Source organism: Oncorhynchus nerka, linkage group LG9a (genome assembly GCF_034236695.1).
Source record: "Oncorhynchus nerka isolate Pitt River linkage group LG9a, Oner_Uvic_2.0, whole genome shotgun sequence".
In the NCBI taxonomy this organism is placed as follows: Eukaryota; Metazoa; Chordata; class Actinopteri; order Salmoniformes; family Salmonidae; genus Oncorhynchus; species Oncorhynchus nerka.
In genome coordinates this window covers 52,451,443-52,595,621 of record NC_088404.1, presented here as the reverse complement: position 1 = coordinate 52,595,621, position 144,179 = coordinate 52,451,443, and the positions used below count along the sequence as shown (strand labels likewise).

Here is a 144,179-nt window from a genome sequence, read left to right as displayed (position 1 = left end):
TTCATAATTAATCAACATTAATCAATGGTTAATACAGTGGCAAGAAAAGGTATGTGAACCCTTTGGAAATACCTGGATTTCTGCATAAATTGGTCATACAATTTGATCTGATCTTCATCTAGGTCACATCAATAGACAAACACAGTTTGCTTAAACTAATAACATGCAAAATATTATACGTTTTCCTGTCTTTATTGAACACACTGCGTAAACATTCACAGTGCAGGGTGGGGAAAGTATGTGAACCCTTGGATTTAATAACTGGTTGACCCTCCTTTGGCAGCAATAACCTCAACCAAATGTTTTCTGTAGTTGCGGATCAGACCTGCACAACGGTCATGAGGAATTTTGGAACATTCCTCTTTACAAAACTGTTTCAGTTCAGCAATATTCTTGGGATGTCTGGTGTGAACTGCTCTCGAGGTCATGCCACAGCATCTCAATCGGGTTGAGGTCAGGACTGACTGGGCCACTCCAGAAGGCGTATTTTCTTCTGTTGAAGCCAATCTGTTGTTGATTTACTTCTGTGTTTTGGGTCGTTGTCCTGCTGCATCACCCAACTTCTGTTGAGCTTCAATTGCAAAATGTCTTGATAAATTTGGGAATTCATTTTTCCCCAAACAATGATGCTTCCTCCACCATACTTTACAGTTGGGATGAGGTTTTGATGTTGGTGTGCGGTGCCTTTTTCTCTCCACACATAGTGTTGTGTGTTCCTTCCAAACAACTCAACTGTAGTTTCATCTGTCCGCCAATTTGGTGAAGCGTTTTTAATAGGGCAAGGCAGCTCCATCCAACATCTCCAATCTGGTCTCATTGACTGGACTCCAGGTTAGCTGACTCCTGACTCCAATTCACTTTTGGAGAAGTCATTAGCCTTGGAGTTCACATACTTTTCCCAACATACACTGTGAATGTTCAAAGGATGTATTCAATATAGACAAGAAAAATACAATCATTTGTGTGTTATTAGTTTATTAAGCACACTATGTTTGTCTATTGTTGTGACTTAGATCAAGATCAAATCAAATTTGATGATCAATTTATGCAGAAATCCAGGTAACGCCAAAGGGTTCACATACTTCTTCTTGCCACTGTACTTCATTCTTCTGTGCTGTATATAAAGGTGCAATATTGGGATGAATACAATATTGAATGCATTTCAACTCTATATCTGACATGGTACAGGTATACTTATTTTTAATAACCATGTGTATGAGGTGTATACTTTTGCGTCAAAGTAGATTTGTTTAAGATGACCAAGAAACACTGTGTGACCCTGATTTAGCCCACTGCAGTAAAGGGTTAAAAAACAATTATGTTGTGTGTCTAATTTCATACGGGAAAGTAACATTGGGGAAAATAAACTGTAATTACATGTATTTAACTACTGGAATCCCATTAATAAAATGACATGACCGGGGAAAAACTGGCCCTGACAAGTAAATTGTCTAAAATAAAGTGAAATACAACTTGCAGAAAGGCACACTGGGTAATATGTTAATGAGACAAATGTATTTAAAGCCATCACAGTATTTTACGTTGCGGGTCTCATCATCAAACTTAATCACACAAGAGAGCTAACTAAGCTGTTTGTAATTGCAAAGACAAACTTCAGTTTACTCAAGATTGTTTTTCAAATTCAACTCAAATTGAGCAAAAATGATTTGCTTAATTCTATGTGAGCTCAACAATTTCCCAATTTGAAGTCCAGCCAACTTGGATATTGTCACGGTTTTCATATGATGAAGGAGAGTCGGACCAAAATGCAGCGTGTATATTACGATCCATGTTTTAATAAACAAACGTAACACGAATCTAAATACAATTACTACAAAAACCAATAAACGTAAAGAAAACCGAAACAGCCTATACTGGTGTAACCTAACCTAGACAGGAACAAGGACACTAAGGACAATCACCCACAATACAACCAAAGAATATGGCTGCCTAAATATGGTTCCCAATCAGAGACAACGATAAACACCTGCCTCTGATTGAGAACCACTTCAGACAGCCATAGACTTATTCTAGAACACCCCACTAGCTACAATCCCCCATAATTACACACCACATACAAAAACCCATGCCACACCCTGGCCTGACCAAATAAATAAAGATAAACACAAAATACTTCGACCAGGGCGTGACAGATATTTAAGCTACATGGACTTTTAATATGTTGCATTTTTTTGTGTACATATTATACTGTGTACTAATCATACTACATACTATTTAGAACATACAGTTTAGTAAAAATGTATGCAGTAAGCAACAAATATCAACATACTAGGCTCACCCATACTGAGCATGCGTCAACTAATGCGCAATTGTATTGTCACGCCCTGACCTTAGAGATCCTTTATTCTCTATTTCATTCCAGTACGCTGCTGCCTGTGACTGGAACGAACTGCAAAAATCGCTGAAGTTGGAGACTTTTATCTCCCTCACCAACTTCAAACATCAGCTATCTGAGCAGCTAACCGATCGCTGCAGCTGTACATAGTCTATTGGTAAATAGCCCACCCATTTTCACCTACCTCATCCCCATACTGTTTTTATTTATTTACTTTTCTGCTCTTTTGCACACCAATATCTCTACCTGTACATGACCATCTGATCATTTATCACTCCAGTGTTAATCTGCAAAATTGTAATTATTCGCCTACCTCATGCCTTTTGCACACATTGTATATAGACTCCCCCCTTTTTTTCTACTGTGTTATTGACTTGTTAATTGTTTACTCCATGTGTAACTCTGTGTTGTCTGTTCACACTGCTATGCTTTATCTTGGCCAGGTCGCAGTTGCAAATGAGAACTTGTTCTCAACTAGCCTACCTGGTTAAATAAAGGTGAAATTTAAAAAAATAATAATAATTTAAAAGCCAGGAGTGGAGGACATCCTGGACTTGGGACGAAATAATGGCAGGAGACAAAAGCCTGCAATGGAAGCAGGCAGAAGCAGTGAAGGAGGGACGGCGACGACACCGGGGTTCGCGCCCACGACGTAGGCCCAAGAAGCAGCCTTCAGTGATTATCCATGGCCCGGAGCCTCCAGTGATGATGCATGGCCCAGAGCCTCCAGTGATGATCCATGGCCCGGAACCTCCAGTGATGATCCATGGCCCGAAGCCTCTAGTGATGATCCATGGCCCAGGGCTTTCAGTGATGACCCATGGCCCGGAGCCTCCAGTGATGATCCATGGTCCAGAGCCTCCAGTGAGGGTTCCCAGTCCAGAGCCTCCTGCGAGGGTTCCCAGTTCAGAGCCTCCTGCGAGGGTTCCTAGTCCGGAGCCTTCTGCGAGGGTTCCCAGTCCGGAGCCTCCAGTGAGGGTTCCTAGTCCAGAGCCTCCTGCAAGGGTTCCCAGTCCAGAGCCTTCAGCGAGGGTTCCCGGTCCAGTTACTCCGGCGACGATCTACGGGCCGGAGCTTCCGGCGACGATCCATGGCCTGTTTCCTCCGGCAACGATCTACGGTCCCCGGCAATGATCCACGGTCTGTTCCTCTGGCAGCGATCCATGGTCCGGAGCTTCAGGCGACGATCCCCGCACCAGAGTCGCCACCGAAGCAGGCAGATGCGCGAGCGGAGCGGGGTCTACGTCCCGCACCGGAGCCGCCATCGAGGCTAGATGTCCACCCGGACCCTCCACTATAGAGTCAGGTTTTGCGTCCGGGGTCTGCGCCTTTGGGGGGGGGGGGTTACTGTCACGCACCTGACCTTATAGATACTTTATTCTCTATTTTGGTTAGGTCGGGGTGTGACTAGGGTGGGCATTCTAGTTTCTTTATTTCTAGGTTGGCTTGGTATGGTTCCCAATCAGAGGCAGCTGTCTATTGTTGTCTCTGATTGGGGATCATATTTACGCAGCCTTTTCCCACCTGTTGGTTGTGGGATCTTGTTTTTGTATTGTTGCCTTTGAGCACGACAAAGCTGCACGTTTGTTTCTTTGCTCTTTATTGTTTTTGTGGCGGTTCTCATAATAAAAGATGATGAACCCAAACCACGCTGCATTTTGGTCTGATTGTTCCAACAACGTTCGTGACATGTATGGGTTCACACCATTCGTTCTTTTTGGTACAGCCCATCCCCTTATCTGATTATCCACTGTTTGTCAAACACACGTGGATCTGTAAACACTGTTCTCTTCCTCAGTAGCATGCAGCAAATTTGTACTAGATGAAAAGCCAAATATGTGTACCCAAACAGCCTACTATTTAGGATGCAAATGTGGGTCTCCGGACACATCCATACATTTAGACTTCTGAAGCAAACACACACATTTTCTTCAGGACATTTCTAGTTAATTCATGAGTTTAAAAAGTTTTACTGTTGTTCTTTGCAAGGGATTATCAGAAGTACAGTAAGTACTATATAACATTAAGATGACGCCAGCAAAATATTTAACCTTTTAAAGACAGAAAAAGATTTATGAGGATATAGACACCTTTGAACGTTACAAAGTACACCAATATGGATGACAAATATCACATCTGATGTACAGAGATCATAAATCCTGATATCAGAGATACATGCTTATCGTGAAAGGGCCAAAGTGGGGTGATATGATCTATGGATCTATCGGTGTCTCCATTCGCTGCTAGGTGCTCCGAGGTTCGGGGCAAGTACCCTGCCCAGATAAATCACTTCCTCAAGAGAAAGGAAAATGCAACAGCACTTAAGTCATTAGCCGACTCCAACCTTCTGTAATGGCTCTCAATCTCCGAATCTAATCAGTGCTGTACACTACCACCAGCAAGGATGCTCTCCCTTGATTAAATAAAAGTTCAAGTGTGTGACCAAGCTAAGGGAACATTTGGGAACATTTGAGGGAACATTTGAACACCAGGAAACACACATGCACACACAAACACACCTACAACATAAATATATTAATCCATTATGCTAGCGGGATAGGAGGCTCAAACAAATACCAAGCTCACATTTGTGGACAGGTCATTACTTAAAGGCCCATGGAAAGTGCCACTTGACTTGTAAGAGCAGCCAAGCACTTGCTGGCATTGCTGTTGTTCATCCTGGGAACATTACACTGGGTGAAACTGGTCAATATCAGGGGATCTCTTTATCTACAGTGCCTTCGGAAAGTATTCAGACCTCTTGACATTTTCCACATGTTGTTATGTTACAGCCTTATTCTAAAATTGATTAAATACATGTTTTTCCTCAGTAATCTACACGCAATACCTTAGAATGACAAAAAGAAAACAGTTTTTTAGCTCTTTTTGCAAATGTTTCTACAACTTGATTGGTAAATTCAATTGATTGGACATGATTTGGAAAGGCACACACCTGTCTATATAAAGGTCCCACAGATGACAGTGCATGTCAGAGAAAAAAAACAAGCCATGAGGTCGAATGAATTGTCAGTAGAGCTCCAAGACACGATTGTGTTGAGGCACAGATCTGGAGATGACCACCAAATCATTTCTGCAGCATTGAAGGTCCCCAAGAACACAGTGGCCTCCATCAATCAATGGAAGAAGTTTGGAGAAATCGGAGAAGGGCCTTGGTCAGGGAGGTGACTAAGAATCCGATGATCACTCTGACAGAGCTCTAGTGTTCCTCTGTGGTGATGGGAGAACCATCCAGAAGGACAACCATCTCTGCAGCACTCAGCAATCAGGCCTTTATGGTAGAGTGGCCAGATGGAAGCCACTCCTCAGTAAAAGGCACATGACAGTCCGCTTGGAGTTTGCCAAAAGGCGCCTAAAGACTCTCAGAGCATAAGAAACAAGATTCTCTGGTCTGATGAAACCAAGATTGAACTCTTTGGCCTGAATGCTGAGCATCACGTCTGGAGGAAACCTGGCACCATCATTATGGTGAAGAGGATCTGTGGGGACGTTTTTCAGCGGCAGGGACTGGCCGAATACTCAGGATGAAGGCAAAGATGAACAGAGCAAAGAACAGAAAGATCCTTGATGAAAACCTGCTCCAGAGCGCTCAGGACCTCAGACTGAGACGAAGGTTCACTTTCTAACAGGACAACGACCCTAAGCACACAGCCAAGACAACGCAGGAGCGGTTTCAGGAAAAGTCTCTGCATGTCCTTGAGTGGCCCAGCCAGAGCCCGGACTTGAACATCTCTGGAGAGACCTGAAAATAGCTGTGCAGCAACACTACTCATCCAAGCAGACACCAATTTAGAGGATCTGCAGAGAAGAATGGGAGAAACTCGATGGCTGGGGGCCTCGGACGATTACATCCAAGAGGCGCTCCAAGGTTTCATCCGCATATCCACTTCTCCTGCGTCGGCTAGTTTCTTCTCCATGGCCAAGAAGGATGGAGGATTACTTCCATGCATTGATTACAGAGAACTCAGTGAAATCACCACAAAGTATTGGTACCCTCTCACGTTGGTGCCGGCAGCCATCGAACTGCTCTGCGGGCCATTGTATCCGTCTGCATATTTCTCGAAGAAACTGTCCCCTGCAGAGAGGAATTACGACATTGGTAATCGTGAGCTCCTGGCGTTGATGTTGGCATTAGAGGAGTGGAGACACTGGCTGGAGGGTGCCAAGGAACCATTTGTCATCCTCACCGACCATCGGTGGCTGGAGGACATACGGAGAGTGAGGAGTCTGAATCCTCGCCAAGCAAGGTGGTCCCTTTTCTTGACAAGCTTTGACTTCACGCTGACCTATCGCCCAGGCTCAAAGAACAACAAGGCCGATGCCCTGTCCCGCCTCTACGATTCAGGAGAGGGTCCTGTCCAGAATGCACCTATAATCCCATCCTCCCTCGTTGCCCCTGTGGTCTGGGACATAGATGTGGACATCTACTAGGCTCTGGTGAGGGAGCCCGCACCCACTAACTGTCCTCCTGAGCACATCTACATTCCTACTGGGATAAGCTACTGACCTGGGCACACACAGCTGTCGTCACTGAACATCCAGGTATTTCTCGCACTACCCAATCCATCTCTGAGAAATACTGGTGGCCCACCTTGGCAAAGGATGGCAAAGGATGTCACCAGCTACGTCAACTCCTGTTCCGTATGTGCCTAAAACAAATCCCCCCGTGCCACAGCGTCCCTGGTCCCATCTTTCCCTTGACTCTATTACTGATCTCCACTCCCCTGATGGTTTTACCACCATTTTGGTGGTTCTTTATAGATTTTCAAAATCCTGTCGTTTAATCCCTCTTTCTGGTCTCCTTACTGCTCTCCGAGTTGCTGAGGCACTATTTCAGCAGGTCTTCCGGCATTATGGCCTTCCGGAGGACATCGTCTCTGACCGTGGCCCCCATGGGTATAGAGAGCGTTTATGGAGATGCTCGGCGTCACGGTCAGTCTCACTTCCGGGTACCGGCCTCAGGTGGAGAGGATGAACCAGGAGCAGGGGAAGTTCCTAAGGAGTCACTGTCAGGACCGGCAGTGAGAGTGGGCTCGATTCCTTCCATGGGCAGAGTACGCCCAGAACTTGCTACGTCACTCCTCTACTGGGTTGACCCTCTTCCACTGTGTTCTGGGTTTTCAGCCAGCCCTGGCTCCGTGAACCCCGTGCCTAACCGAAGCTCCTGTGGTTGATGAGTGGTTCCGGCACGCAGAAGAAGTGTGGAGCGATCCTCCCGTGAGACTCCAGCGTGCCGTCCACTGTCAAAAGGAGCAGGCAGACTGTCACCGCAGTGACCAATGGCGGCGGGCTTTACACCACTCCGCACCCTAGGGATCGTGTCTGGCTTTCTATCAGGAACCTCTCACTCTGCCTGTGTCACGCCCTGACCTTAGATATCTCTGTTTTCTTTATATTTTGGTTAGGTCAGGGTGTGACTAGGGTGGGTACGTTTGTTTTTGTTCTGTATGTCTAGGGTTGTTGTAGGTCTAGGGGTTTTTGTATTTCTATGTTGGCCTGATATGGTTCTCAATCAGAGACAGCTGTTTATCACGTCTACTCCCACTCCTGTCATGTCTACTCCCGCTTCTCCCTTCCGGCATTCGATATCACCGGTATACTAACCACCAGTCCTGGGATCCATCATTACGCACACCAGAAAGGGTATGTGTCAACATGCTGACATATCGAAGCCTTTGTACTTAGGCATGAACGAAGCCAACATCGTCCTATTTAATCCAAAGCATGATTCATCACTCTAGAAAACACATTTCCACTGCTCCAGAGTCCAATGGCGGCGGGCTTTACACCACTCCAGCCGACCCTTGGCATTGCGCATGGTGATCTTAGGCTTGTGTGCAGCTACTCGGCCATGGAAACCCATTTCATGAAGCTACGGACGAACAGTTATTGTGCTGATGTTGCTTCCACAGGCAGTTTGGAAGTCGGTAGTGAGTGTTGCAACCGAGAACGATTTTTACGCGCTACACGCTTCAGCACTCGACGGTCTCATTCTTTTTTTTGTATTTTTTTTTGTTTTGAATTTTACCCCCTTTTCTCCCCAATTTGTGGTATCCAATTATTAGTAGTTACTATCTTGTCTCATCGTTACAACTCCCGTAAGGGCTCGGGAGAGACAAAGGTCAAAAGCCATGCGTGCACTGAAACAAAACCCAACCAAGCCCCACTGCTTCTTAACACAGCGCGCATCCAACCCGGATGCCAGCTGCACCAATGTGTCGGAGGAAACACCGTGCTCCTGGCGACCTGGTTAGCGTGCACTGTGCCCGGCCCGCCACAGGAGTCGCTAGTGCGCAATCTGACAAGGATATCCCTACCGGCCAAACCCTCCCTAACCCGGGCGACGCTAGGCCAATTTTGCGTCGCCCCATGGACCTCCCGGTCGCGGCCGGCTGCGACAGAGCCTGGGCACGAACCCAGAGTCTCTGGTGGCACAGCTAGCACTGCGCCACCCGGGAGGCCTCTCGACGGACCCATTCTGTGAGCTTGTGTGGCCTACAAGCTCACACTTCGTGGCTGCGCCGTTGTTGCTCCTAAACGTTTCCACATCACGATAACAGCACTTACAGTTGACCAGGGAAGCTCTAGCATGGCAGAAATTTGACAAACTGACTTTTTAGAAAGGTGGCATCTTATGCCGTTGCTCTGTTGAAAGTCACTGAGCTCTTCATGTAAAGCCATTCTACTGCCAAGGTTTGTCTATGGAGATTGCACGGCTGTGTGCTCGATATTATATACCTGTCAGCAATGGTGTGGCTGAAATAGGGGTGTCCACGTACACTATACTTACAAAAGTATCTCAGAATATTGAATGAGTCCATGTGTGATATTCTAAGTAATCCGAATATCGCATATGTCTAAAAGACATATCCAGATTCAAATATGGTTAAAATCCACAAAATTCAAAATATGCATCAGAAATGGTCTGTCTTTTCTAGAACATCAAAAGCATGTAAAGATATCCCCTGATATGGACCCTTTTTCAGTGTTAGGGATATTACATTTAATTGTTGAAACTTTGGGGCATCAATTAGATGTCCGTGGCGTATAGGGAGTGGAAGGGAGCTTGACATCATCCAATCATAGCCCTGACATCATCCAATGCTGTCTACAAGCACAGCTCTGCTACTGTAGTAGACTGCTTCCTCCACTCCCATTCAAGAAAAAGAGTCCAGAGATATAATATCCCCCTCAACAATCAACGTCTAGACCAGTGGTTGATGTGGGCTGGTGCTGGGCTAACAGATCTGAGTACTGGATCTTTATACAGTACCATGAGTACCGGCTCCCTTTTCATTCTACTTCATGCACTGCTCTAGACATTTAAAAAAGTATGTGGTTTGAGAGAATACAAAAAACATTTCTGAAAAGTGCCTTTGAAATATGTCTTAAATATTTCATGAAGTTGTTGTATGTGAAAGTTACACAATGAAAAACACTTAAAAACATACAACCACAGAGACAAGGTTTGGTTATAATGCATATGGCTCACCACAAATAGGCAGAAAAAAATGTTGCAGGTGGAGCATCACATGCATTACAGCCATTATGTATTGTTCAAGCATATATTTTCACTGGTTATTTTTCATATATCTGATATCCCCCTGGGATCCATATCCACTTGTACATGGGATTGGGATTTGTTTTCCCTGGGAGAGGATTCGATATGAAGGAACCAATGAAGCTCTTCCAATTGACATTTAACATAGTCATCTGTGTTGATCAGAGTTGATGAACACCAACGAGATACTTTCACACAGTGGCACATTACACGTATCAATATACGCAGCAATATATACGGCTCAGTTCTACACTTCTAAAAGATACACATCTTGCTTTGGGGCACTGATATTGCAGCGACACCACTGCGTGCTTGGCTCAATCACCACTGGAGAAGAAATCAGAAGGGTGCCTTTTCAGAAGCCAGAATGGAGGCAAGCAATTCCCCTCGAGAAAACTTGGCTCCCACATTTGGAGCCATTTCAGATTCAATCACACTTGATCAACTTGGACTGAGTCCCACGGTATTTATAGAAAGTTAAACGGTATGCGGGCATGAAACATGGCAGACGCTAATGTCTGCCCGTTATTTCTGCATCCACAGCAAAGCTGAGAGTTTAAAAAGGAAAGAGTCTCAGATTCTTTCTGAACTGTGCATTTCATTTCTGAAGTGACTAGTTAAAATATCTTGTCTTACAACCAGATCGCTGAGTCTTTGAAAAAAACGCTGTAACTCTTTACATTGCTTTAATACCTGTGTAATAACCCTGTAATTGCTACAGTAATAACATTGTAATAGCATGTTGTTAAATGGTACTTTAGTAACGGCATTATAATCACATGGTAATAGTTTAGCATTACGGTTGAGCATTACACACAAGAAATAGGAATGGTTCCATTTCCATTTCTAGAATCACTGTGCAATTACAACGCAATTACTGAAATAATGTGTTTTAACAATGTTATTGTATTAATAAATAAGTGTTAATAAATAAATACGTTTACACAGGTATAAGAGCGACTTAATTTTCTCGAAAAATCTAATATACATAGGCTAACTATTTTATTGGTGATTAAGGGGAGAAAATGTATTGTATCGTTACCCTTGTGTAGGACTAGTGTGAGCGCTACCTCATGCATGTCAGTCAACCTGCTCGTTGAAGAGAGGACCTGGAACAATCTATACACCTTCTGAGTTCCTTGTCATCCATGGCTACCATTCACTTCATGCATGTTGCATCTCTTCAGAGGAACCGAAGCAGGAGGTGGCAGGAGGCCACCCCCTTCTTCACCTCTGACACTAATCTCTCACCTCTATGGCTGTGTCACCCTCATTGGCGTAATTGAGTCTTGAAGCTAATGGCTTGGATGGTGTGGCGACGATGAAATTAATACACCATGTTCAGATGCAGCGATTGCATTTTCCCTCCGCGCTTGGAAATGGGGCCAATCAGTCAAACGCAGTAAAAGTTGTCAATCTTAAAAAGCCATTATTGTGACTTGATGGATTCCAAAGCACAAGAGCCCATTAACAACTTTAATGAATAGATTAGCCAGAGGAGCAGCCAGGTAGCTCAGGAACAACAATTGACCACTCGTGACCCACCTAACTCCTGCAACACTAACTTATAGTGTTAGATCTTAGCAGGCGTGTATGCAAACCCAGACATTTGTTATGATGAGGACATTGACTGGTAACTTGTTTTTTTAATCGCTGGGCTGGTATTCATAAAGGAGTCTCAGAGTAGGATAGCTGATCTGGGATCAGGCGCAACTTTATTACGGCTGAGATTCAATCAACAGAAGAATGTGTATTTCTGATTGTGTGTTATGTATTTCAACCCCCTTCATAACAGATACGCTGCTGTGCAAATCAAACAACTTTGAAAGCACAATGTGGGAAACCGCTATATGAATCCTGGCCTGAAGTTTCACTATCTACCACAGGAAATAAAAATACCTGTAGACGACAACGCAATTTAGTTTAAAAAAAAGTCTCCACATGCAATTTCAGAGTTTTATTTTTGCTAAGCGTTCTGCTGTTAAATGTCCCATAGTAAGTTCATGAGCTCATTCAAAAGTGTCCGAAAGTACACAGAAATACGTATTTGTTAAGCTCTTGATACTATGGCTTGTATTTTTCCATGTCTGTACCCACAATATTGATCAACAAGGTCCTCTGTCCTATTTTGCTTTCATGATCAGTCCTCTTTGATGGGATACAGTTCCACAGGGTGGACTGGGACAAGAATTTGGCCCTGGCATTTAAGAAACACCTGCATGCGCCACCAACTCTGTACTTCCTGTTATCTAGCTATCGATCCGTCCGTTCGTCCGTATGCTCAAGCCTTATACGCTATAAAAGCCAAGCTAATGACTTATTAGTGCCTGTCATATGTTTTCCCCTGAATCAACACCTATCCTAAGTGTTATCTACTACTACATGTGTCACAGCCTGATCTGTTTCAATTGGTCTTTGTGCTTGTCTCCACCCCCCTCCAGGTGTGGCCCATCTTCCCCATTATCCCGTGTGTATTTATACCCGTGTTCCCTGTTTGTCTGTTGCCAGTTTGTTTTGTTTCTTGAAACCTACCAGTGTTTGTTCCCCTGCTCCTGTCTGTTCTTGCGCCTTTTTATTAGTCCTTCCCGGTTTTGACTGTTCTGCCTGCCCTGAGACTGCCTGCCCTGAGACTGCCTGCCGATCTGGACCTTTTGCACCCTCTCTGGATTACTGACCTCCTGTCGTTGACCTGTCGTTTGCCTGCCCCTGTACTAGAAATAAACTTTTGCTTCTTTGACACTGTCTGCGTCTGGGTCATACCTGAAACCTGATAACATGGCTCCAGATTAAAATTTTCCCCTGGTGCCACTAACTTTTACAGTTGGTGGCACCAGCCCATCACAAATGAGTAATCATTTTGTAAAGTCATTCATAGTGCTTTATTGAGAAATATAATAGACTACTGAGGTATTCAAGAAGTTGTTTCATCTAACACATCCAATCAGAAATGCATGATTCAAGATATTTTGATGTGCAACCTAATCCAGTGATTGTCAAGTATTTTGGGTTGATAATTAAGACTATAGTTGCTATTTTACTGTCAAAATACTACTCCAGAATTTCCAGAGTTTTGTACAATAGAATATATGAATTACATACAGTTCCAGTCAAAAGTTTGAATACACCTACTCATTCAAGGGTTTTAATTTGCTTTACTCCTTTCTACATTGTAGAATAATAGTGAGGACATCAAAACTATGAAATACACATGGAATCATGTAGTAACCAAAAAAGTGTTAAACAAATCAAAATATATTTGACATTTTTCAAAGAAGCCACCCTTTGTCTTGATGACAGCTTTGCACACTCTTGGCATTCTGTCAATCAGCTTCATGAGGTGGTCCCCTGGAATGCCTTTCAATTAACAGGTGTGCCTTGTTAAAAGTTAATTTGTGGAATTTCTTTCCTTCTTAATGTGTTTGAGTTCTGGGGGTGAAGGTAGGGGTGGTATACAGAAGATTTGGTAAAAGACCAAGTCCATATGTGACTCACCACCTGGATTCGGTCATATGTAGCAACAGTTGAATGGTATGTATTGTGTTGGTGTTTTTTACATTGGATAAAAGAGACTCAGAGCTACAAAATTGTATATCATACACTGCATTTGAGGAACAATGGGAAAGTAATTCTGCTTAGAAAGTTGATACACTTGTAAACTCACTTTTGAGAAAATGGCCTTTGAATATTTTGGCATCTAGTGAAGAGCTATTCTTGGTCTACACCCATCCAGCATCGTTCACACCCTCTTAAGCTTTAGTCCCACCCATATCGATTTGCTCTCGGAGCGTTCAGAGGGCACACTTGACGCTCTGGCCGATGATTTGTTTACCTATGGATAACATGAAAACAGCTTAATTAACCAGCTCTGCTGGCAACAATTTCATTACACTTTTTTGCAGACATTTACTGACACCGGCCATATTCAACGGGTGTTGTACACTTTAGCTTAAGACATGTAGCTAACTAGCTAGGTAAACAACGTGTAAGATCACACACGCACAAGTCACGTAACATATATTAGCTAACGAGCCAGCCAGCTAATATTAGCTAGTTAAACAACAATGAACATAGTTCCAAATCATTTCGTTACTACAGTGCATGAATATGCTGGGAGCTAACCAACCAGGATCAATGTTAGCTATCTAACATTAGGCTCTAACTAGCAAAGCAAACAGCTCTGGGATACGAATAATAATGTCAGCTAGGGAACCAGACAGCTAACGTTAGCTAGCTAGCTAGCAGTACACTTTAGCTTGAAATGAAACCACTTTCTGTCAAAATTAGAAACTTGTCATATCTGAAAATGTAGCTGGCTAACACTAGACTATCATCATGCATGACGGATGCGTCTCACTGTCACGGATGCCATGCCACAGTTGCCCTTAGTTTGAAAATGTAAAACTTATGCAGCTCCACTACACGATACATTAAAAAAAGCTGCATTCGACAGGATTACCAACACAGCTCAAATAGACAGAAGCCTGCTATATGGCTGTCACGTCCTGACCATAGAGAGCCTTTTTATTCTCTATTTTGGTTAGGTCGGGGTGTGACTAGGGTGGGTAATCTAGGTTGTTTATTTCTATGTTGGCCTAGTATGGTTCCCAATCAGAGGCAGCTGTTTATCGTTGTCTCTGATTGGGGATCATATTTAGGCAGCCATTTCCCCACTGTGTTTTGTGGGATCTTGTTTATGTGTAGTTGCCTGTGAGCACTCCGTAGCTTCACGTATCGTTTGCTCTTTATTGCTTTTTGTGAGTTTCACAAATTAAAAGTTGTGGAACCCATATCACGCTGCGCTTTGGTCTGAATGTTATTACGACGATCGTGACAATGGCAGACATATCCAAACTCCTCTCTCAGCATGTCCAGCCCACTCATTATCTCAGCCAATCATGGCTAGTGTGAAGATTGCTGACTTTTTCTGTATTTCAATTTTATTCGTATTTACAGATACGAAGGCACATGAAAGTTAAAATGTTCCTGAAGGCATTTGTGCCATAAAACGCATTTTCATTCAAAATTGACAAACGTTAAAATGGCTCTCCTGTGAAGTAGTGACTTGCGACATACTCCTAGTTTCCTGAAATGGATCACATATTATGGCAAGAACAGCTCAAATAAGAAAAGAGAAACAACAGTCCATCATTACTTTAAGACATGAAGGTGAGTCAATCCCGGAAATTTCAAGAACTTTTAAAGTTTCTTCAAGTGCAGACGCAAAAAACCATCAAGCGCTATGATGAAACTGGCTCTCATGAGGACCGCCACAGCAAAGGAAGACCTAGAGTTACCTCTGCTGCAGAGGATAAGTTCATTAGAGTTACCTGCACCTCAGATTACAACCCAAATAAATGCTTCATAGAGTTCAAGTAACAGATACATCTCAAAATCAACTGTTCAGAGGAGACTGTGTGAATCAGGCCTTCACGGTCAAATTGCTGCAAAGAAACCACTACAGAAGAAGAGACTTGCTTGGGCCAAGAAAATTGATCAATGGACATTAGACCGGTGGAAATCTGTCCTTTGGTCTGATGAGTCCAAATTTGCGATTTTAGGTGAGCAGATGATCTCCGCATGTGTGGTTCCCTCCGTGAACCACAGAAACTATTACGGACAACAAAGGGAAACCCAGCCGTGAGTTGCCCAGCGAGGCAAGCTTACCAGAAGAGCAAAATGCCTTTTGTGCTCGCTTTGAGTCAAGCAACACTGAAGCATGCATGAGAGCATCAGCTGTTTCCGGATGACTGTGAGATCACGCTCTCCGCAGCAGATGTGTGCAAGACCTTTAAACGGGTCAGCATTCACAAAGCCGCAGGCCAGACGGATTACCAGGACGTGTACTCAAAGGACACGCGGTAAGGTCACGGTAAGGTCTACGCCTGTTGTATTCGGCGCATGTGAGAAATACAATATGATTTGAAATACATCGAAAACCAAAAGCATTGTATTTATTTCAAACCATTCTCTGAGACCTAAACCTCAACTGTAGTTGTGCATTAATGGTGTGACCATTGTACAAGTTGAAGAAGCTGAAATCCTAGGAGCAACATTGGAGGTTCAGTTATTATGGTCAAGTCATATTGACAAAGTTGTGGTGATGATGGTGAGAGGTATGTCTAATCTAAAAAGATGTTCTGCGTTTTTGACACAAAGACCAACTGTACTAGATGTTCAGGTTCTGATCTTGTCCCATCTTGATTGCTGTCTGGTAATATGGTCAGGTGCAGCAAAGAAAGACCTAGCAAAGCTGCAGCTGGCTCAAAACAAAGCAGCATTCCTTCCCCTTAACTGTACACACAGAACTAACATCAACAACATTGATGAAAGTCTCTCATGATGGAGGTTTGAGGAGAAATTGACAACTTCTCATAAGTATTTTAAAGAAACATTTGTGGGTTGAAAATGCCTAACCACTTGTATAATCTATTTGCAACCACTTTGGCAGCGATACCACCTATGAGTCTTTCTGGGTAAGTCTAAGAGCTTTGCACACCTGGATTGTACAATATTTGCATATTATTCTTTTTTAAATTCTTGGTTGGTTGTTGATCATTGCTAGACAGCCCTTTTCAAGTCTTGCCATAGATTTTCACGCTGATTTAATTCAAAACTGTAATTACCCCACTCTGGAACATTCAATGTCCTCATGGAAAGCAACTCCAGTGTATATTTGGCCTTGTAATTTACATTATTGCCCTGCTGAAAGGTGTATTTGTCTCCCAGTGTCTGTTGGAAAGTATACTGAACCAGGTTTTTCCTCTAGGATTTTGCCTGTGCTTAGCTCTATTCTGTTTTAATTTTTTTTAACTCCCTAGTCCTTGCCGATGACAAGCATACCCATAACATAATGCAGCCAACACCATGCTTGAAAATATGAAGAGTGGTACTACGTGAGGTATTGTGTTGGATTTGCCGCAAAAGCTTTGTATTCAAGACATAAAGTTCACTTCTTTGCCACATTTTTAGCAGTTATACTTTAGTGCCTTATTGCTCTGTCATTTAGGTTAGTATTGTGGAGAAACTACAATGTTGTTGACCCATCATCAGTTTTATCCTATCACAGCCTTTAAACTATGTAACTGTTTTAAAGTCACCATTGGCCTCATGGTGAAATCCCTGAGCAGTTTCCTTCCTCTCCGACAACTGAGTTAGGAAAGACGCCTGTATCTTTGTAGTGACTAGGTGTATTGATACAAGATCTAAAATCTAATTAATAACTTCTCCATGCTCATAGGGATATTCATTGTCTACTTGTTTTAAATTTTTACCCATCTACCAATAGGTGCACTTCTTTGCCAGGCATTGGAAAATCCCCCTGGTCTTTGTGGTAGAATCTGTGATTCTGTGTGGTAGAATTGTGGTGAATCTGTGAAATCTGTGATTTGAAAATCACTACTCGACTGAAGGATCTTACAGATAATTGTATGTGTGGGGTACAGAGATGAGGTAGTCATTCTAAAATCATGTTTAACACTATTATTGCACAACTTATGTGACTTATGCACATGTTTACTTCTGAACTTACTTAGGCTTGTCATAACAAAGGGGTTGAATACATATTGATTCAAGACATTTCAGTTTTTAATATATATATATTTTTTTCTTAAAACAGAATTCCACTGACATTATGGGGTATTGTGTGAAGGCCTGTGACACAAAATCTCAATCTAATCCATTTTAAATTCAGGCTGTAACAATAAAATGTGGAGTCAATGGGTGTGAATACCTTCTGATGGCATCATCTCTGTCTTGGACCAATTGACTTTATAACCAGATAGTTAACAAATCTTCAAGCAATGACAAGAGGACTGGAATTGAGTATGAGGGGTCTTGAAGATAGAGCAAGACATCATCCGCATACCATTATATAATATGGTATTCTTTTCCAATTGTAATTCCTTAAATTTGGCCATGTGATCTAATCATGGTGTTATGTTCCTCAGCAAGAACACCAAAAAATGGCGCTCAAAACAGAAGGGGGAACTAACAGTCACTGACAACAGCCAAAATGAAACAGGGGGGATTTTAGGAGGGGTTCTGAAAGACACTCATGGGGGGGTCCACTGAAAGTTGACTAGCAACAACTGGAACCTAAAAGAAACCAACTAAATTTGCCCAAGAAGAGGAAAACAAAAGAAAAACCAAACTGAAAGACATTAAACAAACCCAGGGAAATCAGAAAATGTATATTTTTCTATAAATCAAATAGGGCACGCCAACTAAGGGTGTTGACCCTCTACATCCCTCAAGACAACTGGAGCACTAGGCCAGCCACTCTTAAATAGCACCTGGGCCAGCACAGGTGAAACACCTTCCCACTAACGAGATGGCAACCAGCACAGCTGTAACACATACTGACTAACGAGGTGACACCAATCGGTGCGCCCTACGTGCTAAAGTCCAACCTTAAAACATAAATAGAAAAACCAAAGCCTATAACAATGGCAGCAACGGGTTCTATGACCAAAGCAAAAAGTCCTGCGCTGACCGGACAGCCTTGTTTTGTCCCTCGAGACAACAGGAAGGGGGCTGAGTATTGGGTGTTGGCCATTGGTGAATTATAAAGAATTTGAATCCAAGAGATAAATATTGGACCAAAATTAAACCTTCCATTCCACTCTGTCAAATGCTTTTTCAGCATCAAGGGAGACTACAACATTTAGGGTATTAAGATCATTAATATGAAAAAGAATGTCAAAATATTTACGTAAATGATCAGAATAGAGACGACTCTACACAAAACCTGTTTGGTCTTTGTCGATGAGATTGAGCAGCACAGATTCTAGGTGCAGAGTTAATATTTTATCAATCAACTATAATAGACATTTAAAAGTGACACTGGTCTATAGGAGATGTAAAGTAAAGTAATCGATGCAAGACATAAAGTATGAGGAAGCTGTTTTTTGGCCAGACAGTCCTTGATCAAAGGGAGAAAAAAAGGCATCAACCGCTCAGAGAATGGCCTGTAGAATTCAATCACGCATGTGGGTATATATTTCAAAGCCATATCAAATATCTTGGTTGTAAAATAGTTGCTATTGAGCTGAATGTTGAGAGCTGAGAAGTAAAAAGTATACCTACAGAGAGTTGAGACCCTCCTCTATTTGACAGGGACAAGGAGACGAAGCAACCAACACTGTGTTTTTCCAGCAATTGCATTTTGAAACGTTATAAGAACAGAATGTATTTTTCTCTCGAGCGCATGTCGGGAGGAGAGAATGGTTCGCTCATCACAGCAGCAGGTCCCAGCAAGGGCACTGGGGCAGGACAGACACTTTCATTACAGGAATCATGGGGATAATGCACTTTACTGTTTGACCAAATCATGGTTTTAGCCGCCCCATAAGTAGGACGTTTTGATAGAGGTGACAATGTGTTCTTTCAGCGTTTATAGGTACCCTTTCTGTTTTTTATGATACATGATCTTGGCTATTTAACTGATGACAAGTCGGAGCAGGTTCTTTACTGATGCCGTGTTTGACTTTGAATATGAGATTGCGTGACCTCAGCTCAGCCTATCAGAAAACCGAGCCGGCCCATCTTGGTAGAGTGGCCGTCATTGCCCACTGATCAGCCAAAGGCTCACTATAGATTTGAATAACAGAGAAATAGTGCAAATATCTTTAAAACATTTCTTAACAGGCCCATGGGCCACAGGCCTTGTCAACCTTTTCATGGTTTATTTTTATACAAAACATTTTTTGGGCGTGCGTCAATTTCAACCAGCCCACCCAACTACAAAATGGTCCAGCCCATCTGGCATCTGCCAGAATTGCCAGATGGCCAATCCATCCCTGTAGAACACTTCTGTCTGAATCCTTCTGTCTGACCTGGATTACATTATATACTGAAATGAAGGGTATGAATCAATCACCAACCTTTATGTCCTCATATTTGTATGTGTTGTCTAAATCTCCTGTCCTCGTAATAATATCATACCATTACCTTGCATGTGTTGTCTAAAACTGTCATGTTTTTAAAAAAATAATCTGTGTTCTATAAATGTGTACAACATTAATCTCAAAACTGTCAAATAGACATTGACAGTGATATGAATTGGTTATTGGGTGTCTTAAATCAATTAGTACACTATGCTGTGAAGGCGCACAATATTTACTGGCTAAAGAGAGAAATACAATGCTCATCGAAATAAACTGGGATATCTGAGGTGCGCTAATCTCTCGTGGACAGACTATGTATCGACCATCTGACACAATTAGTTCTGGGTTTCCGAGATAGCTAAAGTTTACAATAGTGTTGCTGCGTTTTCATAAATAATATTTGTATTTTTTATAACTAGGGATGAAAAATTCTGGTAACTTTCCCAAAATTACCAGGTTTTGTGGAAATCCTGGTTGGAAGATTCATGGATCTTCTGCTTAACCCATCTGATTCCAAGAATTTTCCAACTGGGATTTGTAACCTTATTTATAACAGTATTATTGTTGATTAGTTACATGCTGTCTAGACTGGGCACGCGCGTGTATGTGTACATTTATTTTGCACACGCAACGCATGTTACAATATCGTCCGTTTTAGGAAAATATAAGATATTGTGCTTCACAGGAGATTAACTAAGGACCCATTCCTGGGGAATATCATCTCATACCCAATGGGCACAGACGTCAGTTCAACGTCTAGTTTTGATTTACATTTGGTTGAGTTTTCAACTAATGTGAATTCATAGCGAAATTAATAAAAAAAAGTCACCATATCATTGGATTTAGGTTAAAAGTTGGGTGAAGAAAATACAAAATCCCCTTAGGTAGATGACTTTTTCCAAATTCAATCTGTTTTCCACGTTGATTCAATGTCACAGATTTTTGGGGTTGAAATAACGTGGAGACAATGTTGATTCAACCAGTTTTTGACCAGTGGGTACCCAACCCATAAAGGCTGAAAGAGCAGCTCACATATTTGTGGAGCTCCAGAGAAAAAAAATGTGACAAAATTAAAGAGACTGCTCATAAAACAGGTGAAGTGGAGCCAAGAATCTCTCCCATCTCAAAAAGTGACCTCTCACATTAGCTAATCCAAAAGAACAGTATCGGATGAGCAAATGCAATTAATGTTTGAGCATTCGCTGTGGAGCCAGGGAAATACTTTGAGTTCGGTAATGATTTGACGTCTTCTTGCTTCCCAGACTTGGCATCGACCGTTTTCTCCATCAATACCCACAAAGGAGGAAGTTGAAGAAACAGATGGTGCTGAGGCACTTTTTGAATTACCTTTGTCATACAGTATGGAGAGAAGGATCATTTGAGTTGCGTTTTGTCTGTCAGTGCTTGTTGTGGGATTATTTTTTTATTGAAAAAGCCAATAATCTTTATGTACTATTTTAGGCAGGGAATATGTTAGATGCTTTGAAATGAGAATGACAAAAGCTTCTAATTATCTGAGAAAAACACTCCACCTTCCACTCTCACCAGTGATATGAGTAACCTTGTGTCAGAATGGTGTGTGTGCTGGTGTATGCAGTCAGGCACAGGAGAGCAATGTAACTTTACTCAGAATAATGAATGGTGCAAGGTAAAACAATACACTTACACAAACACAGGAACATCAACATTTACACACGGGCAAGAAACAGCACCCGTCGAAATAACCAGTCACCAACATACCGAACATGACATAAAACAATCCAGCACAACAGCATGGGGGAAACGGAGGGTTAAATACATTAACAATAATTAGGGGAATGAAAAACAGGTGTATAGAAACAAAGACAAAACCAATGGAAAATGAAAAGTGGATCAGCGATGGCTAGTAGACCGGCGACGCCGACCGCCACCCGAACAAGTAGAGGAACCGACTTCGGCTGAAGTCCTGACACCTTGCCAGGGAATCAGTCATGATAAACCAACCCAGTATCTCATATTGTGAAATTGACACAAATTGCTTTATTCCCAAATTGGAAATTCGTGACAGCCACAAAAAAAGTTAATTTTTCAATTTCGTATACCATGAATTTCAATCACAGATTAAGACACTACGTAACTTAACATATAAACGATAGGATGGTGGTTGGTTGAACGTATAACACGATCGTCTAGCAACCCAAATGTTGCTTGTTCGAATCTTATCACTGACAATTTTAGCTAATGAGTAACTTTGCAGCTACTTGCTACTTTTTAGCTACTTTGCAACTTAATTAGCATGTTAGCTAACCCTTCACTTTAACCTAACTCCTAACCTTTAACTCCTTAGCTAGCATTTTACCCAACCCTAAACCATAACCCTAAACCTAACCTTAACCCCTAGCCTACCTAATGTTAGCCATCAACTAGCCTGGCTAACATTTAGCCACGACTAACATTTAGCCACTGACTCAACTCCAGCCACTTTAATAATGGGAATTGATGGGAAATGATGTAAATATATCACTAGCCACTTTAAACAATGCTACCTTATATAATGTTACTTACCCTACATTATTCATCTCATATGCATACGTATATACTGTACTCTATATCATCGACTGCATCCTTATGTAATACATGTATCACTAGCCACTTTAACTATGCCACTTTGTTTACATACTCATCTCATATGTATATACTGTACTCGATACCATCTACTGTATCTTGCCTATGCTGCTCTGTACCATCACTCATTCATATATCCTTATGTACATATTCTTTATCCCCTTACACTGTGTATAAGACAGTAGTTTAGGAATTGTTAGTTAGATTACTTGTTGGTTATTACTGCATTGTCGGAACTAGAAGCACAAGCATTTCGCTACACTCGCATTAACATCTGCTAACCATGTGTATTTGACAAATAAAATTTGATTGATTGATTGATTGATTGAATTTGTGTAATGTACACAAAAGCGTTATGAAGAAAGAAAATTGTGTAATAGACACAAAATGCGTTGTGAGGAAAATCGTGCAATACACACAAAATAGTTGACTTATTCATGTGCCTGTCATGAATTTTGAAGGTCATTTGTGTTTATTTCACAATAAGCTGTGTGTGTGTTGCAACAACATCCTTGCTGCACCTGGGAGTTTGAAACACATTTGGAGTTATTCTCTATTACATCAAAAGACCTCCCTAGATCACCCTTCCCTTGAGGGAATGGTCCTGAGTGAAATCTTCCTAGATGAACCCCTCTGAGACCACCTGTTGATTTCACATGACATGGTTGACAGGCAAAAGGGGGACTAGCTGGGGACTACCCACAAAGGGATGGATATAACTTGGGCTTCCTCCTCATGCATGGTCTCCTCTCTCCAAAGGCTGGATGGACACAGAAGGCCCAGAGACTGCCAGTCAAGCTTCCCCACCGGACAATCACACCTGTCAGAGCAGCATGAAACGATAGCGCATCAAAAGACACACCATGTCCCAGCATGCTAGTGTCCCACACAACACCACACACAGAAGAGCCATCACAGCTGTCAGTCAGAACTTCCAAAGCCTGACTATTCAGGGGAGAACCAAGTAACATGGCTGTTTATCTATTATCTACATTAATCTAAATCAGGCTTTGTACGAGTACAATCTATTGATTACTTCAAATTAATAATTATAGATCACCTCTGAACCACAAAGAGGCAGTTGTGCAGTATAAAGCATATGAGATTTGCCATGTATTGGCTAGCTATTATTAGATCCAAAGGCTGAGTGAAGCAGTAATCTGTATGGCTCGGATATTAATAAGTGCTCCACAATGTGCTCTTTCCGGTTTAAGACAGAAAAAGCCTCTTCAGCCATTTCTCGCCAAAATGCTGTGTAAGCTCTTTTGGAAAATGCAAGGAAACGGATGGCAAGATTCTGCATGACTCAACTCCCCCACCGCCCCACACTTGCTGCTGCGTGTCCTGGCATTTGGTGGAACATTTAAAAGTCAATTAAGATGTATAGCTTCTCATAAAACCTGTTGAGGGGGGCCTTCCACTCATTCCGTGTGCTGCTGATGATCCTTGACCCACTTCATGGTACCTGCCATCTTAATCCAGACCGACTGCCTGTCGCTCCCATTAATCCAGTCGATTTCCAGGCTAAACACATCGCCGGTCTATTTTAAGAAACATCAAATCAAATCAAATCAACGGTCGTCGTATGAAGAATATGTGGACCAAAGCACAGCGTGGTACGTGTTCATGATGTTTTATTTACTGAACACTGAAAGACAAAACAACAACGTGAATAAACTAAGAAAAAAAACAGTCCTGTAAGGTGCAGAAAACACTAAACAGAAAATAATCACCCACAACCAAAATGGGGAAAACAAGCTACCTAAGTATGATTCTCAATCAGAGACAACGATCGACAGCTGCCTCTGATTGAGAACCATACCAGGCCGAACACAGAAATACAACAAAGAAAAAAGAACATAGACTACCCACCCCAACTCACGCCCTGACCAAACTAACACAAGGACAAAATAAAGGAACTAAGGTCAGAACGTGACAGGGTGCGAGATGGGGGTATATTTAGACACATTTAATTACTCAGAATACTCAAGTAATCCAATATCTGGAGTTTACATCCAGGTACACCGCTGGTGCTGATGCCTCATCATCTCTCACCAGTGAGTCGCTGGGAGAACTCTGATGCCTCTCTTTTGTAATCCAACTACAACTTGAAGTTATACAAATGCTTGATTTTGTCTGTGATGAGAATAACGAGGGTCAAAAGGGCCTGAGCCCTATTAGGGCTTCAAAAACATATATTCCCCCACCAAAATTGCGACTATTCTTTGGGGTTTGTGGTAACACGTACACTATTGTGCCATTGATTGATAGCTAAGCATAGCCTGGATTTTTGGTAACACATTTAGTTGTGTCATTGATTGATGTAGCTAAGCACAGCTGACAATGCACTGATGTATTTCTTCTCTGAGACATGGTCTGGGTAAGCAACATTACTTTTGTCTTCCCGACCAATACCGCTACACCTTTAAACACCTCCGCCTTCCTCCTTCCCCGCGTGAGGGCCAGCAGCGTGGCTTGGACCCGTCACAGAGTGACTCAGGACACTCTTCCATTTGAAAAATTAAAAGGTGGCCGTTTGGCAGAGTTAAATTAAGCCCTGGGGAAACATGCTGAGCTCAGCACAGCTACTACAATCTCAATCACAAAGGAGGCGTGCTGATGTAATGGCTGCTGCTGCCGCCTCTGCCTTGGCAGGGGAGGTGGGCTCGTCAGCACAGCTCCTTTAATTCATCCCCCCCCGGATCAAGGGTACATCCGATATCTTTAACAGGGTCCAGGCTCTCAGTGTCCAGCCATTTCAACCCCCCCCCCCCAAAAACAGACAGTGGGGTGGCAGAGAGAGAAGATCGAGTGAGAGATGGGGAGATAGGGGGAGAAAGAGAACAAAAGAGAGTGGGAGAAGCTGAGAGCGAGACTGTTGATGGAGACCTTTATAAATGCATAGAAATGTCCCTAGAAAGAGACATTAAACGCTGAATTTTTTTTATGATGAGCCTGAAACACCATGAGTGGTTTGTACAGAGAAATTAAGATTTCTGTTAGCAGAGGTCCTCGAGGTGTGTGACAATTTTTCTGAAGAAAAAAAAAACAGGTTACTGAAGGATATTGTGTATTGTTGTTGTTGACATTCAAAGTGCTCATCTAGGCACACTGCAATTATGCCTGTCATTGCAACAAACAAAAAAATGCTATAACAAAATGTTGTTTGCTTGTTTTACTGCAAGGATTTTATTCTAGTTATTGCAACCTCCGAGGACCATGAATGTGAAATAAACTTAAAATACTCAAAAATCTAAATTTACTTTCAGAATTGACAGGAATCCTGTCATTAAAAGTACATTTAAACATAGATAGCTGTCTTTGGTCAAGTCAAAATGAGTAAAGTTTCCAATCTTTGATGACATTTCGAATTTTCATCGACTGGACAGACTTCTGAGATCTACTGCTTTGCCTTACGTGACAGATTTAGGAATTTAAATCAAACTAAGTCACAGTTCAGCAGCAGAGATGGTAAGAGTGTATAAAGCATGCGTTTTGTTTGAAGCTTGAATATTTGCTTAAATAATACAGATTGTTGCATACATTGAATGACAAAGGTGTTTGATAAAGATGCTAGCTATCACTCGTTAAAATAGTTATGTAGTCTATGAACACTAGATAAGAGCGTCTGCTAAATGACTTAAATGTAAATGTTACGAAACGAGTGCACTGTGAGTAAGCATTAAACATTGCTACTATAGTAGCGTCTATGGACGTTTATGATTTTGCACGAGTTAGCTAGCTACTGCCTTATTGGCAATCTAGCTAGCTGTAACAATATATTAAATAAAGTATCCAACCTAGTTTATGTAGCTAGCTAGGAGCTAACATAGCTAGCTAGGAGCTAACATAGCTAGCTAATTTAGATGGCTGGCTAGCTACCTAGCTGTGTTAGCTAGCTAGCCTAGTAAATGTTGAGTGTTTCACTTTCGTTACCCAACTTTTACCGAATGCCAGTGTTCTTTGCAGTCAACCTATGGATGCAAATTGAAAACGTCTAGCTAACTAGATGCTTTCTTCCAACTGTTTGGGACCAGCTACTATGTTGCTTGAACAAAGCTATCATTCCTATTGTATCTCTGAAACTTCAAACATGTTCGACGTCATGAGAGGTGCACCTATAGAGGTCCTATTCTAATTCTATGGGTGCACTCATGAACCAGAATCTGGCTTAACAGGAAACGTTATGGCGAATCTCCAGGAAGCAGCCATTCAATTTGCCACCAGTCACCAGCTTTTCAAATTTAATAACGTTAAAATACGTTCGTTACTCAACAAATATAGAGTTTCTTTTTTAAATGGTGTAAAAATACTTTAAAGTACGACTTAAGTACCTTTTTTGGGTGTGTGTAGTGTGTACTTTACTATTTATATGTTTGACAGTTTACTCCACTTACGTTACATTCCTAATGAAAATAATGTAGTTTTTACTCCATACACTTTCCCTGATACCCAAAAGTACTCTTTACATTTCGAATGCTTAGAAGGACAGGAAAATGGTCCAATGTTCCACACATCAAAAGAACATCCCTGGTCATCCCTACTGCCTCATATCTGGCAGACTCACTAAACCCAAATGCTTCATTTGTAAATTATGTCTGAGTGTTGTCCCTGGCTATCTGTAAATATATGTTTTTAAACTAGAAAATCGGGCTGTCTGGTTTGCTTAATATAATGAATTTGAAATGATTTATACTTTTACTTAAGTATATTTAAAACCAAATACTTTTAGTCTTTTACTCAAGTAGTATTTTACTGGGTGACTTTTACTTGAGTCATTTTCTATTAAGGTGTCTTTACTTTTACTCAAGTAGAACAATTGGGTACCTTTTCCACGACTGCAAGCAACTGAAGGAAACAATCCTATTCGACACCTTCAATGCACAGGTTGTAAGTCTACAACAGCTCAATAGACTGGAGGTGCCGAAAAGGCCTTTTTTCCATGACATAAAACATTTTATTTAGACCTTTTTTGGAAGTACATACCATGATGGCAGTAAATGACGATAGTTGCTAATTGAAACTTAATTTGATGAGTAATAAATGTATTTTGAGATTATTAAAAGCAGGTCAATGGCTGTTTCCTGGGCTTAAAGGAGATTCGCCATATCAACTTTTCCTGTAAGGGTAGATTCTGGTTTAGATGCTCCCCCATGACAGGTGGCTGTAAACAAAGCCACAAGATTGGTTTCTAGCTGGCTCTATAATTTATTTATAGCAATGCAATACCTTTGTCTGGAAGAGTCTAGGGTGGCAAACACATTCTGTGTTGAGGTGCAGTCCACAACAGTTTTTTGGTCGATAACTCATTGCAATGCAAGAGAACTACATAAGTAAAACATTTCATGTGTATTGCTAGACAAATGTACATTGAAAATATTGACACTGCTGCCTTTTCTCTCATTCTCTCTCTCTCGCGCTCTCTCTCTAGTTCCGTAACCAGTACGACAACGATGTCACAGTATGGAGTCCTCAGGTAAGGGACTTTTTTTGCCATATATGGTCATGATTGCTTGCAACTTTCTCACGTACTCACTAGAGTGTGAACATTAAAATGTATCTAGATGTTTAGGGAATGAGGTTCCCTGCAGTGTCTCCCGAATAAGTTAATGTTATCGATGCACTTGTGTTTCAGGGGCGCATTCACCAGATCGAATACGCCATGGAGGCGGTGAAACAAGGTTCGGCTACAGTGGGGCTCAAGTCCAGAACCCATGCAGTCCTGGTTGCTCTCAAGGTATTCCCGTTAATATCCCAGTTCTATTCTGCACTGACAGTTTTGGTTTTTCAAGAGTTACATAGGAGCTACACTGGGGTATCAGGAAAACGGTATGTCTTTTACCTGCTACATTGGACGCGTGGCGTGAGCCACTCGCAGTGACTGTCAATGGGCTGTTGAGTGAGACTGGTGTTTGTTTCTCCACAGCGAGCCCAGTCAGAGCTGGCTGCTCACCAGAAGAAGATCCTCCATGTTGATGAACACATTGGCATCTCCATTGCCGGGCTGACTGCAGATGCCAGGCTACTCTGGTACCATTTACATTATTATTATTATTATTTTTTTTTAAACATTTGAGTCATTTAGCAGACGCTCTTATCCAAAGCGACTTACAGGAACAATTAGAGTTAAGTACCTTGCTCAAGGGCACATTGACAGATTTTTCACCTAGTCAGCTCGAATCAGCAACCTTTCGGTTACTGGCCCAACGCTCTTAACCGCTAGGGTACCTGCCGAACACTAGACTACCTACAACACACACACACACACAGGTGTAGAAATAAAATGTATGAAAAACCATGTGTCTGTGTGCAATGTATGTCCACTGTAATTTGTGTCAAGATAACCACTTCTTTCCCCTTCTATCTTCAACAGTAATTTCATGAGGCAGGAATGCCTGGACTCCAGGTTCGTGTTTGACAGGCCTCTCCCAGCATCGCGCCTGGTCACTCTCATCGGAAGCAGTATCCTTACAGTCTTGCTTTCAATTATTGATCCCTAGAAGCCCGCACCCAGTTTGCCATGCATTAACATTTTGCTTAGTTTAGGACAGTCGTAGGGGACCCCAAAACAATCCGTTTGAAACTTAGATACTCCCAATAAAAATGTATGCAATGTGTCAATGTCAAAAATGTCACTTTCTTGAGATAAGCGGTTAGGTTTGGGAAATGGAGCGCTGTGTTCTCTAGACAGTTGACAAGGTACGCCTTGACCAGTCCCTCAGAAACTCAAATTCCCACACAGAGGTATGGAAGAAGACCCTATGGTGTGGGACTGCTTATCGCTGGCTACGATGTAAGTTCTTTGTAATCTTTTAAGGGAAACTATGTATGCTGATCAAGGTGTGTAAACCTCTGTATATGTGATTCTTAAAGCAATACTTATTAGTAATGTGAAGCAACAAAGTCATTTGGTCTCTTCTTGTAGGACATGGGGCCTCATATCTTCCAGACCTGCCCCTCTGCAAACTACTTTGACTGCAAAGCCATGTCTATTGGAGCTCGCTCCCAGTCTGCCCGCACATACCTAGAGAGACACATGGACACCTTCCTGGACTGTGAGAGCATGCACATACACACACTGTATTTGTGGTTTTCACAATTACTAACACAAATGCATACCTGAGGGCACACATATATCTACTACACACACTATAAAGTAGATACTGTTTGAGGCTTGTTCGCTGTAGCATATCTCACTCACACACACCTACAGTTGAAGTCGGAAGTTTACATACACTTATGTTGGAGTCATTAAAACTCATTTTTCAACCACTCCACAAATTTCTTGTTAACAAACTATAGTTTTGGCAAGTCGATTAGGACATCTACTTTGTGCATGACACAAGTCATTTTTCCAACAATTGTTTACAGACAGATTATTTAATTTATAATTCACTGTATGACAATTCCAGTGGGTCAGAAGATTACATACACTAAGTTGACTGTGCCTTTAAACAGCTTGAAAATTCCAGAAAATAATGTCATGGCTTTAGAGGCTTCTGATAGGCTAATTGACATCATTTGAGTCAATTTGAGGTGTACCTGTGGATGTATTTCAAGGCCTACCTTCAACTCAGTGCCTCTTTGCTTGACATCATGGGAAAATCAAAAGAAATCAGCCAAGACCTCAGAAATAAAATTGTAGACCTCCACAAGTCTGGCTCATCCTTGGGAGCAATTTCCAAACGCCTGAAGGTACCACATTCACCTGCACAAACAATAGTACACAAGTATAAACATTGTGGGACCACGCAGCTGTCATACCGCTCAGGAAGGTGACACGTTCTGTCTCCTAGAGATGAACATACTTTGGTGCGACAAGTGCAAATCAATCCCAGAACAACAGCAAATGACCTTGTAAAGATGCTGGAGGAAACAGGTACAAAAGTATATATATCCACAGTAAAACGAGCCCTATATCGACATAACCTGAAAGGCCGCTCAACAAGGAAGAAGCCACTGCTCCAAAACCGGCATAAAAAAGCCAGACTACAGTTTGCAACTGCACATGGGTACAAAGATTTTACTTTTTGGAGAAATGTCCTCTGGTTTGATAAACAAAAATAGAGCTGTTTGGCCATAATGACCATCGTTATGTTTGGAGGAAAAGGGGGAGGATTGCAAGCCAAAGAACACCATCCCAACCGTGAAGCACGGGGGTGGCAGCATCATGTTGTGAGGGTGCTTTGATGCAGGAGGGACTGGTGCACTTCACAAAATAGATGGCATCACGAGGAGGGAAAATTATGTGGATATATTGAAGCAACATCTCAAGACATCAGTCAGGAAGTTAAAACTTGGTCGCAAATGGGTCTTCAAATGGACAATGACACCAAGCGTACTTCCAAAGTTGTGTCAAAATGGCTTAAGGACAACAAAGTAAAAGTATTGGAGTGGCCATCACAAAGCCCTGACCTCAATCCTATAGAAAATTTGTGGGCAGAACTAAAAAAGTGTGTGCGAGCAAGGAGGCCTACAAACCTGACTCAGTTACACCAGCTCTGTCAGGAGAAATGGGCCAAAATTCACCCAACTTATTGTGGGAAGCTTGTGGAAGGCAACCCAAAACATTTGACCCAAATTAAACAATTTAAAGGCAATGCTACCGAATACTAATTGAGTGTATGTAGACTTCTGACCCACTGGGAATGTGATGAAAGCAATAAAAGCTGAAATAAATCATTCTCTCTACTATTATTCTGACATTTCACATTCTTAAAATAAAGTGGTGATCCTAACTGACCTAAGATGGGGAACGTTTACTTGGATTACACTGAGTTTAAATTTGGCTACGGTGTATGTAAACTTCCGACTTCAACTGTACACATTCAGCACCTGCTCTGTGCATTTATCCTTTTGTCCATTGCATTGACTATACTCAGGTAATCTGAATGAGCTGGTCAGGCATGGTCTGCTTGGGCTCAGAGAAACACTCCCAGCTGAACAGGACCTCACCACTAAGGTAAGCTTATATGGCTCAACCAACCTGTCATAGCCCTCATGTTCCCCACAGTTCAGGGCTGTGTTCATTAGGTCACCCAACATAAATGTTTTAAAACGTTTTGCAACATGAAAATAAAATGCAGTCCCTCTCTGTTTGGTGCCTAATGAACACAACCCTGGGCTTTACTGAGTAGCTCTCCCTGCCTTTCAGAATGTCTCAATCGGCATTGTGGGGAAAGACATGGAGTTCACCATCTACGACGATGATGACGTGGGTCCTTTCCTTGAGGGCCTGGAGGAGAGGCCACAGAGAAAGGTAAGAGTCGACTTGGAGTTACTGTGGAAAGAGGTTGGATTAATGCTAGCCTGGATCCACACTGAAACAGAACAATTAATTTGGAATCTAGGCTAGGATAATGCACTCTCAAAGATATTTGTAGATGAGATTATAATAATATTATAGAATGGTTAACAAACATGACATCACAAATTTCACTTGATGGTCCCGAACAGTCAAAATCATGTTTTTCATGAAATTGGATGACATTTGGATGAAACCAGATCAATCAGATGTATTTAATCAAGCCCTTTTTAGATCAGCAGATTAGATAAAACTGAGCCTGAATCCCCAGAGAGCAAGCAATCCAGATCAAAGTAGGAAAAATACCCACCTCTAAGTTTGACCATAAAGTGTATTTATTTGGCTTTTTATTATTTTTTATTACAGTAGTTACACAGCAAGAATAAAGTAATTTGATATACATTACCAATCAAAAGTTTGGACTCCTACTCATTCAAGGGTTTTTCTAATTTTTTAAAAAACGACATGAAATAACACATGGAATCATGTAAAATCAAAAAAGTGTTATATTTGAGATTCTTCAAAGTATCCACCTTTTGCCTTGATGACAGCTTTGCAAACTCTTGGCATTCTCTCAACCAGTTTCATGAGGTAGTCACCTGGAATTCATTTCAATTAACAGGTGTGCCTTGTTAAAAGTTAATTTGTGGAATTTCTTTCCTTAATGCGTTTGAGCCAATCAGTTGTTGTGACAAGGTATGGTTGGTATACAGAAGATAGCCCTATTTGGTAAAAGAACAAGTCTATATTATGGCAAGAACAGCTCAAATAAGCAAAGAGAAACAACAGTCCATCATTACTTTAAGACATGAAGGTCAGTCAGTCCAGAAAATTTCAAGAACTTTTAAAGTTTCTTCAAGTGCAGTCGCAAAAACCATCAAGCGCTATGATGAAACTGGCTCTCATGAGGACAGCCACAGGAAAGGAAGACCCAGAGAAACCTTTGCAGCAGAGGCTTTACTCAAAGCCAGTGGCATGTCATTAGTAAAAATTTAAAGTAAGGGGCCTAGACAGCTGCCCTGGGAAATTCCTGATTCTACCTGGATTATGTTGGAAAGGCTTCCATTAAAAAACACCCTCTGTGTTCTGTTAGACGGGTAACTCTTTATCCACAATATAGCAGTGGGTGTAAAGCCATAGCACACGTTTTTCCAGCAGCAGACTATGATCGAGAATGTCAAAAGCCACACTGAAGTCTTAACAGTTTAGAAGGGAGGAACTCAAACTTGTATTCCTTAGGCTGGGATCCGCACTATGCAGCTGTTGCAACAGCACATTTTTCACTGGCTGTCTACTGGTGCGAATTCATTATGCCCATTCTGTTGAAAAACATTTAATAAATGTGACGAAACGGAGAGGGACCTACCTGAATTTGTCCAATAGAAACTTTAGTTTGGCTCTGTTTGCTTCCATTTGTTTCGTAAACGGTAAACGGTTTCCGTAATGAATACACCCCTTGTTGCAAAAACAATGATCGATAGGCAGCTTAAACTGCTTCAATTCAACCGTTATTGGGTTAACATACACACATATATATACACACATACACTGCTCAAAAAAATAAAGGCAACACTAAAATAACACATCCTAGATCTGAATGAATGAAATATTCGTACATAGTTGAATGTGCTGACAACAAAATCACACAAAAATTATCAATGGAAATCAAATGTATCAACCCATGGAGGTCTGGATTTGGAGTCACACTCAAAATTAAAGTGGAAAACCACACTACAGGCTGATCCAACTTAGATGTAATGTCCTTAAAACAAGTCAAAATGAGGCTCAGTAGTGTGTGTGTGTGGCCTCCACGTGCCTGTATGACCTCCCTACAACACCTGGGCATGCTCCTGATGAGGTGGCGGATGGTCTCCTGAGGGATCTCCTCCCAGACCTGGACTAAAGCATCCGCCAACTCCTGGACAGTCTGTGGTGCAAAGTGGCGTTGGTGGATGGAGCGAGACATGATGTCCCAGATGTGCTCAATTGGATTCAGGTCTGGGGAACGGGCGTGCCAGTCCATAGCATCAATGCCTTCCTCTTGCAGGAACTGCTGACACACTCCAGCCACATGAGGTCTAGCATTGTCTTGCATTAGGAGGAACCCAGAGCCAACCGCACCAGCATATGGTCTCACAAGGGGTCTGAGGATCTCATCTCGGTACCTAATGGCAGTCAGGCTACCTCTGGCGAGCACATGGAGGCCTGTGCGGCCCCCCCAAAGAAATGCCACCCCACACCATGACTGACCCACTGCCAAACCGGTCATGCTGGAGGATGTTGCAGGCAGCAGAACGTTCTCCACGGCGTCTCCAGACTGTCAGGTCTGTCACGTGATCAGTGTGAACCGGCTTTCATCTGTGAAGAGCACAGGGCGCCAGTGGCGAATTTGCCAATCTTGGTGTTCTCTGGCAAATGCCAAATGTCCTGCACGGTGTTGGGCTGTAAGCACAACCCCCACCTGTGGACGTCGGGCCCTCATACCACCCTCATGGAGTCTGTTTCTGACCGTTTGAGCAGACACATGCACATTTGTGGCCTGCTGGAGGTACATTTGTACATTTGTACATTTAAGTCATTTAGCAGACGCTCTTTGCAGGGCTCTGGCAGTGCTCCTCCTGCTCCTCCTTGCACAAAGGCGGAGGTAGCGGTCCTGCTGCTGGGTTGTTGCCCTCCTACAGCCTCCTCCACGTCGCCTGATGTACTGGTCTGTCTCCTGGTAGCGCCTCCATGCTCTGGACACTACGCTGACAGACACAGCAAACCTTCTTGCCACAGCTCGCATTGATGTGCCATCCTGGATGAGCTGCACTAACTGAGCCACTTGTGTGGGTTGTAGACTCCGTCTCATGCTACCACTAGAGTGAAAGCACCGCCAGCATTCAAAAGTGACCAAAACATCAGCCAGGAAGCATAGGAACTGAGAAGCGGTCTGTGGTTATCACCTGCAGAACCACTCCTTTATTGGGGGTGTCTTGCTAATTGCCCGGAATTTCCACCTGTTGTCTATTCCATTTGCACAACAGCATGTGAAATTTATTGTTGCTTCCTAAGTGGACAGTTTGATTTCACAGAAGTGTGATTGACTTGGAGTTACATTGTGTTGTTTAACTGTTCCCTTTATTTTTTTGAGCAGTATATATATATATATATATATATACAGTGGGGAGAACAAGTATTTGATACACTGACGATTTTGCAGGTTTTCCTCCTTACATAGCATGTAGAGGTCTGTAATTTGTATCATAGGTACACTTCAACTGTGAAGACGGAATCTAAAACAAAATTCCAGAAAATCACATTGTATGATTTTTAAGTAATTAATTTGCATTTTATTGCATGACATAAGTATTTGATACATCAGAAAAGCAGAACTTAATATTTGGTACAGAAACCTTTGTTTGCAATTACAAAGATCATACCTTTCCTGTAGTTCTTGACCCTGCTTATAGGTTTCCGCTTTCATCTGTGTCAGCTGCACTTGGGTCGGGAGGGACTCCACATCATCCAGCATACATCAACCATTTCAGGAATTCTTCTTCCGACACTCCCAAAATGACTCTTTTAATAGGTGCCCTGCTCTGTAGCTCAAAGCATGACACATCATATTCTCCAAATTTTGTGAGTTCCAACACCATAGACACACACAATTTGATGAAGCCCACTTCTTGTGATTTTTTTTTACATTACACAAAGCATTCTCCACTACTTTGGATGTCTTCAATGGGTTCACCAAGTCAGGCGTCCATCATCTCAGAAAACATAATTCCCCATTGTATCTTGTAGGAGTATCAACACTAGTATCTCACATCAATTTGGCTTATTTCTTTCCATTTCTTTGGACGAAAGTCAATTTTTTTCATTTCCACCACCAACCGATGGTGGCTCCATCTCCGCCATTGTCTTCTTCCTCGTTGCCTCTCAGTACACACAACTGGTTCGCTATGTCAGAAATACCCGCTCACTTTTTAGACTGGGATTCAGGAGGCGGGATGGAGGCAGGATTATTAAGGGCTTTTCATGACATCACAAAAAGTCAAATTTTAATACACCAATGGTAACATCTTATTCTCTTACCTAACTTAAATAAGTACCACCATGTAACCAACATCGCAGAAGGCATGTGGTTTACATAGCTAGGTAGCTAGTCTACTGGTGCAGAAATTTGACTGCAGTGTGTCAGCAAATACTTTAAAAAAAGTTTTTAATGATATTCTTCTAATGTTTCCGCTTTCATCTGTGTCTGGTGTAAGCTCATTTTTTTCTTCCTGGTGCTAGCTAGTAACTGGCTAGCTAGGTCTTCAGCCAGCATGTTCAGATGCGCTGTGGCGTACAAACTGGTATCAAGGAACCTAATGTTTGCCAGGAAAACATTCCCCACACCATTACACCACCGCCACCAGCCTGTACCGTTGACACCAGGCAGGACGGGTCCATGGACTCATGCTGCTTACGCCCAATCCTGACTGCCATCAGCATGAACCAGGATTTGTCGGACCGGGCGATGCTTTTTCACTGCTCAATTGTCCAGTGTTGGTGATCACGTGCCCACTGGAGCCACTTCTTGTTTTTTGAGGATGAGAGGGGAACCTGGTGTGGTTGTCTGCTGCAATAGCCCACCCGTGACAAGGACCGACTAGTTTTGCGTTCTGTACACCAGTTCTACTGCACTGTTATTTGCCTGTTTGTGGCCCACCTGTTTGCTTTAGGATTCTTGCCATTCTTCGACCTCTCATCAACGAGCTGTTTTCGCCCACAGGATTGCTGCTGACTGGATGTTTTTTGGTTTGTCGCACCATTCACGATAAACCCGCGACACAGTCATGCGTGAAAAGCCCAGGAGGCCGGCCGTTTCGGAGATACTGAACCGGCACGACATGCACCAACGATCATACCACACTCTGTTGCTTAGGTCACTCGTTTTGCCCATTCTAACGTTCAGTCAAACAGTAACTGAATGCCTCGATGCCTGCTTTATAGATCAAGCCACTGCCATGTGACTCACTGTAGGAGGGAACCTAATAAACTGGCCACTGAGTATGTATGTATGTATGTATTTAATGAAAAGTACCCAGACCTCACCCTGAAATTGTCCAATATGAACTAGCTAGCTTGATAAACAGTGCTGCCAATTCCATTTGAATTTGCTAGCAAAACTATACAGCTAACATTTTGTCTATTGATACTGTTACAATTACCAAACAGTTGGATATAAACAAATCAGTAGTGAAACCATTATGTGGTGTATGATAGGATTGGATGTTGCATGCAATTTCAATGTTGATTTGTGTATCAGCAAATTTGCTTGAGAATCTCACTGCAACACTGCGTCCATGTTGCTTGACATAAGCATTTTCAAAGAACCTAGTCAAGGTGAGCTTCCCTCCCACTCAGTATTTTTTCAGACTTCCTGGTAGTTTGACATAAGAAAGTACTTTTGTTTTCCATTTTTATCTGAACGGTAATCAAGATGTGATGTGTCCCGCCCTGTGTGTCCTAGGTTATCGGGGCTGCAGATGAGCCTGCGGCAGACAAACCGGATGAGCCAATGGATATCTGAGACTGAGGATGCAGAATGATGACACACTTTGTCACACTGCGGTGGCCAGAAACCAAATCCAGCTCAGCACCCCTCGCTGAACTGCCATGGGTCAATTCTGTGCAGCGACAATGTGCTACTCAATGAAAATAAGTTAATTGTATGCTTTCCGCTAATAAAATTGGATGTTGCTTTTCTATTGGTAGAATGTTACATTCTCTGTAAGTAATATACCTTTTTTTCTGAACTAGGTGCCATTGTTGTTTTTGTTTGTCACACACTTGAGACAAGGTTGTTGTCAAACCAGCATATTTTATTTGTGAGATTCCACAGTAGTTACTTTTTTTGTAACGCTGACATACGGGTATATAGTCATCAGTAGTGAGTAAATGGTGTATAAAAGTGGATGCTTTTTCAATAACTTATACCCATGAAATAAGATCATTCCCATGTATTCTAATTATGGTTTATTGCACTAAGAGGACAACAAGCATACTCTCAAGCCCAGATGTGAATCAAGACCGTAGGAGCACAGTGCCTTCCAAATCATTCAGTTCATTGTAATGCGCATTGTGCCAAAGCTATTATGCGATAGTGAACATCTGAACAAAGCATTGGTACAATACTGTGGGTATGACTTCTGCTTCAGACTGTCACTTAGGAAGAGATACCATCTTTCTCGGGTGGAGCTTTTTGATCCTATGTTTATAGACTGGCTACTGCTAACCTTCATGCTATGGCCCATCCTGTTTGGAGGCTAGGAAGAAATGTTGCTAGACGGGCATAGCCAGACTCAAGTTTGTGGGGGGCACTCTACTTTCCCAATTATAGGAAGGAATTTGGGGGAAGTCAATCAACTCTGTTTTCTTTTGGTCATTTCTTCTGCTTCTTGTTCCTTTTCCTTCTAACACGAGAACGGCTAGTTGACATCTCCGTTGACAGGTTAACACCGTCCTTTTCCTCTCGCTCCAACATGGTGGGCATCTTCAGTGTAAGCTCCTCCTCTGCACCACCCCTGTCTTCATCAGCCAGACCCAGCTTGTCATTGGCCCCACCCTCCTCCCTGTCCATTCCTGCTTTCTCCATTTCAGTCCCACCCACATCACGCTTAGCCCCACATTCCTCATTCCCAGTGGCCAAATCAGCACCTCCCTCCTCATCAGTATTCAAATCAGCCCCTGCCTTAGCTACACCTACATCATCCTCAGCCGCACCCTCCTCCTGGTCAGCCCTGCCCTCTTGGTCAACCCCAACCACCTCCTGGTCAACTACGCTCTCTTCCTGGTCAAGCCCACCTTCTTTCTGGTCAGCCCTGCCCTCTTCCTGGTCAACCCCAACCACCTCCTGGTCAACTACGCTCTCTTCCTGGTCAAGCCCACCTTCTTTCTGGTCAGCCCTGCCCTCTTCCTGGTCAACCCCAACCACCTCCTGGTCAACTACGCTCTCTTCCTGGTTAAGCCTAACGTCTTTCTGGTCAGCCCTGCCCTCTTCCTGGTCAACCCCAACCACCTCCTGGTCAACTACACTCTCTTCCTGGTCAAGCCCACCTTTTTTCTGGTCAGCCCTGCCCTCTTCCTGGTCAACCCCAACCACCTCCTGGTCAACTACGCTCTCTTCCTGGTCAAGCCCACCTTCTTTCTGGTCAGCCCTGCCCTCTTCCTGGTCAACCCCAACCACCTCCTGGTCAACTACGCTCTCTTCCTGGTTAAGCCTAACGTCTTTCTGGTCAGCCCTGCCCTCTTCCTGGTCAACCCCAACCACCACCTGGTCAACTACGCTCTCTTCCTGGTTAAGCCCAACGTCTTTCTGGTCAGCCCTGCCCTCTTCCTGGTTAAGCCCAACGTCTTTCTGGTCAGCCCTGCCCTCTTCCTGGTCAACCCCAACCACCTCCTGGTCAACTACGCTCTCTTCCTGGTCAAGCCCACCTTCTTTCTGGTCAGCCCTGCCCTCTTCCTGGTCAACCCCAACCACCACCTGGTCAACTACGCTCTCTTCCTGGTTAAGCCCAACGTCTTTCTGGTCAGCCCTGCCCTCTTTCTGGTCAACCCCAACCACCACCTGGTCAACTACGCTCTCTTCCTGGTTAAGCCCAACGTCTTTCTGGTCAGCCCTGCCCTCATCCTGGTCAACCCCAACCACCTCCTGGTCAACTACGCTCTCTTCCTGGTTAAGCCTAACGTCTTTCTGGTCAGCCCTGCCCTCATCCTGGTCAACCCCAACCACCTCCTGGTCAACTACGCTCTCTTCCTGGTTAAGCCCAACCTCTTTCTGGTCAGCCCTGCCCTCTTCCTGGTCAACCCCACTCTCCTCGTTTGCCACACCCTCTTCCTGGTCAGACCCACCCTTATCCTGGTCAGCCCTACCTGCCTCCTGGTAGTCCCCGCCCTCCTTCTGGTAAGCCCCACCCTTCTCCTGGTAAGCCCCACCCTCCTGGTCAGCCCCATACTCGTCGGTCCTCTCTGGCTGCTCTTCGGTGCTGGTCGCCTGGGTATGGTCGTATCCACAGAAGGGCTCTTCCCAGCATGGATGGGGATCCTCTGGGAAACCTAATTCAACCATGGATACATAAACAGTATATCATTACGTTTCCATACAGCCCTCAGAGGCACTAAACCCTACTTACTGTATGTTACACCCAAATCTTGTATATCTCCGTATTGTGGAATGTGGATAACGTATTCAGACAAGTCTTGAATGACGTCATAAAAGAGCCAAAGTTTGACTTCCATTAAAGAAGCACAAATTACATGTTGTTTAGAAGAATGTCCACAGTGGTGTGGGGTGGTACAGAAAAAGGGCTTCAATCCCAGTCTACCTTCCCAGTGTTGTGCCCCCATATCTGCGGGGGCAACCCCCTCCACCAGGCGGCCCTCCTGCATCACCCGCGTGATCTCTCTCAGCTGGAGAAGCAGTCTCTCCTCCTGGTCGGCACTCACCCCTGTCACCCTGCAGGGAGAGCAGCAGAAGCATAGGTAAGTATGCTTAAGGCAGTGATTCCCAAACTAGGGGTCGCGCCTGATGTGAAAATGGGGTCGTGGGAGAATTTCCAAAATTCAGAGGAAGAAAAAGATTCACACATTTTTGTTGTTGTTGATATATATACACATACGCACACACCTTATAATATCGTCTTTGTATCTCAAAATCATTGTTATGTGGTTAACCTTAAAAAATAAATTAAAAAAAATATATATATATATATAATCTAAAAGATCAAATTCAACCAGAGCGCGCCCTTAGGTCATGGGAAAAGGCCACACTTGACCGTTGCACTTGAATCATTCACAGTGAATGGCTAGGCCCGTGACGATATGAAACCACGCACTATTGCAGAGACCTTGATATTTCCGGCTGCAATTGATAAGGTGAAAACAATGTGTGTTGAGGCAGAGGCACATAAGTATTCAGACCATTTGCTATGAGACTCGAAATTGAGCTCCGGTGCATCCCGTTTCTATTGATCACAAGAGGTATGTGGCAGGGTCTACAGCCAATCACGGATTACAAAAAGAAAACCAGCACCGTCACGGACCAGGATGTCTTGCTCCCAGGCAGACTAAATAACTTTTTTGCCCGCTTTGAGGACAATACAGTGCCACTGACACTGCCCGCAACTAAAACATGCGGACTCTCCTTCACTGCAGCCGAGTGAGCAAAACATTTAAACGTGTCAACCCTCGCAAGGCTGCAGGCCCAGACGGCATCCCCAGCCGCGCCCTCAGAGCATGCGCAGACCAGCTGGCTGGTGTGTTTACGGACATATTCAATCCATCCCTATCCCAGTCTGTTGTTCCCACATGCTTCAAGAGGGCCACCATTGTTCCTGTTCCCAAGAAAGCTAAGGTAGCTGAGCTAAACGACTACCGCCCCGTAGCACTCACTTCCTTCATCATGAAGTGCTTTGAGAGACTAGTCAAGGACCATATCACCTCCACCCTACCTGACACCCTAGACCCACTCCAATTTGCTTACCGCCCAAATAGGTCCACAGACGATGCAATCTCAACCACACTGCACACTGCCCTAACCCATCTGGACAAGAGGAATACCTATGTGAGAATGCTGTTCATCGACTACAGCTCGGCATTTAACAAATCAAATTTATTTGTCACATACACATGGTTAGCAGATGTTAATGCGAGTGTAGCGAAATGCTTGTGCTTCTAGTTCCGACAATGCAGTAATAACCAACAAGTAATCTAACTAACAATTCCAAAACTACTGTCTTATGCACAGTGTAAGGGGATAAGAATATGTACATAAAGATATATGAATGAGTGATGGTACAGAGCAGCATAGGCAAGATACAGTAGATGGTATCGAGTACAGTATATACATATGAGATGAGTATGTAAACAAAGTGGCATAGTTAAAGTGGCTAGTGATACATGTATTACATAAGGATGCAGTAGATGATATAGAGTACAGTATATACATATTCATATGAGATGAATAATGTAGGGTATGTAAACATATTAGGTAGCATTGTTTAAAGTGGCTAGTGATATATTTTACATCATTTCCCATCAATTCCCATTATTAAAGTGGCTGGAGTTGAGTCAGTGTGTTGGCAGCGGCCACTCTGTCTTAGTGGTTGCTGTTTAACAGTCTGATGGCCTTGAGATAGAAGCTGTTTTTCAGTCTCTCGGTCCCAGCTTTGATGCACCTGTACTGACCTCGCCTTCTGGATGATAGCGAGGTGAACAGGCAGTGGCTCGGGTGGTTGTTGTCCTTGATGATCTTTATGGCCTTCCTGTAACATTGGGTGGTGTAGGTGTCCTGGAGGGCAGGTAGTTTGCCCCCGGTGATGCGTTGTGCAGACCTCACTACCCTCTGGAGAGCCTTACGGTTGTGGGCGGAGCAGTTGCCGTACCAGGCGGTGATACAGCCCGCCAGGATGCTCTCGATTGTGCATCTGTAGAAGTTTGTGAGTGCTTTTGGTGACAAGCCGAATTTCTTCAGCCTCCTGAGGTTGAAGAGGCGCTGCTGCGCCTTCTTCACGACGCTGTCAGTGTGAGTGGACCAATTCAGTTTGTCTGTGATGTGTATGCCGAGGAACTTAAAACTTACTACCCTCTCCACTACTGTTCCATCGATGTGGATAGGGGGGTGTTCCCTCTGCTGTTTCCTGAAGTCCACAATCATCTCCTTAGTTTTGTTGACGTTGAGTGTGAGGTTATTTTCCTGACACCACACTCGGAGGGCCCTCACCTCCTCCCTGTAGGCCGTCTCGTCGTTGTTGGTAATCAAGCCTACCACTGTTGTGTCGTCCGCAAACTTGATGATTGAGTTGGAGGCGTGCGTGGCCACGCAGTCGTGGGTGAACAGGGAGTACAGGAGAGGGCTCAGAACGCACCCTTGTGGGGCTCCAGTGTTGAGGATCAGCGGGGTGGAGATGTTGTTGCCTACCGTCACCACCTGGGGGCGGCCCGTCAGGAAGTCCAGTACCCAGTTGCACAGTACCCAAGCTCGAGACCCTGGGTCTCGACCCCGCCCTGTGCAACTGGGTACTGGACTTCCTGACGGGCCGGCCTCAACACTGTGGTAAATTCAATTGATTGGACATGATTTGGAAAGACACACACCTGTCTATATAAGGTCCCACAGTTGATAGTGCATGTCAGAGCAAAACCAAGCCATGAGGTCGAAGGAATTGTCCGTAGAGCCCCGAGACAGGATTGTGTCGAGGCACAGATCTGGGGAAGGGTACCAAAAACATTCTGCAGCATTGAAAGTCCCCAAGAACACAGTGGCTTCCATCATTCTTAAATAGAAGAAGTTTGGAACCACCAACTCTTCCTAGAGCTGGCCACCCGGCCAAAGTGAGCAATTGGGGAAGAAGGGGAGGTGACCAAGAACCCAATGGTCACTCTGACAGAGCTCCAGAGTTCCTCTGTGGAGATGGGAGAACCTTCCAGAAGCACAACCATCTCTGCAGCACTCCACCAATCAGGCCTTTATGGTAGTGGCCAGATGGAGCCACTCTTCAGTAAAATCCACGACAGCCCACTTGGAGTTTGCTAAGAGAGACGAACTGAGATTGCATTGAGAGACAAACTATTGTCATTCACAATGGATGTAAAAAAGAAAACAGACTTGGTTGAACTTCTGCGTAATGAAAAGAACATGTCTCCTTGTCTATATGTAACAGACATATTTGGGAAACTGAACGCAAGCATGCAGAGAATACAAAAACATTCTACAGATGAGTGACCGAATCGGTGGATTCAGAGGAAATAATTCTTATTGGAGAGAGTCTTTCAAAAGCCAACCATGCCCCCTTCCATCGGAGGTGCCATGTTTCTAACAACAACAAAAAACAGCATCAGTAAGTGTCCCACACGAGTGGTGACTGCTCACCAATGCTGGCAAGGGCACTTTGGGACCTACTTCCTAATCTGTTTGACTGCGATCGTGGCTCAGTTGACATGCAGGTAAATGAAATCGGAACAGCTGATCGAGCTGCCATGTGACCGAATGCTGTAGACAATGCATTCACAGGTCACTACGGAGGAGTTTTGGTTTTTGACTAAAGGGAATACCCTGCCCTCTCCCTCTGAGCATTACAACTTGCACTACCGTTCGCCAGCTCATATCCGTGTGAAGGTGCATTCAGTGCTCTTGTCTGCATTAAAACCAAATATCGATCCCTGTTGGATGTGACAACAGGGATGAGGTGCGCACTGTCGACCACGCCCCCTGACTTTGAGAAGCTCCGCCGCAACATGCATCAAGCACGCCCATCTCATTAGTGGTGGTGAGATAAGAGACATTGTCAGACTCATTTTCAATTGACTGTCATAGCCCCACATTAAATGTATGTGTTTGTGAGTTGAGAAGACATTTACATTTACATTTAAGTCATTTAGCAGACGCTCTTATCCAGAGCGACTTACAAATTGGTGCGTTCACCTTAAGACATCCAGTGGAACAGCCACTTTACAATAGTGCATCTAAATCTTTTAAGGGGGGTGAGAAGGATTACTTTATCCTATCCTAGGTATTCCTGAAAGAGGTGGGGTTTCAGGTGTCTCCGGAAGGTGGTGATTGACTCCGCTGTCCTGGCGTCGTGAGGGAGTTTGTTCCACCATTGGGGGGCCAGAGCAGCGAACAGTTTTGACTGGGCTGCGCAGGAACTGTACTTCCTCAGTGGTAGGGAGGCGAGCAGGCCAGAGGTGGATGAACGCAGTGCCCTTGTTTGGGTGTAGGGCCTGATCAGAGCCTGGAGGTACTGAGGTGCCGTTCCCCTCACAGCTCCGTAGGCAAGCACCATGGTCTTGTAGCGGATACGAGCTTCAACTGGAAGCCAGTGGAGAGAGCGGAGGAGCGGGGTGACGTGAGAGAACTTAGGAAGGTTGAACACCAGACGGGCTGCGGCGTTCTGGATGAGTTGTAGGGGTTTAATGGCACAGGCAGGGAGCCCAGCCAACAGCGAGTTGCAGTAATCCAGACGGGAGATGACAAGTGCCTGGATTAGGACCTGCGCTGCTTCCTGTGTGAGGCAGGGTCGTACTCTGCGGATGTTGTAGAGCATGAACCTACAAGAACGGGCCACCGCCTTGATGTTAGTTGAGAACGACAGGGTGTTGTCCAGGATCACGCCAAGGTTCTTAGCGCTCTGGGAGGAGGACACAATGGAGTTGTCAACCGTGATGGCGAGATCATGGAATGGGCAGTCCTTCCCGGGAGGAAGAGCAGCTCCGTCTTGCCGAGGTTCAGCTTGAGGTGGTGATCCGTCATCCACACTGATATGTCTGCCAGACATGCAGAGATGCGATTCGCCACCTGGTCATCAGAAGGGGGAAAGGAGAAGATTAATTGTGTGTCGTCTGCATAGCAATGATAGGAGAGACCATGTGAGGTTATGACAGAGCCAAGTGACTTGGTGTATAGCGAGAATAGGAGAGGGCCTAGAACAGAGCCCTGGGGGACGCCAGTGGTGAGAGCGCGTGGTGAGGAGACAGATTCTCGCCACGCCACCTGGTAGGAGCGACCTGTCAGGTAGGACGCAATCCAAGCGTGGGCCGCGCCGGAGATGCCCAACTCGGAGAGGGTGGAGAGGAGGATCTGATGGTTCACAGTATCGAAGGCAGCCGATAGGTCAATCAAATTAAGACAATCAGAAATACTGTTAAAATGTTTTTCAATTGATAGCCCCAAATAAAAGTAAACATTAGCTGTTATATATATATATATATATAATGTGTGGTTATGAAAATGGGGTCGTGGGACAAAATAGTTTGGGAACCCATGACTTAGGGTCTACCCATTAGAATGTATTACAGGTATGCTAATTCAATCAATGGGACATGCAATAACAGTTAAGTACACACATTAATAGCAATGTAAATACATTGTTCAATTCAGATTGTATTCAACAACATTTTATTCCTAAATTTAAAAAAAAAATGTATCCAATATTTTGGCCGGCAAAAATGGTGTAAGGTGGAAAGAGACCCAGAATAAACATTTTTTAAAGTTGAATATATGTGTTTTGGTATGCAAAGAGATACTGAAACGAGAATAAATGAGAGATGTCCGTGGAGCAAGACTTTGGCCAGGTAAACAACAAACCTTTCAGGACTGTAGCTGGCTTTGGACACAATCCTCTCCATCACCATCTCTGTCTCCCTCAGCTTATCCTGCAGCTGAGTCAGCTCAAAGTCCGCTAGGGAGAAGGAGAGTGAGAGGAGGAGAGATGGTCAGTTAAGACCTTTCAGGATGGCATTGTCTGAAGTGAAGCTAAACTATTTGATTGTACAGTCGTGGCCAAATATTAATTTCCACAAAGTTTTCTGCTTTAGTGTCTTTAGATATTTTTGTCAGATGTTACTATAGAATACTGAAGTATAATTACAAGCTTTTCATAAGTGTCAAAGGCTTTTATTGACAAATACATGGAGTTGATATTTGCAGTGTTGACCCTTCTTTTTCAAGACATCTGCAATCTGCCCTGGCATGCTGTCAATTAACTTCTGGGCCACATCCCGACTGATGGCAGACCATTCTTGCATAATCGATGCTTGGAGTTTGTCATAATTTGTGGGTTTTTGTTTGTCCACCCGCCTCTTGAGGATTGACCACAAGTTCTCAATGGGATTAAGGTCTGGGGAGTTTCCTGGCCATGGACCCAAAATATCAATGTTTTATTCCCCGAGCCACTTAGTTATCACTTTTGCCTTATGGCAAGGTGCTCCATCATGCTGGAAAAGGCATTGTTCGTCACCAAACTGTTCCTGGATGGTTGGTACCATTCTTTATTCATGGCTGTGTTCTTAGGCAAAATTGTGAGTGAGCCCACTCCCTTGGCTGAGAAGCAACCCTACACATGAATGGTCTAAGGATGCTTTACTGTTGGCATGACACATGACTGATGGTAGCGCTCACCTTGTCTTCTCCGGACAAGCTTTTTTCCAGATGCCCCAAACAATTGGAAAGGGGATTCATCAGAGAAAATGACTTTACCCCAGTCCTCAGCAGTCCAATCCATGTACCTTTTGCAGAATATCAGTCTGTCCCTGATGTTTTTCCTGGAGAGAAGTGGCTTCTTTGCTGCCCTTCTTGACACTAGGCCATCCTCCAAAAGTCTTCGCCTCACGGTGCGTGCAGATGCACTCACACCTGCCTGCTGCCATTCCTGAGCAAGCTCTGTACTGGTGGTGCCCCAGTCCCGCAGCTGAATCAACTTTAGGAGACGGTCCTGGCGCATGCTGGACTTTCTTGGGCGCCCTGAAGCCTTCTTCACAACAATTGAACCGCTCTCCTTGAAGTTCTTGATGATCCGATAAATGGTTGATTTAGGTGCAATCTTACTGGCAGCAATATCCTTGCCTGTGAAGCCCATTTTGTGCAAAGCAATGATGACGGCATGTGTTTCCTTGCAGGTAACCATGGTTGACAGAGGAAGAACAATGATTCCAAGCACCACCCTCCTTTTGAAGCTTCCAGTCTGTTATTCGAACTAAATCAGCATGACAGAGTGATCTCCAGCCTTTTCCTCGTCAACACTCACACCTGTGTTAACTAGTTGCTCCTACCCTCTACTTTTTTGAACATTTTGTTAAAAATCGCGCAACATTTCAGCGCCCTGCTACTCATGCCAGGAATATAGTACGTTCATATGGTTAGAATGTGTGTATAGGAAACCCTCGGACGTTTTTAAAACTGGTTAAATCACAACTGTGGCTATTACATAACGTGCGTTACATCGGAAAGCGCAGGAAAACCTGATCACAGAAAATGGAAATAAATATCATTGCGCCACTTCCAGCAATTGTTAACAGTGAGCCGAATTAGATAAGACCGAGCATTCAACTCCCACAGCATCCCCATGCAGTCGAGTATCTTGTGAATTTAATCCTCTTTGATTCTTGGTTGAACCGAAAGAGGGGCACGACGTACCTCCGGTCTCCGCCCAGATCATTCCGGAAGAGCTCTCTCCTGAAATTTTTTCCAAGACGACAGCTAATGATATGTACATCGCCTACGGTTGATTTTTATCGCTTATTAACGTTTACTAATACCTAAAGTAGCATTACAAACGTATTTCGAAGTGTTTTGTGAAAGTTTATCGTCTACTTTTTGAATTTTAAAAAATGACGTTACGTTGTGAAATCGCTGTTTTTTTCGTTTATCACACAGTCTACATATAACGATATCTTGGCTTTATATGGCCCGATTTAATCGAAATAAAGACCCAATAGTGTTTATGGGACATCTAGGAGTGCCAACAAAGAAGATGGTGAAAGGTAATGACTGTTTTCTATTTTATTGTGCGGTTTGTGTAACGCCGAAATGCTAATTATTTTGTTTACGTCCCCTGCTGTGCTTTTCTGTTGTAGTGTATTGGTGCATGCTATCAGATAATAGCTTCTCATGCTGTCGCCGAAAAGCATTTTAAAAATCTGACTTGTTGCCTGGATTCACAACGAGTGTAGCTTTAATTTGATACCCTGCATGTGTATTTTAATGAACTTTTGAGTTTTAACTAATACTATTAGCATTTAGCGTAGTGCATTTGCATTTCCAGAGCTCTAGTTGGGACGCAAGCGTCCCAGGTAGAGGTAAGAGGTTAACGAGAGAATCACTGACATGATGTCAGCTGGTCCTTTTGTGGCAGGGCTGAAATGCAGTGGAAATGTTTTTGGGGGATTCAGTTAATTTGCATGGCAAAGAGGGACTTTGCAATTAATTGCAATTCATCTCATCACTCTTCATAACATTCTGGAGTATATGCAAATTGAGGCAGCAGACTTTGAAAATTAATATTTGTGTCATTCTCAACTTTTGGCCACGACTGTATGTTTTAGAGAGAAACTATTTAAATGAATGATGCTGTTTCTTAAAGAGGAACGATTTAAGAATCGTGAGATTACAGTTTGTAACTCACTGATCTTTCTCTTCCGGTTCTCTGCTCTCACTGAGGGAAATCTGGGTTCAGAAGGTACAGCGCACTTCCCCTTTGAGGTTATCTTTTGAGAAAAGAAAAAAACATTCTTCAACAATAGGATTTAAGGGTTTAGACATACAACACGCAGATTATAAATGGGCATTTGATTTGGACCTTTTCTGTGAGAATAGGATACAATGGACTGTGTTTCCATGCGTGTCTTCCTAGTATGTGCATGTGTACGCATGTTAGGGCTGGGCCAGACTACTTGATTCACGGTTTGTATTCGATACATTTTCGCATGCAAACTTTTTGTCTTCAGCCTCGTTGCACATTTAAAACGCTAACATGCCTGTCCTCTAAATCATTTTCATGAGAGTACTGGAACACACACATTCTTTAAAATGCTCAGTCCTATTGTCTGTGCGTGTATGTATGTATGTATGTATCCTATGTTAACCCCACAACACCGCACCTTAAACAGGATGTAGAGGATGTAAAGAAGGATCGCAAAGCCGTAGATGGGGATGATCTGCCCTGCCAGGTTGGACTTGCCCCCGGTCCCTACCCCTGTGCCCCCACCCCCCTTAGCCCTGGCGATAGCCTCGGTGTTGTGTGCCCTGGTGGAGCCAGCAGCCCTCTGGCCCTGACTGTCTGGAGCCATCTGCCGGTGCACCATGGGAGGAAACCGTCCTGAACCTGCAAAGCAAATGTGGTAGATGAACCCGATACTGTGATATACTGGAATTAACATAGTGGATATACTGGAATAACAACTTTGTTGCGACGGTGAGTTGGACTTACGCTGTTGTGATAAGGTAGCCCTAATACCTTAATACATCCATAAATGTATTATTCTTGTGCAATTTATGTATTTAGGCTACATTGAGGTTATTTTAGACTATATGGCATTAGTGCATAAGCCTAAACTTTAGGGCTGAACTGTACATGAGTCAAATAGCCGACATGCCAATCGCCAAATGCTTTTGGGAACAGGCAGAAAAAGTTAACGTCAATCCACAGAGGCAAAAAGAACCGTGTCTGAGTTTAATTCAATAAGAGAAAAGCTGCAAAATGGAGAGTTGAAAATAAAGAGAAGGGAGGGCCAGAAAAGTAGGCTAATGTTTGGGAAAGATTTGGTGAAGTGGAGGGAGAAGACGACAACAGTGCCGGCTATGTTATGTGTGATGATTGTGAGGCGCTACACAAATTCGACATGTCACAAGACGGGGACTTCAAATAGGCCTATGGTACGTCAAGGGAAGCCTACTGTTCAGATGGGTCAAATGGAAACTGAAATCTGGACACTGACTGTAAAACCTAGAACCTCTCACATAGTTTTTATATTAAGTCCTGCAGAATTAAGCTATTTTTTTTGCAGTAAAATAGGACACCAAATGTAAACAAAATGTTTACTTGGGAACAGGAGTAGAGAAATATGATTTCTTTATTTCAGCATCTTGAGAGAATGTGAATGATCAGCTAACACCTCAGATGGTATCTATCAGCATCAGCATCATAAAAGCTGATAGTATTTCAACCAAAGGTTTATATTTCCTTACAACTGGTCAAACTGATGTAAATTGGAAATTTTGCACAGAATTTTTTTCCACCGAGTTTTTGCATTTTCTCCCCTAAACGTCTTTGCTCCGTGAAAGATGACAGGGAACACTTTACCAATGTCAACTAGATTGAAGCCTTCATTTAACGATTTATGACATTATTCTGGTGAGCATGGGTTTATTTTGTCTTTTAGGGCAACATAATGACAGCCCACATGCAAGCTTCTCTTCTACCTAATTGATAGACAAGTTGACTAACAAATAGCCTACCAAAATCTCGGAAATTATAGGCAGAAACATATCTAAATCAGGCAACAAAAAAATCCTGCACCCAGTTTTAAAAAATCGTCCCCCCGTCTTTGACAGTAACCTGTAGCGCAATTTCTATATTTGCGTGTTGGGGTCGGGTGCGCGGACTCCGATTTGAACTTTTTTCACATAAAGTCAGGCTGTTGCGGGTGAACAAACAGCTGACCCACCACTCCTCCCCGGTGATGACAGCGCCCTCTGTAGGGATGTAGCTGGTATTATTCAAAGATAACCATAAATAAACGACGATTTGCAGAAAAAAATATAAAGAAATGTGTTAAAATGCAAGGAAAGGTAAACCTACGTACGAATCTATAATAGTTAGCTAGAATAATAAAGACATTTAACATTTTTAGAGCGTTAAACCTTACCCTCGGTCTGTGCACCCTTCCCTCCGCCTAGGAGCATTTTCGGAAGCAGAAGAGCAACGCAGAGCACGAGACAAGACACGAGCGTAACCTTTTGAAATGTTGACATCGACATTGTTACAGCCGCACGGTTGCTTTTGCAGGGAAATGTACTTAAAAGGCAACACGAATACACAAACAATTCAACACAGAGGGTCAAGTGGATGCTGCGTCGGGCTCCTCAGCATCATCCATTTGTGCACACGTCCTTCGCTGAAAAACGGAAGTGTAACCTTTGTAGTGGATGCACCTCTCCAGTAGATGGCGCCAGAGAACCTTTATTCATTTCGACCAAATAGAAAGGAAAATAGAAAGGCTGTGATGGCACTGCATCCATTTTTTGTAAATATGGTAAAGTCGTTTTTTGAACTCTTTATACCTGCTATAATTACTGTCTCTGTGTGATAGATTAGATATTGGTAATAACTGGGAAAAGTACCCCCTTTGTATTGGACAAGGCCCCGAAGCTCATCTCATCTGTCCCCCCATATTTTTCAGGCCAGCCACTCCCTTACTACATAGTCTATAGATTAGCCCCATAACATGAAATATGACATGTTATTACTCCTACCATGTAGATACAAGGAAACCACTATCTGTGAAGCTCAGAACTGAGCATCCCTTTTCACACCACGGGAGCCAAGACAATATGAGCCAAGACAGGCTGTACTGATTTAGCAGAGGTGGGACCAAGTCACTGTTATTCGAGTCACAAGCAAGTCTCAAGTCACAAGGTCCAAGTCTCAAAACGACTCCCAAGTAGAATGGGTTGAGTCTTTAGTCAAGTCCAAGTTGTGCATTTTAAGAACAAGTCCAGTAGAGTCACAAGTTTTTTTTAAAGCCATTTAGCCACAACTTCGGAAGTATGCTTGGGGTCATTGTCCATTTCGAAGACCCATTTGCAACCAAGCTTAAACTTCCCGACTGATGTCTTGAGAAGTTGCTTCAATATATCCACATAATGCCATCTATTTTGTGAAGTGCACCAGTCCCTCCTGCAGCAAAGCACCTCAACAACATGATGCTGCCACCCCCGTGCTTCACAGTTGGGATGGTGTTCTTTGGCTTGCAAGCATCCCCCTTTTCCTCCAAACATAACAATGGTCATTATGGCCAAACAGTTCTATTTTTGTTTCATCAGATCAGAGGACATTTTCCAAAAGTACCATCTTTGTCCCCATGTGCAGTTGCAAACTGTAGTCTGGCTTTTTTATGGCGGTTTTGGAGCAGTGGCTTCTTCCTTGCTGAGCGGCCTTTCAGGTGATGTCGATATAGGACTAGTTTAACTGTGGATAGATACTTTTGTACCTGATTCCTCCAGTATCTTCACAAGGTCCTTTGCTGTTGTTCTGGGATTGATTTGCACTTTTCGCACCAAAGTACGTTTATCTCTAGGAGATGGAACGCGTCTCCTTCCTGAGCGGTATGACTGCTGCGTGGTCCCATGGTGTTTATACATGCGTACTATTGTTTGTACAGATGAATGTTGTACCTTCAGGCTTTTGGAAATTGCTCCCAAGTGTGAACCAGACTTGTGGAGGTCTACAATTTTTTTCTGAGGTCTTTCTTTTAATTTATTTTGATCTCCCCATGATGTCAAGCAAAGAGTTTGAAGGTATGCCTTGAAATACATCCACAGGTACACCTCCAATTGACTGAAATTTTGTGAATTAGCCTATCAGAAGCTTCTAAAGCCATGATATAATTTTCTGAACTTTTCCAAGCTGTTTAAAGGCACAGTCAACTTATTGTATGTAAACCTCTGACCCACTGGAATTGTGATGCAGTGAATTATAAGTGAAATAATCTGTCTGTAAACATTTGTTGGAAAAATTACTTGTGTCATGTCATGCACAAAGTAGATGTCCTAACCGACTTGCCAAAACTATAGTTTGTTAACAAGACATGTGTGGAGTGGTTGAAAAACGAGTTTAAATGACTCCAACCTAAGTGTATGTCAACTTCCGACTTCAACTGTATGTATATATGTTTGGGAGCCACTGGTATGGCCTACTTTTCTAAATGCATTGTGGTTCGACCAGAACACTGACATGTTGCCAAGGCAGAGTTGAGTGGCTGAAACCGAGACGCACGCAGACAGCAGAGGCATTCATTCTGGCCCAATGACAATCGCCGAATGTCTTTACACTTTTTTGGTGTTTTGTGTAACTTTTCATTCACCACTGTCTCTTTTCATTCACCACTGTTTTGGAGGCTGGAAATATGTTGTGAATGGATGAACGTGTGCGGGATAGCCTAGTAAAGGAGCCCTTAGACCTAATTGTTTGACAATCCGATGAAAACATCATGACTGGTTGTGTTTATGGCACAATACAAAGTCATACGTTTTAAAAGTGAAATGACAAACCTTTACGACTAGGCCCATGGAGATCCTATCGAGTTAATATGGATTCTATATGTCATTCTACGATTAGGCCCATCATTTTTTTTTTTTGGTGCATGTCAAATCAAATCAAATTGTATTTGTCACATACAAATGGTTAGCAGATGTTAATGCGAGTGTAGCGAAATGCTTGTGCTTCTAGTTCCGACAATGCAGTAATAACCAACAAGTAATCTAACTAACAATTCCAAACTACTGTCTTATACACAGTGTAAGGGGATAAAGAATATGTACATAAGGATATATGAATGAGTGATGGTACAGAGCAGCATAGGCAAGATACAGTAGATGGTATCGAGTACAGTATATACATATGAGATGAGTATGTAAACAAAGTGGCATAGTTAAAGTGGCTAGTGATACATGTCTTACATACGGATGCAGTCGATGATATAGAGTACAGTATATACGTATGCATATGAGATGAATAATGTAGGGTAAGTAACATTATATAAGGTAGCATTGTTTAAAGTGGCTAGTGATATATTTACATCATTTCCCATCAATTCCCATTATTAAAGTGGCTGGAGTTGTGTCAGTGTGTTGGCAGCAGCCACTCAATGTTAGTGGTGGCTGTTTAACAGTCTGATGGCCTTGAGATAGAAGCTGTTTTTCAGTCTCTCGGTCCCAGCTTTGTGTAAGCACGTGCACGTACAGAAGGTCCGGTACCAGGAAGAAATGAATTGTAATTCCACCCCCAATAGTCCCCAGTCCTAAGCAGCAAGCGAGCTCTTATGTGGACTCTTTTGATATATGTGTATTGTGATGTGCTGTAAATCTTTCTATGTTTACACGTGTATGCTTGCTTGCTGTACGACACGGAAAGAATTTTCTAATGAATGCAATCAAGTCATCATCATCATCATCAACATAACCCACTCTTTGGTCCAGGCTGGACAGTGTGTAGGGTGTGCCTGCCACCTGGTGGTCTGTCGAAGGGGTGTAATGGTCCTACAGAGATACTCCACCCCAGGGTCTGGGTCACTTCCGGAAAACAATATGCACACCCAGTCCCCCCTATAGGACAGCGAGAGAGGGTCAGAGTCAAACATTCTCATCCTATCCAGGGGCTTTCAGTATTACATAAACTGTCGGTACGGTTATTGGTTACATATTTCATATTGTAGCTCTGTGAACATTGTCAACAATGCCAACCCAAGACAGTTTCTGTTTTGCACCACAGTATTCTAGACATTCATTCAATTGTATCCACCATTGTAACATTTGCGGGATGTAAAAGCTCAATTTTATTTATTTTTTTAGATATCTTTATAAAACGTTTCTAAACACCAGAAAATAGGATCTCAAGACATACAGTGGGAAGCTTAGAAGGGGTGGTACATGGCAGGAGAGGTGGTAGACCTTGTGCAGCCATCACAGCACAGCAAGTCGCCCCAATTCAAATACACAGCGCAGAAATCCTCACTCTCCATCCCTGTTGTCCCATACCACTTCTCAGGCTGCTCATTGGACACCCCATAACACCCCTCAATGTCCTCCCCTTCTTCAGTCTCTCAATCAAATTCCAATTCTGTTTCCGATTCTGACTTTGGATCCAACTCTATTGACGGATTTAGTTCTGACTTTGGGTTTGGCTCCAGGTCTGATTATATTTCCAGTGAATCTTAATCAGATCCAGATTTCAGACCTGGATCCCATACAGACTCAGACTAACTCTGATTCAGGTTCAGATTCAGACTCCAAGTCCAGTACTAGATACTGTATAAAGTCAAATGTATAGAATTGGAAAATAAATGCATTACTCTATACAGAACTGGGACAGATCAGCTTTGTTGATGGGCATGGAGGTAAGCCATTTCAAACTAAATCCCAGGCAATTAACAGGGTAATGTGTATCCTCTCTATCCCAGTTTGATTTGAGGTGGCCGAATCGTAACTTGAGAAACATCCATTAATTTAACAAGAAATTCATGCAACTCTTTCATTGATCTCGAAAGCACTAATGTATTTGTTTTAAAGCTTAATGTATGTTACACTATCGAAACATAGAAGTTGAAAAATAAGGACACAGCTGATATAACCTAGAGGATTTAGGGAGAAGGGGGAGTGGGATGAAGTGAAGTAGAGAGACTGTTATTGAGAAAATAAGGTCGTTAACGAGACTGTGTTCAACAGGAATCTGTGTGTGTGTGTGTGTGTGTGTGTGTGTGTGTGTGTGTGTGTAGTGTCACCTGGTGTCCACACTAAGTGGCTACAGAGTACTTTATGCTGAAAAACAGACACATGAGGACAAACAATAGAAGATAATGTCATTTACATTACCAGATCACAAATGAATACATAAATACCACTTGAAGCGTGATGATGACTTGATCATTTGAATCCGCTGTGTAGTGCTAAGGCGACACTTGGGGAGGTGTCAGGTTCGCCTCTGTACTTAAAGTGTGATTATTCCAACTCTCTGTGAAATGCTGCAGATCTGCCCGCAGATGAGGTAAAGACACATATCCCACACAGGAGAGGTGGAGAGAATTTGACAGGTCAAGGTAGCCTTCTTCCTCCAAACTGTGCAGCAAGTTGAAGTACTGACATGTCACAGCACTCCAAACATCTCTCCATAAGCGTTTGTTATTGCAAGGCTAACCCCCAGGGAAATCATGACTTGGCAGCAACAGGGGTTTGATAGTCCAGTGAAAATGGCTGAGTGTTTATGTGGTGTAAATCTGAAAATCAGCAGCTGACATCTTTAGGGTTTTTTAATTAATGCATGTGAGACAGGTTCCATGTACAACAAGACAGACAGAGATGGAGGAGAGTAAAAGAACACAGAACAGTTTAATTACCTCTGGTTATGGACACTTTTGCCAGAAATAAAGCTTCCACGGCCTGTTCCTCGGACAGTGAACATACATCTGGCAATATCGACATTTTTGACCCCTTGATCAGCTCACACTCTGAACGTAAAGAAAATAGCTTATTTTTTGTAGATATGAAAACTAACAGATATGACCGTTCAATCTAAAGCAGCAGAATTCAATTTCAGGAGACGTCAATACAGCACAGAAAGCTGAACACCACACTGGTATTGTGGTTGTTCATTAGGTGATGGGAAATATGCAATATGAATACAAAATAATATACTTACCTTCCTTGAAAATCCATCTATACTGCCAAAGATGACAATGTTGTATCTTGAAAAAAAACATTGGAATTAAAAATGAAATGTTTAACCTATTAACCTGCTGTCACGCCCTGACCTTAGTTATCTTTGTTTTCTTTAGTATTTTGGTTAGGTCAGGGTGTGACGAGGGTGGTTTGTTTAGTCTTTGTATTGTCTAGGGGTTTTTGTATGTCTAGGGTTTATTGTAAGTCTAGGTTTTTGTATGTCTATGGTTGCATAAATTGGTTCTCAATCAGGCAGCTGTTTATTGTTGTCTCTGATTGGGGACCATATTTAGGTAGCCATATTCCTTGGGTATTTTGTGGGTTCTTATTCTATGTTTAGTTGCCTGTCTGTACTTCTCATATTAGCTTCATGGTTCGTTTTGTTGTTTTGTTAGTTTGTTCAGTGTTTTTTCTTTAATTAAAAGAGAATGTACGCTTACCACGCTGCGCCTTGGTCTCCTCCATACGACGACCGTGACAGAAGAACCCACCAAATAAGGACCAAGCAGCGTGTTCAGGAGGAGCAGTCAGTATGGACATGGGAGGAAATATTGGATGGAGCAGGACCCTGGACTCCGGGGGAGTATCGCCTTTCTAAGGAGGAGATAGAGGCAGCGAAAGCGGAACGGCGATACCACGAGGAGAAATTACGGAGAATGGAGGAACGGCAATGATATGAGGGTACGCGGCTAGCACGAAAGCCAGAGAGGCAGCCCCAATAATGTTTTTGGGGGGAGCACACCAGGAGATTGCCTGAGTCAGGTTGGAGACTTGAGCCAACTCCTCGTGCTTACTGTGGGGAGCGTGTGACTGGTCAGGCACCGTGTTATGCAGAGATGCGCACGGTGTCTCCAGTTCGCATTCATAGCCCGGTGCGCTCTTCGCATTGGCCGGGCTAGAATGGGCATCCAGCCAGAAAGGAAGGTGCCGACTCAGCACTCCTGGTCTCCAGTATACCTCCTTGGACCAGGATATCCTGCGCCGGCTCTGCGGACTGTGTCTCGGTGAGTCTGCACAGCCCAGTGCGTCCTGTGCCAGTGCCCTGCATTTGCAGCATGAAAATAAACATCCAGCCAGGACGGGTTGTGTCAGCTCTACACTCCAGACCTCCAGTGCGCCTCCACAGTCCAGTACGTCTTGTGCCTGCTCCCCGCACTTGCCCTGAGGTGCGTGTCCCCAGCCCAGTACCACCAGTACCGGCACCACGCACTCGGCCTCCAATGCACCTCCACAGTCCAGTACGTCCTGTTCCTCCTCCCCACACTCGCCCTGAGGTGCGTGTCACCAGCCCGTTACCACCAGTGCCGGCACCACGCACTAGGCCTACAGTTTGCCTCGGCAGTCCAGTACGCCCTGTTCCTGCTCCTCGCACTCGCCCTGAGGTGCGTGTCCCCAGCCCGGTATCACCAGTGCCGGCACCACGCACCAGGCCTGGGTACTGTCACCAGGCACCACGCACTCGGCAATCCAGAGCGTCCGGCGACAGTACCCAGTCCAGAGCATCCGGCGACAGTACCCAGTCCAGAGCGTCAGGCAACAGTAGCCAGTCCAGAGCGTCTGCCGACAGTAGCCAGTCCAGAGCGTCCGGCGACGGGCCACAGACCGAAACCTCCAACGACGGGACACAGTCCGGAACCTCCAACGACGGGACACAGTCCGGAACCTCCAACGACGGGCCACAGTCCGGAACCTCCAACGACAGGCTACAGTCCGGAACCTCCAACGACGGGCCACAGTCCGGAACCTCCAGGGACGGTCCCCAGCCCGGGGTCTCCAGCGAAGGTCCCCAGCCTGGGGTCTCCGGCGAAGGTCCCCAGCCCGGGGTCCCCGGCGACGATCCGCAGTCCAGAGCCTCAGGCGATGATCCACGGGTCAGTACTACAAAGGCGGAGGGATCAGTGTAAAGAACGGGGGCGGCGTCCAGAACCAGAGCCGCCACCGAGGTTAGATGCCCACCCAGACCCTCCCATATAAGGTTAGGTATGCGGCCAGGAGTCCGCACCTTAGTTATCTTTGTTTTCTTTAGTATTTTGGTTAGGTCAGGGTGTGACGAGGGTGGTTTGTTTAGTTTTTGTATTATCTTGTTTTTTTGTATGTCTAGGGGTTTTTGTAAGTCTAGGTGTTTATATGTCTATGGTTGCCTAAATTGGTTCTCAATCAGAGGCAGCTGTTTATCGTTGTCTCTGATTGGGGACCATATTTAGGTAGCCATATTCCTTGGGTATTTTGTGGGTTCTTATTCTATGTTTAGTTGCCTGTCTGCACTTCTCATATTAGCTTCACGGTTCATTTTTTTATTTTATTTTTAGTTTGTTCAGTGTTCTTTCTTTAATTAAAGAAGAATATACGCTTACCACGCTGCGCCTTGGTCTCCTCCATACGACGACAGATGACACCTGCTTCATTATTTATGTATTACCAGTTGATGAAGAACAACTCCAATTACATACATCATTGAAAATGTGTCTATGAATAAGTGAGAATAAAAAAGTGAATAACTTCTTAGATTTGATGGAGACATTATACATCTTAGTACCTTATAAATGTATGATTTGTATCAATGTGGACGAGAGACAGGGGAGCAGGAAAATAGTATTTTTGCCGAGCAATGCAACGAAGCTGGATCATTCTGGCAATGATACCTGCACCATCTACACTCTGCAGAGACTCCCTAACTCTTCGCCATTGTACACAATGGCCCATTGCTCTGAGACTTCCTTTGACCATTCTAAAGCCCGCATGGGGCATCTTTGCCTTATTGACCCTGACTTTCTGGTCTAACTCTTCATCTGACATATCAGAATAGCATTCCCTGACAGTCATATTGCGTTCTTTCATCCTTCTGTAAAATAAAAGCTAACCGTTACACTGTCAAGAAATATGATTACTGTATATATCGACTATAAAGCAAATAGGACATGGCTTATGAGTTGCCATGAAAGTAAGTTAGATGAATTCAACTGAAAATGGCAAGAACAGGCGTTGGTAGCTAAATGTTTTTGGTTAGCTTGAGAATAATAATTGCATGATTTATCATTCTACGGTATGTATATAATATAGTAGAATGCTATGAACCGACACTGAATCGTAGGAGATAACTACTAGCTATGTATAAGTTGGACAGAAGAATGCCCAGTGCTGCTTACCTGAGATGCCGTCATCACACAGTCCTTCGTAGGTGTCCACTATGACTTCCTTTGTGTCGAAAAGAAAGGCTGAACAGTATTGGTTGTAGCCAAACTGACACTCGTAAAATGGCCAAAATGGAGGGTCGTTGATAGCGAATTGCCAAGAAACTGAAGATCTGGAACAACACTGTGTACTACTCCCTTCACAGAACAACGTAAACTGTCTAACCAGAATAGAAAGAGGAGTGCGAGGCCCCGGTATACAACTGAGCAAGAGGACAAGTACATTAGAGTGTCTAGTTTGAGAAACCGACGCCTCACAGGTCCTCAACTGGCAGCTTAATTTAATAGTACCCACAAAACACCAGTCTCAACGTCAACAGTGAAGAGGCGACTCCGGGATGCTGGCCTTCTAGGCAGAGTTGCAAAGAAAAATCCATATCTCAGACTGGCCAATAAAAAGAAAAGATTAAGATGGGCAAAAGAACACAGACACTAGACAGAGAAACTCTGCCTAGCAGGCCAGCAGCCCGGAATTGCCTCTTCACTGTTGACGTTGAGACTGGTGTTTTGTGGGTACTATTAATTGAAGCTGCCAACAAATTTTTCTGTCTGTGTGCCAGCTTATGTTTTTTAAAGTTGGATTAGCTAACACAACGTGCCATTGGAACACAGGAGTGATGTTTGCTGATAATGGACCTCTATACGCCTATGTAGATATTCCATTCAAAATCAGCCATTTCCAGCTACAATAGTAATTTAAAACATTAACAATGTTTACACTGTATATCCGATCAATTTGATGTTATTTTAATGGACAAAAAAATAGCTTTTCTCTCAAAAACAAGGACATTTCTAAGTGACCCCAAACCTTTGAACGGTAGCATCATATCAACTCAGCAAAAAAATAAACGTCCCTTTTTCAGGACCCTGTCTTTCAAAGATAATTTGTAATAATCCAAATAACCTCTCAGATCTTCATTGTAAAGGTTTTAAACACTGTTTCTCATGCTTGTTCAATGAACCATGAACAAATAATGAACATGCGTCTGTGGAACGGTCGTTAAGACACTAACAGCTTACAGACAGTAGGCAATTATGGTCACAGTTATGAAAACTTAGGACACGAGACCTTTCTACTGACTCTGAAAAACACAAAGAAAGATGCCCAGGGTCCCTGCTCATCTGCGTGAACGTGCCTTATGCATGCTGCAAGGAGTCAATGAGGACTGCAGATGTGGCCAGGGCAATAAATTGCAATGTCCATACTGGGAGACGCCAAAAACAGCGCAGACCACGTGTAACAACACCTGCACAGGATCAGTACATCCGAACATCACACCTGTGGAACAGGTACAGGATTGCAATAACAACTGCCTGAGTTACACCAGCAACGGACAATCCCTCCATCAGTGCTCAGACTGTCCACAATAGGCTGAGAGAGGCTAGACTGAGGGCTTGTTGGCCTGTTGTAAAGGTAGGTCGGCGTTTGGAACCAAACATCTCAAATTTGGACTCCAGACCAAAAGGACATATTTCCACCGGTCTAATGTCCATTGCTTGTGTTTCTTGGCCCAAGCTAGTCTCTTCTTTTTATTGGTGTCCTTTAGTATTGGTTTCTTTGCAGCAATTCAACCATGAAGGCCTGATTCACACAGTCTCCTCTGAACAGTTGATGTTGAGATGTATCTGTTACTTGAACTCTGTGAAGCATTTATTTGGGCAGCAATTTCTGAGGCTGTTAACTCTAATGAACGTATCCTCTGTAGCAGAGGTAACGCTTCATGGTTTTTGCGACTACACTTGAAGAAACTTTCAAAGTTCTTGAAGTAATGATGGATTGTTGTTTCTCTTTGCTTATTTGAGCTGTCCTTGCCATAATATGGACTTGGTCTTTTACCAAATAAGGCCATCTTCTGTATACCCCCCTACCTTGTCACAACACAACTGATTGGCTCAAACGCATTAAGAAGGAAAGAAATTCCTCAAATTAACTTTTAAGAAGCCACACCTGTTAATTGAAATGCATTCCAGGTGATTCCACCTCATGAAGCTGGTTGAGAGAATGCCAAAAGTATGCTAAGCTGTCATCAAGGCAAAGGGAGGCTATTTGAAGAATCTCAAATATAAAATATATTTTGATTTGATTAAAACTTTTTTGGTTACATGATTCCTTGTGTGTTATTTCATAGTTTTGATGTCTTCACTATTATTCTACAAATGTAGAACATTTTTTTAAATGAATGAAAAACCCTTGAATGAGTTGGTGTTTCCAAACTTTTTACCGGTAGTGTAATAGCTAAACTGTGGTGAGCTCTGACTGTGATGAGGTTCTGTACATGGTCCAGTTAGTGGCAAAGGGCTACATCCTGTTGCAGTTACATATACAGGTGTTGCCTGTAACTGCTGCAAAAGCTTCTGTCATGGACAGAGCAAAAAACCCAAACAGGTCTTGTTTTTCAGACACAAAAACAATAACAATAAAAACAAGCCACAAATCACTTGGGGCGGCAAATAGCCTGGCGGGTAGGCGCATTGGGCCAGTATCTGAAAAGTTGCTAGATTGAATCCCTGAGCTGACAAGGTAAAATATCTGTTGTTCTGCCCCTGAGCAAGACAGTTAACCCATTGTTCCCTGGGTGCCGAAGACGTGGATGTTGATTAGCCCTCCGCAGCTCTCTGATTCAGAGTGGTTGGGCTAAATTGGTAAGATATGTTTCAGTTGTACAACCGACTAGGAATCTCCCTTAATTTTAGACACAACATCAATAACCCAAACAACAGTACAAGAGACACAGCAACTCGGACCCCACTGAGCTTTTTATTTATCTGTGAAACAGATGGGGAGGGGGGACTATTTCACATAAATGGGATACTGTACCTCAAATTCCTTGTTTAATTGGCTGATGCCTGATGCCTTCACCCACTTGCCCGAGATGGCATAGCAGTTCAGACGTCTTTTGTCCTCGTCTTGTCGTGTCGTGTATATATATATATTTACAACTTTTTTCACATACATTTTATTTTTATTTTCCATCAACTCATCTTCAATACACTCTCCTGCAACCTGCCTCACCAATTGATATGTATAAATACGTATTATTTACCTCAAATCTGCAATCCTCCAAGAAGCTAGCCAGAAGCTAGCCAGAAACTCCAAGAAGCTAGCCAGAAGCTAGCCAGGAGCTAACCAGAAGCTAGTTAGCTTCTTTACTGGCAACTCGTTAGTATTCAGCTAACCACGGTTTGTGGTCATCAGCTATCCTTTAACTCGAAAATCTATCGCCAGTTTTGTACGGCGCAGCGCGGCTCGGAACGGAACATACCGGACCGATTTTTCTCTCCATGTCCCTGGATTTCAACTGCTCTCTGGACATTCACTCCCGGATCTCACAGCTAGCTGGCTGCTATCCGTGTGTCTATCTGCTTTCGTCGATTCCGGAGCAAACATCAATTACTCCGGAGCTAGCCTGCTCCGTCAATCACTCCTGAGCTCCGTCAATCACTCCTGGGCTGCAGTCACCTATCCGGACCCGTTTTACTGCCTACGCGGCCCCACCGGGCCTTCACAACTGGACTGCCGACGTTATCTACCCGAAGGAGATCCGGCTGGCTCCTCCGTCGCGACGTTACCTGAACGCCCATCTGCGGCCTGCTAACCGTTAGCTGTCTTACCGGCTGCTCTCAGAATAGACAATCGGACAATTTATTTATTTTTTATTATTATTATGTTTCTTCTTGGGCCTCTATAACTATATCTATTGTTTTTATTTTTTTGTTGTTGTGTGATTTGGACTAATCCCCTCTACAACACGGAACTCCACTAATCTACTGACGGAACGCAAGAGGTGGCTAACAACAGACCTCCATCCTATGCTAGCTTGCTACCGATGTCCTGGCTAGCTGTCTAAATCGCCGTGACCCCAAACCAACCTCTCCACTCCCTGGACCCTTTTGATCACTCGACTAAGGATGCCTCTCCTTAATGTCAATATGTCTTGTCCATTGCTGTTCTGGTTAGTGTTTATTGGCTTATTTCACTGTAGAGCCTCTAGTCCTGCTCACTATACCTTATCCAACTTATTAGTTCCACCACCCACACATGCAATGACATCTCCTGGTTTCAATGATGTTTCTAGAGACAATATATCTCTCTTCATCACTCAATACCTAGGTTTACCTCCACTGTATTCACATCCTACCATACCTTTGTCTGTACATTATACCTTGATGCTATTTTATCGCCCCCAGAAACCTCCTTTTACTCTCTGTTCCAGACGTTCTAGACGACCAATTCTTATTGCTTTTAGCCGTACCCTTATTCTTCTCCTCCTATGTTCCTCTGGCGATGTAGAGGTGAATCCAGGCCCTGCAGTGCCTAGCTCCACTCCTATTCCCCAGGCGCTCTCTTTTGATGACTTCTGTAACCGTAATAGCCTTGGTTTCATGCATGTTAACATTAGAAGCCTCCTCCCTAAGTTTGTTCTTTTCACTGCTTTAGCACACTCTGCCAACCCGGATGTTCTAGCTGTGTCTGAATCCTGGCTTAGGAAGACCACCAAAAATTCAGAAATTTTAATTCCAAACTACAACATTTTCAGACAAGATAGAACTGCCAAAGGGGGCGGTGTTGCAATCTACTGCAAAGATAGCCTGCAGAGTTCTGTCCTACTATCCAGGTCTGTACCCAAACAATTTGAACTTCTACTTTTAAAAATCCACCTCTCTAAAAACAAGTCTCTCACCGTTGCCGCCTGCTATAGACCACCCTCTGCCCCCAGCTGTGCTCTGGACACCATATGTGAACTGATTGCCCCCATCTATCTTCAGAGCTCGTGCTGCTAGGCGACCTAAACTGGAACATGCTTAACACCCCAGCCATCCTACAATCTAAACTTGATGCCCTCAATCTCACACAAATTATCAATGAACCTACCAGGTACCCCCAAAGCCTTAAACACGGGCACCCTCATAGATATCATCCTAACCAACTTCCCCTCTAAATACACCTCTGCTGTCTTCAACCAAGATCTCAGCGATCACTGCCTCATTGCCTGCATCCGTAATGGGTCAGCGGTCAAACGACCTCCACTCATCACTGTAAAACGCTCCCTGAAACACTTCAGCGAGCAGGCCTTTCTAATCGACCTGGCCGGGGTGTCCTGGAAGGATATTGATCTCATCCCGTCAGTAGAGGATGCCTGGATATTTTTTTTAAATGCCTTCCTAACAATCTTAAATAAACATGCCCCATTCAAGAAAATTAGAACCAGGAACAGATATAGCCCTTGGTTCTCCCCAGACCTGACTGCCCTTAACCAACACAAAAACATCCTATGGCGTTCTGCATTAGCATCGAACAGCCCCCGTGATATGCAGCTGTTCAGGGAAGCTAGAAACCGTTATACACAGGCAGTTAGAAAAGCCAAGGCTAGCTTTTTCAAGCAGAAATTTGCTTCCTGCAACACTAACTCTAAAAAGTTCTGGGACACTGTAAAGTCCATGGAGAATAAGAACACCTCCTCCCAGCTGCCCACTGCACTGAAGATAGGAAACACTGTCACCACTGATAAATCCACCATAATTGAGAATTTCAATAAGCATTTTTCTACGGCTGGCCATGCTTTCCACCTGGCAACTCCTACCCCGGTCAACAGCACTGCACCCCCAACAGCAACTCGCCACCGCATCCTCATCGGCAGACTCGACAGCCTTGGTTTCTCAAATGATTGCCTCGCCTGGTTCACCAACTACTTCTCTGATAGAGTTCAGTGTGTCAAATCGGAGGGTCTGCTGTCCGGACCTCTGGCAGTCTCTATGGGGGTGCCACAGGGTTCAATTCTTGGACCGACTCTCTTCTCTGTATACATCAATGAGGTCGCTCTTGCTGCTGGTGAGTCTCTGATCCACCTCTACGCAGACGACACCATTCTGTATACTTCCGGCCCTTCTTTGGACACTGTGTTAACAACCCTCCAGGCAAGCTTCAATGCCATACAACTCTCCTTCCGTGGCCTCCAATTGCTCTTAAATACAAGTAAAACTAAATGCATGCTCTTCAACCGATCGCTACCTGCACCTACCCGCCTGTCCAACATCACTACTCTGGACGGCTCTGACTTAGAATACGTGGACAACTACAAATACTTAGGTGTCTGGTTAGACTGTAAACTCTCCTTCCAGACCCATATCAAACATCTCCAATCCAAAGTTAAATCTAGAATTGGCTTCCTATTTTGCAACAAAGCATCCTTCACTCATGCTGCCAAACATACCCTTGTAAAATTGACCATCCTACCAATCCTCGACTTTGGCGATGTCATTTACAAAATAGCCTCCAATACCCTACTCAACAAATTGGATGCAGTCTATCACAGTGCAATCCGTTTTGTCACCAAAGCCCCATATACTACCCACCATTGCGACCTGTACGCTCTCGTTGGCTGGCCCTCGCTTCATACTCGTCGCCAAACCCACTGGCTCCATGTCATCTACAAGACCCTGCTAGGTAAAGTCCCCCTTATCTCAGCTCGCTGGTCACCATAGCATCTCCCACCTGTAGCACACGCTCCAGCAGGTATATCTCTCTAGTCACCCCAAAACCAATTCTTTCTTTGGCCGCCTCTCCTTCCAGTTCTCTGCTGCCAATGACTGGAACGAACTACAAAAATCTCTTAAATTGGAAACACTTATCTCCCTCACTAGCTTTAAGCACCAACTGTCAGAGCATCTTACAGATTACTGCACCTGTACATAGCCCACCTATAATTTAGCCCAAACAACTACCTCTTTCCCAACTGTATTTAATTTATTTATTTATTTTGCTCCTTTGCACCCCATTATTTTTATTTCTACTTTGCACATTCTTCCATTGCAAAACTACCATTCCAGTGTTTTACTTGCTATATTGTATTTACTTTGCCACCATGGCCTTTTTTGCCTTTACCTCCCTTCTCACCTAATTTGCTCACATTGTATATAGACTTGTTTTTTTTTACTGTATTATTGACTGTATGTTTGTTTTACTCCATGTGTAACTCTGTGTCGTTGTATGTGTCGAACTGCTTTGCTTTATCTTGGCCAGGTCGCAATTGTAAATGAGAACTTGTTCTCAACTTGCTTACCTGGTTAAATAAAGGTGAAATAAATATCCAGCTCCTATGAAATAAGTATCTTCGCCATTTTGATCTGGTCCTCTGGCTTCCACTTCATTGTCTTGATGCTTTCTAACCTACATAAATCACTGTATTACACGCTAGCCCTCAGATTTACTTACGTTTTGTTTTTTAATAAGGGTATTAAATATTGCTAACCAAAGAAAAATATAAAATGAAGGTGAAAAGAAAGAATAAGACAGGTAAAAGTACATGTATATAAATCAAGACAGTTTCATGTATAGGCGACACAAACCACAACGTAGCATTTCCATATGAGGCAGCTAAGCTTCAGCTACCAATTTGACCTCTGCTGGCATCTCTTCTCTACACTCACTCCAGCCGTGTCTGATTGACAGAGTTCTCCACAGCAGACAATTTCACTTCCACCTGCACTCTTCGGTTCTCCAGAAGCCTTCGCTGCTCCCGAGGGGCGTCTCTCGTGTGTATGTTGGCAGTGGAATTGTCGTGGTATGGCTGCAGCTGTATGTTGTTCGGGACTCCGTCCATTTGGTAAGGCTGACATGTGTTCATTTGTGCATGGTCTATAAGATGTGCCTGCTGTATGCCTACAATGGTCCAAGCCATCATGTGACTATTTAAGTGCGATTGGTCTATGTGAGTGATGGTACTACTCTTTGCTGGGGTTGGTGATAATGCTGGTGCATTTTCACAGAGCCACACACCTACAGGTAGGATTGTTAGTTGTATGATGGGAATGGTGTTTGTTGGTGCACTTTTTGCACAACTACCTCTTCTTGCAGAGGGCACACACACTCTGGACTTGACTTGACATGACAGTCTGCACAGCACGGCAAAAGTAATAGTACATTCACCTAGTGTAAAATCGATTTTTGTGAAATCCATAACTCACAGGCACCTCCTGTAGATGGAAATGTAGTAGGCTGCATGTGGCTTACCGTAGAATGACATATTACAACTTACATTTAAATAGGATCTCTGTGTTGCTTACACTGTTGAACTGCTTGTGATGTAATACGACTGAGAACAACATCACAATAAGATAAATATGCTATACTGTATGTTAATCTTAAACAATACAGGGAAGTAGGCTACAGCATCACATAACGGAGCCTTAATATGAAGCCATCATCTGAGACGGGCTACTACTCCTATTGTCCCCTCGTCAAAACATATTAGTAACATGTCCAAAAAAGCAACCTCTTTCAAATGCATTACAGAGAAAATCACTCACGTGTTCCATCAAAGATAAATAGAACCAGTGGTTTCAGTGGTGCTTGGAGAAGTAGACAGATTCTCATTTTGCTAAAAATGTCCTTGACAGCCCACCTGGCAAAGGAAGGCGCCCTGTGCAAAAAAATTATATAAGAAACAGTGACACGTATTCTGAAGGACCTAAAATGATCAATCTTATATTGGTCTTTCACAGTCAGGCCAACCCAGGATGTACTGTGCAAGTAAGCTAATAGTAGGCCTATTATTGAAATAGAAAATGAGGCTGTCAACGGAGTCAGAAATTCACCGGTTTCTGTTTTTATATATATATTTTTCCAGGTTTTTGCTCTCAAAGTTGCACTTTATTATAAGTCCGCAACCATGTTTAAACCACATCAGGTGGCCACTTTTGAGGTCTGAGAAAAATCTAAGACATTTAGATTTTTGAGTGTAGTTACCCTTTAATTCATGTCTGATAGCACCAACACTGTTGTTTGGTTAGCTGTCTTTCTGTAGTGCACATGAGATGGCGTTTGCAAAACAAATGGCCACTGGATTGATGCAAATAATCATCATATAATTCTGCCAGGTAGAATTTGACTCAATCATGGACACTCTTACTGACAGTTGTGACTGCTTCACGTGATGTATTGTTGTCTCTACCTTCTTACTCTTTGTGCTGTTGTCTGTGCCCAATAATGTTTCTACCATGTTGTGTTGCTACCATGTTGTTGTCATGTTGCTACCATTCTGTGTTGTCATGTGTGCTGCCATGCTATGTTGTTGTCTTCGGTTTCTCTTTATGCAGTGTTGTGGTGTCTCTCTTTTCGTGATGTGTATTTTGTCCTATATTTTTTATCCCAGCCCCTGTCCCCACAGGAGGCCTTTTGGCTTTTGGTAGGCAGTCATTGTAAATAAGAACGTGTTCTTAACTGACTTGCCTAGTTAAATAAAGGTTAAATAAATACAATTTAAAAAAAGGTATTCATAGGCTACTTTGTAGCTAGTTAACATTTAATTGAAGGTTTTTGGGAAAGCCTTTCCAGAAGATTAGGCCTATCATTAGCATGCTATATATTTCCCCTGTTCCTTAATTGTTTGAAACCTTGACATTTTACTTCAGATTATGAGGCAACAGGTAAGACATGTATTTACCTTGCTTCAAAGTCCAACCATAGAAATGTTGAGGGAAATATTTTATAAACACTTCCTCTTATGCGCTCTCCTTTTCTATTGGTTTTCAAATCAACTTGCTTTCATTGTCTAGCATCCAAAGACATTATCCCAGTCATATTAGTAACCCATGATGATTGCATCTCCCCTCTCTAATTTTCTAATGGATATGTCCATCTCTGTTAATGAAACAGCTCACGTGAATTGCGCATTTTAAAATGTTGTTTTCCCACATCAATGGGGATTAAGAAGTGAGTACAGTATACACCATGCCTAGGCTACTGAAAAGAACGGGGCATACCTGCGTATACCCTGCAGTACACCACTGAGTGGGTTCTTCTTCAATGCAAAAATAACTTGGGTTGAATTTGGTGTTCGTCTTCTTCTATCATATCATGGCGGTCGGCAAACAACCGTTTAAGTGCATGCCGCCACCTACTATGTACTTCCATGTACTACCGAATTATGTACTACCATGAAAATAAATTAACTTGGTGTTACTCCAATTGAGATCTTTGCTACAGTCTCTCTCTCTCTCTATCTCTGCTACACGTGTGACATAAACAGAGCATAGAGGAAATACCCCATTCAATATTTCTGATTAATTAGAAATTACAGACTGCCTATTGACTTTTGCTTTCACTTCAGTTTGATGCAGGCCTACAAAGGTTCATCATTTGGTTTTGGTTGGGTAAAAAAAAAAAAGGATTCTCATTCAATCGAATTCAATAATGAATATCACTGTTTCATAAACGAGGTCAAATGATCGATGTTTATTCTGTATTCCTCTTGGTGTCCGTCTGATGTCGCTGTTGGATTCCATGAAAGTTGTCGGGCAGTAAATCTCGTACAAAACCGTGAGATTTCAGATTCGCGTTCCTCTTTCAACTCTCCTCCAAGATGGTAAGTGCCGTCGTGCATACTTCTGCTGTAAAATTAGGTTTAAATCTATGTCCATCCTGTGTTGTACGAGTAGAAAAATCACAAATTTGTTTAGTTGTCATATATGTTATAGACATTGTCCCTATCCATTGTCATTATTAAGGAGAATACGGTAGAAAAACGTTGTAAACAGGCGAGCTCTCCCGAATATTGGATACAGGCCTTTGCTTGGTAGCGACCCACGTTTACCGACAATGTTACAATTTCGTTCATTCTTAATTCTGTCACGAAACTCAAATGAACAGTCATTGTAAAATATTTTATATCGAAATACTTGCAACATCAGCCATTATGACCACATCTATGTTGTGGTAGTTTAGTTTACTAGCTAATCTATTAGTCGCTAACGTTGCCTGCCATAAGTAGGGTTGCGTGGAAGCTCGATCGTATGTATGTATGTGTTCTATTTCTCTCGTTGCAACCCGTCATGAAGTATTCTGTTTGGTTGTTGACATGGATAAATGTCTCCTACATCTTGTCCAATCATGATATTTATTTTGTTATCCTAAATAAATTATGTCTTGCAGCCTACCAAGAAGACCAAGACCAGGAAGCTCCGTGGGCACGTCAGCCACGGACATGGTCGTATCGGTGAGTTGAGCATGGTCAACATTGGTGATACTTGTGGATAGTAATGGTAGCTATTGCAAAACGTGTGAGAACTGTTTCTCTCTCGTCCTAGGCAAGCACAGGAAGCATCCTGGAGGTCGTGGTAATGCCGGTGGCATGCATCACCACAGAATTAACTTCGACAAATAGTGAGTAGAGTACTTTTACATTTTTGTTTTAGTAAGGAACAATGTAACATATTCGTTGTGAACCTTTACTGTAGGTGGACACTATTGTTTGGTGGCTTGAGTAGTAAGAAAACATGATCAGTGTTGTTTTTTTAAGAGTGTGATCCTCAGCATAGTGCGTGACGCTATCAGAGACTCGGAGTCTCATCTTGACAAACACCATTGTCTTGGTGTGCTAGAGTTCTCTAAGAGTGAAGACTGGTCCTATTCACCGACTGGCCTCTCTCATAGGCTAGTCACCCACATGGGCAGTTACAAGTGTTGATATTTTTGCCAACACCTCTAGTACTATAAGATGTTTTTTGCTCACTTTACTTTTGGCTGTAGGATGAAATAATTCCTTGTCGCGTTCATTTTGTGCGACAGATTGTCTTGTCCTGCTGTGAAGTTACTATTGACAACACATACAAAGTCCTGTGTTTATTTTTTTGTTGATGGGTTTTGCTTTCTGGTGGGTTTTCAGTCCCACCACTTCTGATGTCATCTGTTGATTACATTGTCATGACAGTGTTAAGACTGCGCTTCAACCTCATCACCAGTAAGAATTTGGTTTAATACAATATGCTTGGTGTGTCCTGTCTGGTCTCTGTGCTTCCACAGCCACCCCGGGTACTTTGGTAAGGTGGGCATGAGACACTACCATCTCAAGAGGAACACCGTGCACTGCCCTACTGTCAACCTGGACAAACTGTGGACACTCGTGAGCGAGCAGACCAGGCTCAACTATGCCAAGAAGCCCGAAGGCCCTGCACCCATCATTGATGCCGTGCGCGCTGTAAGTATCTTCCCCCCCATATGTCTGGTCCCAGGTGACGGTGCTGGTTCATGCATACATTCCCCTTTAAGTGTCATGGTTTTTAAGGTAGATTCGGCTTTATTTGAGGAACAATTTGACTTTCCTCCAGTTATGGCAATGTAGATTTTTTTAAATATGACCAGTCTACTCTACAGGCCTTTTATTTAGCCCAGTGCTAACACCTGATTCAGGTCATCGGTCCCCTGGTTAGTAGCTTATAAATAGCTTTGTGTTCAGTGTGCCACACGGGGTGATTCTGTCAGAGACTCAGAGTCACATCTTGACAAACACCATTGTTTTGGTGTGCTAGAGTTCTCTAAGAGTGAAGACTGTTCCTATTCACCGGCTGGCCCTGTAATAGGTCAATCGGCCACATGGACAGTTACAAGTGTTATACGTTGCCAGGACTGTTCTAGAGCCATGTTTGAGCAGGAGCTCTTGGCCTTTACACGCTGTCATGCAGAATTATCTAACTTTGGGCTGTGGAGAACTTGCTTGTGTACTAGCTGGCCATTCAAACTAAACTGATGTAATGAAATCCCTAATTAGAGGCTTGCACAAATGACGGCATGCTGCGGTTGTTGAATAACATGGGCTTCTTTACCAGTAGCTCCAGGGTGTCAATGGTTTAGACTTAAAAATCAGGTTTGTTGTAGCCATGCTGACCTCTGGCACTGAATCTTAGACTTGCATTGGTGTGAAAGGAGCTGCTATGAGGGTTTATCAAGTGGATATAGACGGTAGCTAGTAGTTTGAGATGGCAATGCATGTCTTTATACTTGCGTAACTGGATCTGCTGCCTATCGTTTGGAATCATTCATTTAGCAGATGCAGCATGTAGGGCCATGTACTTAATAGGACTGACTTTGTGGGAAGGTGGGTGACTCAATGAGATGTCAAACTTTTTGTGTAGCTGTGTTAAGCAATTTTGGTTCTGTCTCCACAGGGCTACTTCAAAGTGCTGGGCAAAGGCAAACTGCCCAAGCAACCTGTGATCGTCAAGGCAAAGTTCTTCAGTCGACGGGCAGAGGAGAAGATCAAGGCAGTGGGAGGAGCCTGCGTGCTGATGGCATAAGCTCCTGTCAATGTTTTTTGCAAGAATAAACTGTATAAATTGGATTGGCTTTGTCTTGTGGTCTGTTGAAGATGTAAATGTTGTCTGAAGCTCATCTCACACATTGTCAGGTAAACGTTGTTGCGCAAGGAACTGAGAATGTATTGATTTGCTGCATAGAATGCCTTTGCCATTGGTCACACCCTGTTCCTGGTAACTACCGGGTGTGCGGACTTGTTCCAACTCAACATGTACTAATCTGACTATGCTAATTAAGGTGTTAGAGCAGTGGTTCTCAATTGGTTTTGCCTCGGGACCCAACACCCAATATTTGCAGCACTTTTTTGTCACCTAAATGCAATATGGAAAAAATATTTTTACTGCTGTATTGATAGTAACTAGCAGTTATATAAAATGTAAATTTTGCCCATCTTGAATGTTAAACTCACTGGTTTGGAACTACAAAATCTGCTAAATGGTGCTAATGGCTCTCGAAAACAGAGTGAAATTGTTCAGAGATTAAGTTATTCAATAATACGTAGTCTTGGTTTTAAATTCAGATGTATTTTTTTCATTACATTTATACACTCACTGTGACACACCAGTTGAGAACCGCTGTGTTTGAGAGATTGCTGCCTGGACAGATTCACTGATCTACAAATTGCCTTGAATACATTAACTAGATAATTGGATGAATGAGGTGTCAGTGTTTGGCTGGGTCAACCTGTACCCAAATGGTTTTGCAGGACCAGGGTTTGATTACTGGTGAATCAAATGTGTTTATTTTAACTTTATCTAGGCAAGACGGTTAAGAATAATTAGTTATTTACAATGATGGCCAAACACGGATGACGTTGCCCTATCCCAATCACGACCGGTTGTGATACAGCCTGGATTCGAACCAGGGTGTCTGTCGTGGCGCCTCTAGCACTGAGATGCAGTGCCTTAGACCGCTGTGTCACTCTTGTCAGTTATTTTGATCTCTAGACTTGTCTGCTATAAGTTGGCATACCTATGTCGTTTGGGTATTTGATATCTTTGTGAAAGTGGTCTGTTTACATACGTATATTAAAACAACCCAAGAGAGAACATTCTTTAACTATTTTGAGTGTAGACATTTACATCCAGCATTCTAACCATTTCACAGCACATCAAATGACGATTCAGGCCATGAACAATGCCCATTTTTAAATAATGTTCAATATTTGAAAAATTATTCGAAATATCTTGACACTTAACATAATACAGGACTAATTTGCTGAGAGTAAGCTGGTTTGAGCCAATTCAGATAAGGGCGGTGCCCTAGACCGGAAATGTGACGACGTAATCTTTACGGCAAGTTTAGTGCGCCCAAAAGTAACCAAAACAGGCCCAAGTGTTTGGGTAAGTAACTTTACGTGAATAAATTGTTTGTCTCGTCCATACAAATTCACAAGATAGGATGGAATGAATTAATGTTCAACATATTTTCGAATTTCTAGGGATCTAATGGAGTGGTTGCTGCTCGTCCTCTGTCATATGTATGATACGCAACCACATAATTAGAGCGCACTTACAATCCAAAGGAGGTTGTGACGGCCGCGTTATGTCACGTTAACAATATGCTACCATTTTAGTCCTTGTCATAAAAGGGTCGTTTGTCAGTGTCTCGGGTACGGCAGAGATTTGACTCCCCGTGTTTTCGCATGGCAACACAAGCCTGGCAGCTGGAGTCATCCCTGCGCCGCTCCGCCAGACTAGGCCTGGAAGTACTGGAGCGAGCGTCGAGACGGAGCGTAGACTGGACGAGTCCGTCTCCCAATACAACACCAACTGATGGCAACGCCGGGAGTGAGGTAGGCCTACGTGTAATTGTTTTTATGTCTTCGCTATCGTCTTTTCTCTAAACTCTGAACTATATGGGCTAATGAGTATTTTTGGAAACGGTGTCTTTATCATATCATCCCCAACTGTCCATATTTTAGGTTCTGGGAAACTCAGCCCACACAAGCCTGGATGATGCTTTTGAGACCATAGCGGAATTCATGGCACAGACAACATATCAATGCAAGGTATTGTATGTGCTCCAACCCAATCCCATTGCCCTTATTTGGTGCATGCATTTGTGAATGCTTAGTGGATTTTTGTTTGTATTACAGAACTTTTACACGTCGGAGAATGAGCCTATGGAAAAGGAGAGAACCCATGTGTGCAGATACCATTCTCAATCTCACCAATGCCCAGGGACCTCATTGCAGATCAGGAAACATGTAAGGCAAAGTTGCAGCCTTTTAAGTGCAGCAACATGTCATATTGTACATTTTAGAAGTTTAGGACAGATCCCATACATTCAAATGGAGAAAGTCAACAAAAACATTCCATTTGAAATGGCTTTACTTGTCATAGTCATGTGTTTGAGATAGTAAGGTATGCTTGTGTTTCTCCAGGCACGGTCATCACCTGAGGATTTCCACATTGAGGTGTCACCAGGTACCTATGCGATTACCGCGGGAACGCAGGACTCACAGCAACAGACCCGGCTAGTACGCATTAATGCAGGAGAGAGTATGAACCTCACCTTTCACCTCTAACCCCTAACCAATCCCCTTTGACCGTTCTGCTACAAATAACAAAACCGTCCAATCGGAACGTTTACATATGTATTTTCAAGTGAGTCTTGTCTTCTGGATGAATTTGTCGCTTTAGAGCGACAGTAATACATTTATTAATTTGCTGCTAAATGAGAAGTCATATTTTGATGATCTGATCAGGATTACATTTTTTATATTAAATTATTTATTGTCAAATGTCTGCCTAAAATGCATCACGTAATTATGTATTTTTTTTACCATATCAGTATAATAAAGTATATTTTATATCAAAGGTAATTTGTTTTTGGCACAGTTTTTTTTCTTGTCAACTCAAGCAAATGTTTAAAAGCCACCTCCGAGGAAGTTGTTGCCCCTATTTTGCGTAATTCCTGTCCTAAAGTGTACATTCTTGTTTAGGTTCCACCTAGAAGACTGACGCAGGCTGCTAATATGCATTCAGGAATTGGGGATGGGATTGTGGTGATTTCCACTTGTAGCAGAGAAATATCAACAAATGGGGCACTGACTGACAGCTGTCAGTGTAACTAGCTAGCATGCTAACCTTAGCCAGCTCATGAAAGTTATGTGAGCACCATTTCAGTTGTGACAGGCAGACTAGCTCAATAAGTGAAATGTATCGATTATGGTAATTTGCTGTTAAAGGGGGAGGTGTGAAAACTGTTTTTGCATTTTAATTTGCTCCATGGCAAGGCGGTCAAGTGTAGGGTCGTCACTAGTTAACACAGCCACAGCCATAAACCCTGTCTATTTCTACATTTTATTTTCTTAAAATCAGATTTTAAACTGAACTCTCATTTTAACCTTAACCACACTGCTAACCTTAGCCTAACCATAACCTTGAAGGACAAAAAGCTCATTTTTTGTTTTCATTAAGTTTTACGATGTAGCCAATTTTGACTTTATCAAGTGGAAACCCAGCCCTGAAATGAAATGTAGGCGGGAAGTAATTAGCACGTCATCTCCATAGGAAAAGACACGTAAGACTCACGGAAACACCCGAAGTCACACGTTTGGGTCTGGCACTTCAAGCTCAAATATATCATACTTTGACTAAAACTATGACTTATTGACTTACACTGTTGTGCAACATCATGGGTAAGCCCTGGGCATTGTCTTTCAGCTCGAAAATGTGTATTTCTACAGGTGTGGGAGTTAAGACCCCCCCACAAGATTCGTCTTCAATAGTCAAAACCATCATGTATAAACACCTGTGATCGTGTTGCCAGCGGTTAACTGTAGTCTCGTTTTTGGGCGAGGTTTGGAGTCTGTCAGGCCAAACACATCCCTGATGGTCACCCTCTTCTCACAGCCAGGAAGTGGCTGAAACATGGAGCTGTGATTAGGTGAGCCACTGATCTCGACATCAGGGTAGCTGATTTCCATAGACTTGAATTTCCCCCTTGGTACTTTCTCTGAAAAATCAACAGACATTGGATCATATGTATGGTGTAAACATGCATGTTTTTCTTTTGGTTTGTTTGATCAGTCTTACGTTACTCTGCTTTTCCAATATACAGCTATTTTCAACATGCCCAGTAGCTGCATGTGCATAAAGAATCACTCAGTTTTAGCTGAGTATATTCAATACCTGGTTGTCTGCGCTGTGGCTCTGGATGGCTTCTCCTCCAGTACCTCCAGGCAGGTCGGCCGTGTTCTGGCCACAGCTTGTCCAGGGGAGAGGGCTCTGTGCTGGCCAACAGGCTGACAGACTTTCCCCCTATGGCCCCAGCTTCCTCATCACCCGACAGGGATGAAGAGGACGAAGATGATGTCTCAGGTTCGACCTCTTTAGTTTCCTTGAGCTCTTCCAACTGGAGGTCCACCTTCTTCTCTAGCTCTGCCCGGTCTTGCTGCTTTTTCCTCTCTAGCCCCTCCCTCTCTCTCAGGCCATGCACATGAGAAGGCGGAACTCTCAGTGGCCACCATGGATGCATGATTTGACAATGGCATGGTCCACCTGCTGATGGACAGCACTGTGTTCCAGTGCAGTACAGATAGGGAGCCCACATGGTGCTGTGGACGTGGAGCGAATTGTCATTGCAGCATGGCGGCAGAGGAATTCGCTGGAGCTCCCTGACGATCCGCTCATGCTGAGAAGCAGGGATCCACACAGCTAGATCCCCAGGCACCTGCATCAGCCTACCATTCCACAGTAGCACCTGGAGCCCCTTCCCACTCTCTACTGCAAGGGCAAATACAGACCTCAGCTTAGAGTGCAACGTTTAATATAGTGCCACACACTGGTCTTCTGTGCAGCCCCTACTTTGAGCATTACTGATATGAAAGGGGTGAAACATCTGTCATAATTCTCATATCCGGAGTCATGACTCTTTCACAGCGGGAGACAATGTAATAGCCAACCCTTCTGATCAAACCGCACCTTACCTGTCACTGAATCTCGTGTCTCCATTCCGGAGACCACTCTCCCCGGACCGTATCTCCTCAGGTCAGGTTCCCACGGGGACAGCACTGTATCCCCAGGGACCAGACAGTGTGTGTGGGCCCGAGTGTGGTTCAGCATGTCTGGAGAGCAGACTAGCTGCTGTTGCTGGGACATCCTCATAGCGTGATCGTCTCCCCCTTCGGGTCTCCTCGTCCCCGGCCTGTCAAACTCAACCACGTACACTCCTCTTCGACCCTGGGGGACAGAAGAAAATATATTTTTGCTCATGGCATCGGGAGGCAAGGAACCAAGCTCAATTGGAGCATTGACACATCATTACAGTGTATTCACTGGTAGGCTAAAGATAGCAACCCAACATCTTACATAAGCCTCTCATGGTGTTTGGTGCTTTCATTTTTGAATGATATTGTGCTTTGGTGATATGATAATACTATTCAATATCTTTTAAAAGATGACATGCGTGAAGGGATGTCTGCTTGTTACCTGGACTAGCTGCGTTACAGTGCCCAAGTAGTAAAGGCCATCCAGCTCCCTCCTGGCCAACACACGGCAGCCTGGGAGAAACTCTGTGCTGCATACGGACAGGGCCCTCCCTGACAACACACAGCTACTAACTGGACAGAAGGGATTACCAAGCATACACCTGCAGCACAACCACAATAAATATATGTTTTTATTTTTTACCTCAGTGGGAACCAGAGTGCAGAGTTGTAGCCAATAACATGTCTATACACATCTTAGATACCGTACATAAATCCGGTCCATAAAAGCTTAGATACTGTACACACAATAGACAAATTGTCTGGAAATGCTTGATTATTTTGTGGTTATAGCAAGTGGTTTACTAGCCTGGGTACCAGTCTGTTGAGCTAATATTCAACTCCTTGTACTCTGTGTGATGTGCCAAAGTGTGTTGAGCATGATGAGTGAAATGTTTGCTAAACAGACTGGTATCCAGGCTAGTGGTTTACAATCCCAGTGTATACATTGCATTCTGTGTGAGGCTGTTTGACATTTGGTAATCCAGGAGACCAACCTGAGCGGAGATAAGGGCAGTAAAGGCTGTAGTGGAACAACAGAGGTGGACTGACTGCAGGACTTCACTGGAGGACAGGTCGGCACTGAGGGCTGGCTCTCAGCAGTGTACAATGGAATCACCTGGAAGCACACACCCAAGACTTTAATCATAACTCTCCCTATTCAATGTTTTTTCTTTTTGTGACTTAAACTTAGAGATTTGGGAATTCACATTCCTTGTTAAATTCAATACTTTTTCTGGACCAGCTCACCAGTTTGTTATAGATGTAACAGTTAATGTGTTTAAAAAAAGAATCTGGCTCTACAGATGTGTGACCGGCCACAAACAACAGGTACATTACCAAGACAGCCTCTCAGACTGGCAGGAGCTGGTGGGAGGTGTGGCTCAAGGAACTCTTCTGGGCCCTCTCATCTTCCTATCAGTCATTGGCAGCACAGCCCGGGATGTCAACAGTAGGTGGAAACACACTATGTGGCCAAAAAGTATGTAGGCACCCCTTCAAACTGACAGGTGTATAAAATCGAGCACAACGCCATGCAATCTTCATAGACAAACATTGCCAGTAGAATGGCCCGCACCGAAGAGCTCAGTGATTTTCAACATGGTACCGTCATAGGATGCCACCTTTCCAACATGTCTGTTCATCAAATTTCTGCCCTGCTCGAGATGCCCCGGTCAACTGTAAGTGTTGTTATTGTGAAGTGGAAATGTCTAGGAGCAACAGCCGCGAAGTGTTAAGCCACACAAGCTCAGAACGGGACTGCCGAGTGCTGAAGCGCGTAAAAATAGTCTGTGCTCAGTTGCAACACACTACTGAGTTCCAAACTGCCTCTGGAAGCAACCTCAGCACAAAAACTGTTCGTCAGAAGCTTCATGAAATGGGTTTCCGGGCCTCCTGAGTGGTGCAGTGGTATGAGGCACTGCACCGCAGTTGCTAGCTGTGCCACTAGAGATCCTGGTTCGAGTCCAGGCTCTGTCCCAGCCGGCTGCGACCGGGAGACCCATGGGGCGGCACACAATTGGCCCAGCGTCGTCCGGGTTAGGGGAGGGTTTTGCCAGCGGGAATGTCCTTGTTCCATCGCGTTCTAGCGACTCCTGTGGCGGGCCGGGCGCATGCACGCTAGGTGTCGCCAGGTGTACAGTGTTTCCTCCGACACATTGGTGTGGCTGGCATCCGGGTTAAGCGGGCATTGTGTCAAGAAGCAGTGCGGCTTGGTTGGGTCGTGTTTCGGAGGACGCATGGCTCTCGTCCTTCGCCTCTCCCGAGTCCGTACGGGAGTTGCAGCGATGAGACATGACTAACTACCAATTGGATACCACGAAATTGGGGAGAAAAAGTGGTAAAAGTATATATTTTTTAAAAAGGGTTTCCATGGGCAAGCACCCAAGCCTGCATAGTGCTATCTTAACGCTACAGCATACAATGACATTCTAGACAATTCTGTGCTTCCAACTTCGTGGCAACAGTTTGAGGAAGGCCCTTTCCTGTTTCAGCATGACAATGCCCCTGTGCACAAAGCAAGGTCCATACAGAAATGTTTTGTCGAAATCGGCGTGGAAGAACTTGACTGGCCTGCACAGACCCCTGACCTCAACCCCATCTGCGAGCCACGCCGACTACGAGCCACGCCTAATTGCCCAACATCAGTGCCCGACCTCACTAATGCTCTTGTGGCTGAGTGGAAGCAAGTCCACCGCAGCAATGTTCCAACATCTCGTGGAAAGCCTTCCCAGAAGAGTGGAGGCTGTTATAGCAGCAAAGGGGGGACCAACTCTGTACTAATGCCCATGATTTTGGAATGAAATGTTCGACAAGCAGGTGTCCACATACCTTTGGTCATGTATTGTATGTTGATGATCTAAATCTGAGCCACACCATGTACAACAGGAAACATCAGAACACCACAGCAGGCTCTTAACAACTTCGACACATGGGTTCAAGCAAACAGAATGTCACTGAACCCTGTCAAGTGCAAGGTCCTATCATTTCACAAGAAATCCACCCAGTCCCGTGCCCTTTCCGGATGGAGGGCCAGAATCTCAAAGTGCTGTTAAGGCTTTATGGGTAATAGTACAGAAGGACTTATAATGGGGCGAGCAGGTTGCTACTATGGTAACCAAGAGCAATAAAAAATTGTTTTCTCCTTTCGCCTCAAAAAGGTTCCATTTGTTACAGGAAGCCCTTGTGAGCCTTTAAACTGGCTACAGTACATATGCCCAACCCTGGAGTATGCCGCTCCTGCGTGGCACAGCTCACTGACCCAGGCCCATGCCACACCATCCTAGCAGCATACTACAGTATCCTGCACTTCTGACCCCGTCCCTACTCCGGCTTAATTAGAGAAGGACACCGACTTTGCTGTCAGCCTCCTAAAATCTCAATTCAGAGACTGGCTACCCCCTGACTGAAACACAGTGACAGGCAGGAACACCCGCAGCCAAAACCCAACTGACTATACCAGAGTCTAGAACTGAACAGTACAATGAGGTTACCAATCCCATATTTCTGCTCATTAATGAATTAATCGCTTTAAGACCGCATGACATTTATTATTACATTTTTTTAAAACTAGTATTTTAAAAAAAAAAATTACTTGCTCTTATCCATGAATATTTTGTATGCTCATGGATTTCAGTGTGTATTGACTGCTATATGAGTGTAATAATAACGAACTTGGCTACTGTCTAAAATCACACTGATACAATGAAATCCGGTGGAGGTGACCTTCCTTCTACTAACCCCGACAATGACTAATTAATCAAGTAAGTGCTCAATGAGGAGTGGACACTCAAATTCATTAAGACTCAATCACTGTAAATGAATCACCAACTCTCATGGTCCCCCACCTGCTCTACTGCCCCATCCATCCCGACAGGGAGAACATGACAGCTCCCTCTTGTGGCGTGAGTCAGACACTGGATGAAGTCCTGAGTCCTGCTGTCCAGAGAGCAGCTGCTGCTGCTGGGGTTAGATAGCGACAGGTGGAACACATGGACTGGCCTCTCCCCTGCCATGGTTGACAAGGCCCGGAGGAGTTCCTCTGGGTGGTCAGGGAGACCGGTGGTGACCAGGTGGACGGCATGGCAGGCTGGGTCGCTGAAGGCTGTACTCAGAGCAGCCATGAGGTCCCTACCTGGGCTGGAGCTGAGGGAGTGAATCCAGGATAGAGCCTCGTAGACAGTGTCTGGAGCACATGGCATCATGTGCTCAGACCAACGGGTTACCTAGGGTTGGGCAACATGGGACAACAATGGTAAAACCCAGGAAGGAATGTATAAGGTGTTCATAATGCATCAAAATGCTGAGCAAAATGTGACAAACCGTTAGCCATACGCAAGGGTTGGGAAAAAGGCATTTTGCTACAACTCGGTATTGAACCACTGCATTATCTTCCCTAAACACACTCCTCACATGTAAAACACTCACACAGGCATATTAGTCACCACTAGCCGGCTTCCGCCCAGTACCCTGCCCTGAACTTAGACACTGTCACTAGCCAGCAACCACCTGGTACTCTACCCTGCATCTTAGAGACTGCTGCCCTATGTACAGTTGAAGTCGAAGTTTACATACACTTAGGTTGGAGTCACTAAAACTCGTTTTCAACCACTCTTCAAATTTCTTGTTAACAAACTATAGTTTTGGCAAGTCAGTTAGGACACAAGTAACTTTTCCAACCATTGTTTACAGACAGATTATTTCACTTTGATAATTCACTGTATCACAATTCCAGTGGGTCAGAAGTTAACATACACTAAGTTGACTGTGCCTTTAAACAGCCTGGAAAATTCCAGAAAATGATGTCATGGTTTTAGAAGCTTCTGATAGGCTAATTGACCTAATTTGAGTCAATTGGAGGTGTACCTGTGGATGTATTTCAAGGCCTACCTTCAAACTCAGTGCCTCTTTGCTTGACATCATGGAAAAATCCAAAGAAATCAGCCAAGACCTCAGAAATAAAAATTATAGACCCCCACAAGTCCGGTTCATCCTTGGGAGCAATTTCCAAACGCCTGAAGGTACCACGTTCATCTGTACAAACAATAGTACGCAAGTATAAACACCATGGGACCACGCAGCCGTCATACCGCTCAGAGAGGAGATGCGTTCTGTCTAAATATACTTTTGTGCATAAAGTGCAAATCAATCCCAGAACAACAGCTAAGGACATTGTGATGATGCTGGAGGAAACAGGTACAAAAGTATCTATATCCACATTAAAACTAGTCCTATATCGACATAACCTGAAAGGCCCCTCAGCAAGAAAGAAGCCATTGCTCCAAAACCGCCATAAAAAGCCAGAGTATGGTTTGCAACTGCACATGGGGATAAAGCTCGTACTTTTAGGAGAAATGTCCTCTGGTCTGATGAAACAAAAATATAACTGTTTGGTCATAATGACCATAGTTATGTTAGGAGGAAAAGGGGGGAGGATTGCAAGCCAAAGAACACCATCCCAACCGTGAAACACGGGGGTGGCAGCATCATGTTGTGGGGGTGTTTTGCTGCAGGAGGGACTGGTGCACTTCACAAAATAGATGGCATCATGAGGAATTGAAAATTATGTGGATATATTGAAGATACAAGACATCAGTCAGGAAGTTAAGGCTTGAGTCTTCCAAATGGACAATGTAAATATACTTCCAAAGTTGTGGCAAAATGGCTTAAGGACGACAAAGTCAAGGTATTGGAGTGGCCATCACAAAGCCCTGAATCCTATAGAAAATTTGTGGGCAGAACTGAAAAAGCGTGTGAGTAATTAGGCATACAAACCTGACTCCGTTACACCAGCTCTGTGGGAAGCTTGTGGAAGGCTACCCAAAATGTTTGACCCAAGTTAAACAATTTAAAGGCATATACTACCAAATACTAATTGAGTGTATGTAAACTTCTGACCCACTGGGAATGTGATGAAAGAAATAAAATCTGAAATAAATAATTATTATTCTGACATTTCACATTCTTAAAATTAAGTGGTGATCCTAACTGACTGAAAACAATTTTTACTAGGACAAAATGTCAGGAATTGTGAAAAACTGAGTTTAAATGTATTTGGCTAAGGTGTATGTAAACTTCCGACTTCAGCTGTACATAGTCATTGAACACTGGTCACTTTAATTAATCATGTTTACACACTGTTTTACCCACTTCATATGTTTATACTGTGTTCTAGTCGAGGCGCATCCCATAGAACTACTGCTGTACACATCTTTTCTATTCATATACTGTCTACACACACCATCATATACATATTTATATTCCGGACTCTGACATTGCTCATTCTGATATTCCTTATTTTTGAGATGTGTGTAGTGTTCAGTATTATTACACTGTTGGAGCTAGAAACAGAAGTATTTTGCTACACCTGGGATAACATCTTCAACCAATAACATTTGATTTGATGATAATGCTTACAGCATTAACATTGTGAGTTGTACAGTACCTTGTATGAGAAGCCTATGATGTTGAAGAGCGAGTCTCTGAGGGATGCCTTGCTCAGCAGGGTCTGGATGAGCAGGCGCTTCACTGACCCCAGAGCAGTGCTCATGGCCTCTGAGGTGTCCAATACAAAGGTCACATTCCTGTTCCTCAGGCCCAGGAACAATGGAAGGAGCCTCCTGTGAGGCTCACCAGGTGATTGGGAGACAGACACCATCCTTGCCCTAGATGTCAAAGTATTAATGAAGTAGAGGAAAAACAAAATACCTATTGAAATGTCTCATATTAGGCCTACATGTTGTGTATACTGTATCCTCAAAGTATAAGAGACATGTAAACCAAGATCTGTAAACAAACAATGAAAGGAATAAATGAAGAGCTCCCTCCTAAAAACAATTCTGCAGTGACAGGGATGTTTTCCATAGATGATTTAAAAATATATATTTATTTGAGGCAGAAATTATACTTTCATTGTTATACGTTTAGCTGTTTAATAGTATCAAATGATAGGCTACTGTACCTCTGTGAGTCCCCAAGAGTGTTCCTGCCTGTCTCTAGTCTGCAGATAGCCACTAAACTCCATTGTTTACTTGAGTTGCCATGGAGACGCCTGGGTGAATGTTATCGTGGCCTCATTGGGCTGCATAACTGTCAGTCAACTAGTGAAAGCTGAGTATTCTGGTCCCAGATCTAGTGCTGCATGGCCAACTCCTAGGGTCTTTGTCACAGGAACGAACATACGAGTTGCCTATACAGCACAAACAGATCTAGGACCAGGCTAAAAGCGATGAGATGGTAACGTTATATAACACAGAAGTTACAACTTGGTTGCTTAGTCTTAAGGTAAATATATGGCAAATATGTTGTGTCTCTGTGAAAAGGAAGCCCTGAGAGATTTGACTGGCCTGTGTTTGTCTTTGAGGATTATGCTATCAAAGTAAAATACAGCCTTTATTGGCTTCATGTTAGGAGCCCCTGGATACTTCTTGTTCTCCCACAGACTCTTCTTGGGCACTTTAATTACGTGAAATGACCTTTAATTACTTTCTTAACTCACTTAGATTGACATTTCATGAGCGTGGCTGCCAATGTTGAGTGTGTTAGATGTGTTAAGAGGTAGCACTCAAAAGATGTTGCATCCATTTTAGAAAATGAGACCTTGTGTCAAATAAAAATATTACAAAAATAGAAAAAAAAACACGAGTTGGTCAACTTTTATTTCTAAGTGCTGCCTTACTGCTACAGTAACTGTAATGTAATGACAGAATAAATAACTTCCACTTGGATTTCTTCACATTTTATTGTGTTACAAAGTGGGATTAAAATGGATTTATTTGTCATTTCTTGTCAACAATCTACACAAAATTGTCTGCAATGTCAAAGTGGAAGAATTATTTGATATAGTCGTTGCATAAGTATTCAGCCACTTTGTTTAGGGAAGCATAAATTAGCCTAAAGTTTGTCTGAACGAATCACATAAATTACAATGACTCACTCAGTGTGGAATAATAGGGGTTGACATGATTTTTGAATGATTAACCCTTCCTCTGTCCCCATACATACATATGTAAGCTCCCTCATTCAAGTATTGAATTTCAAGCACAGACTACAAATATCAGGGAGCTATTTGAAAGCATCATGAAGAAGGGCAGTGATTGGTAGATGGGTAACAACAACAAATCAGACATTTCTTATCTTTTTAAACATGGTCAAGTTAATTATTATGCTGCGGATTATATATTAAACCACCCAGTCGCACTAAAGATACTGTCACCCTTCTGAACTGAGCTGCAGGACAGTGATTTTAAAAACAGCTAGAGATCAATGTCTGTAATGGTAGAAAACTGAGGATGGATCAAGAATATTATAGTGATAATGAATAATGACCTAAATGACAATGAACACAAGGCCAAATCTACACTGGAGTTGCTTACCAAGAAGACAGTGAATATTCCTGAGTGGCCAAGTTAAAGTTTTGACTTAAATCTGCTTAAAAATCAATGGCAAGACTTGAAAATTGCTGTCTGACCATGATCCCCCCCACATCGAGACAGAGCTCGAAGATGTATTTTTATAAAAATGGGCAAATATTCCACAATCTAGGTGTGCAAAGCTCTTATAGACACCCAAAAGGAATCACAGCTGTAACCGACACCAAAGGTGTTTCTAAGGGACAGAGCTAAATGCACTGTGGGGGAGGGGCTGGTCCAACTGGTGTCATAAAGTTACAAATATTACAAATATTCGCACATGACCCTCCCTTAGTACTGTAAAATAAATGGAACACCCTCCCCCTCGTAGTATTAACTCAAAATAATGTTTAAGACCACATATAATAACTGTAGCGACCCTGTGTTTATAAACCGGGATGTTGACTTTGCCACTTCAGCATGCTTTTGGGGCACAGTCGATACTAAGCAGGTTACGGGCCATAAGGTTGAGGGTTCACCGGCCACCACAAAAGAGCTCACTCTCCCTGCCTGTTTCATTACACTATGATCAGAGCAGGCTGCAGACAATTATGAGCTAGAGGGAAATCTGATATTTATAATTATATAAAATATATGCAAAAAATTCTGCAAAATACATCCCTCTCTACCTTTTAGGCTTAACCCGTATCAAAGGCTTGGCTTGACCATCTTAGATGGTCATTACACTTTTTGGTGTTTTGTAATAGATGTCTCTTTGCCGATGACACAACAGTTGTCACGCCCTGATCTGTTTCACCAGTCGTTGTGATTGTTTCCACCCTCCAGGTGTCGCCCATCTTCCCCATTATCTCCGGTGTATTTATACCTGTGCTCTCTGTTGCCAGTTGATCTTGTTTGTCAAGTCAACTAGTGTTTTTGTGTCTCAGCTCCTGCGTTGCCAAGGCTCTCTTTTTCTCACCCTCCTGGTTTTGACCCTTGCCTGTCCTGACTCCCACCTGCCCACCTGCCTGATCACTCTGCCTGCTGACCTGTACCCCACCTCTGGATTTTTGACCTATGTCTACCCTGAGCCTGCCTGCCGTCAGGTACCGTTGCCCCACCTCTGGTTAACTGACCCCTGCCTGCCTGCCTTGACCTGTCTATTGCCTGCCCCTGTTGTATTATTAACCTCTCCAGCACCCTGACAAATAAACAATGATTCATTTCAAATTGACTTTGAGTGTCCCTGTGTAAGAATTTCCACGACAGAAGAAAAGACAACACTTCTACTAGTCAGGCTCAATCTCACAGGCACAAACATGACTTGAGTCACATTACTCCAGTAACATGAACACATTTTTGGGGTAATCTGTAATATTTTGGTTAAGGTCCCCAAAAATTAAATTAAACGATTATAACACATGACTTCTTACTAGTAACACATTTGTTTTGGAAACATTATAAAGCATGCTCATCTGTTTTCTGTGTTTTGTTGGTGTAATTTTAGCACAAAAAAAATATTTTGGCTGAGTGGCTGGTAGATTTTTACATTTGTAACATATCATACGATTGTAACATATTGTACGTTTGCAAATTTGTAACATATTATACAAAACGGATGATGGACATGCAAAAATGAATACATAGAAAATGTAACATATCATACTAAAGGGAGAGCTCGGATTTACCTACAGAATAATCCGACATGCTCTCAAACCATGTTGCTCATTGGCTAGAGGCCTGCCTGCCAGCCAGCCATTACCTCATCTTTGGTTACACACACCGGAACGCTCATCTTTTGAAAACTCATGGGTCGCACCCATTGGTTGATGAGTAGGTCATCTCAACGGTCGCGGGGAAGTACTGCACGATGTGCGTGATTAGGAGGAACATTAAAACAATTTTTGTAAACATAGCTAGCTAGAAAATACATTTTTTCTAGTTTGTAATGTTTTAAAATAGCCGATTCTTTTTTGGGGGTTACTGTTCCTGGACAAGGAGTTGCTTTGCCGCGCAGCTATTTTCTGCCGTAGCTAAAATAATTGGTTAACAAAGATTTTTATAACTAAACCAAGAGACCACAGCTTTTCGTTTCCAATGGGAACAAATGAGTCATCGTGGGTAGAACAAGCAAAGAGGTGGAAAGAGACAAGCACGCGCCAGCGATACCCTATTGGCGCGTGCAAGTATCTAACTGCATATTTCCGTTAGGGAACGCCTACTCTGGGAAGTGTGCTGTGCAATTACTATTGCCCCCCCCCCCCTAAAACAGCGCCATTTTAAACACTTTTGCTAAAGGCTAAGGTCTACAAAACGTATTCCACCCTTGTTCATAACACATTGGAGTTTTAGTAACAGAAAACTATTTGGAGAATGTCGGCCAAAACCCATCTTGTTTCCACTTCTCCGAGTGGGCTTCCTCTCACTACCATATTTGGTAGTGAGTGGAACCGAAAAACGGATGCTTCACATTTATACATCCAGTGAAATATCTGTCTCATTGTGTTATCTGTGCTTGTAACGTTAGCAAGTAGGAGTGGCCACGGCATGGGCGTCTAGCTAGATTTATATTAACGAACGTAGAAATGTATATATACGTATTCAGGGCAAATTTATCAGATGAACATAGGCTTGCTAGTTATGTAAAATGTGCGATACATCAAGTCAAGTTAATGACAAAGTGTTCGGAATGTAAGGTCTAGGAGATCTCTGAGCAAGTGTGTTTACTTGTTGCCATACTTCTCGTTTGCTGCAGTAGCTAATTTACTGTAGCTTGCTAGCTAATGTCAATTTGCTACGCGGCTAGCCGACGTCGGGTTCTTGACTTTTCTGGTACACAGTGACTCTTTATCACACGCTAATAATCGTATTGTGATATATACTGGTGGGTAGATAATTTAGCTAGCTAACGTTATAGTTGCATAGTAATTTACGCGGATCAGATAACAGTTGAGTTGGTGACAATTGTTTTGTTAGCTAAATACAAACAACCCACTTTTTTAAGAAGTGATAGCCAGGGTTTAAATGAAAAAATGCAGCGTTACAGTTATCGTCGTCATGGAAATGTATCTCCCAACGCCCGACCAATAGGTCAAAAGTTACCGTTTGCACCGAACGACGAAGAAGACGCCCGGATTGATGACGGCAACAGTACAGGAGACGTATCGGGTTTTACAGAAATTGACCCTCCAATGCGACTGGACAGTGTCGATATTAAACGACTGGAGGACTACAGCCCTTTGAATCGGATTGCGGATGATGTGGAACGGTGCCGGTGGGGCGAAGAAGGATTCAGTCATCCGTCTCACCTTCAGTCCCCCAGTAGCGTTATTTCCATGAAAGGCTCCCCGGCGTCACCACGGAAAAACTCTCGGGTGTACGGGAGTTCACCGGAGCGGTCATGCATTCAGGAAGACGGGGACTGCTCGAGCTCACCTATTCCAGACTGCCCCGACACACCGCCACACAAAACCTTCAAAAAACTACTCCTTTTTCATACTCCACACACACCAAAGGTTAGATAACTTTTCATTCAGAACCTGCAACCTATAAGAAGCATACCCACTGTTATTGGCTAATATTGTTTTGACAACGTGGTGCAATGTAGCTAACATTTATGGAGTAACTAGTAGTAGCCATTTTATGCATTTTCAAGAATATATTTTTCTGATGTAAATATTTATATTGCATTGACGTTGGAGTAACAATGTTTGCCAGTTTATGCATTTTCTAATATACATTTCATGAAATGCATGATTTTTGCACCAATTGCCACTCTCTTTATAGAAAGTAAGAAAATAAAACAACTAGCTTTCGAAAGAACCCACTTTTGTAGTGGTGTACAATTACATACACAACAGTCAGTCAGCCTCATTGACCACGTTTACATACACACACATATCCCGTTATATTCTGTTTTGAGTTGACGCTTATGAACATCATATCCTGTTTACAATAACCTGAAGAAGCTTGTCCCAGTTATGCAAAACCCGAATAATATGCCTGAGATGCTGATCTTAGCTGGGATACTGTTGCATGTAAACATCTTATCCCATTTACTGGTGTTTTTCGCTGCACAGGCTGTTTTGCGTATCATGGGTGTTGTGATGTTTTCATCTGATTTTTGTCAAACAAATCACTTCAGAAAGTAGGCTACAATGTGATTTTTCTGGATTTTTTTTCTCATTTTGTCTGTCATAGTTGAAGTATACCTATGATGAAAATTACAGGCCTCTCTCATCTTTTTAAGTGGGAGAACTTGCACAATTGGTGGCTGACTAAATACTTTTTTGCCCCACTGTATATCTCGTCAGTCAGATTCCAAATCAGACATCAGTATTTACATTGAAAGGCATATTTAGATTTTCACTTCAATTTCCCTTCAACTTTACTCAATTAGTTATTTATATGTGATAATGTTATTTCAATTCATTAAGGGTATTTTAACTTTATCAAAAGGCTTGTCTAAGTGTCTCGACATGTCTTGAATATGTTAATTATGTCATTTGCAGAGTTTGCTGAACAAAGCCAGAACTGCCAGCTCAGCGTCCTCAAGTAGGAGAGTAGCCCTCTTCGGGAATGTAGAATCCACAGGAACACCTGGTCCGGACAGCAGGAGAAGCCAGACCCCTTTGGTCAACATCAACCCCTTCACCCCCGAATCCCTCCTCATCCAGTCTACAACTCAACTCAGGAACAGCAGAAAGAGGGCACACTGTAATGAGTATGTCACTCAGTAAGCATTGTTAGAATGTAGGACTGACTTTATTTTTTCCCAACTAAGTATTGGATTTTCTAGCAATATAACTTAGTCCAATTTTCAACAGACAATAATTTAACACTTTTTTATGTTATCTTATTACGTGATACCTGAATGTGTTTGTATGTCGGGACACACAGATTGTAGCCCATTGTTATTTCTAGCCTGGTTCGTTAAATCCGTTGACAATCATGAGTACGGCAAAAGTCTGGCAGGAAACCAAGACCCCATCATGGTCACTAATGAACTCTGCTGTTGGTGTGTAGAATGTGCGCTAACAAGCTCTTTGTCTCGTCTTATTCAGCTCCTGTGGTGAGGACATGGAGGTGAGTGATGCTGAAACAGAGGAAGAGGTCCTTTTCCCACCAAAGGTAGTTATTTTCATGTCCTGAATTATTTTACAGCATTGTGGTCATGTTATTTTATCCCATCAGCAAAGCTCTCAACCTGATGTGCATTTGCGCGTATGCAGTTAAATAGTCTATTGTGAGATAACGATAACATGGTGTAACTATATATTATTTGGATTAATATGATTTTCTATTCACTCTCTATCCTCAGAGAATAACCATGATGGAGAGCGACATGAATTCCAGGTATGCCTCAGAGTTCCACGAGCTGGAGAAGATCGGCTGTGGGGAGTATGGTGCAGTCTTCAAGTGTGTGAAAAGACTGGATGGCTGCGTGTACGCTATCAAGTGTTCAAAGAAGCCCCTGGTCGGCTCTGTGGATGAGTAAGTTGGAGTTGATCTATTGCACATGGACACTTGCTGAAGTCCGTCTCGAGACGTAAAGCTGGCAGTAGCGAGATGTCATATCCACAGTCTTAACAGGCACGGTAAACATCAAACTTGATGAAATGCTCAATCTTCCCACATCTGTACTTCCCTCCTCCCACCATAGGCAGAACGCCCTCCGGGAGGTGTACGCCCACGCCGTGCTGGGCCAGCACCCTCACGTGGTGCGCTACTACTCGGCCTGGGCTGAGGATGACCGCATGCTCATCCAGAATGAGTACTGCAACGCCGGCACCCTCTCGGACGTCATGGCCAAGAACTACCGGCGGCTCGGCTTCCTGTCGGAGCTGGAGCTGAAGGGCCTTCTGCTGCAGGTGACGCGCGGCCTCAAGTACATCCACTCGTCCTCGCTGGTCCACATGGACATCAAGCCTAGTAAGTACCACTGAGGGGAAAGCATGAACCTTTTGTATCAGGAGGTAAATTGGAAGTACAACAAGTTGTTTAACTTTTTAACAGCAAATAAGAGAAACCAGCACACTGCTCTTGCTCGTGTCATTGTTTTCAAGTTTTAAAAAAATTACAGCAGGAAATCTTGTGAAACACATCCCTAATTCAATGCTTAATGCAATTTGTTTGGTGTGTTTATGTCTTAGTCATTGGCTAGTTTCTGTCCAATTGGCAACAGATTTGAATGCGATTATTCAAAAATCTGTATAAAAACAATATACTCGTTTTCCCACCAGACATATGTTTCCATCAAATTGACTTGTTGCAGATAAAAGGCTGTGCGTGATGATGTAGTGCACATAAATACTTTTTTTGGTGTTAAATTACCATGTACACACACAAAAAATACAAGTTAAATGGGTTTATCACATTTTCAATTCTACTGATGGTTTTGTCACAATCTGTTTTTTTTTGCGTTATATAGCGAGTGAGACCACTCTGGTATTGGTACATGCGCTTCTAGCCAACAGTGCTATCTGCACGCTGTTGGCTAGAGCGCACGTATAGTTTACTACATGAGATTATTATTATGATGGGACAAAAGAGCGAGATTATTTTTGTTTGTCAAACGGCAGCCAAGCGTCTGTCACCGGATTAAGACCCTTAATATTTATTGGAAAGGACCATCAAGATCATCACCTTGCACTTTCACCACCCGCTGACAGTCTGAGCTTTCACCACCCTGTGACGATCATCATCATCCTTTATTTAATCTGTAGCCTAATAAACTGCATGCTTTTCCCAACGAGTCATAGTAGCAGAACCACACGTGATTGTGACTACAAGTTTACTTCGCATAATTCATTTTACCGACAAGATCCCACCTTCTCTAGCGTATTTTATTTTGTCGACATTTGGAAGTTTACCGGGAAATGTCATTTAAATTTTTTTTTAATCCATGTACTTTACCCGCATAAAAAGGTTGGATGGAAACCTGGTTAGAAAACTAATTTGCGTATTGTCTCTTTCAGGCAATATTTTTATCTCACGCAAGACGGTTGGTAGTGTAGTAGACGCGTGTGACGAGGAGGACGAAAAGGATGGACTGGCCACCAGTGTCGTGTACAAAATAGGTGACCTTGGCCACGTGACTAGGTTAAACAATCCTCAAGTTGAGGAAGGTGACAGCAGGTTCCTGGCAAACGAAGTCCTTCAAGAGGTGAGTGTTCTCTCCAGGAGAATCTTAACAGATTCTCCCTGGCTAAAGTGTAGTATTTGATCATTAAAATGGTTCTCTACAGCTTTCCTGATCACGTCAATCTTTTCTCCCAGGACTACAGTAACTTGACAAAGGCAGATGTCTTTTCCCTGGCGCTGACTGTGATCAGTGCCTCTGGGGCGGAGCCTATGCCCAGCAATGGGGACAAGTGGCACCAGATCCGTCAGGGAAAACTTCCACCCATCCCACAAGTTCTCTCTCAGCAATTCCTGAGTCTACTCAAGGTAAGAACTATATTAGCCTTTCCTAGTCTAATCGGCCCTGCGCAGCCGAAAGTCCATTTAGAGCGAGTGCACTGTTGCGATGTACCGCCGGCTGGACTGCATCTTGTTAGCTACCCACTCATGCTGCATATAGGTTGGCTTGTGTTTGGGATCTCCTGGCTTAAGCACACTTGAATAATAACACGTGATCATTAATTTACTGTTTGGTAAAATGTCCATATACAGGCTACAGGTCTTAACTGTCTTGCTAGCTAGCAAAATAGGTTGCATTCAGCTAGCATAACTTTGCCTGCTAGCTTACAGCTGAAGTTCACTCTCCTAAAAGTTCATTTGTTTTAATATTCAAAGCAAGATGATTGTGTCCAAAACCGTTCACTGGTTTAAATTGCTTTCTCTTTCTTGAGGAACTGTTGCATGTGAGAGGAGTGCCTTGAGTGACCGGTCTGCTCCAGTTTTAGAGACAGTTCACCTTTTTATGAAAGAAGAGATTAGGCTGCTTCTATACAAATGTTGTTGATCAGTAGGCTAATGCAAGTCCCAAAATGGAAGGATAACGGATCGCTTGTCATCTGTAGCACTACAAACTCCACTGAAATACGCCAAAACAAGCTCAATACTTCAAAGCATGCTCACACACTTGTTGAATATGCGTTCACGTGTATTGTGAGTAGGCCTATGCCATCTTGATTTACCCAGTTTATCGAGAGCTTTACCATTATGTTATGTAGTTAGATTGGTAAAAACAAAGTGAAATCTATTGTTTCTTTTAAAAATGTATTCATTAATCCTTTACACTTGTGGGAATGGGCCTATGTGGTTAGGGCTAAATTGAATGGTTTCTTACAGAAGAAATATGAAACTCATATGCATTACCATGGTAGCAATTGAAAGAGAACAGTTTGGGGATTATGGGAACATTATTAGACCAAAGGTGAGGACACAACAGTTCACCTGACACGAGACCGAGTCCAAACATTATACTGTTGATTCTATGTGCATTTTACATTTACTGCTGCATTTGTTGATACGAAATCTGAAAATACTCTGGATAAATTCACTAACATAAGACTATTCCTGGATAATGTAGGGTAGGCGCAACGTAAGACCAAAAAAATCACAAGGGTTTGAGGAATTGGACCAACTGGTGTCTCCAATTGGCCACACACCTCTTTCCAAAGTGTGCACAGTTCTTAAGCAATTTCAATGCACTTTTATGACTCAAGGAAGAGTCTTCAACTATAAAGGTACTTTTTTTGAGCTCCTAGCTGTGCCGTTGAGGAACTAGAGCACCCATGTAGGGCGGTGACGGTAATTGAATAAATAAGGGTCAAAACTGTTTTAAATAGGCTGACTTTCCTGGTTTATTTTTTGATTAACTTTGAAAACAAAAGGCTTATTTTTGTCCGAAATAAATACTAGAATGTCTTGTTTAAAACTCTGTTCACACCAATAGCGAAGTGTCGTCCTGCCACAATACGTCAATTATTTATTCGGGAACAGGTTTGATTTTTTTTGCCCGTCTTTTCACATGTGAAAATAAGTTGTTGACCAATATAAATGATCTGATACACTGCCACTAACAGGTCCATTTTTTTAACGTTTGCAATGCAGCACCGTATCAATTTGGCCAATGTGATCACATCACAAATAAGTTTCAAACTATATTGCTGTTTGTCTATATTCATTCGGGAAACTATTCAGTTTTTCCATATTTTGTTACGTTACAGCTTTATTTGATAATGTATTAAATACATTTTTCTCATCAATCTACACACAACACCCTATAATGACAAAGCAAAAACAGGTTTTCAGAGGCACAGATCTGGGGAATGGTACTGAAAAATGTCAGCATTGAAGGTCCCCAAGAACACATTGGCCTCCATCATTCTTAAATGGAAGAAGTTTGGAACCACCAAGACTTTTCCTAGAGCTGGCCGGGCCAAACTGAGCAATCGGTGAAGGGCCTTGTTCAGGGAGGTGACCAAGAACCCGATGGTCACTCTGACAGAGCTCTAGATATCCTCTGTGGAGATGGGAGAACCTTCCAGAATCACAACCATCTCTGCAGCACTCCACAAATCAGGCTTTGTGGTAGTGGCCAGACGGAAGCCACTCCTCAGTAATAGGCACATGACAGCCTGCTTGGAGTTTGCCAAAAGGCACCTAAAGGACAAACCAGTTTTTGGTTTCTCATTATGGGGTGTTGTGTGTAGATTGGGGGGGGGGGGGGGACTATATGTAATCCATTTTAGAATAAGGCTGTAACGTAACAACGTGGAAAAGTCAAGGGGTCTGAATACTTTCCGAAAGCACCGTATAGGCTACTCGTTGAAGAGATTTGCCAGCAGAGATGCGTGGATTGCGCAAAAAGGGAACAGTGAAGAACGATGTGTACGTTTGAATTGAATATATTCGGCTATATATTATAGGCCTGCTAAAGGGAATCTAGGCGACCACCTGTGCTATAGGCAACCCTAAAATACAGAGGGGGAAAAAAGGTTAGGCCGAAGTTCACCCGTATCAGTAAGTGGTGCCACAGAACTCACTCAAATGAAAATGTTGTGTCAACATTGCCACCCATACCACAAACCTAATTAGTCATTTGAAAGTGCATCACCCCCAGATGTTCAGCGACTTCAAACAAAAGCAGAAAAAAAACTAATCGCACACTTCCAACAAGTTCAAGTCGAGCAGTCATTTGAAAGCGTAAGAACATTTTTTCCGCGAGACAACTCAAAGACGAAATCCGTTAACGCCAAGATAATGGATTTCATTGCAACTGTTCTCTGTCGTGGATGATGTTGGCTTTTGCCGACTGGTCGAGCCCCAGTACACTCTACCAAGTAGACCGTTTTTCAGATGTTCCCCTTCTAGAGTTACACAGTATTGTTGAAACGCACATCCATGACCTACTTGCTATGGGCGTCACTGCTATTAGCTTCGACTGACAAAGCCGTTATTGCTCAAGAATGTGCTGGTTCTCATACCGCTGCTGCCATTTCAATGGCATTTGAGAGCATGTTTGAAACTAGGAAAATTCTCAAGAACAAAGTACACGCTGTGCTACGTGATAATGCACTTAACATGACAAAGGCTTTGGAAGAATGCGGAGATGCCAGTTTGCCGTGCATAGCACACACACTGCAACTGGCTGCATTTGGCTGTGAACTACGGTGTTTTGACCCATCTGACACAGTGGCAACCGGTAGGAAGATGGTGGGTCATTTTTTTTAACACTCACCGCTAGCATAGCCTGCAAGCAATACAGGAGCGGCTTCGAGTGAAAACGAAAAGGCAAGACATTTCCACCAGTTGGAATAGTACTTGTTACATGATGGAGAGCCTTCTGGAACAAAAACAAGAAATTGGCTTGTACGCAGCCGAATATGAGTTACCTGCAACAATCAGTACAAACCAGTGGACTCTCATTGAAACCATGAACACACACCTAGCTCTATTCGAACAACTGAATCGAGAAATAAGCTCATCAACTGCGTCTGCAGCAGACGTGATACCCTCGGTCATGGAATTGAAATGCCTGCTCAACAAAACTGCTGACAGACCGTGGGGTTAACTTGCAAAAGTACCCTGGCTGTGAACAAGTGATTCAGTTGCATTCTGAGCCTCTGTGTCGCCACCATGCTCAACTCTAGGTACAAGGACCGCTACTTCAATGTAGACAAGAAACCGAGTTGACGTGAAATGTTACACAGCTGGGCAAGATGGAAATGGACACAGTGACATTTAGGGCTGGGCGGGATACCGTATATTATGATATACCAGTATTGATGAAGGGACCGGTGTGGGTTTTTACTTTACCTTCTATACTGGTATTTGAATGTTTAGTTTGTTAAATGTGATACGCCATGTGTAATATACATTTTTATAGTTTACTTCACTACTTGAGTCATCTCTCTCCTCTCTTTCTCGCCGTGCCACTTTCCACACAGACCTAGCCACGCCCCCTGTCACTCAAGGAGCGCATTTGATGTTCCTCAACCATGAGGCACTTGCGTTCAGTCTGGTCAATGCAGCACATGCAACAATGTTGTTGACGACAATGCTGTTTTCACTTTGCTTCTTAATATAAATCTACTAGCGTTCTATAATGACACTATTTGAACTAGTTGTCATCTCAAACAACACTGTGTTCAAAGTGCCCACTATTATATTCTAACCATAGAATTTGAATAGTCATTTTATTTCCATGATTCCAACAGTTGCTTTAATTCGCAAGTCCAATCGCAATTGCAACATTTGGTTAAAAGGAAGTCCTACGTTATTTCCCCATATCGTGCAGCCCTACGTGGCAGTGTGGAAATTCTCAATTGAGCAGTGGTGTGTAGTACTTGAAGGTATTTTTACTTGTTGTGTTTTTTGGTATCTTTACTATTTTTATTTCTGACAACTTTTACTTCACTACATTCCAAAAGAAAATATTGTACTTTTTACTCTATTTTCCCTGACACCTAAAAGGACTCGTTATATGAAAATGGTCCAATTCACGCACTTGTCAAGCGAAGATCCCTGGTCATCTACTGCCTCTGATCTGGAGGACTCACTAAACGCAAATGCTTTGTTTGTAATTGATGTCTGAGTGTTGGTGTGCCCCTGGCTATCTGTAAATAAAATAAAAAACAAGAAAATGGTGCCATCTGGTTTGCTTAATATAAGGAATTGGAAATTATTTGATACTTAAGTACATTTGATCAATTACATTTACTTTTGATACTTAAGTATATTTAAAAACCAAATACTTTTAGCCTTTTACTCAAGTAGTGTTTTACTGGGTGACTTTCACTTTTACCTGAGTCATTTTCTATTTACGTATCTGTTATAGGAATTAAATTCCTCTGTTTTAAGACACAATTTAAATTAAACACTCTGTCAATTCATAAGGATTTGTATGACCCTTATTTTATAGAAATGGACAGAGCCCAGTCTTAAAGTCAAACAGCAGCTTTTATTCACGAGAGTACTGCTCCTTACACATTTTACCACAGGTTATAAACTGAAAATGACGTCAGCGTTTTCTAAATGTTCCGTCTCTTCTTGACACTTGGTGGAACGGCTCTATAGTTCTCAAGCCTTCCCACCTCGCCTAGAGCCAAGGTCAGCCAGTGTAGATAAGCATTCTAGCCAGTCTGGAGATATAGTTCATTCATTTCTACCAAGGAACAGACAGTCATTGTTCTAATTCTTGATTATATTTGCACACATTATATTCAGTACTAAGATTAAAAAGAATTCATACATATACAGTAACATAGTATTCTGATTAGTACATATACAGTAACATAATAGTATTCTGATTTGTTAGTCCTGATTGAAATGTATACATAATTAGTCATCATTGATACAAATTCCCTTAACAGTATCTTTTACTCAAGTATGAAAATTGGGTACTTTTTCCATGATACCTCTGTACTTTGGTCCGTTCACCTTTCCCTCGATCCTGACTAGTCTCCCAGTCCCTGCAGCTGGAAACCATCCCCACAGCATGATGCTGCCGCCACCATGCTTCACTGTAGTCCGTAATCTTGGTTTCATCAGACCAGAGAATCCTGTTTCTCATGGTCTGAGAGTCCTTTAGGTGCTTTTTGGAAAATGCCAAGCGGGCTGTATGTGCCTAATTTCCACCTGTCCATTCTACCATAAAGGCCTGTTTGGTGGAGTGCTGCATAAATGGTTGTCCTTCTGGAAGGTTTTCCACAGAGGAACTCTGGAGCTCTGTCAGAGTGACCATCGGGTTTGTGGTCACCTCCCTGACCAAGGCCCTTCTCTCCTGATTGCTCAGCTTGGCCAGCTCTAGGAAGATTCTTGGTGGATCCAAACTTCTTCCATTTAAGAATGATGGAGGGCGCTGTGTTCTTGGACCCTCAAAGCTCCAGACATTTTTTGGTACCCTTACCCAGATCTGTGCCTCCACACAATACTGTCTCGGAGCTCTACGGACAATTACTTCGACTTCATGGCTTGGTTCTGACATGCACTGTCAACTGTGGGACCTTTTATATAGTGAGGTGTGTGTGCCTTTCCAAATCATGTCCAATACAACTTGAATGGTAAATTCAATTGGGAAACATTTCAAGGATGTTCAATGGAAACATGATGCACCTGAGCTCAATTTCGAGTCTCATAGGGTCTGAATATTTTTTATTGTATTTAATCCATTTGAGAATAAGGCTGTTTAACGTAACAAAATGTGGGAGAAGTGAAGGGGTCTGAATACTTTCCAAAATGCACTGTGTGTGTGTGTGTGTGTTGATGGCCTGTGTTTGAGGGAGGGAGCAGCAGTGAGGTTCTCTCACCTGACTCACCATCCCTCCGCTCTACCTCCCACCGCTAAGACACGGGGGCAGTCTTCCAGCTGATGGCGACGCTCAAGTCGCAATGCGTTATTTCTGCCTCACTCACCTCATGCACCAATGTTGTTACTCCTATAACCAGAGAAAGTGAAATATTCCTTGGTATTAAAAAAGACACAGCCGCTAATAATAACAATGCAAGCTTATCATACACTAATCCATTGCAGCTGCAAAGCTGGTTGTAGGGGGAATGTGTGTTTTATGGCTTATAAAAGTGTTCTAAAATGGATTAGAATGTTTTTTTCCCTCATCAATTTGCACACTACCCCATAATGACAAAGCAAAAACACTTGGCAAGCTAAATAACAATTAGCATTAGAGGTTAACAAATTATTTTAGCAGCACCTTGTTAAGAAAAAACAAAATAGCAGATGGAAAGTGGAAAGCAGCATGTCACTAACATTGTTACATCCATCTAACCATGCAGAGTGAAAGGCAACAAAAATTATATTTTTATTTCACCTTTTATTTAACCAGATAGGCTAGTTGAGAACAAGTTCTCATTTGCAACTGCGACCTGGCCAAGATAAAGCAAAGCAGTGTGACACAGACAACAACACAGAGTTACACATGGAGTAAACGATAAACAAGTCAAGAAAAGCTCTCTCCTTGAGTGACGGCAGGGCTTGGTGTGGTTAATGGCATGAAGGAGATGACTCGTAGCAAACCATTAAACTATAACAACGGGCGTTATACCTGCCGGAGTTGTCTTTCACATTTTAACAAACCAAACAATGAAATACTGTTATAGAAGGTCAAGTAAAATCTCAAACTGGGCCATGCAAGTTACAGTAAAATACAGTATACCACCCAGGCTCTGTTGGGCAGAGCCCAGCCTGCCCTCTAGTAGTCATCCCTGAGCTCAATTGATCTCATAGGGTCTGAATATTTTTATTGTATTTAATCCATTTGAGAATAAGGCTGTTTAACGTAACAAAATGTGGGAGAAGTGAAGGGTCTAATTTGAAGTTAAGGCAAGGTTAATACAATTTTGGGAAAGGAGAAATGTGATTTGCTTATGTGTCTGAGTGGGATGCGCTGCAGGCGGCTTTGATTGATGGGTCCTTTCTGGTGGGTGTACGTGTATGAGTTCACTAATTCTCTATGTCCATTCAGAAAGTTTCCTAAAACAAGCCTAGCGTCTGATCTCTTTAATCCGATAGAAACAAAGGTATTGTTGCAGGCTCAGCGTATGTGCGAGAAATGACAACAGGTGTCAGTTTTGTGTTTCCTCTCTTGTTAATTGGGGTGCAACTGAATGAAACGTAGACCAGCTCCTTTCATGATTCATCCTACTGGATGCATAGCCTTATACCCTAATATTTTCAGTTGCATATTTTTCCAGTCGTATATGATTTCTCTCATTTTAATGCGTCCTCCTTAGCCACTTTGAACAACATATTGCCACAGAGAATGACCGCAGCAGCGTTGGTGACGTTATGCGAATTGCTCGGAAAGGTGGAGGGGGGGAGAAAGCATTGGACTTGAATGGTTTAGTGCGTCAATCGGAATCCTCTTATTTAATTACCCTCCAATCTGAAATATCTTAATTTGTATACTAGACTAATATTTAGAGGTAATAAATAACATGAATAATGGCTTTCTACTGATAGCTAAGTGTAATAGTAAAGTCACAGAGAACAGCCATGTTTCTTGTATACATGGGAAATGTTGTCATTAAAATCTTCAAATGTAATGATATAAAATATCGGCCTCCTTGACCCCCGGAAATCGCTATTGGTATCAGCCCCCCAAAAATCCACATAATTCGTTCTCTACCTATACACTTCTGTACCACTGCCCTTCAGTGGTGCTCACTGTCCTTGTGTAAGACAAACTGATGAAGCTGTGTGATATTGAAAGGGATATAGTTAATTTGAAGTAAGCATTCACGTTCAAGTCTACACCTGTCGTATTCGGTGCATGGGATAACAATTTTATTTATTTGAACTGTGCTCTCAAACATCCCTTGGATTGTGTTAGCCTATTCATTATTGCTAGCTAGTATTCATCTTTTTTTCTCCTTCACCCTGCAGCTGATGATCCACCCTGACCCCGCCAGGCGGCCGTCCACCTTTGACCTCATCAAGCACCCGGTGCTGTTGACGGCAGCTAGAATGAGTGCCGACCTGCTCCGTGTGGAACTCGACGCAGAGAAGTCTAAGAACGCCCAGCTTCAGAAGTAAGTACAGAATGGCACTGAAACAACGATCGACTGTAGCATAATGTTTTTCCTGGAAGGTTGCTGTTTTTGTCAACCCACTAAAGGCAGTGGTTAGCTCGTTTTTTTGCTCTTGCTTTTACATCGGCATACAGAGGCAAGTTTGAGGTGCGGAAATAGCCACGATATTTAAAAATAGCTAATATTTATATTTCGTAATCGCCCTTTCCATTCAAGTGTATAGGCTATAGTCAGTGGTAGGCAGGCTATCAGCGTGTCACCCACCACCGGTAAGAGCTTGAGGCAGTATAATTGTTTTAAACCTGAACGGTTTACTTTACTTCAAATAATGAGGCGCGTCTTACCTTGCTTCGTAGTAGCCTAGGCAAAATCCAACCATAGCAACGTGGAGGGAATTATTTTATAAAGACTTCCCCGTGCCATTAAGCAGCATTTCTCTCCTGTTCTATTGGCTTTCATATCAACTTGTTTTCGTTGTCCAGAAGCCAAAGGCACAATCCTAGTCATATTAGCAACCCATCCTAGTTGTTGCTATTGGATTCCCCCTCCTAAGTTTCTAACACAACTCACATTAGGGGAATTGTTTAAAACAGTGTTTTCTCGCTAATTGCATTTTGGCAAATGTTTGAAAATGAAGTTGTATTAGCTGCTTCATTACAGGAGTTGCATGTTCAATAATAGGCTATATAGACTTTTGAATGTAAGACGATGGGCTTGCTATTGTTGCATGTTTCCATTAAACTCTTTAATGAAACATGTCAGGTCCTTGTATGCATGCATAGTATTTTCTGTTTGTCACCTCATTTTACTGTTTGGAAAATGTTTTTACCGGTTAATAAGGGTCGGTTAGTCTGCAGCAGAATTTACAAAAATGTGCATCCCTAATTCAGGGTTTGTCTAACTGTTCTACATTGCTTTACCCAGGGAGCTGAAGAAGGCCCAGATTGACAAAACTGCAGCTGAGGAGAAAGTTCTGACCCACTCCACTGTCCAGTCCAACCCCAAAACCTCCAGACTCGTCGGCAAGAAGATGAACCGCTCAATGAGCCTGAACATTTACTGAGACTGACTATTGCTCCCTGAGTGGGGAGCAATAATGGTGCTGGATCATGGACTGAAAACAAATATCTTGAGTTTCCGACTACGTATTCTGTTCGAAAAAAAGTGGCAAGGATTCTACTTAAGGCAGTGGTCACCAACCTTTTCTGGGTCAAAATGCAAGCTGCGATTTTCTGTGCAGATTTATTATTATTTTTAATTTAATTTATTTTTTTACTTAAAAACGTATTAAGCCTATGCAACATTAACCAATTGAAAACAGTTCTGTAACAATGAGGTTTGTGCAGTAGTCTATAGGCCCAATTCATTATCACTGCAAATTGGTTATGCTTGAATTGCCCTGCCAATGTTCTCAGACCATTTTAGAAATTATATTTTTAAATGTGGTATATCATCATGCTGGTAATAGACAAGCTGTAAATTTGGCAAGCTAATCAGAACACTTTGCTGCACTCGTTCATTGCAGCATGAATGGAAGTAGGGAGAACGTGCATTTTATGGTTTATAAAAATGTGGAACAAAGTGTTGACGGTGCTGAATAACAACTTCAACATAGAAACAACAGCTCTGATGTATTCGTTCTCTCTAGTCATGGTTTTAAAACTTCAGAAATCTCAGTATCAACTTTGGTGTGCGTTCAAGGTTTATTTTTACAGTATGGTTCGATCAGACAGCGGTAGGCCTATAGGTGCTGTTGATTTGTTCTCTGGGCCTGCCGGCTCTATGGCTGCTGAATCAAGTGCACCTATTGCCAACAGCGCAAAACAAATAAAGAAAAATAGGAACGCAGGGCTTTGTAGTTTTTTTTTTTTTTTTTTACAGAAATGTTTGGCGCTCTACTAGGAATGCCTTTGAGATCGACCAGTCGTTCGCCCGGTTGGTGACCACTGTACAGCCAAATGGGCCTCATTTCCAATGGTCACAGGGGACTTTACCCTGTCTCAATGCTGTGGGTGGGCCTTTCTTGTCCAACTCTGAGACTTTGTCGTACTCAATCAGTACTGACTTGTCAAACAGTCAGTTCTGTAGGAAGACTTGGCCCTTTCAATCAAATTACCAATAATCCTGGTGGTGGACTTCTCGTTCCTTACTGTACCTATTGTTTGTCAGACCCAAGTCTAAGTAGATTGGCAAGGCTCTCCACTGTAGTCCCTGCACTTCCTTGAAAGCTCAGTCTTGCTCTTTGTTGGAGAGGGGCACAGATAAGCCCTTCTCAGTGTGTGAATGTAGCAGACCACAGATGTGCGCACCTTACTGCCTGATGTCAGCCATCCGAGGGTCTGGATCTGACCACGCTTTTAATTAAGAGCACTTTGAAGGCAACGGGGGAACTTGCCACACACAACCTGCTGCTATTCATGTTTGTCTGTGTTCAAGGGGGTTGATGGATTTTTGTTTTCCAATTGGGGTAGTTTTAAATCATTGTTATTAAGGTGATCATATTTTGTGTACCATAATTATATACTTTTGAAGAAATGTTCACTTTTTTCTCTTCTGAGTCTAAATGGATCATGCAATACATGTAAGAAAAGTGTGTATATCAAACCTGTTTTAAAAAATGTTTTACTTTCATTGCCAATATTACAACTGGTACATTTATAGCCGCCAACCCTGCCTGTTGCATTAAAACAATCATTGTTCTGTAGGTTCACCTGTTTTGTGACGATGAGTTGCCTTTTTATTTTACTGTCACTGCAAGGAGCCTGTTTAATATTGCTAAAGGGTATTACTTATAGCCTGTTTTATTTTAATAAATTCTTATCAAATGCATTCATTCATCTCACTTTATATTACATAAACCTGTGTATGCCCCTTAAGTACTATAAAACCATGGACAGGAAAAGGGTAAGTTATGGTCTTGCCTATTGTATATTTAAGCGATAAGGTCTGTGGAGGTGTGGTATATGGCCAATATACCATGGGTAAGGGCTGTTCTTAAGCACGACATAACATGGCTTGTTGAATAGACACGGGCTTGAATGCTGTTTTAATACCACAAACGACAGAGGTGCCTTATTGCTATTATAAACTGGTTACCAACGCAATTAGAAGATTAAAAATGCATGTTTTATAACTTTAGTCAGGGGTTAAAGTAAGGAATGGTATGGTCTGGTACAGAGTCCTGGCAAAAATAAGTAGTGGGGGTATGCGGTACCGGTGTTGTGTGCCCCCTTCCCAGTAGCGTTTAACGCGCACGTGCTCAATTCTTCATAGCTGCGACTTGCTTGCTAGTTGAGATTTCTGATCACGTTAGGCTGTGTTTCATTTTCTTTTTTGTTGGTTTGACTCCGGGGGAGGCACTAGTAATGTCTGCAGTTTATGGTTTGGCTATTTGTTTCAAGTGTATTAGACTATAAATAAATCGCTGCCATAATTCGTCATCTCCCATGTCTTATTCGACTAGTAGTTCTGAAATGAAAAATGCCCCGAGCTAAACTGTCCAAGACGCATCTCCAACAACACCCTGTGGCATTAGAGCTATAGATGAGCGCTCACGCGGCCCTATGATAAGCAGTGCACAAAATATTTAGCTTGTCCATGGCCAGCGTGCCTCTCCAATGGTCTTTTGGAGAGACCCGACGCTGGGGCGCGCCATCAACGCTCCATCCAATTCATTTAATATAAATGATGTAGCCTACGGTAATAAGAGTAATGCCTTGTGTGTTTTATGTAGCCCGTAGACCAAATATATTACAATGTCAAAGAGACACTTTTTAAAAGCATTATCTTATTAATTGGGCGGCAGGTAGCCTAGTGGTTAGAGCGTTGGGCCAGTAACCGAAAGCTGCAAGTTCAAATCCCCGAGCTGACAAGGTACAAATCTGTCGTTCTGCCCCTGAACAAGGCAGTTAACCCACTGTTCCTAGGCCGTCATTGAAAATAAGAATGTGTTCGTAACTGACTTGCCTAGTTAAATAAAGATTCAATAAAATTAATGTGGAGAAAGAGTGCAAGAGAAACTCGACTGAAAAGGCCAATGGGCAGACACCAGCTTTGGAACGGCTGCGGCCTAATCAAAATGGTCCTGAAAGTAATTAATTTCAACACTTGACTTAATTTTTATTTGACTTCACTAACAAGAGGGAGCGTATTTCTTCATGTGAAAAAAAAGAGGTAGGCATACCTGTTTAACAGACGCAATTATGTTATCCATATAGATTTAATTGTCAGCATAGCCAGTATATGTCAGTATAACCAAATCCTCCAATACTGTCACCATGCAGTCTTTATAGCTTGGTTAAAACCAGGGCTCAAATTGAGTGAGGGTATGCCATACCCTTTCTCAAAGAAAATGGAAAATGGTTAGCATTATTTTTTTAAATAAATAATTAAGTAACCAGATAATATGAAGCGTTTTATAACAATTCATCCTTAACTCCGTGATGCCTAATAATAGAAACAAACTTTAAAATGCCCGCAAAAGACCTGACTCTGACACATATGCTGGGCTGGGCTGGATAGGGTTATTAAAGTAGTGAAGTAAGGTGTTGCGATTTAATGAGTGTCGGGTTAATTGGTTATATATTAAAATGTTTCCTGTTTCCCATGTTGTATCACAAAGTGTAATGGATTTATACTATAGTTCAGTTTGGGTCGGTAATGTTACATATTGGATGCCAGCCGCGGTGAAAACTCACCGAAGAAGAAGAAACGTTTGCGCTCTCCCTCGGCGCTGAGCGGTGCTACAAGCAAGCATTTTCATGACATTGCTGTGGAGCTTGTCAGGTGACTGACTGTCTCGTTGTGTCCCAGTATGATCAACTTTCCCATATACTAACTGCGGCAGTCAACCAAGTAGCAAGCGCAATGGCACTACGGGACGAACTTTTAAAGTCAATATGGCATGCTTTCACAGCGTTGGACGTGGACAAAAGCGGGAAAGTGTCCAAGTCGCAGTTAAAGGTATGGAAGTATATTTATATACTGTGTTTTTGTCAAACAAACCCAGGCACGTCGTTTTCTTTATTTGACTAAACAATGTTGACATGCTCAAGCAGGAAACTCGTCCTGAACAGAGAAGTTGGCATCAAAATGAAGGCCATCTGATTTTGAGGATGAGTTTGGGATTATTTAATTTTCGCCCAAATCATTTGCCAGTCTGTTACAGCTCAGTAGCCTATATACAGCCTGAAACGAATGCCTGACAAATCGTGTAAATGTTCCTTACAAGCTAGAATGTAGAATGAAGTTAAATTTAAATGTACTCTTATCGGTTGTCTGCGTGGTTTGTCCTTCAGCTAGCTGGTCGAAATACTTTTGAGACAAAATAAACACAGGAAATCAAGTGTTGTACTACTGGAAACCGGCCAAATATACACACTCCTTTCTTGAAACATTAATACAGTATCTTAACAGCCTTTATATATATTGTAGACATGTTTGCGCAGTGGCGAAACTTTCGGGGTTCAGTGTGTGACAGCAACCGTAATAGCGTCGTACTCGTGAAGGAGAGTGCACTTGTTGTATAACACAAAGGGCCAGTGGTGTAGTGGAGTGTATATGCAGGTATAAACCCTATACCCACTTTGTAATACCTACTGATGTGTATCAAAGTAAAGTAGTGGGGGTATACGATGAATCAATTATGTAGTACAATAGAGAATTCATGCACAAAGTAGTTTGCGATTGTAATTATCATGCGCGCTGCGCACACTGCCTAGTTTTAGCAGAAAATCATTAGCAGGCAGCAAGAGTGTGCATGCAGCGCTCAACTGGTTTTGGCATGGAGCAGCTCACAGAAGAATAACATTGGTAGCTGGTAGGATAGGAAATACGTTTCAACTTATATCTACCAGTAAATGCTAACTAAGGCAACAATGGGTATGCAAACTAGGTATTATACAAGTTTTTAGTCCAAAGTGTTGGTTAGTAGGCTATTTGTGATGCGCAATTGTCATCATGGGATGTATGCATGAGGGGCGTAGACATGGATGGGCCTGGGTGGACAGATGCCCGCCCACCCAATCAGATTGATGTGGGTTAAGCATTGTTGTAGACTTAGACCGTCACATTTTGGTATTTTTTCTATTTTAAAAAGTGCGATTTTGAGAGTGAAAATCTGAATAATCTATTGGAAAACTTGTAAACCATTGGAAAACATTTTCCACACAGGGTGCCTTTCTTTCGCTGGGCGGGCTGTTTGGGAACTTTTTGGCATATCCACTTCTCCAGGCACCAATACGCCACTGCGTAGGGCCGATGGAAAGACGGCAGTCACACTGCATGATGTTAAAGTTAAAGGATAAGCAGTCCGTAAACTCAGACATAATAATAATACAAAAACACAACAATTAAGCATTTCCCAAGTGAAATGTACAAGTATTACTTCCTATTGCAGTGTTTTTTCTTCATGTTTAAGCACACAAAGTAACCGGTGACCTAATTAAAGTGGAACTGACAGTGTTTTAATTACGTAGCAGATATGAAACAATCATATCAGTCATAAATATCAAATTCCCAATTTATGCTACAAAACAAACATTATTAGAGGTTTTAAAAATAGGTTTTATTTGACTCAACGTTCCATGACATACACTAAGGCATTGTTGGCGCAATAGATGGATACAGTTCAATGCATGATTAATATAATTCACCAATACATTTCTTGGTAGTCCAAAAAATATTGCTATCAGGTTGTAAATCACAGCTGGCCTGGTACATTTTTGCTGCCTCCATTTGGGATGCACTGTTTCACTTTCAATGACTCAATATTCTGGACAAATACATACAAAAAAAAAACATATATTTATGTAGCAAGCTAAAAACCCGGAGCCTAACATTAGCTACATAGCTAGCTAGCTGCTAGGAGGATGTCATGCCATTGGAGGAATGGGTGAGGGACTGACTATTTCCCCTCATATCATTTTTTGGTGGCTATACACAGGTAGAGATGCAGGTGTTATTTGGTCAACTAGCAAGAACTGGAACGACTTTATCCAGTTAGCATATCTCTCTTACTAATGTGCAACACCCTTGAATATGACCAGTGTCAGTAAATGTAGGCAAAAAAAAGTAATTAATCAAGAACGCTCTAGATAACATGTATACAGCCTAACCAGCTCTGCTACGACGAGTAAAATGGTCAGAGTGAGGTGTTCTCTCATTTGTTTCTGGGAGTAGCTAGCTAGTAAACTAGCCAACTTTAGCCAGTTAGCTTGGGTGCTTGGTTGGGACAAGCATGCATTGGCAGGCAAGCTGCAGAAGGACGAGGAGGCTACCATTCCCCATTGTTTATCAGTGTAATTTTGACAGCCAACTAGCTGAAAAAGTTTGAGAGGGTTCCTTCGTTAGATTTTAGCTACGGTAATCTTGCTCTGGATAGCATTAGTTGTTGATGTGCATAACTGAGGGAGAAAGAGACTACCTTTTTAATGGTTGTTGGCTCAATAGGACTGTAAAGTTCACAAATGTAGGAGGACTCCTGTGGTGTTTACATATTTGCAGAAATCCATTCAGGTGTATTTTGTGCCATTTGGTGAATGCGTTCTAAGGATCTAAAGTCACGCTGTTGTAACTAACTGCCTGTAAACACACAGTCCCGTTCAAAGTGAACGATGACAGGCCCGTATAGCAAATGGCTTGTTTGTATAAAGGCCTACTGTAGCTCTGATTGGCTAAAGCGCATCGGTCTGTGTAGACTCAGGTCCTGGACAAGAAATATGTTTTTATTCGGTTGTATTTACTGAAGTGTCTATTAATTGGCCAAACGCAAGGCTGCTTTCCCACTCTATATTACTATATAATTTTCACACTCCTTAGTATACGTAATTCCCAAACATTCTAAGAATTTCTGAAAATGTAAAAATGAAATCGAAGTGGTTGCTGGTCAGAAAATATTAAATAAAAAAAGTATCATTCTTCCTGGGGGTGTATATAACCAGATTTGAATAAGATTTAATGTTGCTAAAATTCTTTCAGTTCCACTTTAAATGCAACAATGTTTAACACACAAGTTGTTTTCAAAGAGATGGCTAACCACAAGCGCGCTGCAATTTACACTGGTGACAACGTACACCAGAGAGAGGGAGCGGGAGTAGATGTGACAACTAACTTTACCTAGGTGCCCTGAACCAGCTCTACTGGCTCTCTAGAAAGAAATGGTTTATTTACATTTTATTGAACCTTTATTTAACTATGCAAGTCATTTAAGAACAAGTTCTTAATTACAATGATGGCCTAACAAAAGGCCTCCTGCGGGGACAGGGGCTGGGATTAAAAATGGAAAAAAAATGAAAAAATAAAGGACAACACGCATCACGACAAGAGAGACACCACAACACAACATCAAGTGAGACCTATGATAACCAACATGGTAGCAACACAACTTGGTATAAACATTATTGGGCACATACAATGGCAAGAAGGTAGAGACAACAATGCATCATGCAAAGTAGCCACAAGAGTGTCCATGATTGAGTCTTTGAATGAAGAGAGAACAGTCCGGTTTGAGTGTTGCCATTGCAGCTTGTTCCAGTCGCTAGCTGCAGCATACTGAAAAGAGGAGCGACCCAGGGATGTGTGTGCTTTGGGGACCTTTAACAGAATGCGACTGGCAGAACAGGTGTTGTATGTGGAGGATGAGGGCTGCAGTAGGTATCCCAGATAGGGGGAAGTGAGACCTAATAGGGTTTTATAAATAGACATCAACCAGTGGGTCTTGCGACGGGTATACAGAGATGACCAATTTACAGATGAATATAGAGTGCAGTGATGTGTCCTATAAGGAGCATTGGTGGCAAATCTGATGGCCGACGGGAAAGAACATCTAGCCGCTCGAGAGCACCCTTACCTGCCGGTCTAGATTGTCATCTGAATCAGGGTTAGTTTGGCAGCTGAGGTGAAAGAGGAGCGATTACGATAGAGGAAACCAAGTCTACATTTAACCTTAGCCTGCAGCTTTGTTATGTGCTGAGAGAAGGACAGTGTACCGTCTAGCCATACTCCCAAATACGTGTATGAGGTGACTACATCAAGCTTTAAATCCTCAGAGGTAGTAATCACACCTGTGGGAAGAGGGGCATTCTTCTTACCAAACCACATGACCTTTGTTTTGGAGGTGTTCAGAACAAGGTTAAGGGTAGAGAGCTTGTTGTAGTGTCTTTAACACAAAATCCATGGAGGTGCCAGCTGAGTATTATCATCTTACTGCGTGAGCTATGTTGCTGATGTAAATTAAGAAGAGCATGGGGCCTAGGATCGAGCCTTTGGGTACTCCCTTGGTGACAGGCAGTGGCTGAGACAGTAGATGTTCTAATTTTATACACTGCGCTCTTACAGGCTGACTACACCGCTCCCGTCGCAAAATACATTTCTAAATCTATTGTTATATTATTGCACCCACACTGCTCACGTGTGCCAACGAGCGTCTACGTTGCCAAGGGCTAAAATAGAAGTCAGTTCTATTTGTGACGCAGATCACGCTGCAAGTCCTGCCTCTCCCATATCCTCATTGGTTTATAGAAGCAGGTACCAACGTGCCATCTCCTCATTGGTTATACCGACATGGGTGACTGAAAGACGAACGAGGTCGGTGGTGGTAATGCACCTAAGTTATGAAAGTTGCCAATCGCAATATAAAGTCAAAAGAAGAAAAGGCCTAGAAGGGGGAGAAATGACTAGAAACGATTCGCTTGACCGTTTTATGTGTGGATTAATTGTCGGAGTAGAGGACCTTGTTCATTTCAGGTAAAATAACAACTCAATGTTATATCCCAGGGCAAATTAGCTACCAACAGCAAGCCAGCTAAATAGGAAAAATTAGCTAGCAAGCTAGCCAGCTAAATTGACATAAAGGTTTAATGCTTTTCGACCTGTCCCCAAATTAATGGAATTGGTTCAGTGTGTTTTGATATTTTAACCTGCGTGTCGTGATCGCGTTTGGTGTGGGGGGACAAAATACATTTATGCACGATGGCGCGCACAGCTGGTTTGGCTTCCGTGTTAGAGGTATTTAGCAAACCAGGCCAAAGACCCCTGAGACACCAACACTCAAATTCCGGCGCATTAGATTGGAATGGTCTACAGCAGTGGTCACCAAACTACGGCCCGCGGGCCGGATACGGCCCGTCAGCACATTTGGCCCGGCCCTCTGAACAATACCAGAGACGCTATCGAATTTTTTTCCTATTTGGCCTCCAGAAAAAAAATCCTAGGCCCGGCCCTGTCAAAGAGAGAACGGAATAATGGCGAAAAGGTTAGGTAAGAGAAAAATTGATTCAGAATGCAGGGTATTTAACCTGCAGTGGACAAACAATTTTTTTTTTGTTCAATGCAAAGAAAAGGCTGTTTGTCTCATCTGTCAAGAGACGGTGGCGGTATTCAAAGAATACAATCTTCGCCGACACTATGAATCCCGTCACAAAGACAAGTACGATAGCTTGCAAGGCCAAATACGAGCAGACAAACTCTCAAAGCTAAAAAGTGGACTACTATCTCAGCAGAATACATTTGTACGCCAAGCTCAGCTGAACCAGGCATCCGTTCGGGCCAGCTTTCGGGTTGCTAAACTGATAGCAAGAAGCGGTAAGCCTTTCACTGACGGAGAGTTTGTTAAGAAATGTATGGATGCTGTCGCGGAGGAGGTGTGTCCCGAGAAGAAAGATGCATTTAATGCCGTAAGTCTGTCGGCGAGTACAATCACCAGACGCGTTGAAGAAATCGGGAGTAATGTATATGCCCAGCTGCAGCAGAAGACGAAAGAATTTGACTTTTTTTTCATTAGCACTGGATGAGAGCACGGACGTGCAAGACACAGCGCAACTGCTCATTTTTATTCGTGGAGTTACCGCAAACTTTGAGATATGCGAGGAGCTGGCAGCCCTCCAAAGTCTCAAAGGGACTACAACGGGAGAGGATATTTTTGACAAAGTGTGCCAAACCATGGAGAAGTTGGACCTGGACTGGTCAAAGCTAGCTAGCATCACGACTGACGGGGCTCCTAGCATGGTGGGCGAAACTCGCGGTCTAATAGGACGCATGAACCGGGAGTTGGAAAAAAGGGGTCTCACCGCCCCGCTACGAGTCCACTGCCTAATTCACCAGCAAGCACTGTGCTGCAAAGTGTTGAAGAGGGATTCTGTAATGAAGGTTGTGGTGTCGTGCATAAACTTCATCAGAGCAAAGGGACTTAAACACAGGCAGTTCCAAGAATTCCTGTCTGAACTGGAGTCTACGCACGGAGATGTGCTGTACTACACAGAGGTCCGATGGCTGAGCCGGGGCAGAGTTTTGAGGCGTTTTTACGAGCTGCTACCCGAAATTAACGCATTTCTTCATTTAAAAGACAAAACGGTCCCAGAGCTGATCGACCCAGAATGGAAATGGCACCTCGCATTTTTAACAGACGTGACAGAAATACTTAACAGCCTTAACTTGCAGCTACAAGGCGAGGGGAAACTCATTTGCGACATGTATTCACACATAAAAGCATTTGAGGTGAAATTAGCGCTGCTTTTGGAACAAGTGAAAAGCGCAACTTCGTCCATCTTCCTGCTACCCAAAACCTGTCGACAGAGAACCCAGCGGTCCCGTTCCCAGCTGAAAAGTGCTTGGAAGCACTGGAAATGCTGAAGGCGGAGTTCGGTGTGCGATTCAGTGAACTACATGTTCATGCAAAAGAAATCCGTCTTTTTCAGAACCCCTTTGTTGCCGACATTGATGAAGCCCAGCCTTCATATCAGTTTGAGTTGGCTGAGTTACAGAACTGTGATGTTCTGAAAGACGCATTCAAGCCCAACAGTCTCATTGACTTCTATGCCGCCCTCCCAAACGACACATATCCAAACATCAAAAAACACGCAATGAAAATGTCCACAGTTTTTGGCAGCACGTATATCTGCGAGAGAACCTTTTCTCGCATGAAACTGCTGAAAACCCCGATGAGATCAAGATTGACAGATGAACATTTGCATCAGTGCTTGAGACTGGCTGTAACTAGAATGGAACCTGATATTCAACTTCTCACCAGCCAGATGCAGGCCCACAGTTCACACTGATGAACATACATAGGTAAGCTCACTTTTCTGACTTGAATGAGTCATTCTGAGCATAAACAAATATAATCATAATAAAATCTACTGGGATAAAATCCATCTTTACAACCATACTGGTAGTGAAATGTATTGTGCTGTGTAGGTGCTGTATCACTTAGTTCAGTTTCTCAACCTGCTTCTTTTGTGGTTTTCACAGGGAAGTTGATGAGAGAGAGCTGCAAACAGCGGTGTCTACAAGCCTACTGGAACCTACAAAAGGATTATAAGGAAGGAACACAAGAACTTTAAGAGACTGCTCATATGTGTCAGAGAGATTCTGCTCTGACAACTGAGCTGAACTTTTATCTGTTAAGATTGTGCATGGCACGACAGAAAGTTAATGTTCCATGGCTTTTTTTTCTATGAAGAACCCAGAGAGAGTTATTTAGTTATTATTTATTTCCTGTTTTTTCTGTGAAGAACTCAGAGAGGGTTATTTAGTTATTATTTATTTCATTAATAGTGTTATTATTTGTTTCCTGACTTTTTTTCTGTAAAGAACCTGGAAAGGGTTATTTGGTTATGTGTGGCTTTCTGGAAAACAATAAATTTTTTAAGCTCCCCTACGATCGTCACACTTTTTCTGTTACAAACTGACACCGGCCCCCCATCAGAGAAGGGAAAAGTTATGTGGCCCTCACAGGAAAAAGTTTGGGGACCCCTGGTCTACAGTATCAAAAGCTTTGGCCAAGTCAATAAAAATAGCTGCACAACATTGCTTAGAATCAAGGGAAATGGTTACATCATTTAATACCTTTAAGGTTGCAGTAAGAGAATACTATAGACATCAAGAAAGCCAAGTTTTCCCAACACTTTTGATAAACAGGGCAAAATAGAAATGGACCTACAACAGTTAGGATCAGCTTGATCTCTCCCCTTTAAATAAAGGATGCATCGTGGCTGCCTTCCAAGCAATGGGAACCTCCCCAGACATGAGACAGGCTTGGCGGTGATTGGGGCAGCAACCTTAAAGAAGAAAAGGTCTAAACCATCAGACCCAGATGTTTTTTGGGGGGTCAGGTTTAGGAAGCTCCTTTAGCACCAACGGACTCAGTGACTGCCTGCAGGGAGAAACTTTGTAGCGGGGCAGGGGAAAAAGAGGGAGAAGCATCGGGGAGAGTCGCATTAGAAGGGGTGGGAGATGATGAAATGTTGGGCAGGCAAAGAGGCATGGCTGGGTCAAATAGGAATCCTGACTTAATTAAGTGGTGATTTAAAGAGCTCAGCCATGTGCTCCTTGTCATTAACAACCACATCATCAACATTATTAAGGGACATGGGCAGCTGTGAGGGGGTGGGTTTATTCTCTATGTTTTTAACTGCTTTCTAGAACTTCTTGGGATTAGACCCACATAGAGAGAACTGCTCCTTAAAGTAAGTAACTTTGGCCCGGATAGCCCGAGTGCACTTATTTCTCATTTGCCTGAACGAGAGCAAGTCAGCCTGAGTATGCGTGTGCCGAGCCTTTCGCCACAGGCTGTAAAACAGTGATCACTGTCATTGCAGAAAACACCAGACTGATACCTGTCAGGATTATTTGTGAGGATAACATCAAGGAGAGTAGCCTTTTCTATGTGTTTGGAGTCATACCTTGTGGGATTGGTGACAATGCACATCAATCAACGTTTCAGTAAAAGTGCCGGTTTTAGCCAGCCGGCTAAAATATTCAACCAACCTTAACATGACGGTACTATTTTCGTTTTCGATTCTGCCAAACATGTATTTTCTAAAAATGTCCATGTCCAGATGCAGGTGGTGTGTTTGACTTTAGAAAATGCTCCGTAATTAAAGAGCCACTGAATACGCCGATTGCCACGTTTTGTTCTTCTGCTGCTAATTAGAAAAACGAGATTTTAGTCTTGGAGGTGTGTTTCCTGACAGATTCCACGTTTGGTTAATATTTGTGCCGCATGAGACAATGTAGACATGGAAGCCTTTTTGACTTCCTCACAACTAATCTGTGACGCAAGAAATGTGTAATTAATTTAGATGTTTTTGTCATCGAATTAAGGTGTTTGGTACAGTATATCTTAAGTAAGAAAATAAAAAATGGCATAATGCATAACACAGAACATTCGAAGTCGAGGACTATCTTTGTGAGAAGGGCACTTAAAGCTATTTGTATCCTAGTGCTGAAATCATTCAGGGCACTGTCACAGACTCTGATGGGATAAATCAATAGTTTCCTTTTCTACTCAGGCCATCAGTACCTCAAGTGAGGTCAGGTGTAGTTGACTAGAACCCTTCCAGTGACCGACGTGTTCAACTGACTCACTACGTAGAGGGAGAGGCGTGTTAATTGAGCGTTGTTGCTGGATTGAACATATATTTAGCAGCTCTTAGATGTTAATAAGTAGTGACAAATAAACTTGACTCTGTAAAGAATAATCTCAGCCCAACACATACAATCTATAAAGCGTAATACATGTATACAAATGTCTTTGCTTTCAGGCCCACGGGGAAGGAATTGTATGGGGAGTTTTTTTTTCTCTGGTTGCCTAGGGGATGGGATGGGAAGTTTGGGGTGGAGACTCACTACTTCATGTTTATAATAGTTGTATATGGTACCTGTAAACCCCTCCCCCAACCAAACAATGACAAAATGAATTTAAAAATAATAATAATAATTTTCACCCATTGCAGGTGCTCTCTCATAACTTGTGCACTGTGATGAGGATCCCCCATGACCCAGTGGCCCTTGAGGAACACTTCAAAGATGACGACGAAGGCCCCGTCTCTACACAGGGCTATATGCCCTACTTGAACAAGTTCATTTTGGACAAGGTGAGCCCCACATATAGTAGTTTTATTAGGATCCTCATCACCAATTGCACATGCAGCAGCTACTCTTCCTGGGGTCTACATAAAACATACAAATACATGACAAAGTAAAGAACAGTTTTAAACAAGAACAACAAGATATTACATTCAAATATACTGAACAAATATAAATGCAACATGCAACAATTTCTAAGAGTTAGAGTTCATATAAGGAATTCAGTGAATTGAAATACATTAATTAGGCCCTAATCTATGGATTTCACAAGGGTACAGCCATGGGTGGGTCTGGGAGGGCATTGGCCCACCCACTTGGGAGCCAGGCCCACCAACTGGAGAGCCAGGCCCAGCCAATCAGAATTAGTTTTTCCCCACATGGCTTTATTATAGACGGAAATACTCCCCAGCACCACCGCGGACGATCCCGCAGGTGAATCAGCTGGATGTGGAGGGGCTGGCAGGCAGCATGCCAATTGCACTCTCACTCAAAACTTGAGACATCTTTGGCATTGTGTTGTGACAGAATCACATATTTTAGTGGCCTCTTATTGTCCCCAGCACAAGGTGCACCTGTGTAATTCTCATGCTGTTTAATCAGCTTCACTGGCAAAGGAGAAATGCTCATTAACAGGGACGGAAACATATTTGTGCAGAAAATTTGAGCAAAAGAAGCTTTTTGTGCTGATGGGAATTTTCCGTGATCTTTTATTTTAGCTCATGAAAGATGGAACCAACACCTTTTACATTTTGTGTTTATATTTGTGTTCAAATCTGTTTTTGTATTTGTTTTTTAAAGCTAAACTAGATTTTTGCCTGAGCAACCTCTTGAATAGATATGTATTCAACCCCATGAGACATGTTAGAATCACCTTTGGCAGCGATTACAAATAAGTCTCTCTGGGAAACGTTGTAACAGCTTTCCACACCTGGATTTGCCCATTTATTCTTTTCAAAATTCTTCAAGCTCTGTCAAATTAGTTGTTGATCATTGTTAGACATCCATTTTCAAGTCTTGACATAGATTTTGAAGCAGATTTAATTCAAAACTATCTCTGCCACTCAGGAACATTCATTGTCTTCTTAGTAAGCAACTCCAGTGTAGATTTGTCCTTGGGTTTTAGGTTATTGTTCTGCTGAAAGGTGAATTCATCTCCCGGTATCTGGTGGAAAGCAGTTTTCTTTTTTTTATCCTGGAAAAACACCCTAGTCCTTAACGATTACAAGCATTCCCATAACATGATTCAGCCACCACTAATCTGGAAATCCCGCTATGCCCTCAGACGATCCATCAAACAGGCAAAGCGACGATACAGGACTAAGATTGAATCCTACTACTCTGGCTTTGATGCTCGTTGGATGTGGCAGGGCTTGAAAAATATTACGGACTACGAAGGGAAGCCCTGCCTCTCGAGCCTACCAGATGAGCTAAATTCCTTTTATGCTCGCTTCGAGGCAAGCAACATTGAAGCATGTACGAGAGCACCACCTGTTCCAGATGACTGTGTGATCATGTTCTCCGTAGTGGATGTGAGCAAGACTTTTAAACAGGTTAACATTCACAAAGTCGCGGGCCAGAAGGATTACCAGGACGTGTACTCAAAACATACGCGGAACAACTGGCATGTGTCTTCAATGACATTTTCAACCTCCCCCTGACCGAGTCTGTAATACCAACATGTTTCAAACAGACCACCATAGTAACCTGCCTAAATGATTTCTGCCCCGTAGCGCTCACGTCGGTAGCCATGAAGTACTTTGAAAAGCTGGTCATGGCTCACATCAACGCCATCATGCCGGAAACCCTAGACCCACTCCAATTCGCATAATGACGCAATCTCAATTGCACTCCACACTGCCCTTTCCCACCTGGACAAAAGGAACACCTATGTAATCCTTTATCATCTGCAAGCCCTGCCACATACAATGAGCATCGTATCTACGTCGTATCCGATGTAGCGCTATATTCTCTTCTGTCACTTCCTCAAGTTCTCATTGCTCAAGTACTTAGACAAGGTTTCAGGAACCAATGTATGACATAGACAAATGTCAAGAGCCCCCACCCCCCCACCCACCCACCCAAGTGGCTATGACTCTACCACACAGGTTGGGGGCACTGCCCCCACTCCCCAGGGATACTCCACCCTAAAGGTCGTGTGTGTGTGACTCTCTTCCTCACTGACTCACTCCACTTGTCAGACAATGACCATGACTCAGCCGGAGAGACAATCAAGTCCATCGCTGACTGTTCCACAGAATTCCCCATTCTCCTAAGTGGACCTCTGCGGTCGCTCACTATGTGGAGCACAGCATTCCTTCTAGTCGACTAACCCTGTAGAAACCTGGAATGTATTGTTCATTGGGCGCTCTGATGTCAGAAGGGGAATGAAAGAAAGCAAGGCTACACAAACATCAAGAGCACCAAAATAGTTCAAGGCTTTTATTCAACATTTTAAGGCTGCTGTGGCAGAATTATTTCCTAATTTCATGTCTTGCTTCTGTATAATTCTGTATTTATAGTATGCTGACAACGTTTTTCCCCGTGTCATTCTGCTTTGTTTGCGAAGTTAGTATGATGATTCAACTTCTGTCCCTTTATCAGTCAGATCCAGCTTTCATGATCGAGTAATCCATTGGCGCTATCATATTTTTGATGTACTTGTTTTTTGTCATTTAATTTCACAATTACGTTTGTTCCATCTCTCTTTTTTTCTTTTGACTTCAGTATATAAACGGGCATCTCTGTGTGGTGTGATCATTTAATGATAGGATGTTTCAGCCTCCTGGAGGACCCAAGGACAGTGATAAGACTGTTTGTAAACCACTTAGGATGTTCCACTGCAGAGAATACTAATGAACACGTGTATCGGCAGTGGAGAGGCAGCGCTGGGTGCTGGAGGGGCCGTGACAAAGCCCCCCATTGTTGATGTGCAGAGAGTGGGAGAATGGCAGGGATTGAGGTAGAGGGAAAGGGAGCCACTGCCTCAGACTGGACCGGCTAGTACGGCGCGAGAACGAGCCGAGCAATGACATGACATTGTGAGGACAAAGAGTGAGAGCTGCTAGTTCATACTTTCACAACTTTTCTACTGCTCCTCCCTCCGCCTCTATCTGCTAACCTCACTGGTGTTACTGTGAAACTATCCAACAGATTACTCAACAATGATAGAAATGTATGAATGTATGCCATTGTTGTGGATAGATGTCCATCTATTCATTAAGGAGGATGTTTTAAACACTCCTTAATATGTCCAGGCTCCTGATGATGATGATGATGATGATGATGATGATACACATGCAGCTTGCATTTCGATAGTATCTCTGTCTGTTTATCTGCTGGTTATCTCTTGCTATTTTTAGATGGCTGATTGTCAATATCAGGCCCATCTCTCTGTTGTGTTTTAGCATGACTGCTCCGTTTATGCAGATGAGTCCTACATCTGCATAAACGGCTAAGTGAGCTGAGGTTAATGCGAATGTGGTGTCAGGATGTCCTGTGTTAGAACAGTCTTCTAGTCCAGTGCCACTGTGGGTGCTGCTAATCTACATGATTCTGCGGAACGCTTGCCAAGAGTTCCCATGGAAACGCCAGTGTATGTTCATTCACTGCTGGAAGAAAACATTTCCCCTCTACAGCACTGATTGTACTGTTTTCAAGGGTTTTCCTCCCTTTCTGTTGTCGAATTTGAGTTAAAGGGGCAAAGATCCATTTTTGGACTTTTAAATTAATGATAGTGTGGCATGAAGAGAACATTGAAGATGTCCTGAGTACAGGACTTTCCTCATATGAAAAATGTCTGTCTCCAGCCAAGTGAACTGAGAAATGTTGCCTGATTTCAGGTCCAGGACAACTTTAATCGGCAGGACTTTAACAGAATGTGCTGGACCCTGTGTGCTCGGAAGAACCTCAACAGGACACACCTCCTCATCTCGGATGAAGACGCCTTCAAGATCTGGTGCATCTTCAACTTCCTGTCCGAAGACAAATACCCACTGGCCATAGTCACTGAGGAGGTAAGATTGGACAGGGGTCGTGTTCATTAGGCACCCAATGGAAGAAAAAGGACTGAAACGGCCAGGCACTGTCCAATAAACGCTCATTTCTGTTTTCTTTTGCAAAATGTTTTAAAACATTTTCGGCGCGTGTCCTAATGAACATGACCAGGGCTCTGATGCTGGCACAATTAGCCCCGACACAAACCTCACTTTGTGCAACATCTGGGTTGATCATTACCAGCTACATCAGTCATCAGTTGTAAAGCTAATTAGTCAAACTCATGATACAACATTATTTTCGTGCTCCGTAGTGCACATCAATGAAACCTCTACCTCCTGTCACAGTGGACTACAGAAGAAGGGAGTGGGTTATGGGTAAAGAAGTATTGTTCTGATCCACGGTTGCATTTTACATACCGTTTTGGAGAAACACCCTCGCCACTCCCAATCCGCTCTCACAGAAAAGGAAGTTAGCAACTTCCTGTTTTTTTTATTTATTAATTTAATTGAACTAGGCCGGTCAGTTGAGAACAAATTATTATTTACAATGACGGCCTACCAAACGTCCTCCTGCGGGGGCTGGGATAAGAAAAATATATATAAATTAATATAGGACAATACACACATCACGACAGGCGAGACACCATAACGCTACACTACATAAAGACAGACCTAAGACGACAACATAGGATGGTAGCAACACAACATGGTACGATCACTATTGGGCACCGACAACAGCACAAAGGGCAAGAAGGTAGAGACGTGATTTGAGTCTTTGAATGAAGAGATTGAGATAAAACTGCCCAGTTTGAGTGTTTGTTGCCGCTCGTTCGTCGCTAGCTGCAGCAAAATGAAAAGAGGAGCGACCCAGGGGTGTGTGCGCTTTGGGGACCTTTAACAAAATGTGACTGGCAGAACGGGTGTTGTATGTGGAGGATGAGGGCTGCAGTAGATATCTCAGATAGGGGGGAGTGAGGCCTAAGAGGGTTTTATAACTAAGCAACAACCAGTGGGTCTTGTGACGGGTATACAGAGACCAGTTTACAGAAGAGTATAGAGTGCAGTGATGTGTCCTATAAGGAGCATTGGTGGCAAATCTGATGGCTGAATGGGAAAGAACATCTAGCCGCTCGAGAGCACCCTTACCTGCCAATCTATACATTTCGTATGGTTAGGATTGTCATCTGAATCAGGGTTAGTTTGGCAGCTGAGGTGAAATAGGGCCGATTTTAAAATAGAGGAAACCAAATCTATATTTAACTTTAGCCTGCAGGTTTGATATGTGCTGAGAGAAGGACAGTGTACCGTCTAGCCATACTCCCAAGTACTTGTATGAGGTGACTACTTCAAGCTCTAAATCCTCAGAGGTAGTAATCACACCTGTGGGAAGAGGGGCATTCTTCTTACCAAACCACGTGACCTTTTGTTTTGGAGTTGTTCAGAACAAGGCTAAAGGTAGAGAAAGCTTGTTGGACACTAAGAAAGCTTTGTTGTAGAGCATTTAACACAAAATCCGGGGAGGGGCCAGCTGAGTATAAGACTGTATCATCTGCATATAAATGGATGAGAGAGCTTCCTACTGTCTGAGCTATGTTGTTGATGTAAATTTAGAAGAGCGTGGGGCTTCTCGACAATGCAACAACAATAAGAAATCATAAAAGATAAGAATACGAACATGAAGTAAATGGCTGACTAGAGTAAACATTTTAGCATAAGTATAACACAGGAAGGCACAATTTCTTTGCACGTGTTTTGGGGAAGGGGGAATTGGGGGAGCAAGTGTTTTTAAATTGTGCACTATTTAGAAATCCCAATAATAGTATGGTAGCAGCAGTTGTGATGTGTGCGCGAGCGCTTGTGTGCTAAGGTGTGGAGAACCAGAGCAGGTAGTCAGTCCAGTTCAAGTGTTCAGCAGTCTGATGGCTTGTAGGTAGAGCCTGTTGGTATCAGTCCTCATCCACTCCCTCCTGACGGTAAGGGAGTGAACGGCTCGTGGCCGGGGGTGTGTTGGTTCCTTGATGATGCTGCGGGGCTTCCTCAAGATGTCCTGGATGGGTGGGAGCGCCGTCCTGTTAATGTACTGGGCCATCTTCACCACCCACTGGAGGGCCTTGCGGTCGGGAACATAGTAATTCCGGGACGCTCTCGATGGTGCAGCGGTAGTATTTGGAGAGGACCTGAAGTAGTAGTGGTGGTGGTAGTAGTAGTATTTATTGGGATCCATGCCGCTGCACCTGTCGTATGAGCCGCACCGGCTCGCATAAGCCAAGGATTCGTGCAAGTCCACCCACCTACGTAACACAATAAGCGTGCCCGTGCGTGCTGACTCATGTCTGTGTACTCACCTGTGTCTCTTCCCAACCCCCCCCCTCAGATCGAGTACTTCCTGCGCAAGCTGACGGAGGCCATGGGTGGCAGCTGGGTGGAGGAGCGCTTCGAGGACTACAAGCTTGAGCTTTGCACCAAGCAGCAGTGCCTGAGTGCCTGGGAGATAATCACCCTGGTGGGCACGGGCACCTTCAGCAAGGGCATGGACCGCCAGACCCTCTCTATGGGCATCACCGAGGTCTTCCACGAGCTCATCCTTGACGTATTCAAACAGGTCGGCCTCAGAGCCATTTAGATCTCCATGCCTTGGCAAATGTTGATGTCAACCAAACTACCGTCATGTGACGTGTCGATAGATAGCGTTGACCAGTGTTATGTACCAGCAATACTGTAGCATGGATTGAGCTTTTAAACACCACGCACCAAAACGATGTTTGGCTGAGTGTAATGTCGCCTTTTTTTATAGGGACCACATGAATATTGACGATTTTAGAATCTCAAATGCAACACCACAAACTCATCATGGTGGCTGTGCGGCAGTCAACTAAGCAATTATACTGAAACGTCTCCTGCTAGTTTTTCAACACCGATATTAACACAAACCGACAAAAGACAGAAACACAACTGTCTGAGCCTTCCTGTTTTTCACTTGCTGCAGGGCTACATGATGAAAAAGGGTCACAAGAGAAAGAACTGGACAGAGCGCTGGTTCCTCCTGAAGCCCAACTCCATATCCTACTACGTGAGCGAGGACCTGGCAGAGAAGAAGGGTGACATCCTGCTGGATGGAAACTGCTGTGTGGAGGCAAGGAACACTAAACGGCATCAACAAACACAAACGACAACGGTTAACGACAACGACCAATGCTCATTCATTCATTTGAACCCTTAACCAAACTATAAAATGCATGTTGTTGGAAGAGTGTAAAAAAATGTCAATGAAATTGTCTTTACAGTCGTTACCGGATAAGGAAGGGAAGAAGTGCCTGTTCTACGTCAAATGCTCCGACAAAAGCTATGAGATCAGCGCGTCGGATAAGAAGAGGAAACAGGAGTGGATACAGGGTAGGAAGAGGACTCATTTCATTTGTATTTAATCAGAAATGAAAGCACTTGTACATTGCTCATACAGTATTCATAGATTACAAATGTATATAGTTTTTGTGTTTCGAATCCTGTTGTGTAATGTAACTCTAGTTCGCAATTCTCTCACCATGCATTTGATCTCCTGTTGTTATTATGGAAAGTATAGGACTGGACATCTAGACTTTATTCATGGGTATAAGTACAGGGGCACGTTCAGCAGAGCTCAACATTGTGGAACATTCAGATAGAAATATGTTACGTAGAATAGTCATGCGCCTCTGACACGATTAATAAGTAGTCATATCAGCGTTACTCATCGCATTTCTACCTGCAACATTCCACAACCTTTTCCTATACTGAACATGGCCCAGCCTTGGACCTGAGCCCTGTCTTGGTGTCTCTTCTCCATTTCAGCCATCCAGACGTGTATCAGTCTGCTGAAGCTGGGCCGGCCGGCGCCGCACCGCGAGTCCCGCCAGAAGCGGAGGGAGCTGAGGCAGAAACAGCAAGCGGAGCAGGAGGAGCTGGAGCTCAGGATGAAGGAGCTGCAGACGGCCAACGAGGACAAGCAGCAGGAACTGGAGGCCATGAGGAAGGTGAGCTCACTCACACTGGTCAACGTCCTCCCTTCACTCACACTGGTCAACGTCCTCCCTTTTCAAACTACTGAGTTGAGCTACCCTGTGCTGGCCTAGTTATGCATCCACAATGTGAAAAGAAAACCTCGAAGTCAGCACAGTAAGGTAGTGTGAAAATGAGAGGTAAACACTTTACTTGACACTCAGCGTCGTAACACATTATGACATGTTCATAACCATGTCATACGTCATAACAGCTGACATAACTTGTCATAACCTGTTATAATATGGTCCTAACACTGTCATGACACATATTTAGACCTGTTGCGACACGTATTGTGTTATTTTATGGCTGGTTATGACGCCTACATAAGTGTCAACCCCAAAAACGTTCCATTACACAACAACCTACTATATATATATGTGTGTATGTATATATATCATCAGCAACAGTGCATTAGGGTAGGTGCATGTCTGATATCATTGTGTGAGCAATTACAATGATAATTTTACAGGGTCTATATACAGTGGGGCAAAAAATATTTAGTCAGCCACCAATTGTGCAAGTTCTCCCACTTAAAAAGATGAGAGAGGCCTGTAATTTTCATCATAGGTACACTTCAACTATGACAGACAAAATGAGAAAAAAAATCCAGAAAATCACATTTTTAATGAATTTATTTGCAAATTATGGTGGAAAATAAGTATTTGATCAATAACAAAAGTTTATCTCAATACTTTGTTATATACCCTTTGTTTGGCAATGACAGAGGTCAAACATTTTCTGTAAGTCTTCACAAGGTTTTCACACACTGTTGCTGGTATTTTGGCCCATTCCTCCATGCAGATCTCCTCTAGAGCAGTGATGTTTTGGGGCTGTTGCTGGGCAACACGGACTTTCAACTCCCTCCAAAGATTTTCTATGGGGTTGAGATCTGGAGACTGGCTAGGCCACTCCAGGACCTTGAAATGCTTCTTATGAAGCCACTCCTTCGTTGCCTGGGCGGTGTGTTTGGGATCATTGTCATGCTGAAAGACCCAGCCACGTTTCGTCTTCAATGCCCTTGCTGATGGAACGAGGTTTTCACTCAAAATCTCACGATACATGGCCCCATTCATTCTTACCTTTACACGGATCAGTCGTCCTGGTCCCTTTGCAGAAAAACAGCCCCAAAGCATGATGTTTCCACCCCCATGCTTCACAGTGGGTATGGTGTTCTGTGGATGCAACTCGGCATTCTTTGTCCTCCAAACACGACGAGTTGAGTTTTCACCAAAAAGTTATATTTTGGTTTCAACTGACCATATGACATTCTCCCAATCTTCTTCTGGATCATCCAAATGCTCTCTAGCAAACTTCAGACAGGCCTGGACATGTACTGGCTTAAGCAGGGGGACACGTCTGGCACTGCAGGATTTGAGTCCCTGGCAGTGTAGTGTGTTACTGATGGTAGGCTTTGTTACTTTGGTCCCAGCTCTCTGCAGGTCATTCACTAGGTTCCCCCCGTGTGGTTCTGGGATTTTTGCTCACCGTTCTTGTGATCATTTTGACCCCACGCGGTGAGATCTTGCGTGGAGACCCAATTGAGGGAGATTATCAGTGGTCTTGTATGTCTTCCATTTCCTAATAATTGCTCCCACAGTTGATTTCTTCAAATCAAGCTGCTTACCTATTGCAGTTTCAGTCTTCCCAGCCTGGTGCAGGTCTACAATTTTGTTTCTGGTATCCTTTGACAGCTCTTTGGTCTTGGCCATAGTGGAGTTTGGAGTGTGACTGTTTGAGGTTGTGGATAGGTGTCTTTTATACTGCTAACAAGTTCAAACAGGTGCCATTAATACAGGTAACGAGTGGGGGACAGAGGAACCTCTTAAAAAAAATAAGTTACAGGTCTGTGAGAGCCAGACATCTTGCTTGTTTGTAGGTGACCAAATACTTATTTTCCACCATAATTTGGAAATAAATTCATTAAAAATCCTACAATGTGATATTCTGGATTTTTTTCTTCTCATTTTGTCTGTCATAGTTGAAGTGTACCTATGATGACAATTACAGGCCTCTCTCATCTTTTTAAGTGGGAGAACTTGCACAATTGGTGGCTGACTAAATACTTGTTTTGCCCCACTGTATATATGCTGAAGACTGGGATGAATGCAGGAGCAGATTTCAGGAGCAAGACAAGACGGATGACTGATAGTAAGGGCATGTATGTGATAGGCCTATCTGGCTTATATGATTAGGATGGTCATAATGCATAATAAAGTGCATAATAATGTGTATTTTCTTAGTCCAAGTAAAGTGACACAGGATGGTCATAATGCTTCATGACAGTATCATAAAGTGTATATCTCTACAAGTTATTGAAAATATGAATAAAGATTTTTTTAATGTATTTTTTAAATGAAAAAGGATTTTAGAAACAAACTTTCAAACAAAAGGATACTTATTGGCAAGGATTTTTATGGGGGGGGAATAAATGTGGGTTTTGACACTAGTGTAAGGTGTCATAACCAGCCATCAAATAACACGTCACAACAGGTGTAAATATATGGGCAATGACAGTGTTATGACCATATCATGACAGGTTATGTCATATTATGACATGGTTATGGGTGTCAAGTAAAGTGTTACCAAATGTAGTCATTAGAATCCGTTTCCACCTACTATCTCCACTGTTCTTAGTCTAGTCTGGAAGTCACGAGGGTAGTTGCTGGAACACGTTTAAAACAGTCGGGGGGGGGAAAGTGGTTCATCACAGTCATCGCTTAAATGAAGAGAAGACCTATGAAAGTGAAAAGACAGTGCTACTTCGGGATGTAGGTCACCTGAAAGACTGTAACTTTACATGTGTGAAGTTCCTCCCACAGAAACCGTTGGTGGTAGATTCGTTGCCACATGTGCTTCTGAATGTTAACAATAGAATAGCCCCACTTTCTGGTTTCCTCAATGGTTTCGCAATGTGAGTGTGGATTGTACTGTTCAGGGGAATGAAGTGTGTGTGTGTGTGTGTATGTGCTTAGCTTTTTGTCACTTTCACTTTTACATTTACATTTACATTTAAGTCATTTAGCAGACGCTCTTATCCAGAGCGACTTACAAATTGGTGCGTTCACCTTAAGACATCCAGTGGAACAGCCACTTTACAATAGTGCATCTAAATCTTTTAAGGGGGGTGAGAAGGATTACTTTATCCTATCCTAGGTATTCCTGAAAGAGGTGGGGTTTCAGGTGTCTCCGGAAGGTGGTGATTGACTCCACTGTCCTGGCGTCGTGAGGGAGTTTGTTCCACCATTGGGGGGCCAGAGCAGCGAACAGTTTTGACTGGGCTGCGCGGGAACTGTACTTCCTCAGTGGTAGGGAGGCGAGCAGGCCAGAGGTGGATGAACGCAGTGCCCTTGTTTGGGTGTAGGGCCTGATCAGAGCCTGGAGGTACTGAGGTGCCGTTCCCCTCACAGCTCCGTAGGCAAGCACCATGGTCTTGTAGCGGATGCGAGCTTCAACTGGAAGCCAGTGGAGAGAGCGGAGGAGCGGGGTGACGTGAGAGAACTTGGGAAGGTTGAACACCAGACGGGCTGCGGCGTTCTGGATGAGTTGTAGGGGTTTAATGGCACAGGCAGGGAGCCCAGCCAACAGCGAGTTGCAGTAATCCAGACGGGAGATGACAAGTGCCTGGATTAGGACCTGCGCCGCTTCCTGTGTGAGGCAGGGTCATACTCTGCGGATGTTGTAGAGCATGAACCTACAAGAACGGGCCACCGCCTTGATGTTAGTTGAGAACGACAGGGTGTTGTCCAGGATCACGCCAAGGTTCTTAGCGCTCTGGGAGGAGGACACAATGGAGTTGTCAACCGTGATGGCGAGATCATGGAACGGGCAGTCCTTCCCCGGGAGGAAGAGCAGCTCCGTCTTGCCGAGGTTCAGCTTGAGGTGGTGATCCGTCATCCACACTGATATGTCTGCCAGACATGCAGAGATGCGATTCGCCACCTGGTCATCAGAAGGGGGAAAGGAGAAGATTAATTGTGTGTCGTCTGCATAGCAATGATAGGAGAGACCATGTGAGGTTATGACAGAGCCAAGTGACTTGGTGTATAGCGAGAATAGGAGAGGGCCTAGAACAGAGCCCTGGGGGACTTTTCCCAGTCAACTCTCTTAATACTGATTTGAAAGTTATTTTAGTCTGGCCTTTTGATGCCGTTTATTCACAGTTGAAGTCCAATTATCACTGCTCAGTTGGGTCTTTTAATTACAGATTAAATGTCACTTAAATGAGATGTTTCCTCATTTCACTCGCCAGCAGAAAACAACATGGACAGTTAAAATCAAATACATGATGGCAATATTCTCCTATACATGCGGTGAAGAGGTTAATGGAATGCAGGCCATTGGCGACCATTCAAAAAATTGGATCTAAGAAAGTGGATATTCGTCATAATTTGTGTTCTAACAGGCCCACAATGTGGTAGATTGTATTTGGTTGTTTTCGCTGCATAATATTTAGAAGTTGTTCTTTTCGGGTTCAGACAAAATGTCTGCAAAATGCTAACTCCCATTCGTATAAGCTGGTTGCATAGCTAGCCATATGGAAATTGGTGGTGGTATTTGAAGCCGTTTTTTAAAAGTATAATGCCGTTGATTTGTGACGACATCCATACTAGTATTATACTTTTTACCCTAACATTATGTGAAATACACAGGGACTATTGTTTAAATTGTAGGTTGATTTTGATGGGCGGCAATGAGGAGATTCTGAATCTTTCCCCCTTGTGGCGTTTCCATTGTTTTGGTTGAATTCCATTGATCTCTTTAACACGTATTGATCTGATTTTTATATTCACAAAGCAGTTCGGGTTATGAGTGAAGAAAACATTTGGAAATGTTATTTCAATGGTCGGTGTTATTGTACTAACAACATTTCATATTCAATATGTTCACGCCCTCTATTTTCTGTAGAGATTGGTAAGGAAGATAGCGCTCTAAGTTCCAGTACATACCAGTGCTTCTCTTCAATACCCATTGTAGCAGAGCTCTTATAGATGAGACCCATGACTAGTCATCTGGACAAGCTCAAATGAGCCATACGACAATACCATAAAACTTTATTGTCCAATGTAACACATGCAGTGTAGCTGTGGACAATCATTGGATTTATTGGGGCAACAATGTCCCTGTGTCTGAACGTTCATTGTGCCCCTAGTACTCAATGCATAATGAATGAACAACAATCTCCCATTGAGGTGCAACAAGTTCCCGTCTCTCAAGCTCCCCAGTCCAGGACAGGTCTGTGGTACACACAGGACTAGAGGGTGAGGGGTCGGCGCCCTTTATTAACCCTTTAACCCTGGGTTCACTTGTACACGGTTGCAGCCTGAATTAAAAATGGCTTCAATAGATGTTTTCTCTCATCCCATCTACACACAACACCTCATGACAAAGTGATGGGAATGTTTGCAATTTTATTTGAAAATGAAATGGAGAAATATCTCATTTACATAAAGGTTTAGACACACCTACTCAATCCAGGGATTTTCTAAAAAGAAAATGTACTATTTTCTACATTGTAGAATAATAGTGAAGACATCAAAACTATGAAATAACACATGGAATTATGTAGTAACCAAAAAAGTGTTAAACAAATCAATCTATTTTATATTTGAGATTCTTCAAAGTAGCCATCCTTTGACTTGATGACAGCTTTGCTCACTCTTGGCATTCTCTCAACCAGCTTAATGAGGAATGCTTTTCCAACATATGCTGAGCACTTTTTGGCTGCTTTTCCTTCACTCTGCAGTCCAACTCATCCCAAACATCTCAATTGGATTGGGTTGAGGTCAGGTGATTGTGGAGACCAGGTCATGTGATGCAGCACTCATCACTCTCCTTCTTGGTCAAATAGACCTTACACAGCATAGAGGCCCAAACTAGATGGGATGGCGTATTGCTGCAGAATGCTGTGGTAGCCATGCTGGTTAAGTGTGCATTGAATTCTAAATAAATCACAGACAGTGTCACCAGTGGGAATCACACATGCGGAGATCATCCATTCACCTACTCTGTGTCTCACAAAGACACGGCGGTTGGAACCAAAAGTCTCAAATTTGGACACATCAGACCAAAGCACAGACACATTGTTCATGTTTCTTGACCCAAGCAAGTCTCTTCTTCTTATTGGTGTCCTTTAGTAATGGTTTCTTTGCAGCAATTTGACCATGAATGCCTGAAGCATTTATTTGGTCTGCAATATCTGAGGCTGATAACTCTAAGAAACGTACCCTCTGCAGCAGAGGTAACTCTGGGTCTTCCTTTCCTGTGGTGATCCACATGAGCCAGTTTCATCATAGCGCTTGATGGTTTTTGTGACTGCACTTGAAGTAACATTCAAAGTTATTGAAATTTTCCGGATTGACTGACCTTCATGTCTTATGATGAATAAGATGAACTGTCGTTTCTCTTTACTTATTTGAGCTGTTCTTGCCATAACCCTATTTGGTAAATATTATCTTCTGAATACCACCCCTACCTTGTCACAACACAACTGATTGGCTCAAACGCATTAAGAAGGAAATAAATTCCACAATATTAACTTTTAATAAGGCACACCTGTTAATTGAAATGCATTCCAGGTGACTACCTCATGAAGCTGGTTGAGAGAATGCCAAGCGTGTGCAAAGCTGTCGTCAAGGCAAAGGGTGGCTACTATATGCTATGTTTTACATATTGAAACCATGAAATTGTTTTTTTTAACCTTTTATTTAACAAATTCTTATTTACAATGACATCCTAGGAACAGTGAGTTAACTGCCTTGTTCAGGGGCCGAACTGCCTTCTCAGCTCCGGGATTCGATCTCGCAACCATTCTGTTACTGGCCCAATGGCTCTAACCACTAGGCTACCTGCCGCAATAACTTAGAACAATGTGGAATGCAAACATGTTCAACGTATTTAACAAAGATGGGATATGGCCTACATTTTGTTTCTGTCGGCTATTTAACAAACTAGGCTATAATGGACTAACATTCAGATTGGAGTTGATGACATAAGACCGTAAATACACAATTTGAAGCAACCACATATTTAGCCATGGAGCACGTTTTGATTGGCCAGTGAGGAGCAAGCCTCTAACTTTTATTCATCAAAACCCAGCCCTTTCGCGCTACTATCAGCTGCAGTCCCATAATTCATGCAGTGAAAATGATTCAAATATATATTTCTGACACAACCCTGGACCTATAGCCCTTCCGCCAGTGCAAAGATTTACCATTGCGTCAGGTGTATCTGTCGTCAATTATGCTCAATTATGTAATGCCTGTTCCCTCCGCTATTGGTCAGAAACTGGAGGAGGCGGCGGCCAACGCGGCAGAGGAGGAGAGGAGACTCTTGCAGACGCAGACTGAACAACAGGATCGCTACAGGGTGGACCTTGAGAGGGAGAAAATGGTACCTGCCTACACACAATTTAGTGACCAAAAGAGATTGTTTAGACTGTGGCCAGCTAATGAATTGACTTCAACAAATTGGGCCGAACCCTTTTAGTTGGCTACTATTTCATTACGCTTTTCAGCGACCCACTGCACCCTGTGAGACTTCAAGGAGGTACAAGTTGTCCCTAACCAGTGATGCAGCTTTATCAGCTGATTCTCTTCATTTATTCAGTCAATTCTTTGGTCCATGAAAAATGATTTAAACTTTCTAGTTATTTTATCCCCCCTGTTTATACTCTTAAGCTCATAACCTTTGACATTTAGTCCAAACATCCTACTGGCAGACTTTATAAATGACATCTGTTTATAGAACCATCTATCAATGAGGTTTTCCATTTATTTTATTCTCTCAAGTCTATGTCTGCTCTATTACAGGATGTACCCACAAGGGTTGCGTCCTTTTTCTTTCTTCCTGTTATTAAAAAAAAAAAAAAAATGAACGTCATTTTTACAGATTGGCATTCGCAATGGCAAGTGTTTCCAATCATTAACTGTCATAGCCTGAATGGTAGGGCTGAATGATAGGAAGTTAGTGGGCTTAAGAGAGAAAAGGAAGCGAGTGGTACACAATGGGTTAAATGAGTGATTTTAAAGGGATAGTTAACCCAAAGTAGAGTTTAATACATTTTAAGTAAGTTAAATGAGTGCTACAGCCTACTAAGCGCTGACTCCTAGTGAATGGGTCGTCCGGTCCAAGAGCACCACTAGATTTAGTCTTGGATATCTGTAGTGCTCTTTTTATACAATTGTCTTCTCGCCGGTCCTCAGGTGCGACAGGAGATGGAGGAGCAGGTGGCTCAGAAGTCCACTGAGCTGGAGCAGTACCTGCAGCGCGTCCACGAGCTGGAGGACATGTACCACCGCCTGGAGGACGCCCTGGAGGAGGAGAGAAGCGCCAGGCAGGACGAGGAGACTGTTCGCAGGCTCCAGGCCCGGTCAGTGCTCCACACACAGAAAAGCAGGCATATACGCATGCACTCTTGAGATGAATGTACGGTGATGGACTTCATTGTCTCTCTGGCTGAATCACTGTAATTGTCTGACAAGTGGAGTTTGTCAGTGAGGAAGAGGGAAACGCGTGCACACACCACACACACACACACACACACACAAAGCCCCCATCAATGGATTCACGTGGGGGCTACATACACGCGGGCAACAGTCCCTCCAGTACAGAAACACTTCCTTCCTTCCTCTCTGCTGACACTTGTGCTTCTCTGGGCTCCAGCAATTTCTCACATTGTGTTCTGAGTAGGGAATTTGTGCGGGTGCGCGTGTATACGCTACGGGTGGATTTATGTTTGCAGCGTAATTGTGGTTTTGATCAACGCATCTCTTTTTTTCTTTTTTTTTTTCTTCCCCTGTTTTGAATGTGACACACTATCTGTTCCCTGGACTTTTCTGTCCGCGTCCTCTCTCCAGGTTACTGGAGGAGGAGGCGACCAAGAGGGCTGAGCTGGAGCAGATCCACCTCCACCAGCAGAGGGCCATCTCTGAGACGGAGGCGGAGAAGCAGGAGCTGGAGAAGGAGGGAACGGCCAAGGAGAATGCCCTGCAGGCCGCCATGCTGCAGCTGGAGCAGCTAGAGAGTGAGAGGCAGGGGGCACTGGAGCAATACCAGGTGAGGCATGCATTAGGGGGTCGGTTTCCAGGATTGAAGATTCACGGCCTGCTTCTGGACTAAAATGTACTTTCGACAGAGGTTCTTCATTGAGCCTGTTTTTCAGTTCAGGAGTAGGGACTAAATTTGGGTCTGTTAGAACTAGGGTGCTTGAGTTGTGGTGCTAGAACAATGCCTAATTAGATGTTTAGGGGGTGCTAGAGCGGTGTCTTGGCAACTACTACCAGATGGCAATTGTAGGGGGCACTAGAGTTCTACAGGTGAGCCGTGGGTTGTCCTGTTTCAGTATTAAAAACCAACTTCCACTTCATTTGAAAATGGGATGACTTACTTGTACAAATCGACTGAGATCGTCTCTTCTTTGTTTGTCACAGGACGTAATGCAGAAACTGGAGGACGCAGCGAACAACACCAGGACCTGGAAACATAAAGTGGCCCACCATGAGGGATTGGTCCGCCTCATTCAACCAGGTAACACAACACTATATTACTGCACACTTTCCCTCTCTCCTCCTTTTTTATCAATACTCTCTTCATTTAGTTATCTTCCCTCTCTCTCTGTTCTGGTATTTTGCTTTCTCACCGTCTGTGGCCTGGGCACATATCAATAATCTAAAGTGGCTTCCTTATTTCCTTTCCTTTGTCTGCAGTGATGTGAAAGACCTTTATGATTTTTGTTTTCTCAGGTTCAAAGGGGCCTCAGAAGATCACTAACTGGGGCCCAGCAGCCTTCACTGATGCAGAATTAAGCCTGAGGAAGAAAGATTGGCAGGAGAGGAAGAACCGACCCGCCCAGACCCAGTAGAGCCCCCATTCAACACACTCATGGTTGCTGAATCATTGATGGAACATTGATGCAACTTTGCCCTCAGTGTGCAATGTTGCGTCTTCAGCATTCATTAACTCAAAAGGGAACAGGGAAGGCAGGCTCACTTTTACAGATACCAGGGTTGTGTTCATTAGGCACCAAATAGAAGTCAACAAACTGAAACAGAGAACCTACCTAGGCTTTTTGTCCAATAGGAAAGGCAAATGTTATTTTTCCGTTGCAAATCGATTTGAAACGTTTTCTGTTTCGTGCCCTAATGAACTCGACCCAGGTGCTGCACAGATCTTGATACTACCTGCATAGCCTGAGAGTAAAAAGAACAGCCAGATTCAAATTGCTCTCATATGATGGACTGAAGGAGCTGCGCACCTGACACTAGTAATTCAATGTCTGAGGAAGGTGGAGTGTGATTCCTTTTATCAAAACGTTTTTGACCGTGTTTTGATTATACATTTTTTTCCTAAGGGATTTCACAATTGTTTGTGTCTTTTGTAAATGTAAAACTACAGCTTGCATAATTTTTATCAGTTTGTGGGTTACCGTTTTTGGTTCCATTGCCAAAGTGATAGCACTTAATAACCCATAAAGTAGTATGAACAAAACTCCATGTTAACATCATCAAATTTCATTACTTATGAAAATAATAATCAAATAACTAGCCATCATAGTGTACTACTCCCATTTTATTAAATTTAATTTTTGCGTACATATACTGTGAGAAATGGGACATTTGCGGTGTTACACTTGAAACATTGCTGCTACACTGTAATGAAAAACTGTACAGTAATCGGAGGTATTATCAACATTAAAATAAACGATTTACGGCAACATACTGTACATTATGGCGCATTGTGGGAAAATGTTATGGGCTAGGAAAGAATTGCTGTATTTCAAATGTTACTGTAATTTCACCACATGGAATACAATACCATATCTTTGGCACACCAAAACCCCTTTATTTTTTTAAACCTTTAACTAGGCAAGTCAGTTAAGAACAAATTCTTATTTACCATGACGGCTTACTCTGGCCAAGCATGACCCGGATGACGCTGGGCCAATTGTGCGCCGCCCCATGGGACTCCCAATCACGACCGGTTGTGATACCGCCTGGAATTGAACCAGGGTCTGTAGTGACGCCTCTAGCACTGACATTCAGTGCCTTAGCCCACTGCGCCCCTCGGCCACTAGTGGATGCATGGTATCGTTGTTTCTGGCTCATTCAAATATTTTGAGGAATGCCTTGTAACGGCTGTATTTGTTGCACCTGGTGAGTAAGAGTGCCCTATCACTTTAACTCCTACGTGGTTATAGTACCCCATCAATAGAACTCCCCATGTTGTAGTCCTAAAAACTGAAAATGATTTACTGCCATCCCTATGGGGGAAATTAATGGGGTTTTGGGATAAGGTCTGACGTTAACACAGGCTTTGGAGATCTTATATGTTTTAATCTATGAGATATCAGTCAGGTACCATAACCTATGTGCTTTCATGCTTGTTTTGATTACAGAAATGCTTCAAAATTCACAGCGATGTTTCCCGATGAAGAATATCTCATAGGACAAAACGTGTAAGGTCGTAAACCTGTGTTTTACCACAGACTTTATTTTCAGCGTTTATCCAAAACCCCTTACAAAAACCTGATTTCATTTCCCGAAAGACTTTGGCCAAGAGCCATGGCGGAGTTGGCGCCTACTAAAAGACACCATTCCTATTGCTCTCTATTTAAATTCTATAGGGGACAGATTGGAGTGGCACAAAAATGGTTAAGCGTTGTATCTTCATGTGCTTTTGGTCTGTTTTGCCCTGTAGTTCCGGCCAGTTTAAAAGCCTTTGTTTGCCCCTAGAAGTATGTGTGATATAAGACACCCAAATATTCATTAATATGCTGTAATGTGTAAACACTTCACCTAGCAACCACCCGCTTGCACCAATCCTTTGTAAATACCGTTAAGTAAATACAAACCCCTCCCTTCAATCATCCATTCATTCCGATTACAGTAGCATTTAATTTATTTTATAATAGTACATTTGAAGGTATTGTACTCTGTCATTACACAGTACTTGATACCGTATTTATATTACTGTAGGTGTACTGGAAAATGAAATGCAGAATTTCTTTACCTGCCACTGAGCTGCCTGTAACTGTCAAATTCACAGCAACCCCTTTGCAGTGTAGCAAATGACAGGGCTTTGTAGCACGGTGCCAGAACCACGCTCATGGTGCGGGATGGAGTTGTCATTTGTGAAATTGTCAGTATACAACCTTTTGTGTTTTGTAGTCGTTAATGTGTTTAAATAGCTGAAGACTGGTGTCATGTTTTATTACAGGGTTCAGTCTTAAACAATAATTGTATGCAGTTGTTGCAAGGATGCACACGTAAGTAGAGAACTGATTGTTGATATATCATGTAACAATATTCACAATAGAACATAATAGACACAAGACCCCCCAGTCTCTAATTGATATGATGCTGCCATTGAAACAAGAGGAATGGTATGGTACTTTCAAATGATGTACTCCAGGGGGCACTATAGTTTTAGAAAACGCAGGTTATCCTTCATTTGGTCATCTCCTAAACATAATTGACTTATGTCATGGATAATACAACATGTTATGCTGTTAACGGTGTGTGTTTGGGGTCCCTATTTCCATTACTTCACTGCATAAACCCTCCACTTTCTAAAATAAAATATAATCTACAGTGAGATGTAAACCAAGATTATCTGCATTGTTTTGTATTTATCTGCCGAACAACTAACTTTCGTTCACATTGAAATAAATCGTTTTTATAGCTTTTTTGCCAAATCCAGTGGTGAAAAGTACTTAAGTAAACAATACTTTAAAGTACTAAAGTATTTTTTTGTGTATATCTGTACTTTACTTATTATATTTTTGACAACTTGTACTTTTACTTATCTACATTCCTAAAGAAAATAATGTTATTTTTACCCAAAAGTACTCGTTACATTTTGAGTGCTTAGCAGGACAGGAAAATGGTTTAATTCATGCACTTATCAAGAGAACAAACCTGATCATGCCAACTGTTTATGATCTGGCGGACTCACTTAACACATGGTTCCTTTATAATTAATGTCGGAGTGTCCTCTGCCTTGCTTAATATAAGGAATTTTAATTAATTTATACTTTTGCCTTTGATACTTAAGTATAGTTTAACAATGACATTTACTTTCGATACTTAAGTATATTTTAAACCAAATACTTTTAGACTTTTACTCAAGTAGTATTTTCCTGGGTGATTTCGCTTTTACTCGGGTCATTTTCTATTAAGGTGTCTTACTTATACGCACATATGACAATTGGGTACTTTTTCCACCACAAGCCAAATCTCTGAACTAGAAGTTGATCTTTTCTAGTCCGTAGCTAGGTTTCCATCCAATTGGCAACATATTTTCATGGCAATATCAACAAATCCGAATTAAAAACGATATTCGCTATGTCCCACCAGCGACATGTTTTATCAAATTGACCTGTTGTGGATAAAATGCTGTGCTGTTATGACGTAGTGCACGTAAAAATACATTTTGCGGCTAAATTCCCATGTGCTAAATTTAAAAAAATGCAAGTTAAATGGGTTTCCATCACATTTTCAACTCTACTGATGATGTGTTATACAGCGAGAGTTCCCACCCTAGTATTGGCACATGCGAACTAGCCAACAGATCGCAGCTATGACCTGAGATTATTATGGACAAAAGAGCGACAGCCAAGCATCGATAAAGTCACCAGAATAAGACCCTCGATATTTATTTAGAAAGGTGCATCAAGCTCATCCCTTTGAACTTTCACCACTCTATGAGATTCATCGTCATCATCTGTAGCCTAATAAACAGTACGCTTTCCGCACGAGCCATAGTGAGAGGACCACACGTCATTGCGTGACTAGAACTTTACTTCGATATGATGGTTATCAGTGGTGGAAAAATTACCCAATTGTCACATTTGAGTAAAAGTAAAGACACCTTAATTAACAGAAAACGAAACTCCCAGGTATTGCAAATAGCTGCAAATGTAAAAACGAAGGAATTTCAGGTATTTGCTGTGAAGGGGTACTCCAAGTTAAGGAGCCTTAAGTGTCTCTGGACATGCTGTTTGTTTTGAGTTTATAATACTCAACTAAAGGGGCTACGCCATAGTGGCCTTGGAGACAATGAACCTCTCAGGCATTGTTGGTTTAGTAAAAGTTGAGTGACCTTAACCAAGCATCTGGCGAGACACACAGTTTATCAGAGTATCTGTACATCATTAGTCTCGAAGGTAGGTTTAGGTTAAAAGGTCTGCAGAGAATTTTTGTTCAGGTCAATGATTCATATGTCCTTGCTCAGCTCATAAACGGAGATGAGTATCAATACATCAAAATGTAAAATAGCCTAAATGTACCAAAATATACAAAAATGCAGTGCGTTACTGTTATCGTATTACGGTCATTGTAATGAAGGAATTAATAAATGACATTCATTGAGGGGTGATGGGGTTTGTATTTTACCATAAATCCATGGGATTTGGTGCAAGCAGGAAGACTGCTAGGTAATGTGTTTATATATTACACCATATCATTAACTTTGTTTTGGTTACTACATGATTTCATGTGTTATTTCATAGTTTTGATGTCTTCACTATTATTCTACAATTTAGAAAATAGTAAAAAATAAATAAAAACCCTTGAATGAGTAGGTGTGTCCAAACTTTTGTCTGGTAATACACAGTATTACACTGGTATTGTGCTGGAGAATGGGAAATGAGGTTGAAAAGTGGTGGAATTGTACTTTAATTAAGGGTAAAAAAATGTTTTGAGCAAAATAGTGTTTTTTTTTTAGACAAGTTAAAACTGCATGGAGTAGGTGCCCTCTGATGTCATCGGCCTCCCCCTTCCTTGAGGAATAAAGAAGCAAAAGAGAACAAAAGAGGAACCCCCCCCCAACTTGCGCCATGTCAGAGGACACCTGGATCATCTATTGAGATGAGCCTTTTCAAGTTTATTTGTCACATGCGCCAAATACAACAGGTTTAGGTAGACCTTACAGTGAAATGCTTACTTACAGACCCTAACCAACAGTGCAATTTTAAGTAAAACATAGGTATTAGGTGAACAATGGATGAGTAAGGAAATAAAAAAACAACAGTAAAAAGACAGTGAGGGAGGCCCGTCATCTGCAAACTTAATGATGGTGTTGGAGTCGTACCTGGCCACGCAGTCGTGGGTGAACAGGGAGTACAGGAGGGTACTGAGCACGCACCCCTGAGGGGCTCCTGTGTTGAAGATCAATGTGGCAGATGTGTTGCTACCTACCCTCACCACCTGGGGGCGGCTCATCAAGAAGTCCAGGATCCAGTTGCAGAGGGAGGTGTTTAGTCCCAGGGTCTTTAGCTTAGTGATGAGCTTTGAGGGTACTATGGTGTTGAACGCTGAGCTGTAGTCAATGAATAGCATTCTCACATAGGTGTTCCTTTTGTCCAAGTGGGAGAGGGCAGTGTGGAGTGCAATAGAGATTGCATCATCTGTGGATCTGTTTGAGTGGTATGCAAATTGGAGTGGGACTAGGGTTTCTGGAATAATGGTGTAATGTGAGCCATTACCAGCCTTTCGAAGCACTTCATGCTACGGACGTGAGTGCTACGGGTCTGTAGTTATTTAGGCAGGTTGCCTTAGTGTTCTTGGGCGCAGGGACTGTGGTAAATGAGCTGAAAAGGAGACTAGAGTAGGACTTTAAAATACGTATTTCAAATACATGTGAACAGAAATACTGCCCCTCTCAAACCATGAAATATAGGCAGAGATCATACAGAACTACGGGTCATGTAGACACTACTATCATCACCAGTTATCATGATCATATCTTTCACCTGGTCAGTCTATGTCATGGAAAGAGCAGGTGTTGTTAATGTTTTGTATACTCGGTGTATGTGTTCAGTTATCATCAGCTTTAGGTAATAAGGGGAATACTACAAGGTTATAGCATTGTGTTTGATTCTGTGAAGAGGCAAAGATTCAGAATAAGGGAACACAAGGTTATAGCATTCTCAAATGATTGCCTCGCCTGGTTCACCAACTATGTCTCTGATAGAGTTCAGTGTGTCAAATCAGAGGGTCTGTTGTCCGGACCTCTGGCAGGCACTATGGGGGTGCCAAAGGGTTCAATTCTCGGGCCGACTCTTTTCTCTGTTATACATCAATGCTCTTAAATGCAAGTAGAACTAAATGCATGCTCTTCAAACGATCGCTGTCGGCAGCTGCCCGCCCATCCAGCATCACTACTCTGGACGGTTCTGACTTAGAATATGTGGACAACTACAAATACCTAGTTGTCTGGTTAGACTGTAAACTCCTTCCATACTCACATTAAGCAGCTCCAATCCAAAATTAAATCTAGAATCTGCTTCCTATTTCACAACAAAGCATCCTTCACTCATGCTGCCGAACATACCCTCGTAAAACTGACTATCCTACTGATCCTCGACTTCGGCGATGTCATTTACAAAATAACCCCTTAAACTCTACTCAACAAATTGGATGCAGTCTATCACAGTGCCACCCGTTCTGTCACCAAAGCCTCATATACTACCCACCACTGTGACCTGTACTCTCTCGTTGGCTGGCCCTCGCTTCAAACTCGTCGCCAAACCCACTAGTTCCAGGTCATCTACAAATCTCTGCTAGGTAAAGCCCCGCCTTATCTCAGCTCACTGGTCACCATAGCAGCACCCACCCGTAGCACGCGTTCCAGCAGGTATATCTCACTGGTCACCCCCAAAGCCAATTCCTCCTTTGGCTGCCTTCCCTTCCAGTTCTCTGCTGTCAATGACTGGAACAAACTGCAAAAAACACTGACGTTGGAGACTCCCTCACTAGCTTTAAGCACCAGCTGTCAGAGAAGCTCACAGATCACTGCACCTGTACATAGCCCATCTGTAAATAGCCCATCCAACTACCTCATTCCAAAACTGTATTCATTTATTTATCTTGCTCCTTTGCACCCCAGTATCTCTACTTGCACATTCATCTTCTGCACATCTACCATTCCAGTGTTATATTTGCTATATTGTAATTACTTCGCCACCATGGCCTATTTATTGCCTTTACTTCCCTTATCCTACCTCATTTGCACATACTGTATATAGACTCTTTCTACTGTATTATTGACTGTATGTTTGTTTATTTCATGTGTAACTCTGTTGTTGTATGTGTCAAACTGCTTTGCTTTATCTTGACCAGGTCGCAGTTGCAAATGAGAACTTGTTCTCAACCCAGCTTACCTGGATAAATAAAGGTGAAATTTAAAAATAAAAATGAATTGGAATTTGTGAGGAGGCAAAAATTCAACGTTTGGGACAAAGGAATCTGGCTTCAATCAGAGTTTCTAACTTCAGTCTACCCTGCTCTCTTACAGGAAGGTCATGCCAAAGGCCGTTGCAGGAAAATGAAACCCATCTTTTTCAATTGAGCCAAGTAAAAGGTGAGTGGTGTGCCATTCCCCCTTCTACAGCAGGATTTCTATTAGGTTTATGGCTAGAGGTTACACATGCACACACAGGTACAGGTAAGTGTGCAGCCTGAAGTGGACATGGAATGGGGGGCTACTCTGTTTGCTGTGTATCTGTGTGTGGAATGTTGTATACGTGACAAGACACAGTGCTTTAAAAGCGAGACTCTCTCTCCTCATCCTCCCCCAAGAACACTGAGGAATGTGTGCAAATGTGTCTCAGCAAAAAGGACCTGCACCAACACCCCCCAGGGACCGTACCATGGACAGTACTGCACTCTAGCCAGCCAGCACATCAGTTTAGGCTTCTGTAACAGGGTTGGTTATCTTTCCACTTGCCTCTAAAGAAAGGTGTATTGAATGTTCGAGCATTGTGGTTGGTTGGTTCAACTCTGTTGACAATAAGGTGTGTTGTGATTGGCCCCGCTTGCAGATAGGGGGAGATCGCGAACGTCAGGTCTTCCCAGTATGAAAATGTGATGCAAGGGGTAGGTCACGTTCTGAATACTGTTTTCTATTTTACAATGTGCACAAGTTTGCTGTACATTACTGATTTATACATGTGTGGGTATATGGTACCTATTAGGGATTGAGAGGCTTTCTGGGGTGTGCTTTGGCATATGATTGCTGTAAATAAGTCTGTTAGCTAGCGTACACTGATGTAATGGTCACATAAGCCCACTGCTAACACAGTTGTCTTGATGCTACAGATTTTGCCATCGACAGCCATCAATACCGTTAAGCCCTGCACAACTAGCGTGCCATTTCCTATTTAACAACAGCAACAGAAATAAATGATGCTCAACTGGGACCACTGGCTGATGTGATTTACTTGGACAAAACACAACGCAGGTAGAGTACGATTTACATCTGTTACACTTCTCTCTTGAGTTCTTCTGGCTGGGGCTGAGTAAGCCAGAGTTGAGTTGACCAACGCATTCTATACCAGCATCCTTTAAAAAAAGTAGACTCTCTAAAAATACCTGGATATCTGTTTTAAAAATACCTGAAAGCAGTATAAGGGAGAAGAGGAAGAAGTTAACCGTTTCAGAAGGCTCTCTTTTAGTGGCTGAAAGGCTGTGAGCTTGATGTGGCAGTGCCTATAGGTAGAATTACCTGTGTGCCACTGTATCATCATTCGTTTCCTAGCACATATGTATTGTGCCCTGTGGGAGTAGTGTGTCATACAGGTAGAGCAGCAGTTGCTATTTACGAATTAAGACAACATTGACTGCTTTGTTCTTGTGCCAGAGAAGGGAATTACACATAACCTTGACCGCAATGTCCCCCGATTCCCCCTTCTATCCACGGACTCGAGCCCAGTGTTTAACAATGTCAAATTAACAGGATTTATCTGTTACTGCTCTGTCATTCCTTAATTGCCTGCGCAACAAATCGAAAAATGGTGCCGGGACAGAAGGCAGATGTTTAACGTGCCCCCAACCGATTTGTGTTTTTTTTGTTCGTTTATCTGCGTTGTTGGTAACTTATTTTTTTACACAATGTTGCCGCCACCGTCTCTTATGACCGAAAATAACTGGACTGCGATTACTCACCACGGACTAGCAGAATCCTTTTTCTTCTTTCACGACTCTGACGAGCCCGAGGTGGAGGATATATGGCTCTCTAGGGAACAGGCCGCGACCGCAGTGATCTGCGTGATGGTGAGGCGGAGAAAGAGAGACCAGAGGGCAGGCTGCCTTCTAAGGAGTAGGAGGCGGTCGGAAAAAAAACCTACTCCCCTCAATTCAGCTCGCAAACATGCAATATTTGGACAATAATATAGTCAAGTTATTGGGAAGATTAAAC

General features: G+C 42.9%; 7 protein-coding genes and 2 non-coding genes across 12 annotated transcripts; 7 read left to right on the top strand and 2 right to left on the bottom strand.

Moving 5' to 3' along the window:
• The first annotated feature begins 25,832 nt into the window (after positions 1 to 25,832).
• LOC115134506 (proteasome subunit alpha type-1) lies at positions 25,833 to 37,513 on the top strand. The gene is made up of 10 exons (XM_029668545.2): positions 25,833 to 25,894; positions 27,855 to 27,899; positions 28,059 to 28,160; positions 28,350 to 28,453; positions 28,797 to 28,885; positions 29,146 to 29,216; positions 29,349 to 29,478; positions 31,306 to 31,385; positions 31,578 to 31,682; positions 37,228 to 37,513. Exons 1-10 carry the CDS (start codon positions 25,892 to 25,894, stop codon positions 37,285 to 37,287), a joined length of 789 nt encoding a protein of 262 aa, XP_029524405.1. The 5' UTR covers positions 25,833 to 25,891; the 3' UTR covers positions 37,288 to 37,513.
• Positions 37,514 to 37,558: 45 nt separating this feature from the next.
• Positions 37,559 to 51,152, bottom strand: LOC115134505 (golgin subfamily A member 6-like protein 24). Its single transcript, XM_029668541.2, has 6 exons — positions 50,898 to 51,152; positions 49,131 to 49,354; positions 48,656 to 48,737; positions 45,841 to 45,934; positions 40,082 to 40,212; positions 37,559 to 39,812 (listed from the first exon to the last, which is right to left on the bottom strand). The coding sequence occupies exons 1-6, from the start codon at positions 51,007 to 51,009 to the stop codon at positions 38,140 to 38,142; spliced, it is 2,316 nt and encodes a 771-aa protein (XP_029524401.2). The 5' UTR covers positions 51,010 to 51,152; the 3' UTR covers positions 37,559 to 38,139.
• Positions 51,153 to 69,979: 18,827 nt separating this feature from the next.
• rpl27a (ribosomal protein L27a) lies at positions 69,980 to 72,769 on the top strand. Its single transcript, XM_029668540.2, has 5 exons — positions 69,980 to 70,018; positions 70,585 to 70,648; positions 70,740 to 70,815; positions 71,455 to 71,629; positions 72,597 to 72,769. The coding sequence occupies exons 1-5, from the start codon at positions 70,016 to 70,018 to the stop codon at positions 72,723 to 72,725; spliced, it is 447 nt and encodes a 148-aa protein (XP_029524400.1). The 5' UTR covers positions 69,980 to 70,015; the 3' UTR covers positions 72,726 to 72,769.
• On the top strand, positions 70,983 to 71,114 carry LOC115134896 (small nucleolar RNA SNORA3/SNORA45 family). Its single transcript, XR_003864402.1, has one exon. It is a non-coding gene; the product is annotated as a small nucleolar RNA SNORA3/SNORA45 family (small nucleolar RNA).
• LOC115134894 (small nucleolar RNA SNORA3/SNORA45 family) lies at positions 71,910 to 72,040 on the top strand. The gene has a single exon (XR_003864401.1). It is a non-coding gene; the product is annotated as a small nucleolar RNA SNORA3/SNORA45 family (small nucleolar RNA).
• A 1,233-nt stretch (positions 72,770 to 74,002) lies between the features above and the next one.
• On the top strand, positions 74,003 to 75,571 carry akip1 (A kinase (PRKA) interacting protein 1). 2 transcript variants are annotated; one of them, XM_029668538.2, is made up of 5 exons: positions 74,003 to 74,087; positions 74,321 to 74,539; positions 74,669 to 74,755; positions 74,843 to 74,953; positions 75,131 to 75,571. In XM_029668538.2, the coding sequence occupies exons 2-5, from the start codon at positions 74,390 to 74,392 to the stop codon at positions 75,272 to 75,274; spliced, it is 492 nt and encodes a 163-aa protein (XP_029524398.1). In that variant the 5' UTR covers positions 74,003 to 74,087; positions 74,321 to 74,389; the 3' UTR covers positions 75,275 to 75,571. The 2 variants fall into 2 exon arrangements, with proteins under 2 accessions (XP_029524398.1, XP_064878759.1); XM_065022687.1 differs by having other exon boundaries at positions 74,019 to 74,539.
• On the bottom strand, positions 74,862 to 89,485 carry lg9ah11orf16 (linkage group 9a C11orf16 homolog). 2 transcript variants are annotated; one of them, XM_065022686.1, is made up of 8 exons: positions 89,397 to 89,485; positions 84,183 to 84,402; positions 81,586 to 81,963; positions 78,736 to 78,857; positions 78,183 to 78,342; positions 77,681 to 77,933; positions 76,884 to 77,477; positions 74,862 to 76,707 (listed from the first exon to the last, which is right to left on the bottom strand). In XM_065022686.1, exons 2-8 carry the CDS (start codon positions 84,393 to 84,395, stop codon positions 76,490 to 76,492), a joined length of 1,938 nt encoding a protein of 645 aa, XP_064878758.1. In that variant the 5' UTR covers positions 84,396 to 84,402; positions 89,397 to 89,485; the 3' UTR covers positions 74,862 to 76,489. The 2 variants fall into 2 exon arrangements, with proteins under 2 accessions (XP_064878758.1, XP_029524396.1); XM_029668536.2 differs by lacking the exon at positions 89,397 to 89,485 and adding an exon at positions 84,699 to 84,785.
• Positions 88,597 to 104,916, top strand: LOC115134501 (wee1-like protein kinase 1-A). 2 transcript variants are annotated; one of them, XM_029668535.2, is made up of 9 exons: positions 88,597 to 89,603; positions 90,600 to 90,811; positions 91,152 to 91,218; positions 91,409 to 91,581; positions 91,751 to 92,019; positions 93,066 to 93,253; positions 93,367 to 93,537; positions 101,942 to 102,087; positions 103,012 to 104,916. In XM_029668535.2, exons 1-9 carry the CDS (start codon positions 89,121 to 89,123, stop codon positions 103,148 to 103,150), a joined length of 1,848 nt encoding a protein of 615 aa, XP_029524395.1. In that variant the 5' UTR covers positions 88,597 to 89,120; the 3' UTR covers positions 103,151 to 104,916. The 2 variants fall into 2 exon arrangements, with proteins under 2 accessions (XP_029524395.1, XP_029524394.1); XM_029668534.2 differs by having other exon boundaries at positions 90,600 to 90,823.
• Positions 104,917 to 106,886: 1,970 nt separating this feature from the next.
• swap70b (switching B cell complex subunit SWAP70b) lies at positions 106,887 to 137,588 on the top strand. The gene is made up of 12 exons (XM_029668533.2): positions 106,887 to 107,049; positions 116,820 to 116,960; positions 120,792 to 120,965; positions 123,322 to 123,549; positions 123,934 to 124,080; positions 124,232 to 124,340; positions 124,776 to 124,957; positions 132,267 to 132,374; positions 133,187 to 133,353; positions 133,841 to 134,039; positions 134,414 to 134,510; positions 134,726 to 137,588. Exons 1-12 carry the CDS (start codon positions 106,954 to 106,956, stop codon positions 134,842 to 134,844), a joined length of 1,767 nt encoding a protein of 588 aa, XP_029524393.1. The 5' UTR covers positions 106,887 to 106,953; the 3' UTR covers positions 134,845 to 137,588.
• Positions 137,589 to 144,179: the final 6,591 nt, after the last annotated feature.

Coding starts and splice junctions, on each gene's coding strand:
- LOC115134506 (XM_029668545.2), top strand. Junction 28,454..28,796: donor GCAGATGCCAGGCTACTCTG/GTACCATTTACA, acceptor TATCTTCAACAG/TAATTTCATGAGGCAGGAAT. Junction 31,386..31,577: donor AACAGGACCTCACCACTAAG/GTAAGCTTATAT, acceptor CCTGCCTTTCAG/AATGTCTCAATCGGCATTGT.
- LOC115134505 (XM_029668541.2), bottom strand. CDS start 51,009: ATGTCGATGTCAACATTTCAAAAGGTTACGCTCGTGTCTTGTCTCGTG. Junction 40,213..45,840: donor GCCAGCTACAGTCCTGAAAG/GTTTGTTGTTTA, acceptor CTCTCCCTGCAG/GGTGACAGGGGTGAGTGCCG. Junction 39,813..40,081: donor GGGGGCACAACACTGGGAAG/GTAGACTGGGAT, acceptor TGGTTGAATTAG/GTTTCCCAGAGGATCCCCAT.
- rpl27a (XM_029668540.2), top strand. Junction 70,649..70,739: donor CCACGGACATGGTCGTATCG/GTGAGTTGAGCA, acceptor CTCTCGTCCTAG/GCAAGCACAGGAAGCATCCT. Junction 71,630..72,596: donor TCATTGATGCCGTGCGCGCT/GTAAGTATCTTC, acceptor CTGTCTCCACAG/GGCTACTTCAAAGTGCTGGG.
- akip1 (XM_029668538.2), top strand. CDS start 74,390: ATGGCAACACAAGCCTGGCAGCTGGAGTCATCCCTGCGCCGCTCCGCC. Junction 74,756..74,842: donor AGACAACATATCAATGCAAG/GTATTGTATGTG, acceptor TTTGTATTACAG/AACTTTTACACGTCGGAGAA. Junction 74,954..75,130: donor CATTGCAGATCAGGAAACAT/GTAAGGCAAAGT, acceptor GTGTTTCTCCAG/GCACGGTCATCACCTGAGGA.
- lg9ah11orf16 (XM_065022686.1), bottom strand. CDS start 84,395: ATGGTGTCTGTCTCCCAATCACCTGGTGAGCCTCACAGGAGGCTCCTT. Junction 81,964..84,182: donor TCATAGGCTTCTCATACAAG/GTACTGTACAAC, acceptor GCCCAACCCTAG/GTAACCCGTTGGTCTGAGCA. Junction 77,934..78,182: donor CTGTAACGCAGCTAGTCCAG/GTAACAAGCAGA, acceptor TCTGTCCCCCAG/GGTCGAAGAGGAGTGTACGT.
- LOC115134501 (XM_029668534.2), top strand. CDS start 89,121: ATGCAGCGTTACAGTTATCGTCGTCATGGAAATGTATCTCCCAACGCC. Junction 89,604..90,599: donor ATACTCCACACACACCAAAG/GTTAGATAACTT, acceptor TGTCATTTGCAG/AGTTTGCTGAACAAAGCCAG. Junction 91,219..91,408: donor AGGTCCTTTTCCCACCAAAG/GTAGTTATTTTC, acceptor CTCTATCCTCAG/AGAATAACCATGATGGAGAG.
- swap70b (XM_029668533.2), top strand. CDS start 106,954: ATGGCACTACGGGACGAACTTTTAAAGTCAATATGGCATGCTTTCACA. Junction 107,050..116,819: donor TGTCCAAGTCGCAGTTAAAG/GTATGGAAGTAT, acceptor CACCCATTGCAG/GTGCTCTCTCATAACTTGTG. Junction 124,081..124,231: donor ATGGAAACTGCTGTGTGGAG/GCAAGGAACACT, acceptor TTGTCTTTACAG/TCGTTACCGGATAAGGAAGG.